At 38.1% G+C, this 144179-nt stretch overlaps 2 protein-coding genes across 5 annotated transcripts in view; one reads left to right on the top strand and one right to left on the bottom strand.

Annotated features, from left to right (window-relative positions):
* The first annotated feature begins 26755 nt into the window (after positions 1-26755).
* On the top strand, positions 26756-93152 carry TSPAN12 (tetraspanin 12). 4 transcript variants are annotated; one of them, XM_082472401.1, is made up of 8 exons: positions 26756-27266; positions 28246-28381; positions 41784-41866; positions 43344-43479; positions 65838-65912; positions 69408-69515; positions 73819-73962; positions 91544-93152. In XM_082472401.1, exons 2-8 carry the CDS (start codon positions 28316-28318, stop codon positions 91847-91849), a joined length of 918 nt encoding a protein of 305 aa, XP_082328527.1. In that variant the 5' UTR covers positions 26756-27266; positions 28246-28315; the 3' UTR covers positions 91850-93152. The 4 variants fall into 4 exon arrangements, with proteins under 4 accessions (XP_082328527.1, XP_082328530.1, XP_082328528.1 ...); XM_082472404.1 differs by lacking the exon at positions 26756-27266 and adding an exon at positions 27636-27757; XM_082472402.1 differs by lacking the exon at positions 26756-27266 and adding an exon at positions 27898-28081.
* Positions 93153-120778: 27626 nt separating this feature from the next.
* The window catches only part of KCND2 (potassium voltage-gated channel subfamily D member 2), a 475988-nt gene continuing 452587 nt past the window's right edge, over positions 120779-144179 (bottom strand). The window contains exons 2-6 of the mRNA XM_082472338.1: positions 135652-135814; positions 129744-129839; positions 128255-128347; positions 125104-125351; positions 120779-123435 (exon numbers count right to left, since the gene is read on the bottom strand). Coding sequence (XP_082328464.1) covers positions 123258-123435; positions 125104-125351; positions 128255-128347; positions 129744-129839; positions 135652-135814 — 778 coding nt within the window. The 3' untranslated portion in view covers positions 120779-123257. The remainder of the gene's footprint in view (positions 123436-125103; positions 125352-128254; positions 128348-129743; positions 129840-135651; positions 135815-144179) is intronic.

The following is a 144179-nucleotide window of genomic DNA, read 5'->3' as shown; positions in this document are numbered from 1 at the left end:
TTTATATTAAAAGAACTTAAAAAAAAAACTACAGGTGAGAAAAGTGATTGATCTTCAGTAGAAGGATGGGAAAATGAGAATCTTTCTCATGGGCTGTGCCCATCCTGACTCCATCAGAGGTAGAAGCTGTCCTGATCCAGGTGTACAACCCTTTCCTGGCCCTTCAGCAGAGCAGAGCAATCCCTCACATGGAGGTGGGTATTGCCAGGGCTTGCAGGGCACTTATTCCCTATTCCGTATGTAGAATTGAGAAGGATTCCCTAAGAGAAACCCTGTTGGCCCTTCTTTTCCTTGTTTACTTCTTCCCACAGGAGAAGAAATGTCTTACCTAATAAGTGAAATTTGGAAGAGAAAGATGTCTCTCTTTGTCCCCATCTCTCTCTCTTTCTATATCTCTCTTCCCTATATGGAAACCAACCTTCCCATAGGATACATGCATTTTGGTCTGTCTACTTCCTTGTAGTCAGACACCTGGTTGTGGTGGTACCTAGGATAGAGCAGCTGTACCAGTGACAATGTCAGTTGGTCTAATTCAATGGAGAAATATTATCAAGTGCACTTAGTTGCATAGCTAAAGCTGTGTCTCCACTCTAGCCTTTATCAGTAATAGAGCTGATATTTTGAGCTCCATCTGTTTGACTCCATATTTGCCTTTCACTTGGTACCAAACTTACAGGGTAGAAAGGGGTGCTATTTATTAGGCTCCTTTAAACCCTGGCAGGTATATCAGATTGTCTTGTGCTGATGTCCTTAGTTAACCAAATCATATATTTAATTCCTCTTGTTCTGATTCCGTACTCACCAAGCAGCCTTCAGATGAAAGCTCACCTCTTTGTGAGGCTTGTTTATAGGAAAATAATGTGTGCACCAGAGGATTTTACGTGCATGGCTTCCTTACCAGTTCTGTTTCTCCTTGTAAATGAATATATTGGCATTTTGTTTTGGCACTTTACTTTTGTGAGCCTGGTTAATGTGCATCTGCCCTTAAGACATGAGTCCGTCAATAGAATGACCTTGGAAGTTGTGAGCAATAGAGTCAGACAAGGCTCCAGGACATTTCAGAATTCAATTTAATGTGTTTTCATACTGGGAAGAGTTGGGTGGTTTGATTAATGTGAGAAAATGCAGGATTGCCTTACAATCCAATGTCATTATACCATGTAAATGTGAATACATTTACTTGTCTTAAGAACTCAGGAAAGTAAAATCCAATTAAGAGGTTTGGCCACCTGGGTGGGAGTTAGAGACCCTAACCTGACTTGAAAATTAGATAACAATGCAATTCACTTCTAATGGATATGAGCCACATGAAGTTTTCTTCTTTCACAGTGGAAGTCCTTATTGTAGGCTGCTATAATCTACAGGGTTCGGTACATTCCAGCCCTGTCACAGACAGGATCCAGGTTTATCCCAGGACTCACCTGAGGTCACTGAGCAGATTAGAAGACAGCTCCAAAAGTCATATGGGGAAATAACCCCTAAAATTTTGTGAGATGATATGTTTCCTTTGTGGGAAAGAATTTTTCATATCTGAAAGATTTAGAATTAATTGTAGGAATATTCAAGAGAACCAAAATGTAATATTAATTTTTTACATTAATGAATGTGTATATATTCGCTAAATTAAGTATCTGTAATGCCTTAGAGGCATTACGTGTTAGAAAAACAGCTCAACCTTGTAATATTGTTTTAAAATGTCTAACTGAGAAGTGATATAGAATCATGTGCCTAGACTGAATATAATCAATTTTATAATATTGGGTTGGCCAAAAAGTTCGTTGGGGTTTTTCCATATGGAAAAACCCCAGCGAACTTTTTGATATGGAAAAACCCCAACGAACTTTTTGGCCAACCCAGTAGTATTTGAAGATTTAAGAAAACTTGAAACCATTTTTAAAGTTTCATTTATTAATTTTCTAAGTATTCCTCAAATACTTGATTAAGTTTGTTAGATAATTCATGTATGCACAGAAAAAAATGAGCATATTAAATGCGTTAGTGCAGTTTAAAATGTTTAAAAGGAGTTTAATTAACAAGACTTATAACTGGTTCCAGACAGTAACCAAAGACCTCCTTTAAATGGACTGTGAAAATGTGTTAGCTTTCTACATGGGATAATAAGGTTTATAAAATGACTGAAAACTGAAAAGAAGAACTAATCCTTTTTTACATATAACTATACTAAACTGAATATTTTTTTAACTAATAATCTATTAATGATTTTTTTTCCACATGAAAACCAATCTGGAGGAACCCAAATTCTCATTTAGTAGGAATCACTTGTAGTATTAGACACAGATCAAAATTGTGATATCAAAAAGTCGCTGTCAGTGTCTAGATTAGGTAAATTCACTAGAGAATGCCAATCTAGAATGGCCCGTTGAGAGTTAAGCAACTGACCTTGAATCTACTACATTCTGACCACATTATTGCCAATTCCCTCCCTTTTCTGGAACATCTATAAATTTTTTAGTGCTTTATTAAAATATGCTGTTTTCTTAAAGTACTGAATATTTAAAATATGACATATCCTTGTGATTAAAGCACACACTTTAAGTAAGCATTGGTTTTTATGTTTCTCAAGCAAGTCAGCTCTGGTAATAATGAAGACAGACTTGTAACCTTAATAATGGAATTTACCTAACTTCCTAATGACTTTTCATGAGTTTGCACTTCAAAAGAGCTTTTGCCCCTTCTCTAGGTCCTATTGTGTGATGCATGAATAGATCTCTAGTTATCAATGGCAAGAGCGTTTGGGAACCAGACAGATCTTGGTTTGAATTACAGTTCAGCCTTACACTAGATCTGAGACCTTGGGAAAGATATTCAACCTCTTAGTCTTCCCATCTATAAATTGAAAATGATGATATCTATCTTATAGGGTTGTTGAAAAGCTTAGAGATATTATATGAAAAGAGTTGGTACACAACTGGCTCTCAATGGAATAACAGATGTGATTTTTATAGGTAGTGTAAAAACAAGGGTGTGTATGTGTTGTTAGGTGAGAAAGGGTTAATTTCTGCAGTGGGCTGAGTGTGTGTGTATGTGTGTGTGCAGATCAAGGACCAGCTGCCTTGACAATATGCTGCTGCGATGAATCATGGCTGGCTGCCAAACAGAGGCTCCAAAGACTCTTGTGCAAAGTTAGGCGATGATCTGCAGAGTGTAAATGATACCCTGCAAAAACTCGAACTTCAGACTTCGTGGGATTGAAGGTCTGCCCTCATACAATCTCCCAGAGATCACATATCCTATGCCCCATTGGAGTGAGAAAAATCCCTAAGCCCAGCAATTGTCCCTATAGATTTTGGGTTGCCTACTTAATTCCTTAAGGTCTCCTTCACTCACCAGCCACATGCCCTAGTGTTCATTTTTTTCATATAGCCAGTAGATGCTTGTTTTTTTTTTTAACCGCCCCCCCCATGATTATTTGAGGCAAAAGGTCAGTCTTTAAAACTTGTGGAAACTATAAAAAGGGTTGTCTTCTACGTACTGTTGTGGCTGCTGAAATTCTGCAAGAGGCATTTTATATCAGGCTCCAACTCTAAACAATGTTAAAAGAATCAAATAGGACGATCTGAGAGAGAGAGAGAGAGAGAGAGAGAGAGAGAGAGAGAGAGAGAGAGGGAGAGGTCAAAGATGGTGAAAATATTTGGATGCAAAAAGACAGGTTTTTAAAGAGAGCTCTATAAAAGGGAAAAGATCTCCTCCATCGACAGTCTTACTGAAATTCACTCTTTTTCAATTAAGTCTTTGTCTAAAGCACCTTTTAAATTGAATAACAGAGATGTGTGTACATACATACATACATACATATATATATATATGTATATACGCATGTATGAGTTTTCTGGTCCATTTTAATTTCAGAGACATGAAAAGTATTCCTCTGGTCACTCTTCCTTTAAATATAGAGTAGCAGTATAGTTTAGTAAAAAGAATTTAAAATTTGAACTAGTTAGATCCATTTTGTAGTTATATGGAATGGGATAAATTGTTGAGCCTCTGGCGTGATTCACCTGGCTTAAAATTCTAGCTCTATCCTTTATTGCCATGTAGCCTTGGGCAAATTTATTTACCATCGGGAACCTCACTTCCCTTTTCTGTCATAATAGGACAGTAATTCCTACGGTTTTTTTTTATGGAGAATGGATTGAGGGGAGCAAATATTAATGTGCCAAAGGCTGAGGGAGTAGTCCAGTTGAGAGACTGCAGTTTTTTTGACTAGGTTGGTGGCAATGGGGACAGAAAATGAGATGGATTTGCAGTATGCTTTGCAGTAGAATTGATGGAACTTTCCATTAGAGTGAATACAGTGTAGATATAAAAGAATGAATCAAGGATAAAATCTAGATTTCTGGTTGAAAAATGGTTCAAATCAATGGTGATCCCACTTACTACTTGTTCAGAAGTGGTGTAGTGTTCCATTGCTAAGAGTTCCATTTTGCACACATGAGCTTGACATAACCTGTATCTGGTTGGATGCTAGAATCTGGAGTTCCCAGTAGAAGTGTTCTGGGCTAGAGATGTACTTATAGGAGTCGTCAAGATATCAATGTAATTTAAAGCTTGAGAACCAATTGAGATGGTACAAAGGTAGGGTGAGACTGGCGGGAAAGAAAAGGAAGAAAAATAACAAGAAGGGACAAAGTGGGCTCAGGAAATGCAGCTGTTCCCCATTCCGTCATCTCCCAGTGCCCTGCAGGGAGAAAGAACTCTTGAAACTAATCCTGCTGTCTCCTTCCAGGGTTAATTTAGAGGAGTAGGGAGGGGACAGTAGAGACGTATATGAAAGCCTTAAATAGAAGCAGCTGCTGACTCTTCTGGGTAGTAATTTGATGACTATTTATTTAGCTTCAGTGGAATAATTTTGTGGAATAGATGAAACAATTTAAAATATTCTTATGCTGACTGTATATACCTTTATGTCTCACCAATTTTTAAAAATTGCATGGCTAGATTTACAAAAGGGCATTTCCAGGTAGAATTGAGATATTTTAAGGGTATAAAAAACTTGGGTATGCCATATGTTCAGTTTGAGTTAGCCCAATGAGTAAGTATTACTGTTAAAATTCTAAAGCACTATATACCTGTTAATGATGGATGATTTCTATTTGTGCTTTCCACATGATTATAAAATAAAATAAAATTATATTGGCAATTCGCATCTATTATGTCTGTGATAGTAAGTGCTTTTTTTGTTTGGTCTTTAACGGAAAGCAAGAATTTAATAAGCCAATGAGAGTTTTGAATGATTATTTTATGAACTAAGAATCTTTTTTTCATTCTCCTTATTCAGCCTGTAAGCTTGGGGATTTTTTTTCCTTTCTTTCTTTCTTTCTTTCTTCCCTAAGGAATGAAAGGGTTGAAAATCTGAAGCATCCCTGTTATGGTCTGCACCGAGGTTACTACGTTAAAAAACAAGTTCAGCAAGTTTTAAAGAAAAGACCTGTTAGTTAAGTAGAAGGCAAATATTTTCATTAGTGCTGAGTGGAAAAGGGAAAGTTTCATGTGACACATCAATGTTCGATCACTTCTCACCCAAAGCCCTTTTACCTCAGAGAAGAGGGAGAAAACAAAATAATGAATTCAAAATGAGGAGAGTTTACATCAGCAAATTTTTTTTTTTTTTCACAGAATGGAGAAAGAAGAGATGGTGCTATTTTATTCGGCACCTCAGTACTTTTTCATGTAAAACAGAAACTCAAACAATTATTTTGGATATGTTTTTGATTAGGATGGAACAATTAAGAATAATAATTGAGAAGATGCTAAAGGTAGCAAGGAAGATAGGGAAAGGAAGTACATTCCTGTCGCCTGACCCATTGTGTGTACGCGGTGGAGATCAAAACGGCTTTTCATCTCCTGAACACCATCTCACACCTAGATGGCGCCAAGAAGGCTTTATTTACCTTCTGGAAGCGATATGGTGCCCTGACATGGTGGAACTGAACCAAGGCCTTTGGGATGCACCTCTGGAGGAAGGAGGGGTTTCTCTCAACAGTGGTCCTCATCCCAGGGAACTCAGTTTGAAAATGGGAGAGCAAAGCTGTCGCATTTTAGACTTGTCAGTGTAATTATTGGTGAGGAGAATTGATTTCTGTTAGAAGTGCTACCTTCAACCCAGCTCCAAAGGAAGCTTGCCTCAGGAAACTAAATAAAATATTCACATGAAAATTTGCACAGGAAAATACTGGGGTCACAAACCGCTCTGATCATGAACCTCTTAAAAGAATTGTTACATTGGCTGGAGGAGGACTGGCTCAGCCCTCCACATGCATATCCTTCTTCTACTTCAACCAAGGGAGTAGTGGAAAAAACCATGAGAAGAAGGGAGGCACAATGACAGTGCAGTCATGCCTACATCACCAGGAGCAACAGCGTACCGAAATGGAGCACAAGATTGACAATGGAAGTTGAGTCACCGTATTGGTGCCTGTATATTGAAGAAGTTCTAATGATATCCAGGGACAGGGTGAGATAGGTTGGCCCTCGTTGAAGGAAATAAGTGTGTAAAAGCTTGCAGTTTAAAAACAAACAAACAGAAGACTACGGTTATCATATCACTCCTTCCCCTGCAAACATATTCTCTCTTATTGATGAAAAAGGGCAGCATGTATTCCATTCAGAGATTGCACTTAAAATACTTAATACCATTATGGTCCAGACGACAACAAACTAGAATGGATGTTCCATAGTTCCTGGAGGGCAAGTGCTGCCCCAACCTTAATGCTTTATTTTCTAGATGGTCATAGATTGTGGGGGAGTGGGCCAGGGAGCTGGGGAGTCAAGGGCTCAGAGCAACAGCTATTTCAGAAGCATTTAATATTTTAATGACCAGTAGAGCAATATCCATGCTTGCCAGATAAATATAAACTCTGATGAAATTAGATGAGTTCCCAAATGTTCCCTCCCTCTTGAAAACTTGAATCAACGGTGTGCAGCATATTTTTTTTTTATATTTTGGTTCAATAATGAATCTGAGCGTGCTTCCTTGATCATTCATCAGGTATTTATTTTACTACACATTAATTTTGGTGATAGAAAAGATTTTGGAGCTACTTATTTTGAGAGTAACTTTCTACCTCAGATCTCTAATCAAAATTGAATTATTATCAAATGGTTTTTATCGATCCAAATCAAGATTTCATTCGTATATAGAAACAACGTTTTAGTGTACGCATGCACTTGAACTATCTCGGGATCATTATACGTAAAGATTCGGGAAGAACTCATTTAGCACAGCTTTTCTAAGCATGGTTTTAAAAAAGGTAATCAGCAAATAAACTGCCGACCATAAATTATTTTTAAAAGTACTAATAGGAAAGATTGATTAAAAAAAATTTTTTTTTTCCACTGATGCGAACAGGGGAAGAAACTGATTTGGATACAAGTCAACTCTGCCTGCCTATCTAAATGGAGTGGATATCCAAAAGAGAGTACACACATTAAGTTGCTTTCCAGCACCAGGTTGTTTGTTCCTACCCTCCTACTAGCTCTCTGTTGATTAAGGGCCACATTTCCAGAGGGCAGCAAGAACTCATGATCCTGAGAAACAGGATAGACTCTCAGTCCAACTGGGTTGCCTGGAATTTCCTTGGTTATGGAAGGACAGAAAAAATTATTAGGGAACTTGGAGAATTTTCTGTCTTGGAGAATTATAGGTAGAATTTAGTCCTATCTTCAGGTGCTTTATCCCAGAGAAAAAAAGGATGACTAAAAAAAAAATCTGCTGCCAGGAACATAGATAGATAAGTAGATAGACAGATAATTTTAAAAAAATAGGCTTGGCTCACGGATGAACGATATGAGTGCAAAACCATCTTTATGTTTCTGCTTCTCTCCAGTTCAGCCATCTCATTAACTCTTCCTTTTCTGATTCTTCTTTCTTTCTTTTTTATTTCAACCTCCTCACCTCTCTCCCCTTCCCCCTCCTCCCATACCCTCCCTTCCCCTCTCCTTCTCTTCCTTCTCCCCTCAATATCTCTTCCTCTTCTCCCCCTCCCTCCTCGTGTCCCTCCCCCTTTCCTGCTTCCTTCCCTCCCTCATTCCCCTTCTGTTCTAACTCCAGTCACACAATGCTTCCTTAATCCTTTCCCTCCTCTTTTAATGCTTCAGCACAAATAACCAAGCACAATGTGGGAAATTGGTCTGGGGGAGTTTTGTGGGGATCGGAGCTAAGGGTGTATAAGAAAGATTTTATGATGTGGGTATTGTAAAAGGTTTAAAGTGGTAAAATATTCAGATCTTCTATAGTTAAGATCATTAGAACAGAGTGTATAAAAAGGGCACAGATTAAATTACATGTGCCTTAGTGCTGCTAACTAATTAGACTAAGTGAATACTCATGATTTGTTTTATCATTTTTACATTAAGAAAATTTCTCAAATGGAGGATAATTACAGCCAAAGCCTAATTTTAACCATACTCTTCTGTTCTGATGCATTAATGATTTCTTTTGTGTTATAATTGTTGTATTCATCAGGGCTCGTTAAGTGTTTCCTTTTCAGTATTCATGTAGAGGATGCAGAACGCAAAGTGGTAAGTGTGTCTTAAGAATGAGCCAGTTATTGAAATGAGTTTGATATTTCTAGTCCAATCATTGCAGTTTTATTATCTGCATGGCAAAAAATTCTAAAACATTTGGCACTACCATTCGTTTTAGCAGAAAACATATCTTTTGAAAATCAGAACTTTCCCTCATTCTATTCAATTGAGAATCTCAAATGTACTTATACTGAACTATAATTGATTACTGCTGTACTAATTATTTTGTGATGACTATTAAGTCATAAAAATCATATAATATTGTCATTTTTATCCTGTAAGTGAAAGAATAATGGGTTAAAATGAATCATGATTTATGGTCTTGAATCTGAATGAACAGAGGAAATTAGTAACTACTAATTAGCACAGATTAATAAACTACCATTATGCCTTCTATGAAGGTCCAATGTTCAAAAAAATGATAAGATTAAGTACGAATGTGGGTGCATAATATAATTGTATGTTTTAATTCACAGCCATCTTCAAACTTGAAAGATAAAAGAATAGAAAGAAAGCAAATTTAACACTTAAAATGCTAGATACACCTAGAGGAGATATATGTATTTGATTTATGTAACACGAGGACCATCTTAAAGCCTCTTAGAAGCAGGAGATTGTTTTTTTGTTTTTTTAACCAAAGATAACATGTAAACTAATGTTGTAACTTTGAACTTTAACAATTGAGATGTGATTTGTCATAATTATATCAGAATGCTGAACTATTGTTATCAATAGAATTGAAGGACATTCTCCATATCAGCACTTTGTGTTTAGATTTAAGTAAAGGATGTTAGGTCATGAATATTTTGCCTCTAAAACACCTACTATTGCTAGTAATTTTTGTCAGAACTCAAAAGGACAGAATTTTAAAATATGTGGTCCAATTGCTCGATGTTGGAACTATAATATTAAAATGAAAGAAGTTAATAGAGTGTTAGGGATGAAAAACTCTTTCTACCTCTCCCGGTGGAGAGCCATTAAACAACTGTAGGCTTCCTGGCTCAGAAAAAATCTGGATGAGAACCTCAGTCTTCTGCTTCCCAGTTCACTGGTCGTTTCACTCACCAGATAGGCTTGAAGTAGCTCAGAACAAAATTAGATTTCGAATATCACAATCTACGAAAAGTAAATTTTCCTTCAAATATTTTCTCAGAGACTTTTTTCAAAAGGTTAGTTCAGTAATACTTTCATGACATGACCAGAGTTACTGATTTTAGAACCTTAACTACACAGAACATAGATGGATAAAACACATACATGTGCACACGCACACGCACACTCCTTATGCAAAAACAGACAACATGAAATCCTTACACTAAAGCTCATGCATTTTTCTAGACTCCCATTAGAGTATATTTCCTCGGACTCTGAGTTCCATTCTATCATTCTGCTTCTCCTGATTTTCTGCTCAAAGTAGATTAGAAGATTTCTTCCTTTGCTGTTGACAGGAAAGAGAGCAAGATATAGGCAAGGGGAGAGCTATGTAGCTTGTTGCAAGCCTGCTACAACCAGCAAAAATAACAAACAAACCAACAAAAACCAGCCTGACAGTAAGGAGACAGTTATGTCACAAACTCACTCAGGAGTGAAGCTAATAACCTGCTTACTTCCATAAGCTGTGAGATCAGTCCTGAAAAGAGACTTTAAAATATTCACTGTTAAACTCATGCAACTTTAGGCCAAACACAAGGACACAGAAGCCATCAAATCTTTACAGGTCAATATCAGAAAGATCTGGGGACAGTGCCCCAGCTCTAGGGGTTGAGGTACATGTCTGAGGGGTCAAGGCAGACCCAGACTTGCTTCTTGCAGGTTTTAGTATCCAAGAAGGTCGAACAATGTGTGTGTGTGAGTGTGTGTATGTATGTATGTGTTGGAGGGTGGTGATGGTGGTGGGGAGCTGATGGGGGTGGGGGGATCTTAAAGAACATCAAGAAAATTCCAAGTTGAGCAGGTTGGAGCACTGTAGTGGTTTAAGGGTCCATTCCCAATGGATCCCAGAAAAGTAAGAAAGCAAATGAAACATAGGGAGCTAGGTCTAGCCTCTAGAGAAAGAGATTAAGAATAGTATTAGGGCCTAGCCAAGAAGATAGGGTTTAGGGAAGGATTTCTGACTCTAAATAAGAATCAAAATTGGAATGTCAGGTAGGGAAAGAAGGCAGGAGCTCATAATTAGTACTGGACCAGCAGTGTCGGGCAATAGGGACAGGCCACAGCTGGGGGACAAAGGGAATCTCAGAAGCTCTGGTAGCAAATAGGCTTGGCCTTCCTGTTATACCATCTGCACCACGACTTCAGGCTTGTTTCAGCACCAGAGTGGGTTTGAGCACTCAGAAGGCCATCAGGAACTTAGCATGTAACTGCTAAGGAAGATAGGGGCTGGTGTCAATATCTTTGATGAAGTAGACAGGTGAATCCCTTCCTCCCTCCCTTCCTTCTTTCCTTTCTATTTTATAAAATAATTACTTTATCACCTATAGTCATTTCCTTAGCCTGTTATAGCTTTGCTCCCACCCACCTCCTTCTGCTGTTATTGGCCAACATATTACAATAATATTTCTATGTTATGGGACCAACAACACATTTCATGGATATAATGTGTTGTTTGATATATATATTTTTGTTTATATGAAATGTATTTATATGTATAAATATAAAATGTATCATTGAGTTTAGAACACTTAAAAACATTTGGCTTTTATCATTTATATCTTTCGATTGATATTATCTATATGATGTGACACTGCCGTCACTCCTTCCTGTACCTCTCTAGTCATACTTCCTTTTGTGCCGTGAGCATATTTAGAATGGCTACTTTGACATCTTTTTCTGTTAGACCCAACATCAGGTCACTGTCACAAGCAGTTTCTGTTGTCTGCTTTTTTCCCCTGGTGTATGAGTCACACTTTCCTGTTTCTTTTCAGGCCTCAACATTTTTTTTTGTTGTTGGAAACTAGGTATTTTAGATAATTCACTGTGCAGCTCTAGGTTCTGGTCACTGCCTCCCACTTTGGGGCTTGTTATTGTTATTTGCTTGTTTATTTGTCGAGCGATTGCCCGGATCATTTGAGTGAAGTCAATTCCCCGGCATGGTGTTAAGCCTCTCATGTTGCTCCTCAGGATGGCACAGCTCTGGGTGTGCCCCCGCCAGCCTGGGGTGACAGTGGGACGGGTAGGGCTCTCTTCTACTCTGTCCTTGACCACAGACAGCTGGTAAACTCCACGAATTGGCTGCTGTTGCTTATACTGTTTTCAGTCATGCCACCAGGCAAATATTCCTCTATAACGTAATCCAATCAAAATGTAGCTTCTTGGAAGGAAATTTCCAAGGTCAGCATCTGCTATTTGTTCTGATCCCAGAATGACTCCTCCCAGCTATGTGAATCCCAGGTTCTCTTCCGAAAACTAGCTGTCTATACTCTAGGCTGTATCTTAATCTGATGTGCTCATCTCTTGCTAATTTCCTTGCATCAGAATTTCTCTTAGGAAGAGCATTGTCTGAAAGCTGAGACCTCTAGAGCAGAGTTTGATAGAAGACTATAAAACAAAAAAGATAGCTATGTCGTCTGCATGGGAAATGACTAGGAATTTGTGGTTGCAGTATAAACAGAGGGAGAGCAGAATAGAGAAGAGGGGGTCAGTCAACATGGAAACTTCAGGAAAAGTCAACCAGGAAGAAATAAGTAGTACTAGAATAGCCACAGGATTTCTAATATTTGTTTCTGAGCTGTATGTGATGCTGCTACAAAAACCCTCTCAGATTCTTTGAGACTTCAAAGGCGGCTACGAATGGAGGCTTGTACTGGCGATACTTTGAGAGAGAAGAGATCTTTTTCTGAAGGTTGTTGCCCTTTAGAGAAAAGAATACATGGGGTGACAAGGTGACCCGTAAACTGATTCAGAACTCTAGAAGGACTGTTTCCCATTCTTTTCCCATCTCAAGAATCTCCAGAGGGATGACAAGGGGAAAACAAGTTTACCCACTGCTTGCGGGAAAGAGGCTCAGCCTATTCTACTTAAACCTCAAAGGACGGTGTGACCCCAGCTAAATTTAGGCCCCTCACATATGACATAATACTCATGACCACTTTAGGAGGTAGGTATACAGATAAAGAAATTGAGACTTATGGAGGTGAGGTCATTTGCTCATTATCACATTACCAGCGAGTGAGAAGCCAGCATTCCAATCCGGGTCTGACTCTAAACCCCTGCTGTTGTTGGTTATATTATTCTTCTGATCACGTCAAAACCCTTCAGTGGCTGCCATTGCTTCTGAATAAAGGGCCAACTCCTTAGCCCAGCATTTAAGATCTTCCTTAATCTGGAAACCAGAAGCTTTTGTAATCTTAATATTATGACTCTTAAAAGTAGAAACTAGAGGAATTTCTCTGGGACTGTGGTTCTTGTTCTTGAATCATGCTTTTCTAGGAACCTGCGTTCATCTCTGTGGACCAGCCTCACCGACTGGGCCTTGGCAGAGAGCAGCTAAATCACCTTGATGTGTGGGGGGAGGCAGGTCCTCTTCTTGTTCTGGGAAACTTTTCGTGTTTTTGCTGCCCAACTCCTGTGCCACTGGGTTCTGTCTGTCTGCCAGGGCACCTGCCTGTTACCATTTTCTGGGCCTCTCTGATGCTGCCATCTGTCTTCCTGCTGAGATTTCCACCTCGCCCTTGCCAATACATTCCCCTCATTCTTGGTTCCGCTTGGCTGCCTGAATTTACATTGCCCTTTGATGGTTCTTCACTCAAGTTCCAGTCACACCCTAATTGATTGGTCTAATTTTCAGGTTCTGGCCATCCCCATCCACTCCCATAACTGAATGAGGCACGTTTGTGAAACTTTGGATGTACAGCAAATACGTTAAGTTCGTGGGATAGTTGGCGACACCGGCCTGAATAGAGTGAAGGTTGTGCAGGCGAGGGAAGAGGAGAAATGATTATAATGTTCTTAGTACACGTGCAAGTTGGGGACTGTAAAAGAAAGAAAAGATCAAGACAGAGAGTAAACTTAAATAACATAAGCTTTCAGTTGTTACATTCTCATTTTTATGTCTGATCTAAGGAATGGATCTCGGGACCTAGTTAATTAAGTTAACATATGGTCAGCCTTGCAGCCCATGCTGGTTGCTGCCACATTTGAAGCCACTTTCTCTGAAGTGAGAACCAACTCATTTCCACCTTGGCAGACTTAGAAGTTTCCTTTCTGTGACCCAGTGCTAAGGTGATTGGGAATCATAAAACACCATCCGTATAAAACTCACAAGGAAAACACATAATTCAGTTCCTACTAGTCATTTTGGAAAATATGTATACGTTTTCTAAAACAAACATATTACATCCCAAGTCTTTTTTTCTAGTCAGTTACAGTGAGTAATACTCCTGATAAAGCTAAGAAATATATTAAGATAATAGAAATGCTTGTAAGTTATTAAAACTAACTGTATGAGTTATGTATTGATGACTTATGTCCCTGACATATCTTTTCCTTTATTACTGTGAATACTAACCATTTGAGACTACTTTCTAAGAAAGAATAGTGACAATACAAAGATAGTCAAACATAATGGCAATTGTTAGTTCTTAGGAATGAAAAAAGAAAAAGCAGTAGCATCACTGAAAGAAAGCAGGAATGCTAGCTTTTTTTCTTATTCATCAGTCAATCCTTCACACATTCATACCATGAAATATGAAATGAAAATTCACTACATCTCTAGTTTGCCACCCGTGGTTATGGCTAATACACATACACACAATAATAACATAAAAATAGAAAGTCTAAATTTCAACGATAGAACTTTTGTAAAGGCTGAATTATAATCACAAAATCACAGTTGTTTTTGTTACATAAAATAGTTTATATGTGGTAGGTTGAGGACACTCGAGAGTTTGGATAAGCTGACTGCAAATAATTTTAAAAATTAAATATTTGTATCTAGCATAAATAAATAAATGTTTTATTAATGCCCTGTTGGAGTAAACTAAAAGTTTTAAAACATGGCAAGTGAATTGAAGGGGCAGCAGATGAAGACAAATGTCTAATATTCATGGTAAATATTGGTTTATTTCTCCTAGCTGTTGTATTGGGGACATGATAAGAAGCTGATGTCATCAGATAATGGAGTAACTCCTGAGGAATCTTTCTAAGAAAAATAGAGTTTGGCAGCTGTTTGTAAATGGAAGCTATATTCTTTCCTTTTCTTTATAGTTTGTTTCAAAGAACTGTCAATTAAGACTTTTTATAAGGGGAAAGAGTTCTTAAGTTCTGTAAGTTTCACTTTCTGAAGAGAAAGTATGCTGATGATGTTATAAGTTCTTTGAGAGTCAAAGTTACGTTAGAACTTTTGCTATCTCCTAGCACAGTTCTGAGTTTGTAGTAACAATTCAATAAATATTTACTGAATAGGACTGGATTATTTGTACAAATGTTAGCCAGTGAAATGAATCCAAATCTCTGAACTTTGTACAGAGAATGGGTTTGGAAAAACTTTAAGAGGAAATTCTTCCAGGACTTTATACAAGGGTGCTAATTTGGACAATTTTTTTTTTAACATCTTTATTGGAATATAATTGCTTTACAATGGTGTGTTAGTTTCTGCTTTATAACAAAGTGAATCAGCTATACATATACATATATTCCCATATCTCCTCCCTCTTGTGTCTCCCTCCACCCTCCCTATCCGACCCCTCTAGGTGGTCACAAAGCACCGAGCTGATCTCCCTGTGCTATGCGGCTGCTTCCCACTAGCTATCTATTTTACATTTGGTAGTGTATATAAGTCCATGCCACTCTCTCACTTCGTCCCAGCTTACCCTTCCCCCTCCCCATGTCCTCAAGTCCATTCTCTACGTCTGTGTCTTATTCTTGTCCTGCCCCTAGGTTCTTCATAACCTTTTTTTTTTTTTTTTTAGATTCCATATGTATGTGTTAGCATACAGTATTTGTTTTTCTCTTTCTGACTTACTTCACTCTGTATGACAGACTCTAGGTCCATCAACATCACTACAAATAACTCAATTTTGTTTCTTTTTATGGCTGAGTAATAGTCCAGTGTATATATGCGCCACATCTTCTTTATCCATTCATCTGTCGATGGACAGTTAGGTTGCTTCCATGTCCTGGCTATTGTAAATAGAGCTGCAATGAACATTTTTGTGCATGACTCTTTTTGAATTACGGTTTTCTCAGGGTGTATGCCCAGTAGTGGGATTGCTGGGTCATATGGTAGTTCTATTTTCAGTTTTCTAAGGCACCTCCATACTGTTCTCCATAGTGGCTGTATCAATTTACATTCCCACCAACAGTGCAAGAGGGTTCCCTTCTCTCCACATCCTCTCCAACATTTATTGTTTGTAGATTTTTTGATGGTGGCCATTCTGACTGGTGTGAGGTGATACCTCATTGTAGTTTTGATTTGCATTTCTCTAATGATTAGTGATGTTGAGCAGTCTTTCATGTGTTTCTTGGCAATCTGTATATCTTCTTTGGAGAAATGTCTATGTCTGCTGCCCAGTTTTGGACTGGGTTGTTTGTTTTTCTGATACTGAGCTGCATGAGCTGCTTGTAATTTTGGAGATAAATTCTTTGTCAGTTGCTTCATTTGCAAATATTTCTCCCATTCTGAGGGTTGTCTTTTCATCTTGTTTATGGTTTCCTTCGCTGTGCAAAAGCTTTTAAGTTTCATTAGGTCCCATTTGTTTATTTTTGTTTTTATTTCCATTTCTCTAAGAGGTGGATCAAAAAGGATCTTGCTGTGATTTATATCACAGAGTGTTCTGCCTATGTTTTCTTCTAAGAGTTTTATAGTGTCTGGCCTTACGTTTAGGTCTTTAATCCATTTTGAGTTTATTTTTGTGTATGGTGTTAGGGAGTGTTCTAATTTCATTCTTTTACATGTAGTTGTCCAGTTTTCCCAGCACCACTTATTGAAGAGGCTGTCTTTTCTCTATTGTATATTCTTGCCTCATTTATTAAAGATAAGGTGACCATATGTGTGTGGATTTATCTCTGGGCTTTCTATCCTGTTCCATTGATCTATATTTCTGTTTTTGTGCCAGTACCATACTGTCTTGATTACTGTAGCTTTGTAGTATAGTCTGAAGTCAGGGAGCATGATTCCTCCAGCTCCATTTTTCTTTCTCAAGATTGCTTTGGCTATTCAGGGTCTTTGGTGTTTCCATACATATTGTGAAATTTTTTGTTCTAGTTCTGTGAAAAATGCCATTGGTAGTTTGATAGAGATTGCATTGAATCTGTAGATTGCTTTGGGTAGAATAGTCATTTACACAATATTGTTCTTCCAATCCAAGAACATGGTATATCTCTCCATCTGTATCGTCTTTAATTCTTTCATCAGTGTCTTATAGTTTTCTGCATACAGGTCTTTTGTCTCCTTAGGTAGGTTTATACCTAGGTATTTCATTCTTTTTGTTGCAATGGCAAATGGGAGTGTTTTCTTAATTTCTCTTTCAGATATTTCATCATTAGTGTAGAGGAATGCAAGGGATTTCAGTGCATTAATTTTGTATCCTGCTACTTTAGCAAATTCATTGATTAGCTCTAGTAGTTTTCTGGTAGCATCTTTAGGATTCTCTATGTATAGTATCATGTCATCTGCAAACAGTGACAGCTTTACTTTTTCTTTTCCGATTTGGATTCCTTTTATTTCTTTTCCTTCTCTGATTGCTGTGGCTAAAACTTCCAAAACTATGTTGAGTAATAGTGGTAAGAGTGGGCAACCTTGTCTTGTTCCTGATCTTAGTGGAAATGGTTTCAGTTTTTCACCATTGAGAATGATGTTGGCTGTGGGTTTGTCATATATGGGCTTTATTATGTTGAGGTAAGTTCCATCTATGCCTACTTTCTGGAGGGGTTTTATGATAAATGGGTGTTGAATTTTGTCAAAAGCTTTTTCTGCATCTATTGAGATGATCATATGGTTTTTATCCTTCAATTAGTTAATATGGTGTATCATATTGATTGATTTGCATATATTGAAGAATCTTTGCATTCCTGGGATAAACCCCACTTGATCATGGTGTATGATCCTTTTAATGTGCTGTTGGATTCTGTTTGCTAGTATTTTGTTGAGGATTTTTGCATCTATGTTCATCAGTGATATTGGCCTGTAGTTTTCTTTCTTTGTGACACCTTTGTCGGTTTTGGTATCAGGGTGATGGGAGTCTCATAGAATGAGTTGGGGAGTGCTCCTCCCTCTGCTATATTTTGGAAGAGTTTAAGAAGGATAGGTGTTAGCTCTTCTCAAACTTTTTTATAGAATTCACCTGTGAAGCCATCTGGTCCTGGGCTGTTGCTTCTTGGAAGATTTTTAATCACAGTCTCAATTTCAGTGCTTGTGATTTGCTGTTTATATTTTCTGTTTCTTCCTAGTTCAGTCTCAGAAGGTTGTGCTTTTCTAAGAATTTGTCCATTTCTTCCAGGTTGTCCATTTTATTGGCATAGAGTTTCTTGTAGTAATCTCTCATGATCCTTTGAATTTCTGCAGTGTCGGTTGTTACTTCTCCTTTTTCATTTCTAATTGTATTGATTTGAGTCTTCTCCCTTTTTTTTTTTGATGACTAGCTAATGGTTTATCAATTTTGTTAATCTTCTCAAAGAAACAGCTTTTAGTTTTATTGATCTTTGCTATTGTTTCCTTCATTTCTTTTTCATTTACTTCTGGTCTGATCTTTATGATTTCTTTCCTTCTGCTAACTTTGGGTTTTTTTCTTCTCCTTTCTCTAATTGCTTTAGGTTTAAGGTTAGGTTGTTTATTTCAGATGTTTCTTGTTTGTTGAGGTAGGATTATATTGTTATAAACTTCCCTCTTAGAAGTGCTTTTGCTGCATCCCACAGGTTTTGGGTTGTTGTGTTTTCATTGTCATTTGTTTCTAGGTATTTTTTGATTTCCACTTTGATTTGTTCAGTGATCTCTTGGTTATTCAGTAGTGTATTGTTTAGCCTCCATGTGTTTGTATTTTTTACAGATTTTTTCCTGTAATTGATATCTAGTCTCATAGTGTTGTGGTCGGAAAAGATACTTGATATGATTTCAATTTTCTTAAATTTACCAAGGCTTGTTTTGTGACCCAAGATATGATCTATCCTGGAGAATGTCCTTGAGCACTTGAGAAGAAAGTGTATTCTGTTGTTTTTGGAGGGACTGTCCTATAAATATCAATTAAGTCCATCCTGCTTAATGTGCCATTTAAAGCTTGTGTTTCCTTATTTATTTACATTTTGGATGATCTGTCCATTGGTGAAAGTGGGGTGTTAAAGTCCCCTACTATGATTGTGTTACCATCAATTTCTCCTTTTATGGCTGTTAGCATTTGCCTTACGTATTGAGCTGCTCCTATGTTAGATGCATAAATTTTACAATTGTTATGTTTTCTTCTTGGACTGATCCCTTGATCATTATGCAGTGTCCTTCTTTGTCTCTTGTAATAGTCTTTATTTTAAAGTCTATTTTGTCTGATATGAGAATTGCTACTCCAGCTTTCTTTTGATTTCCATTTGCATGGAATATCTTTTTCCATCCCCGCACTTTCAGTCTGTATGTGTCCCTAGGTCTGAAGTGGGTCTCTTGTAGACAGCATATATATATATGGGTCTTTTTTTGTATCCATTCAGCCAGTCTGTGTCTTTTGGTTGGAGCATTTAATCCATTTACATGTAAGGTAATTATCGATATGTATGTTCCTATTACCATTTTCTTAATTGTTTTGGGTTTGTTATTGTAGGTCTTTTCCTTCTCTTGTGTTTCCTGCTTAGAAGAGTTCCTTTATCATTTGTGGTAAAGCTGGTTTTGTGGTGCTGAATTCTCTTAGTTTTGTTTATCTGTAAAGGGTTTAATTTCTCCATCAAATCTGAATGAGATCCTTGCTGGGTAGAGTAATCTTTGTTGTAGGTTTTTCCCTTTCATCACTTTAAATATATCCTGCCACTCCCTTCTGGTTTGCAGAGTTTCTGCTGAAAGATCAGCTGTTTAACCTTATGGGGATTCCCTTGTATGTTATTTCTTGTTTTTCCCTTGCTGCTTTTAATAGCTTTTCTTTATAGTTAATTTTTGATAGTTTGATTAATACGTGTCTTGGCGTGTTTCTCCTTGGATTCATCCTGTATGGGACTCTCTGTGCTTCCTGGACTTGATTAACTATTTCCTTTCCCATATTAGGGAAGTTTTCAACTGTAATCTCTTCAAATATTTTCTCAGTCCCTTTCTTTTTCTCTTCTTCTGGGACCCCTATAATTTGAATGTTGGTGCATTTAATGTTGTCCCAGAGATCTCTGAGACTGTCCTCAATTCTTTTCATTCTTTTTTCTTTATTCTGCTCTGCAGTAGTTATTTCCACTACTTTATCTTCCAGGTCACTTATCTGTTCTTCTGCCTCAGTTATTCTGCTATTGATTCCTTTTAGAGAATTTGTAATTTCATTTATTGTGTTGTTCATCATTTTTTGTTTGCTCTTTAGTTCTTCTAGGTCCTTGTTAAATGTTTCTTGTATTTTCTCCATTCTATTTCCAAGATTTTGGGTCATCTTTAGTATCATTACTCTGAAGTTTTTTTCAGGTAGACTGACAATTTTCTCTTCATTTGTTTGGTCTGGTGGGTTTTTACCTTGCTCCTTCATCTGCTGTGTGTTTCTCTGTCTTCTCATTTGGCTTAACTTACTGTGTTTGGGGTCTCCTTTTTGCAGGTTGCAGGTTCATAGTTCCCGTTGTTTTTGGTGTCTGCTCCCAGTGGCTAAGGTTGGTTCAGTGGGTTGTGTAGGCTTCCTGGTGGAGGGGCCTATTGCCTGTGCTCTGGTGGATGAGGCTGGATCTTGTCTTTCTGATGGGCAGGACTGCATCCGGTGGTGTGTTTGGGGGTGTCTGTAACCTTTTTATGATTTTAGGCAGCCTCTCTGCTAATGGCTGGTGTTGTGTTCCTGTCTTGCTAGTTGTTTGGCATGGGGTGTCCAGCACTGTAGCTTGCTGCTTGTTGAGTGGAGCTGAGTCTTAGTGTTGAGATGGAGATCTCTGGGAGAGCTTTTGCCATTGGATATTACGTGGAGCTGGTAGGTCTCTGGTGGACCAATGTCCTGAACTCGGCTCTCCCACCTCAGAGGCAGAAGCCTGACACCTGGTCAGAGCACCAAGACCCTGTCAGCCCCACAGCTCAGAAGAAACGGGAGAAAAAAAAGAAAGAAAGAGAAAAATAAAATAATATAAAGTTATTAAAATAAAAATTAAAAAATAAAAAATAATTTTTAAAAATAAAAAATTAAAAAGTAAATAAAAAAAGAAAAAAGGAGACGAAAGAAAAGAGCAACGAAACCAAAAAACCAAATCCACCAATGATAACAAGCACTAAAAACTATACCAAAAAAAAACCAAATGAAAACAAAACAAAACAAAGCAAAACAACAACAAAAAAATGGGCAGACAGAACCCTAGGACAAATGGTAAAAGCAAAGCTATACAGACAAAATCACACACAGAAGCATACACATACACACTCATAAAAAGAGAAAAAGGAAAAAAATATGTATATCGTTGCTCCCAAAGTCCACCGCCTCAATTTTGGGATGATTCGTTGTCTATTCAGGTATTCCACAGAAGCAGGGTACATCAAGTTGATTGTGGAGATTTAATCTGCTTCTCCTGAAGCTGCTGGGAGAGATTTCCCTTTCTCTTCTTTGTTCGCACAGCTCCCGGGGTTCAGCTTTGGATTTGGACCTTCCTCTGTATGTAGGTCGCCTGAGGGCGTCTGTTCTTCTCTCAGACAGGACGGGGTTAAAGGAGCAGCTGCTCCGGGGGCTCTGGCTCACTCAGGCCGGATGGAGGGAAGGGTACGGATGTGGGGCGAGCCTGCGGCGGCAGAGGCCGGCGTGATGTTGCACCAGCCTGAGGCCGCCGTGTGTTCTCCCGGGGAAGTTGTCCCTAGATCACGGGACCCTGGCAGTGGCGGGCTGCACAGGCTCCCGGGAGGGGCGGTGTGGAGAGTGACCTGGGCTTGCACACAGCCTTCTTGGTGGCGGCAGCAGCAGCCTTAGCGTTTCATGCCCTCATGCCCGTCTCTGGGGTCCGCGCTGATAGCCGCGGCTCACGCCCGGCTCTGGAGCTCGTTTAGGCTGTGCTCTGAATCCCCTCTCCTCGCGCACCAGGAAACAATGGTCTGTTGCCTCTCTGGCAGCTCCAGACTTTCTCCCGGACTCCCTCCCGGCTAGCCGTGGCGCACTAGCCCCCTTCAGGCTGTGTTCACGCAGCCAACCCCAGTCCTCTCCCGGGGATCTTACCTCCGAAGCCCGAGCCTCAGCTCCCAGCCCCACCCGCCCCGGCGGGTGAGCAGACAAGCCTCCCGGGCTGGTGAGTGTTGGTCGGCACCGATCCTCTGTGCGGGAATCTCTCCGCTTTGCCCTCCGCACCCCTGTGGTTGCATTCTCCTCCGTGGCTCCGAAGCTCCCCCCTCCGCCACCCCCCGTCTCCACCAGTGAAGGGGCTTCCTAGTGTGTGGAAACTTCTCCTCCTTCACAGCTCCCTCCCCGAGGTACAGGTTCCATCCCTATTCTTTTGTCTCTGTTTTTTGTTTTTTCTTTCACCCTACCCAGGTATGTGGGGAGTTTCTTGCCTTTTGGGAGGTCTGAGATCTTCTGCCAGCGTTCATTAGGTGTTCTGTAGGAGTTGTTCCACATGTAGATGTATTTCTGATGTATTTGTGGGGAGGAAGGTGACCTCCATGTCTTACTCTTCCACCATCTTGAAGGTCTCTCTCCATTTATATCTTGTATTTTTTAAAAAATGATCCTTACAATAGCCCTATAAGTCATGCATCATTAAGCATGAGTTCAAAGAGGCTCATAGAAAATAGTAGGTTGCAAAGTCATGTCTTCTGACCCAAATCCATTGTCCCAGTCCAAGGGCTACACTCTGTCCAGCCGTGTTTCCTCCCTGACACTCCTTCCCTGCTCAACTTTGAGTGTTCGGGAGATGAAGGACTCCTCAGAGTCGCCGGCAGAGCAGCAACCTCCAAAGTGCTGGCGTGATGAGTTATTGGCCCCTGTGACTCCAACTTCAAAACCCTGTCGAGGGGCAGAAGAGCCCCCCAGAAGGGCACTTCTCCACACTGGCCTGCAGAACCCCCGGGATGGGCTGGGCAGAGTGGGGCACCGCTGCCAAAACCTGCTTTCTCATTCAAATCATCACGCTCACTCCTGGACAGTTCTCTATTCAATCATATAGTGTACAAAGGCAAATGTGGGTACAGAATGTAAGCTGATGGCATGGGATGGAAATGACGTGATCTGGGTTTTCTTAGGGTTCTTCGCTGTTGCCAGGAGGTTCCTGCTTCAGTGGTTCTCTCAGGAACTAAGGGCCTTTGCTGAGTAGTGCCACAGAAATTGTTGGCTGAGAGCTGGGTTGTTTCAGCAGTGAATGGGAAAGAAGACGGCAGCACCCATTTTTTTCTCTACCCCGCAGTTCAAACAAAAATCTGATTATTTTCTATTATCTACCCTCCTCTGTTTGGCCGTGTGCTTCAGAGGAGAGTCGCTCCAGGCACAGGGAAGTCATCTTGATTGCTTTAAACCAGTCATGGCTGACCCATAGCCTTGCCAATAATCCATGCATACATCAGTATGTGACAGGGTTCTAGCTAATGAATCATAACAGATAACCTGCTGCAAAACTTCTGGGAGAGGGTTCCTTGATCATAAGGGAGAGCCATATGTGGGAAGAGTTTCTTCCTTCTCTAGAAGAAGTGATAACTGTACGTAGTGCCTGGATTTGCACAGTTATCTTGTGAGTATGAGAAGATGTAGCCCAAGGACGTTAGTTGACACACTGTGTATATCAAAAGAGCAAGCTGGAAAAAGAACTGATGTCATTGCTGACTGGACGGATTGCTATTTTTGAACACACTGTTATGTGAAATAATATATCTACTTATATCATTATTGTTGTGGTACTTTGAGTTGAATTTTCTAGTTTGCATAGGATTATCAGAATTAGCAAATAAAAATGTAGGATGCACAGTTAAATTTGAATTTCAGATAAACAATGAATAATTTTTTAGTATGTGGTTGTCCAATGTTATACTTGTCCCATGTAATATTTGGGACATCCTTATGCCGAAAAATTATTTGTTGTTGATCTGAAATGCAAATCTAAATGGGCATCTTGCATTTTATATTTGCCAACCTTAAGCTTGTAGTTGAGTGAAGTCTACGTAATTCAGCGCTGAAAGGCTTTTCTCAGGTCTGACTGAGTATACTCTTTCAGAAGTAAAAGGTGAACGTAGATTCGCCAGTCATAGTTTGAGTATACATATTTGAAATTCAGCCTCATATGCTCAAGAAGTAATAATAATTGCCTAGAATATTTTTATTCTTGAAGCTTGTCAGTGAATTCCCACCGAGATTTGAAATATTATTGTAATGCAGATTAACAGTGGAAAGAGTCAGACCGATCTTAGAATCTCACTTTCTTTTCTTACTACCAGTATGGCCCTGGAGAAATCAACTCTCCGAGTCTCAGTATCCAACTGTGTCGTTATGAGGAATTAATAAGACAGTTTATGAGAAGCACCTATTATGTCAGACACACAATATTTCTCAAAACATATTAGGTCTCTTTCCTGTATTGATTGTGAAGAACCGTTGCAGGTGTACTGTAAGGGTATTATACCAAGAAGCAATAGAAATTCAGTCATCCTACCAAATACCTATGCGGCTCCTTCCCTCTGCATAACTTGAGCAGAATGGGTGCAGTAAGATGTAGACAAATGAGCTGCCTTGTGAAGAACTTGTATTACATTACTGCTTAGCTAGCTGAGTTTTGCTCCTGACTGTAAGAGTGACACACATGAGATTGCTCGTAAATAGTAGCTGCTATTGTTTTCTAAACTGAAAAGAAGAGTTTTGCCTTTTCTTGAAGGCCAGGAACCCATCTTATTCTTAGTATCTTCAGCATGTGGCCACACACTCAAAGGTACTGAGTGAAGTATACATGGCCAGAGAACTGGGTTCCTACTTCATGGGCAATGAACAGACCATTCCGCCTTCCTAATGTGTTATTCTACATTCAAACTGTCATGCCCATTTTGGGATTTTTCTATCCTACCTTTATGCACAGAAACATTATTCTCACAGAGAAAAATGTAGAGCCGACAGAATGACAGCTGTGATGTCAAGTCTTATGGTGCTTCTATGATCCTAGAGAAGAGAAGACTTGGAGAGGTGGGAGACTAGCAGCTGCCCTCAAGGAGCTGAAGGGCTGTCATATGGGAGAAGGATTGCTCATGCTGTGGATTCCAAAAGGCAGAAGAACTAGAGTTGAGTGGTACCAGTTATAAGGAGGTATGGTCAGGCTTAAGCTATTAAAACTACCCAGTTCTGCAGAGCCTCAACTGTGGTGACGTATCCCCTGCTGAGATGTTGATCACAGACTTTGATATACGATTCTTCAGGGATATTAGAACAGTAACTGCAGCTCTGTTTTCTTCTTAACTTCTAACATAGGAACAATCCCAGGTATCAATTCACAGGTGAGGGATTTGATCCAACTAAACCTGAAGAAACTCCTTTGCTAGTTTTAAGGCATCTGTAAACTGTTAGTTGCAGTGGTTTTCAAACTTTGCTGCAGATTAGAATTGCCTTGCAAACTTTGAAAAATCTGGATGCCCAGGCCACATCTGCAGATTCCAATTTAATTGGTGTGGGTTATGGCCTGAGCATTAGGATTTGTCCAAAACTCCCTAAGTGGTTCTAATATACAGCAATTTTGAGAATCACTGAACTAGTTAGAGAGTATGAGTCTGGATTTTAGCTTGGAATCTGATTTAACTAGAGGTGTAAGTGAGCAACTTTTAAAACTTCCCTTGGCTCTATATTCCTCATTTACTAAAAGCGGGCAGGGGTGGCGGTGGGAGATGTACTTCTAAAGTATCTTCCTCTAAAATTTTATTATTCTAGGGCCCTTCAAGGTTTATGAATTAAAAGGTACTTCACTGCTTTCGAGAAATAGAAGAGGATCTCTGTTCAGAGACCTGGGAATGATTTGCACTCTTTCTGTCGGTTTTAATGGCAGTCATAGACTGCCCTCAATGTGGGGATGTTTCTGTCACTCAGAGGAATGCGTGGCACCAACAGCATTCAGGTGGGTGGTTTCAGCAGCCCTCTGCTTGTAACTGGCATACACCCTAATTTGAGCAGTAACTGAGGATAAAAGTGGGTTTCTTTGCTCTTCTCTGTGACTCCAGAAGATACTCTGTTGCCATAGGTAGTGTCATTTGATGGATGACTGGACATTTTTCTTGGTATTTGGAGTTGATGGCTTTCGTGCTCTTTGGAGCTTGCTGCCTTGCACACAGCTTAGTGACTTGCTTGCCAAGACTTTTCCTCCCATGACCCAGGACACTCAAGTTCTCTTTAGGTCTTAATTTTACTTCTCTCCAAATGAGAGTGTGTGTTTCTTCGTCACCCTGATCTCGTAGCAACTGACTCTAGACAGGCGGTGATGGACACAGGACTCCATTTTATTCCCCCCGCCCAAGGAAATTTAAGGAGGACTCGTATTATTAGGTTTTCTCAAAGATGTTGTTTATATTTTAAGTAATTCATATTTGTTAGTGAAGTTTTATTTGCCACACAATGCACACAGAAGTAATCAGAAATGTGGACTATCACAAGGCAGAAAACATCAAAATTCGACCATATTTTACGTCTGAAATTTCTTACTTTCAAAAGGGAAGGTACTTTTAGAAGTATAGTCTCCTACTGTTAATACTTCCTGATTTTTTTGTTAAAAAAATTCAAAACCCATTACCATATACACAATTCAAGATAAATTACCCAGTTAAAACTCAAACAATCCTATTGGGAGGAATTTTTTGAAACTTTGCATTCCTTGTGAAAGAGTTAAACATGTTCTTCCTATTCTGGCCGTCAGATCTCCACATGTCTACCCTGGGGTGTAAGTAAATGCTATTAGTGCACCATGGAAGTGGGAAAGAACTGTTTTTTTTTTTTTAAATCAGGGAGGGCAACAAAGCAATAAGAAGGAGCACAGGGCACCATGTTAGTGACAAATCGCAGGAGGTGGTTCTAGAAAGGTTGTGAAAACTAGTTTCTCATTGCAGGAATCGGGTTGGGCCACTCCTTCACCCCCCTTCTCAAACACAAATATTTTCATATAATAAAAGCCTGTTCCCTATGGTTATAACCCAGCCTCCCCTCCTCCGACACCACCATTTTTAAGGGGCTTGCTGCGCGGACTTTTCCAAAGTCCCAAGCTTTTTTTTCTCCCTCTGGCCCTTGCAGAGGTGAGGCGTCCCTTCGGGGGCTCACGCCGCGTGAGGGGACCAGAAACACCCACTAGGATCCAACCCGGGCAGCCGGCGGCCCGAGCATGCGCTGAGAGTTCGTGCAGCTGGCCCTGGCTGCCGCCGCTGCCTCGTCCGGACTTGGCGAGGACTTGGGAGGGACAGCGGCGCTGGGAGGTGGCTTAGCAGAGACTTTCCAGCAACTGCTGCCCAGGACTTTTTTTTTTTTTTTTTTTTTCCCCTTTTTCCCAGGAGGCGGCGACGGCGGCGGCGGGGGGAGAGGAAGAGAAGGAAGCTTCTTCAGTTTGAGTCAATGCAGCCCTGCGGCTTTCCAGGAGGAGCGTCGCTGCCCCGATGAGCCCCCGCAGTGCGTCCCCGACTGTCCCCCGGCGGGATCGGGGCGCGGAGCCCAGCGCCGACGGTGAGTGGCCGCGCGTCTCTCGTCCTTCCTGCCCGCTGTCCCGCCAGCCCTCCGGCGGCGGCTGCCCCCGGCGCTGTGTGCTAAACTACTTAAGAGTGCTGGCTTCGGGGCTCCCCGCCGCCGGCGCTTCCCCGCGCGCCCTGCCGGGGGCGCGCGCCCGGGTGGCGGGGCGGCTGACCGCGCTCGGCTTTGTGCTCCTCGGGCGGCTGGGAGAGCCGGGTCGCGGCCGGGGCCGGGGCCGTGGCCGGGGGAGGGGGACGTGAATGACTAACCCGGCGTCTGCACAGCTGCACCGGCCCTAATTCCCGTGCGCCCCTCCCCGCTCCCCGCCCCCCGCCCCCGGCTAATCCATCATTCCGGGGCCCAAACATCATTTCTCGTGTTCTCCCGGAGAAACCCTAGTCGGCGGGCGGAATCCCAGCTCAGCGCTGCGCCCCCTCCAGTGCCCCGCGTTCACACCCGAGCTGCGGGATGGCGAAGGGGGTGCGGAGGTGGGGGGTCCAGGAACTGTCCCAGTGAGAGGGACACTCTCACCTTCGGTGTCGCCGGCGGCGTCTGTGACATCTCCGGGGGTGGGGGTGGGGGGGCGGGAGTGTGGTTTCCAACCTTTGGGACAGTTCCGAGCAGAGCTCTCCCCGAGGAGGGGCGTGGACTGACGGAGGTTTTAAAGAGCGTCTCATCAGAATTCAGAGGACACCGCCGCGTGTCCCCAGAGAACCCGAGTTTGCTGCGCGCCTTCATTCATCCGGGGAGACAATCTTTTCTCTTCCCAGCAGGTGTTATCTGAAGCCTGTTTGGAACTTTGGGGAGTTTAGGTTACTATTATAACTTTAACAAATGATTTTCGATGAAGCGATGTCTCGAATGAACTAGGCTTCGGACCAGACCTGCACCCAACTGAGGGCTGGCAGAGGAGGGATGGGCTGGGGATGAGGAGCGCGGTGGTGAGAAGTCCCCTGTTATCCCCCGCCCTCTGCAGATCGCTGCTGTTTTGCCCGTGGGGGTAGGATGTGGTGAAAGGATGGGGCTTCTCCCTCCCGGGGCTCACAATGGCCAGAGAAGATTCTGTGAAGTGTTTGCGCTGCCTGCTCTACGCGCTCAATCTGCTCTTTTGGGTAAGTCAAGCAGTCCACTGCACCAACAGGTGGGGACGGCTGGACTCGGTTTCCTAGAGCCACCACATAACGCGCCAAAGGGCATGGCTAAGCATTAATTAATTACATGGGATCACACCCTCTATTTTTCAGAGAAGTAAATTTTGACCTTAAAATGCCTTTGATCTAGCTCAAGTTCCATTTGTAGTTAGGAAAAAGAAATCCACCGCTGGATACTAGTGGCAGTAAAATTAGACTTGAAGTTAATCTGGGGATATAAATAAATGCACGTGCTTGTGCTTGTAGATAAGAAAATTTTGACATACTACTTAGGGAACTGCTTGTTTTCAGGAATTTCAGATAACTGTGCAAGCCATAACTTGTTTCCTTACGTCATCCTATAAAATCTGGTGGGGGCAGAAGTCTTACTATGTTTTTGTAGGAATTCATACCCAGATATCCTATCAAAAGACTAAGTAGATTTTTCTGGGAGATTCCATATAGTCTGAAAAGGTGGTTTCCGTGTAACTATTTCTAAGTTGGCAAAGCTTTAAGGAATTTTGTGTATGCTTTTGGAAAATCCCATAACCATTTAAGGAAATAAAATACATAAAATTTAACAAGCTCATGGAAATCTTTATGCCCTAGGAGTTAGTGACTTTTTATGCATTGCACCCAGGCATAAATTTTCATTAAGTGTTATTAATAATCACATTGTTATTTACAAAACTTTTATGGAAACTGTAAAAATTTAAACGTTGAATGTTGCTTCAGGAAGCTGTTCTGCTTAAGCAGTTAATTTTTTTTTTTTGCCAAATTTGTGTTCTATTAATAATTTATATTCAAAATGTTCTGTTAGAATTTTTAATGAGTAATTTATTTATTTGGCTGACTGGCTGGCATTTACCAGCTTTTTTTTTTGTAGGGTTATGACATGTGGTCTCTAGAGAATGACATTTTGGTTGAACTACTCCTTATAGATGGCTCCATTTTAAGGTGACAAATTAAGCCTCAGTTCAGGAAGTAATCTGAAAGATATCTAAACTGGCAACTTTTTTTCTCAACATGAAACTTAAAGCATTGAGCTGTTATATTCACCACTTGGAAATATAAAATCCCTAACTGATCTTATTGCAGTTTTTAATTCTAAAAATGTACAAATTAAATGTACATTTAATTTAAATGTACAAACTTAATTTGATTAAGGTCATTAAATTACCTGCTTAGCTATAAGGTATTAAGATTTTGAACTTTGTTTCTTTAAAATGTGTGATAATTGTCACTTCTGTTTATTAGTTTTTCACTTTTCTACTTTATTGTGTTTAATTACAGAATCATCACATTTTTATAACTAAAAGGGGATTTAAGATGATCTGGTCGAACTTCCTTACTTTGGGAATGAGAAAACTAAGTGTAGGTTAGCGACTGGAAGCCAAAGCTCAGATGGCCCAATGGTGACAGTGCCGGGAGCAAACCTCAGCTTTCTCGCCCCTAGACAGTGCCTTTACGTGGACGATTACTTTGTTCGAACCTTGGAATTACAAGGACTTTTTTTGTGCAACACAGAATAATGTTTTGGAAATTTTCTCAATAATTTGTATCATGTGTGTGTGTGTGTGTGTGTGTGTAGGGGAACCCAAATCACTTAACAAAAATATTACTCTTCTGAGTAACGACATTTGTTTAAACATGCCTATTCCTTAAACTCCTCCAGGGCTCTTTGTGTCCCCAAAGAATGTAAAATGTTATTTCTTTGTTGTTATCCTGTACTTCAACATTCTCACTTTCTGTGTGTTCTGATTTATTAAAATTGCTTCCCCCTTTCTCCAGCCCTCCTCTTCTCCAAATATCATCTCCCCACCAACAAAATAATCCGAGTTTACTGCCTACTCTGCATCCTTCTGTATTTTTCTATATTTCATACAAAGATGTATTTACTCATACCTGTCCCCGTATACCCATTCATGTACATTCATATAGACATTCATGATATTTTTTGTTAGGTTGTTTTGCTCATTTGGTTAGAGTTGCAGGAGTGGGATTGCTATGTCAGAGGATATGTAATGATGACAACAAAATAGCTGACATTTCTGTAGTTCTTACTATGTTTGTCAGGCACATTTAGTGTCTCAGTTTCCTAGTCTGCAAAATAGGAATGGTAGTTCCTATTTCTTAGAGTTTTTTAGAGTTGTTGGGGGATTAGAGTCAATATATGTGAAGTGCTTGAACAGTGGCACTTAATAAGCGCTATCTATGTCGTAGCAGTAGCAATAGTAGCTGTAGTACCCGCAGTCGTTACTACTACTACAGTAATGATGCTCACTAAGAGTTTACTGTAATAAGTAGATTACCAGGAGACGGATTGATGAGTCAAAGGAATCCTTGTAGTAGTAATAGTAGTAACGGTTATTGTTGTGATTAATACTGCTACTATTGCTACCGCTTCTCCATTCCTTTGACCCAGTAATCCTGTCCTGGGAATCTATCCCCTAGAAATAGAAGCACCAATATACCTCATTATATGTACATCATATACATATAATGTTGCTGCCATCTCATTGGTGTTATGAAACTTTTAAATTTTTACCAATCTGAAAGGTTTAAAGTGTTATTTCACTGTTACTTTATTCTTTACCTCCCCCACTATCAGTCAGCTTGAGCATCACTTTATATAAACAAATTTTTATATGTTTTTTCGGTAGAATTTTTCTCTAGAATTTTATATAATCTTTTATATAATCATTAAGGTTTCTTTTTCTTTGAGATTATTTTATACAATTAAAATATCTGTCAGGAGTCTTTTGGAATTGTATGAAATGTATATGCTAACTTTGGGGACATTGGTGTTATTCTTTCAATGTTAAAGCAATGTTTGCAGATCCTATGTTTCCTTACTTGTGCCTCATACATTCCTGGGCATCCTTACACTACTCTGTCATCTAATTCTCATAACAGCCCTGGAAAATGGTGGGGGGTGGTAAAGAGAAGTTACTCAGTGAAGCTCATTAACTTGCTAGTAAGTAGCAGAACAGGGATTCAAAGTCCAGTTTTTTTTTTTTCTCTAAGTGCGGCAGAAGTTGTACTATTGGAAACGGTGATGAATTTATTTGCAGCAGAGAGATAAACATCTTCAGTAGGAAGGGATTAGCTGTGCACCTGCTCATTCCAAGTCCCCTAGAGCAGTGCTTCTCAAACCTCCACGTGCATACAGATCACTTGGGCATCTTGTTAAAATGCAAATTCTGATTCAGTATGTCTGGGGCTGGGCCTGAGAGCCTGCATTTCTCAAAAGCCCCTCTGTGACACTGTTGCTCCTGGTCTGAGTGCCCCATCTGGAGGAGCAAGGCTTTAGTCCTTGCTTTTAGTTCTCATTGGAATTAGAAGGAGAACAAACCAGTGTGGCGTGAACCTGAGCTCATCCTGAGTATGGAGAGGGCGATTGTACTGGCCTCTAGTTTTGCGGGATTGAGATACCTGCCCTCATTACCTACAGGATCAAAAGCTGTATCCTTTTACTCCTCTCCTAGCATCTGAAATAGACTTTTTCTTATCTATTTCTCCTATACTGGTACCCTCTCCCATTCTCTACCCAACAAAGATTTTAGGGAAAGAAAAATAAATCTTATTTGGAAAAACACTGAGGACCTATACAATTTTGTTTTTCTGTTCCGGGAGTTGAATATCAAACAGTGAATTTTTTTTTTTTTCAGTAAAAACGTGTATCTTGCATATTTAATTTTTTTAAGTGGGAGGTATAGACCTGTCTAAGAGGAAACAATCCACAGAATATTCAAGATCACAGATGCACTGCATTCTTTCATTGCTGTGGATCCGGTCACCTTGATTTGCCACCTGTTGAGGTGGCTCTTTCACCTGTAAGGAAGCATGATCCCGGTTCAGCTCTACTGGGGCTGGTAGACAGATACTGGACCTTCGAGGTTTGTCATGAGTTTTATGGATCTGTAATGGGAAAAGGCACATGAGACACAGTGTACGTGAGTAAACTGTCCTGAGAGCCCTTTGGAGACCATGATTCACATTCTGGCCACGATAGAGCAAGGAAATGGGTTATTTTTACTTCAAATGTATCACACTTTTACTTTTTAAATGCCATAGTATTTCATAAATGAAAGCTTTCCTCCATTTTAAAGACAACTTCTGTGGCTTTATGATGTGAGTGTTTGCCATTCTTAGATGATAAGTTTCTGCTGTTGGAAAAATGGATACATATGGTTCTTTTTGGAAATTCCTGAAATTGGTGAGCACTTAACATTCATCACGTTTGTTTATTATTTTCTGAAAGTATAATATCCCACCTGTAGTTTTAAACTCTCTTTTCTCACCAGCAGATAAGAGCCATTGTCTTTCACTTACCATTACCAAAGAGTAGCAAGAGAGAGGAACTACCCTCGACAAAATATGAAAAGAAGCTTATAAAAGAAAGCCTAAAAAGCAGACAGGAAATCTGGTTCACACTTTTGGGATATATGCAAGCTAGATGAAGAAAACAGAAGACTCAATGTTCTGTTTCTTTTTCTCCGGTTTTCTGTAGTGAACCTTAGGTGTCTGACCCATGCAGACCCTAAAGAGATTCTTGGCAAGTGGGTATTTGCATTCACACAGCATTTATATAGTCATGTTAAAATACTACTTTTTAAATTGATGCTCTCCCCGCCCCAACTTTGTACTATGAAAGGCATTCCAGTTTACTTTATCTCTTCCTAAGGAATAAAGGAGAGCCCTCCGAGAAATGTTAGTGCTTTTTAAAAATAAACATTAAATAAGCTTTAGTCTCAGGGGCGAAGCTAATACACTTTTTTTTATGCAGTTGGCTCAGCTGAGCAAAGACAGGCCACTGCATGCTTCTTAAGGAAGCATTTCGAGGAGAAGAAGGGTGTGGAGGCTTCCTTGGGGCCCAGCCCTGCTGCCAACTGCACTCACAGGCCCCTCAGGCATCGTCCCCACTCAGAACAGTCACAGGCTGGACCATTGGGCTGCACAGAAACTACGGTGTAGAATGACGCCTTGCACCCTTCTTCTGCCTGCATTGCCTATAGGGTGACCAGATCATTTATTGTGGAAATCAGGACCATTTTGAGACTGAAGTTATAAGGGGTTGTCTCTATGAATAATGATGACAGGACAACAGAGGCTTAAAGTGGAACCATCCTGGTCAGAGCAGGATGTATGGTCACCCTGTTTGCAGGGCAACATGATCTATAAAAACTATTAGTCAGCACAGCTCCAAGTTGCTATTGATTTATTCATCCCTAATTAGTAGATGTTCATGCTTAAATGATACCCACGAGGAATCTTCGGAACTTGTTTCAGCCATCATTTGCAGTGCCTGTGCTTTCAGGCAAATAGTCTGATCTGTTTGCTTTTTTCTGCTGCTCCTAGCTCCCCCCACCCCCAGCCCCCCAGAAGGGAAGCTGGTTGAGGCATGAACTGATTAAAAGGTGGATGGGAGCAGGCTTGGGAACTGAGACAGACATGTTCCTGGGAAGTACTTGCCTTGGGCTGCCAGCCTCCAAATTATCGAAAATTGACTTACCTTTACATTTTAATAAATAACAATTGGAATCCTTTTGTTTTTAAGAAAAAAAGGGAATTTTAAAAGCATCTAGTTCAATTTTTGCATTTTCATCATGAGCGAAAAGAGTTTCTAAAAGTTTGAATTACTCGTCCAAGTTCTCTGTAGAGACAGAAATGTAACTACGTTCCTGGTCTCTCTTCCACATTCTGCTCTTTGCTAACAGATTTGACATAAAAAGAAAAGTTTAGGCGGCTGGCTTTAGACATCAGCCAATTCTGTCAGCCTTGAGCAGAAATGATTAGTGTTACTGTCACCTTATATAAGACTATATATTATATATGCCAGACAGTTGAAGGAGGTAAATGTCTATTTTTTGACTGCAACCTTACTTCCTGGAGAATATAGGTATACATTTCATAATAAATTCTGATATAGGAAACGACTTGATTCTTGTTATTTTTTTATATGATTAAATTCAAGCAAAACCAGAATATATCTGCAACACAGCAAATTTCATTTTTATAAATATTTGTTGAGAGCTAGCATTTTCTAAATGTTTTTGCAAGACAGAAGGTGGCAGAGGTCCTGCCAAGTAGTATATTAAATATATTTCTCTAAAGTAATCTTTGTGTTATTTTCTAAATATTTCCTTGAACTACAGATAATATTTTGCAATATTGGAGAAGATGTAAGGAGCTATAAACCTAGTTACATGTGATAACTACAATGTCCTAATAATTTAATCCTCATGAATGACAGTTGAAGAATTATTTTATTTTAATTTGGAAAGTTAGTAGAAAATACCATTATTAGTAAGGAGTCCTGAATTGGTTGCATAATTTGTCCTTCTAGATTTAATAACATCAGGATTAGTTATTGAAGTGACCTTGTCTCATTTTAGCTTAGTTTCTTGCTATAGCATGCACTGTATTTGTTGTTACTGTTATTATTTTCTCAACAGTAAGTAAAATCACTCTTTGAGAATTGAACTGTTCTCAGCCATTTAATGTGGCTGGAAATAAGGTCATAATAAAAAGCAGTGTATTTTCAGAATTGCTTGTTTACTGTGAGATAAAGCTTTGTGTTGATATTATTTATTTCTACTGATGTTCTATGCACAGCTACAATGCTTCGGTGACTACAGTGAAAAAAACAGCAGGGCTAAGTAGACTGCAACATTTGTAGTTTAAAGGACTTTTGAGAACACTTAAGCCAGCTTCTGACCTGATATATAAATTTTTCATCATGTAATTCAGCAAGCATCTCTCTACTGGAAAACTTCCAGTGATAGAAAGCTCAGTTCCACTTAAAGCATCTCCTAATTTTGCTAAAGTTCTCCAATAGTTGGCTTATCTGGCAAGTTGAAATCATCTTTCTTTAATTATTTTCTCACTCATTCATCTAATATGTATCAGGTCTTACTACAGGGTCTGGTACTCTACTGTGAGATGGGGCTAGAGGCCGTGGTCTGTGTCCTCTAGTGGAGTGAGATGGGTGGGTAAAAATAGGAGACGGTAGATAACTGCTCTGTGAAGTCTAGACAAGAGCTTTGACTCTGGGTAAGGAGGGAGCTGGGAGGAAAACTTTACATTCTAGCTGATGTTTGAGCTGGTCTTTAAGGATAAGATTGCTTCGCTCATGATATGGAAAGGCTGGGGCAGGACTGCATTCCAGGCAGAGGGAACTGCATGGGCAAAGACATAGGTTTGGGAGGTCTGCGTGGTGCATATCAGAGAAGCACAAGCAGAACTTTTGTCATCCAAGGACAGAATGTGTGTGGGAAGGAGTTGGCAGGAAATAAGTTGAAGAGATAGGTCAAAGGGTGACTGAAGAGGGCCTGTGTGTCCTGCTGTAGAGTTTAAACTTATTCTCTAAGAGAGAGTTGGGGGAAGTGGAAGTGAGAGATGGGGAGGAGCCACAAGGGGCAGCTATTAGAGCTTTGTAAGCAGAAGAGCTTGATCTGTGTTTTATAAAGCTAACTGGAGGGTGAATTTGAGGTGGAATCTGTGAGCTGGAGAGTTCTATTATAAGGTGATTATAATTGCCTGGCAAGAGACTGAGGGCTTGAAGTAGCCAGAGTGGCAGGAAAGGGGGAGGAATTTATCAGGTGTGTTTCAGGAACAATCCGTTGGACTTGAAAGCAATTAGATGTAGGACTGAGGAAGAGGGAGAGGTTCAGGCTGCTTGCCAAGGTGCCAGTGGATGTGACTGAAGCATTGATTATACCATTTACCGAGACAGGAAAACCAGTGGGAGGGACACACAGGTTTCGAGAAGAATGAAAATGAGTTCAGTTTTAGAGATGTCAAAAATAAGAATGGTTATGGAAGTCCAATAGATAGTTCTATCCAGAGCGGCCTTTCCCGTCCATTTGTTAGACCTTCAAATATCCGAAGATTACATTTATGAACTGATTTAAGAGTTGTCTCCTAAACTGAGAAAGATTAAGAGAAAGGCCTGAGGTCAAAAGAAGAGGTAATATGTATAAGATAGTAATAGGGAATATGTGTAAGAATCCTACTCTTTTTTCATCCTGTGAATCCTCTATGAAGTTGGGCTTGCTATTATAACATTTTATGTGGGAGGAAACTGAAGCTTAGGAAAGATTAAATGACACACCCGAAGTCACATAGATGAAAAGGAGCAGAGCTGGGATTCAAATTCAAACCAAGGCTTTTTGATTCAATGGCTTCTTTTGGTCATTGTGGTCAAGACCGTATGCCTTACAATGATCTCTAAGACCGTGTGTTCTGGCCCCTGCCTGGCTTTCCATTCTTGCCCCCTGCCGGTTTCCCTTCCTTGCACATATCATGCTGCCTTCCACCCTGGGACCTTTGCTGTTCTTTCTGACTGGAATGTTCTTTTCAACCTCCCTTTCCCTAATGAACTTGATAATTATCTTTCAGATCTTAGCTGTCTGGAGAAGTCCCCTTGACCCCATGGAATAGGTCAGTCACCCCAAAAGGATTTTTTTTTAATATTTATTTATTTATTTTAATTTATTTATTTATTTGGCTGAGCTGGGTCTTAGTTGCAGCACTCGGGATCTTCATTGCATGTGTGAGATCTTCGTTGTGGCATGCGGGATCTTTTAGTTGCGTCATGAGGGATCTAGTTCCCTGACCAGGGATAGAACCTGGGCCCCCCGCATTGGGAGCATGGAGTCTTAGCCACTGGACCACCAGGGAAGTCCCCCAAAAGAAGTTCTTACAGCAACTTGTATTATTCCTTCCCAGTACTTATTACACTTTGCAGTTACACATTTGTGTCTCTGATGAGTTGACTAACACTTGACTAACACGTGATCTCTTCACTTAGTAAATTTCATCATAGACTTGAGCTGGTGCCTGTTATTGCCGATCAGTATGTATCTCTAGCACATTGCGCAGTACCTGACAAAGAGCAGCTGATCAATACATATTTTTTGAAAGAAAGAATAACTTCAGAACCCATGCTCTTAACTGCTCTACAGTACTAGAAATGTTTTGGAATATGCTGTTTTAAAAAATGGCATTTTTATTATGAATGGAAGTACTGTGTATATAATGACAACCACTGATACTATATTATGCAAAATGAAGAATCTGATAATTTGTTGATAGCTGTCTTAGAGCTATGATATTGAAAACTGGCTAAACAGCCTGTGAGAAATTAAAGGATGGAAAAATCAAGATCAGTTATTATTTCGAAGAATGATAAAGAGAGGGGAGAATTATTTATAACTGCAAAAGAATTAAGGTAATTAAATAAAATAGCACATTAGTAGACTTTCCTGTTCCCCTGAAACATATAAGGTATTTGAAGACCCACATATAGCCAAGTAGAGGGAGACCATTTAGCCTCAGATTTAATCAAGCAACCCATGGTCCCCTGCTAGCCCTGTGTGTTGTAATAGGTACTGTGATTATTGAGGTTTGGTAAGATCAACAGATCAGGAGACAACTGCCATTGAAAAGATAATCTGTTACACTCACAGATCCCAAGAGATAGAGTACAGGTCTCCTCATGGTGGGGCCCATCGCGAGGCAGGGAGAGAGGGAGACTGAGCAAGTGCTTTCATTGGGGCTTCTTCAAGGAGGAACTGGCAAGGCAGGATAAGTAGGTTTTGGCTAGTTTGAAGAATTTCAGCAGCCTCTGTTCCCAGTTGTCTGGCATCTGGACCTTGCGGTGATTTGGGCAGGTGTAGAGTGGCCTGGAATGAGAGAGCTCAATAAAGGGGTGGTTGGAAGTGCGGGCTCTGGATTGGTTGGTTTGTATTTGAAAATGAAAACTGTGGGCCCTGAAGAAGGACTTCTCTCAAGGGCGGGTGGAAGGTGGCCAAGGCAAGGTGACTCAGGCATATTATCAGTTTGTCCAGACCAAGATGTGTCCAGCATAAGCATGTAGAACAGATGTTAAAGCATCAAGTTTACAGAAGCTAGAAACATGTTTAATACACTGTGGCTGATCCACTGGGTAACTTTTATGAGGTTTACAATCTGTTCTTCATTCCCAACAGGAATGAGGATAGTAATAAGTGGCCTAATTCTCCTCTGAACTGTGATCCCAGGGTTCTTAACCTGTTTTAAGCCATTGAGCCCTGAGCCCTCGTTCAGCAAAGAAAGTAGTTCAGACATTCAGACTGAGCCTGACCCCTACAGAGGGCCTCCCCCTACAACCCCACCCCTCCCTTTTTTTAAGGAACCCTGCATGAGATGCAGGTGCATCTCCTCGCTGTTTGGGGAATATAATGCTCGTTTCTAAACTTGGAAGGCAGTTAGTGACTAACCCTGAAGCTTCAAAGATGAAGGCCTGGATTTGAATCCAGCTCTGCCATTTAGAATCTGCAAGACCTTGAACAGGTTACTTCACTTTCCGTGCTTCATGTCACTTTTTACAGTCTGTCATTGTCTGGTTTGCATATTTATTCCTTGTGTTCGGTAAGAAGCTCCACAAAGGCTGAGATCTTGCTTCTTTTGTGCATTGTTGGGTCTGTGACTCTAGCACAGACAGTACAAGGCAGATGGCTGGTGCTGAGTAAAGACAGTAGTTCCCCTTATCCTCGGTTTCACTTTCTGTAGTTTCAGTTACCCACGGTCAACAGTGTTCCAAAAATATAAAATGGAAAATTCCAGAAATCAACAATTTGTAAGTTTTATATTGTGTGCAGTTCTGAGAAGCGTGATGAAATCTCCCACTGTCAGGCCCAGGATGTGAATCATCCCTTTGTCCACTGTATCCAAGGTGTAGATGCTACCCGCCCATTATTATAGAAAAAAACATTAGTATGTATAGGGTTTGGTACTCTCTAAGGTTTCAGGCATCCAGTGGGGTTCTTGGAAAATATCCCCCTCGGATAAGGGGGGGATCTACTGTATTTGCAACTAGATGAAGGATATGTGAATTCACTAGCTGCTTTTCCAGGCAGGTGGCCATGCTTCCCTGTACAAGAGGTCACAGAGCTCCACATGTTCTGCTGACCTAGGAGCCCTTATCCAGAAAGCATGTTTACAGCCACTCCTTGAGTCAGTAAAGACTCATTCCTATCCTGTATGTTCATTATTTCAGCATTTACAGAAAACCTGTAACATAATGGTAATCAATGCTCATTAAGATGCCAGAAATTCTTAAAAATCAAATTAAGCTGAAATTCATTATACTGCACTTAAGAAGATAAGTATAAGGCACATTTGAGGAAAATTTCCATCAAAATAGGAAAGACCTTCAGAACTTAGGGTTAACCTTCAGCTTTTAGAAGAGCCTCCCAGGAAGACTCATTTTGAATGTGTTCTAGATAGTTGCTGTTTAAAATAAAAAAAATTTTTTTTAAGTTATGGACAATTAAAAACATACAGAAGTAGAAAGCACAGTATAATTAATCCCCAGTTACCAACACAGCCTCCACTTCTCACTTAACCCCCATGCATCGTGATTGTTTATTAAACCATTCAGCATGTATCTGTAAAAGGTAAGGATTCTTAAAAAAAAGTAATACTATTGTCATATCTAAAATAATAAACGATAATTTATTTTATGATGTCAATATTTTTTATTTTATTTATTTTTTTATACAGAAAGTTCTTATTAGTTATCTATTTTATACATATTAGTGTATATATGTCAATCCCAATCTCCCAATTCATTCCACCACCCCCTCCCCCCCGCTTTCCCCCTTGGTGTCCATATGTTTGTTCTCAACATCTGTGTCTCTATTTCTGCCTTGCAGACCGGTTCATCTGTACCATTTTTCTAGATTCCACGTATATGCGTTAATATACGATATTTGTTTTCCTCTTTCTGACTTACTTCACTCTGTATGACAGTCTCTAGGTCCATCCATGTCTCTACAAATGACCCAACTTTGTTCCTTTTTATGGCTGAGTAATATTCCATTGTATATATGTACCACATCTTCTTTATCCATTTGTCTGTCAATGGGCATTTAGGCTACTTCCATGACCTGGCTATTGTAAATATTTTCAAATATTTTCAAATATCCAATATCACCAGTCTTCTCATAAATGGCTCTTTGTGGTTGGTTCATTTAAATCAGGATCCAAACCAAGGTCCTGACATTGCCTTGGACAATCTCTTAAATCTCTTTTCATTTATAACAGTTTCTCCTTCCTTCTTTTTGTTCCACCTGCCAGCTTTTTAAATTGAAGAAACCAGATCATTTGTTCTGTAAAATTTCCTATATTCTTGATTTTGTTGATTGCATCCTGATGGTGACATTTAACAAGTTTAAATCTGTTCCCTGTATTTCCTATAAACTGATAGAGCTGGAGACTTGATTAGATTCAGGTTTGACTTTTTGGTTAAATTAACCTCAAAGGTATCTCTGAGTACTTCTGATTGCATCATATTGGGGACATTATTATATCCGGTTGCCTCTTTTTATGATACTAAGATTGATCAGGGCATCTGGTGTTTTACGTCAACCTGATCTCTCCATTCTAAAAGTCCCCATCAGCCTTTCACTTAATGCGGTAGTTCTCAGCCCTTACTACCCATTAGAACATCTGTGGAGCCTTTACCCACTTTTGATGCCCAGGCCCCACTTCCAAAAATTGGTTCAGGGTGGATCTGGGCTCAGTAATTTTTTTAAGAGTCCTGGTTGATTCTGATGTACAGACAGGACTGAGAGCCACTGACTTGATAATTTTGGCAGTCGTTGAGTATCTTTGCCAAGAGAGCCATTATTTCAGAAAAGATTAGCAAATAGTGACATTCTGTCATGCTTTCTGTACTTATTAGCAGACATTCTTCCATTAAAAACTTTCATTAAGTCTTTGGTTCTTTTCTTTAGTTCGTATAAGAAAGATTGGATAAATATTGGATTCTTATCAGTTTTCTGAATAATGAATTGAATATCCAACATCCTCCAAAGCTGGTTAATGAGTTTTGTTTAACTATTATTGTGAATTCATAGATTTTAGCATATTGGATGTTTTAAACCGTTGCATTTATTATTATTATTATGACTATTATTTTCATGCTCAAATTGTTTAACTTTAGCCAATGGAAGTCCTTTGAAGTTAGCTCCTGTGACGTTTTGGACAGCATCAGTAGTATTTGATTGCTCCCTTGCTTTTACATATGACGTGTTTTAGGCTCATGTTGTACATTGGATAATTTAGTTGTTCTGTACAATTCCTGTCCTGAACTACTGTATCTAATAGTTCCGCTATCTGTATACTGTTTAGTGACATTCTATTTAGTAGCTATGACATGATTACAAGACAGAATGGCAGATATTTATAGTAATAGTAAATTTCAACCGGTGGTAAATGGTAATTAGGAAAAAACATAATGATTATGTAAATACAATCCTTAATTTTTTATTGTGAGTCCTGCAGAGCGTGGTGCATAAATCCTTCGTCACCAGTTTGTACTTTTTCCCCCCAGTTGATGTCCATCAGCGTGTTGGCAGTTTCCGCTTGGATGAGGGACTACCTAAATAATGTTCTGACTTTAACTGCAGAAACCAGGTAGGCTTTATAATTAATGATTGATTTCTTTCATCAGGGTTTCCTCAGACACTAGTTTCTAAGTAACTCTGCCCTAGGCTGTTTAGATGGTAGTGCTCATCCACGATCGTTTGGAAAGTTTTTCCTGCCCATGGCAACACTTGCACTTTCCAGCATTCTCATTAAGGTGTGCCACTGGTTCTAGAGGACACTTCTGGTTACGGTAATACCGCTCGCCTGTCCTTCTGACAGTGTGCCAGCTGTGTCATATTTGTGTATAAAGGACGACACAGCTACTTTTCCTTAAGAAAATGATCGCCAACTTCTTCTTGCCTTCATATTCCTGAGCTAATGAAAACCAAACCCCAAATGTCATTTTCTTACCCAGTTTCAAGGATTGACTCACTAACGTCTCAAGGGGCAAATTACTTAACTTCTCTGAGCCTCAGTTTCTTAATCTCTGAATGGGGATTGTATTATATACCACTCTGAATTTTCCTAAGGATTAACTGAGATACATTTCTATAACTGAGATACATTTCTATAAAGTCCTTAACACGATGGAGCTTAGTAAGCACTTTGTAACGGTCGTGTTTTGTTATCTTAATTATTACTCTTACTGTTATGGCTCTAGTTAATAATTTTTTCATAGTCTTAGCAGAAAGCACCTTCCTCCCTTCCTTTTAATTCAGACCAATTTCCCTTCCATAGCACTGTTTTGCATCTTTGGGAAAGGTCATTTGTTGGGGAGAAAGTGCGCACTGCATATGGAGTCCCAGACCAGAGAAGAGTAGGGAGAGTCTTCTCAGTTAAGAAATGGTGAAAAGGGTTTCCCTGGTGGCGCGGTGGTTAAGAATCTGCCTGCCAGTGCAGGGGCACGGGTTCGAGCCCTGGTCCAGGAAGATCCCACATGCCGCAGAGCAACTAAGCCTGTGCGCTGCAACTACTGAAGCCTGCACGCCTAGAGCCCGTGCTCCGCAACAAGAGAAGCCACCAAAATGAGAAGCCCGTGCACCGCAACGAAGAGTAGTCCCTGCTCGCCGCAACTAGAGAAAGCCTGTGCGCAACAACAAAGACCCAATGCAGCCAAATATAAATAAATAAATAAATAAATAAATAAATAAATAAATAAATAAATAAATAAATTTATAAACAAAAAAAGAAATAGTGAAAAGTCTCATGTGGTTTCCTCAGGTTAAGGCTTCAGAGCTAATATTAGATCGACTTTTTACTGACGACCCCTATCTTATATTTTAAATGAGCTGAGGTAGGAAGGCTACCACTTGTATAAAAAACTAAACCAAACAAGACAAAAAAATAAAACAAGCAAGAAAATTGGTGATTGTTCAGTGATTTTGAAGATAGAAATCCAGTCATCAGCTTTGAGGCGTGATGATTTAAAGGATTATTAACACAAGTCAGTTGTGTCTTGTACTATGTCTTGGGTGCATTTTGGTTATATTTTATTTATAATATGACATTATCGTTCTTCTTTCAGGGTAGAGGAGGCTGTCATCTTGACTTATTTTCCTGTGGTTCATCCGGTCATGATTGCTGTTTGCTGTTTCCTGATCATCGTGGGGATGTTAGGATACTGTGGAACAGTAAAAAGAAATCTCTTACTTCTTGCATGGGTACGGTGTTTATATCTTCTCTTTATTGTGGTTAAAAAGACCAACCAGTAATGTATTATTGGTTCATCAGTGCACAAGATTACATGCTTAGGGAACTGTGATAGCAGTTTCCTAATCTGTGGTCATTGTTCAACATCCTGTGAGAAGGGAAGTGTTCTTTCCATGAGAGACGATTTCAGTACAAGTATTTGCTGTACTCAGAAGATGAGGTGCGGAAATATGTACAGTATTTAATTATTTCACTCAGGCCATGTGTTGACATTTTCATTTGAAAGTACAAATTTTTTCTAGTGTCATGGACCTTATTACCACTCCAACAGGCCCCTCGGGACTAGAACTGAGACGTCATAATGGAACTCTGTTTCTTTCTCTCTTTTCTTGTTTTAAGCAAACCCTCTACTTAAACCCATGTGGAAATTCAGGTGGTGAGGTAGCAAACAGACATCATAATCCCGGCACTGCCTTTACCTAGGTTAGTGGATATGAGTCTCAGTTTCTATAGTTTTAGTGTTTTGTTTTTTAAAAATTCTGGAACAGTTGGACTAAATTACTTCTTAAATTCCCTTCAGCACTCAAACTCTATGATTCCAAAATCTATGATTATGCATTTAATTCAAAAATGAGCAAACCCTCTTTTAACATTAAAAACTTGAGTCAATTAAAAATACAGTTTACATATAGATTTTTGAAGCTCACTGAGTGTATAAAATATTATATGTTAGTGGCACCAGGGGCTTGAGGCTGCTAACATGTAATTGCAGACATATCAGATTCCTAAAAAGTAATTCATTGAGTATATTCCTTTCTTCGCAGTAGTTCTCAATGGTATCTGTGTGCTCATTTCTTGTAGGGAACTTAAAAAAAAGGTTTTTTTATGGTGTGCTGATAAGCAGGATATCTGAGCAGAAAAAAAGCCCTGATTTGTAGCATTTGAAGATTTCTGCGATGTAAATACTCCCAGCATGGTCGATTTCAGGCTACCAACTTGCTATTACTGAATGCAGAGCTGGGGAGAGATGAGCACAGATTGGCTCTCAGGAGCCAGCTCCTGCACACCAGGGCTTGACTAGCTGCCGTCCCAAGCCCATTAACACATAGACTGTTAGTGTGAAGCTGAGCTAAAGCTTTGCATTTCACAGGAGCAACCTGTGTTAATGTATTACTTGGCTTCGTAGAGGATAACTCTTCAGGTCCATGATTGGAAAACAGAAAATGCTGCAGAAAATAAACCACTCTCAGAGAAAGGGGACATGCCCATTGCCTTACTTCTGTTCACTTTGGTATACAATGCTTTTGACTGTATTTTATTTATAATATGTCGTTAATTTTCTTCTCTCAGGGGAGAGGAGGTGGAAGGGTTTGGAACCTTATGTTGCAATTCAAGAAATTTGGACTATAATTTAAACAAACTAAGGGACTTACTTTATATGAAACTTACAGTTTAAAGGATGGATACGGTATTGAAACTCAAAAAACAAAAAAATCTCAGAATCCTTTTTTAAAACCACAATCTTACAGTGATGTCCTATGTATACAACCGATTTAAATATGGCAGCTGTTCTTCTTCTTCCTCCCAACTGGTGTGATTCTGGATGGTCCCTGGACTGTGGAGGCGGGGTGGGGTAGGATAGCGTATTTCATGGAACTTCAAAGACTTTTAGGAACATATTTTGAAAACCATTTACGCATTCCATTAGATTGCTTGAATGCAAGTAAAACAATTTGACAAATAAGGAGGTAATTTGGGCTGTCCTTGGGGCAGGATGAGTCATAGAGACTTGTGCATGGGAGCTAGTTTGTGATGTTGGAAAGAACCAAAGTTGACATGGAGGACTGAGGTTCTAAGGGCCAGAAACTTGTTCATTCATTCATTCTTCAAACATTTATGGAGAATATCGGCACTATTAGCCTTTGCCATCAGACCAGTGTATACACAGTGGATAGTCAGACAATTTCACTACTGTCTGACAAGACCTCTAATGAGATTTACTCTGAGTACTGAGGCTAGAGAAGAGCTCCAAGCTCAGTCCCAAGGGGTCAGCCTCTCCTCCAGGAGGACGACTGGCATAGATTGATACTGCTTTATCCCATCCCCGCCCCTTTTGGTGGATGTACTCTTTTCCAAAGCAGCTTTTGGTGAATCGCTGTTCCATGTGTCCCTGGCTGCCATCAGCTCTTGGTTGTTCCTTCCCGTTGACTCTCTGTGGCAGTTTGTTCCCCATTCCCATTGGGCTGCCTGTCTCCTCCTAGTAAGTTCCTAGATGTTAACTCTGTCTAAACCCAGCACAGCCTTTCCTTTACTTGAAGAATGATCTGTGGTCTCAGCTCCCAATTACTTGTTGCTCGTAACTGGTCTGCATCTGATCTGCTTCTCAGGCAGTTTTTTCTCTGCCTTTCTTTCCATAGCCTCCTTCTGTAAACAGTTGTCAAATCCTGTAGGTTCTAGTTCTACAATCTCGGGATCCCATCCCTTTGTTTCTTATTTGGAATGCCCAGGTTCAGGCTCTCCTGACTTTTTTTTTTTCCTTAATTTATTTTATTTATTTTTAAGTTTTTGGCTACGTTGAGTCTTCGTTGCTGCGCACAGGCTTTCTCCAGTTGCCTTGAGCGGGGCTACTCTTCATTGCAGTGTGCAAGGTTCTCATCGCGGTGGCTTCTCTTGTTGCGGAGCAGGGGCTGTAGGCGCGCGGGCTTCAGCAGTTATGGCTCGCGGGCTCTAGAGCGCAGGCTCAGTAGTTGTTACGCATGGGCTTAGTTGCTCTGTGGCATGAGGGATCTTCCTGGACCAGGGATTGAACCCGTGCCCCCGGCACTGGCAGGCGGATTCTTAACCACTGCGCCACCAGGGAGGTCCCTCTCCTGATGTCTTGCTGAAACAGTGCAGAGCCCCCTAACTAAACTTCCTGCCTCTGTTGTCTCCTGATTTACCCCAAACCAGTGCGGCCGATTAATACAATGCAACAGTGATCACATTACTCCTCTGTTCCTTGAAACAGAAACCTTGAAAGACTGCCGGTTGGGTAATGAAGTGTTTAGAGACACTTCAATCTTGCATCAAGCTCTTCTGCAATCAAACCTTCATCTACCATTTTTAGCTTTCTTACCTACTTCATTTTCTGACTGTTCTTTCCTGCTCTTATTCCTGCTGTCCCTTAGCTGGGAATTTCTTCTTAATGCTTTTGTTTCAGTACTACCAGCCCATTACAATTTGCCTGAAATACTACCTCCTGAAATTGTAATAATGACAAAGATGATGATGATAATCAAAGTAGTTAACATTTCTCATGTGTTTACAAACTGTAATGCTTTCAGACTCGTAGAGGTTTAAATGAAATTTGTATATGAAGGGCTTTACATTAATTAATCAATTTCGAGATAGATACTATTATTATTCCCATAATATAGATGAGGAAATGAAGCACAGATCGGCTCAGTGATTTGCCTGTTTGCGTAGCTAGTAAACGGAGTATATGGGATTCAGATCATCACAGTCTAGTTCGAACAACATGTTTGCAACAACTTCACTATTTTACTCTGTAATTGCTGCCTTTTCTTAAATGCTTAAGTATCTTAGTATTATTTAATTATTAATACTTAGTATATCTTAAGGATTAGGTATCTCACATTGTATAAAACATTTTTCCTATGATCTTTCATTTTAAACTCAACAGCAGTCATCTAAGATAGATGATTGCAAATGAGGTTCAGAGAGGTTCAGTAATATGTCCAAGGTCACTCAGCACTAGCAGGTAAAGCTTTGATTCAGACCTCTGTGTTTCTGACTGCCAAGCCCATTCTCATTGGGCCTTTGCCGATGTCTCCAACAGACATGTCTCAACTTTTGAAGTCCAGTGCATTTCTCCTATTATAAATTTCCCTTTTTTTTATAAGCAGCCCAAACTGCCAGACTACAAACAACTTGATAATATGAACCATTCATCTTGCCTATTGCTTTAATAACTTTTTATGAAATCGAGTAATAGACAGGAGATTAGAACAGTGTGAGTAGAAGTGGCCAGCACATCAGATAGGGAGGATGGTGTCTGGAAGGCAGTGAAGAGGGTGAGATTTTAAGGGAGGAGCCTGGCTCTTACATGGGTTTCGACAACAGTGGCCTGTTAAAGGGGTGAGCACTAAGGCAGGCTACGACAGGATGTTAGGTCTTCGGCAAATATTTGCAATGCAACTCACATGATTTCTTCCTTTGTGTCCTTTAGCTTTTTATCCTAATTTTTTTTTTTTTTTTTAATTAGGAGGTTCCTTAATTTTGGATGTAAATGTTTAAATAAGCCCAATGCATTCAATCCAACTGGTCCATTTCCTTGTACTCAAAATTGCGCTTCACTTTTAAGACCTGTAAACCAGATTAGAGAAGAAAGTTTTTGTTTTTGTTTTTTTTTTAAAGACCACCAGTATCTCTGAGAGCTGCCACAACTCTTGAATGATTACTAAGAAAAGGTCTGGCAACTGGGCTGTGGTGCTGTTTAAGCAGAAGTCAAAATGCCATTATTCATCAGACTGATCAAGAAAAAGTGAGAGAGGCTCAAAACAGATCTTTATAACCGACCTGCCTTCCCACGCTCACCCTTCCAGAAAAACAACTGCAGGCTAAGAGACCACCTGTAGGAAAACATTTCTGGCGAATCTTGGTCATGAAGTTGACCCTTTTATTGAATTATAGATGCAGATTGTTAAAACACCCTAATTTAAGTTTCCTAAATAAACTACAGGACATCCAATTAAACTTGGCTTTCAGATAGACGACAAATAATATTTTCGTATAAGTATGTCCCATGCAATATTTAGGATATACATCTACTAAAACACTGTTTTTTATCTGAAACTCAGATTTAAATGAGCATCTTGTATTTTTATTTGCTGAATTTGTCAACCCTACTCTAACCAGATTTATTCTTAATAAATATGAAACTGTCACAGAACAGAAACTTTTATATACATATAGGAGGATATTACAAGTAATTAAATTCTAATTATATTGGGAAAACAAGCCAAAATGAATAGGAAGATAAGCTTGAATGTGCCATGACTTTCAAAGTAATTTCAGTAACAGAAGTTCCTTTTCTCTTTACGAGAGAAATTGAAGCTAAATGGAAATTGGTTTCAAGGTTTAGATGGGTACTTCCCAAGGCTTTTAGCTGTAGACTAAATGAAATTCATTTGTTATTGCAATTCTACCTTGCTATTAACAGAGGCATTAGGAAAGCAGTGCCAGCTCAGGGGGAATGTAAACAGATTGAACAGACATGTTTACAATATCGACAACAGCTGAATGTCACCGTCAGGAGATCGTCATTTGTCAGACTGTGATGCTAATATATGCTCAGCTGCCAGCAAACCACAACTTGTCAGGCACTGGTCAGAAATTAAGTTGCCTGTGCCTTACATGTTTAAGATCAGTACCTTGTATTTAAAAGGGAAGGTTTTTTTTTTTTTTCACTTTTATTATCCCAGAGAATTTGCACATAGCTAGTGATTGTGTGGAAGCACTTTTAAAGCTTTCTTAAAATATCCAGTGGTTGAACCAGATTTGAACTGATTCTCTTAAGAGAAATCAAGTACGTTTTTAATGGCCATGGAGAAATTAACCATCCTCAGTTTTCTGTTGTTTAAAATCATAATGCAAAATGGGAATATCTTTAAATAGTAGTTAATTTTCTACTGACTTTAAGTCTTTCTTTTAAGTAGTTATGCATTTAATAATTATACAGCTTCTTATAACCCATTAAGTTAAAATTAAATTATTAAGTTAAATATCTTTATTATTTGCTATTTATAGTTTTGGTTGCTAGCCTAGCACCTTTATTTCTAAATCAAAGTCCATCATATCATTGATTGCATGTTCATCTGCCCAGAGTTTCACTCTGTTTTCTCAGAAAATACTTACAGCAACTTTATATGGTTAGACTTATTTTACACCTGAGGGGAAGTAGGATGCCTGAAGATACACACCTGCTAGCTGCTTTCATTAGCATTCAGATTCAATTTATGCTCCAAGTCTATACGTGTTTCATTCCACCACCCAATGACTGGAATACATTTAATTAATTACTGGCACTATTTCTGTAAAACTTAAATATGCTTCATCTGTAATCCAAGGTATTCAGTAGTCATTCAACTTTTAAAAATATAGCCTTTTAATGTCCTTATTAAGGAAGGAACTCTAAAAATTCGACCATCGTTCTCCCTTATCCTGTCCAAGAATCAAACAACTTCTCTTTCCCTTTCTGCCCTCTTTCCTTCCCCTCTCTTTCCTTTTTCCCTCTGTAAACATATACTGAGTACTCAGTCTGTGATAGACATGAGATACAAAGATGAAATGGGAGACTGCAAAGAAAATATCACAGCACGATACAGTATTAAGGTTATAAATAAATTAGTGTGGGAACCCGGAACAAGGAGCGGTTGGAGATTTCCGGTAGGTTTTGCAGGAGAGTCTTTATTTGAGCTGGATGTTGAAAATGTGTAAGAGTTTTCTGGTGGAGGAGGGAAGCCACGTGAAGAGTATGTGCAAAGATACAGAAGAGTGAAAGAACATGGCAAGTTTAGGCAAAACTTAGAAGTTCCATGTAGCTATGGTGCCAGTGAAAAGCGCATGAAGTAGGCCAACCATGAAGGTCTTTGTAGGAGAGTCTGATGTTATCCCTTGGACTATACAGAGTCAATGGGTGTTTCCAGCGTTTAATGAAATGATAACATTAAGGGCTGGAGGCATTGGGAAGGCTGGTTAGTGGTTATACCCTAGTCTTTGGAAGCCATGCACAGGGTCTGGACTAAGACTTTGGGGACTGAGTGGAAGGCAGCTGAATTCAGCAGACTTTGCTGAGATAGAATTTTTGCACATGATAGTAATGTTTGTATTACTTGACATGAGGAAACGGGGTATTATTCAATATTTATGCGTTTTTCATCTAATAGAAACATATCCCTTCAATATATGCGTTTTATTTTGACATGTTAACTAGAATTCTTTTAGAGCTATAGCTTTAAAATTTAGTTGTTAAACTCACAAAAATTACAAGCAGAGGAAACTGAAGATGATGTAGGCGTTTCTGCAGCTGGAGGTTCAGCTTGCACATCTCGGTTTTGTATGCACACAAAGCCCAGGACAGAGCTCCATTAACCTTTCTGTTTCTTAAGTGATGTTGGTTTGACTGTCTCTAATTATACCCCGGAAAAGCACATAAGCAGATGTCTCTGAAAGGAAATGTCATGATATTCATGCCCTTAGTGGTGGGTCTTTATGACAGGATCTTGAGTGTTCTTTGGACTTTTTGCTTACTTTAGGGTTTGAAGTATGAATGACTCAAGGTTTTGTATTTCTGACTTTGGTATAATTTAGGTATACTCTGTCCTGGTAAGCATTTTAAGCTTTGTTATATATTGTTTCTTATTATATACATTTGCAATAGCTTTGGTTAAATATAAGCCGTATAAATCTATACCCACTGATTTGGTGAATATACCTAGTCTGTGCAGAGTTCAGTGACAGATATTTCTCTGGCAGCACGTGCTCTGAAAGGGTGATTCTGCTGTGGGTGCTGGTTACAGGTTCAGCAAATGCTACCTTGAGGTTAATTCAGCAATTGTGTAGAGTTTTTGCTTTCACATCTGGGTCCAGCGTCTATTGACTTCCTTTGGCCTAGGTAAAACAGTAGCTATTCATTCAAAATCATATCGGTGTCTAGATGACTCAGGAAACAGAGTTAAATCAATAGACAAGCAAATGACACATGTAAAAGATGAGAGAATTAAGTCGTTTAAGCTATAATGAGGAAAGTAGCTTTCAGAAAACCTGTATAGAAAAATGATGTTGAATATTTACTTAATATGCAATATCTGATGAATTTGATGACTAAATAATAGCTTATGAATTAAAGGTTCTTTTCATGAAATTTCATAAATTAAAAAAACCTACTTTTTCAGAATTGTGATCCATATATTTTCCCCTTTATTCATAGAAGGGATTTTTTTTTTTTTTGGCCTCGCTGCGTGGCACGTGGGATCTTAGTTCCCTGACCAGGGATCGAACCTGTGCTCCCTGCAGTGGAAGCGTGGAGTCTTAACCACTGGACCAACAGGGAAGTCCCCATTTCCCCCTTTATTCAGATAAAGGGTTATTACAGGCTCCAATTATATGCTCAGATTAAGATGAATCTTCTCAGCTCACATGACAGAAACATTCATTTAAATTTTATTTAAAATGTATAAACACTGTAGTTGTATCACTTAGTATTCCTCTTAAGCACTACATTTGAATTATTCGGAAATAAGTGATTATCCCTGAACTTTCTTTAGATTACCATTATTTTAGTTTTAAAACTTTAAAATTTGGAAACTACAAGTTTCCACAATATGGTTACAACTATGAAGACATTTTAGAAACATCTTTAAGCAAGTTGGAATTTTATTAGATGATACGTGCCAGTGTAAGAATTGTTGCTAGTTAAGTAAAAATATGAATCTTTTCAGTGCCTCTTCTAGGAAACAAGCATTTAAAATATTATAAATTTTCAGGTTCTGTGCAGGGTTTACACAGCCGAGTTGAAGACACGGACTGATAACTTTTAACAAGACTTGGAGAAGTTTGCCTTTTGTGATTAAAATATTTTAATTCTAAAAGTTCTCTTTTGTGTTATTAAAGTACTTTAAAAGAACTGGAAGGAACAATAGATAGCCTTGTTCTACCCAGAGCATTTAATAAAGGGACATGAGGAATCATTTGAACTGAGATCTGACGGGGAGGGCAGAATTTGGGTGGCTGGTGAATGGACAGAGGTGGGAGAAGGGCCTTTGCAGGGGAAGCAAGGGACTTTGAGGAATTGAAAGGCTAGTGGAGGGAGCAGTTGTGATAAGACTCAGAAGCTCATGGAGTGCTTGGCAAAGGGCATGTGTAGGTCATTGGATAGATGTGTGCCAGGCTTGCAAGGCTGAGACTTGGCTGTGTGACCTAGGGCCAAATTATGGAGATGTCTTGAATATATCTCGTGCACATACTCTGCAGTGTGAAGTTTTGGGAGCTGCAGAGTGATGTGATATGCTCTTTTGCTACATAACCCAGGAAGCAGTGTCTGTTCTTGCTTTCTTCTGGGCCTTTTTCTCATTTACCTGGGAGAAGATAGCTACCTGGTCCTGCCACTCTGGGCTAAGGGGGCTTCACGTTTAGAGAACCCTTTTTAATGATGGAAGAGAGAATGGAAGACGTATTTTATTCTAACAATGTGCCTTTACTGATGAAGGAATAAAGGTTTTCAGGTGGGGCAGTCTAGCTAATGCTTTAGAATTTTTTCCCCAGATGTACATTGTAAACAAAATTTTATTAATCTGGATGTGTTTAATTCAGGTTTAATAGCAAAATTATAGTTAGTAAGCTAAAGTAGGCACCAGGAAACTGGGTGTGGGGCTGGGATGCCCTTAGGGAGACCAGCCAGCCAAGGGCTCTTGTGGAATGGTTAGAACAGTAGTTCTTTGGAATGCTGCCACAATTTCCCAAACTCAGGGGAAAAAAACGTTCCATAAACAATTGACTAGTAGCAGAGGATTGTTGTAGAACTGCTTAACTTGTTTGAGAACAAACTTTTTAAGCATGTTAGAAGCGCTTACCTACAGATAATGGATATGCTTCTTTCAAATCATCATTAATCTGTTTATAAAAGCAGGTCTTTAAGGATCTCTACTTTTCAATATTCTTATAGCTAAAATATTTGTTGTAACAAACATGCATTTCTTTAAAATTGATCTGTAATTCATGCTATTTAATTCAAATTGTTCCTTCTACCAATTAGACTGAATTACTGATGTTTGGGCAACTTTGGTGACAATTTAGTGATTTTATCATTATTCACATATGGTTTTCTTTCCCTGAACATTAAGCATGACTGTGGATTGGCTTGTGTTCGTCTACTTAATTATTTTAAAAAAGAAAATACATATTTTTGGTTCAGGAAGAAAGTGCTTTTGCTTGAATAGATTTATCAAGAAGAAAAAAAAAAGAATAAACCTCTTCACTTATAATAAATATTTATATTCGTGGATTTATAAAATTTAATGGAAACATTTCCCTTTAATACTCTTTTAACAAATAGGTTTGAGGTTTTTCTGGAGAATGTACAAAGGTAAGTTAAAATGTATATCTTGTCTGAAAATAAAGGTAAAACAAAAGAAAGTGATTTAGAAGATACTTTCACAAATATAGTTATAGAATGATTCAAAAGTTATTGCAGATATTGAAGTATGAATTCCCTTTCTACCTAATAAAATCCTTTAAAATTTCCAGTTTCCTAACCTGTTGTCTTGTAAATGATGTTGTCCTAAAGACACTGGTGGTAATTAACTCACGCTCCTCTTGTGTTTGTGAGGTATCTGGCCACGTTTGCATCTGAGAGGCATGAGTTGGATCAGAATTGAGTCTGGTGTTCTTTGACTGTGTTGCTTAGGATACTTCCTCTGTACTTTCCTGCCGAGGTTCTGGTGATGGGGACTCCTGTCTTGCATTCTGAGGAATAGCCCAGTAATACATAGAGACAACCTCTTCCGAGACCAGAAACACCCTGTAAATCTTTTGCAATGGGGCTGAGCATGCAGACTTTAGCTGACCTGGCTTACAGAGCAACAGAAGCTATATACATGGTGACCTGTCTAGCGTGTCCAGTTGCTTTATTGCCTCACCCTTAATGTGTTACCTATCACGATATACATCACTGACCCCGAGAACCCGTAGCCCCTGGCTAAGTCCCTCCGATTTTGGCATAATACATTTCTCTGTCTCAGAGTTTGAACAGCGTGTGAAGCAAATGCTTATTAACCTGAACTTCACCAACATCTTTGATAGAGAAACTAGCTCAGCAAATTACCAGTGTAAATAAAATGGAAAAGGGGAGTAAATTAAGATACATTATTACAAAGATTCTTCTATGTATTTATTCAAAGGTAAGCATGAACAAAGGACCACAGCATACCGATACTTTCTTACTTTAGCTCACCTTCCTGCATGGGCTCAGGAATGACAAGACTTTGTTTCTTCAAAAACCGGTTTATAGTTCTAGCTTTTTCTAAATTAGACTGTAGTCATCTCATTTATAATTCTTAAAAGAAAGGAAATTTAATGCTGCCTTTTCTTGGAAAATTTTGTAAAGACACACAGAACATGGTGAATAATTGGCCTTCAGAAAGTACCAAGCCTGTGTCTGCTATGACATCGTTTTGAGACTTGGCTAAAACAGAGGCTTTGCGTGGGTGTGTGTTCTAAGCACAAGTGCTCTTGGACTGTTAGTCGTTTAGTCCCGGTGGATTCTTAATAGAATGTCAGCCGTTCCATTATCTTGTACAAATATTTGGCACTGGAATTCTGTTATTTACTAACTTTAAGTAATATAATATTTTTAAACCTCCAATCACTGGGAAAGGAAAAATAAACAACTGACATAGAGATACTTAGCACTGAAAGCTTGCAGAGTTTAGCATTTGACAGGGTAGAGACTGGAGTTTATCATTTATCATTTAGTGAATGCAGGCCTTTCATCAAACTCTTTGTTTATTAAAAGAGTTGGTTATGTAGCATGTAGGTAGGAGTCAAAAGGCACCATGTTTTTAAAATATTCAAATGTCCAGTAAAGTATGTTATATTTTGAAATAGTTTTTATTTGTGGAGAGGTGAGGCTCAGGTTGTATTAATGTTCCAAGATAAGCAAATCTGACTTTTGTGGTTTTAAATTATGTTGAATGTTACTTATGAAAAAACAATCTGAGTTTTTAGTTATGAATTAAGAGACTAGCAGATTAAAATAACTTTTACAGTGTTTATACTTTTTACTTCTCACCCAGTGAAATATATTCTCTCTGAGGAGGTACTGTGATATGTGGTTTATTATCTGCTTTGCTCGCACAGAGAAACTTATATATATAAGTGTTTCATGGAAGACATTACAATTTTGTTTTAATGTAAAAATTCTTTTCCAGTTGGCATTTATACAGGAAGACAGTTTGGAGAATAACTGTTTTGTCTATTTATCGTAGGTTGGATATAGGATTTTTTGTTTCCTTTAGATGGTATATATGTCAGGGTCCTCTATCCATAAAGCTGGATATGATGAGGATAAGTTTTATATCAATAGAACATAGTTCCTATTAAAAAGCTCTTCGTAATTGAAAGTATCTTTTCCTATGTTTCTCAACGGCTTATAAAGTTTAATATTCTCAATAAATTGATTGGCTTTGTTAGGGCAGATTGCTTTCTTCTTTTCATTAGATTGATAGAAGCTAGAAAGGAAAAATTTAAAATAAACCTATTTTCCCCAAAGTGAAAATTATTTGAAATATTTTGTACAAAACAAATATTACTTTCTTTGAAATTTTATTAAATCAATTATTAACAGTACATAAGTAATAATTTCACTTATTAGTGTTTTTATGAGAGTTCAATTTAATGAACTGTTAAGCACTCATTGGCTATATGACATTATATTTCATTATAAAAATTGTAAAATATGAATAAAAACAAAAGTTAATTTTGCTATTAACTTTAAAAGAAGCTGATCTGACTGACTTAATGTAAGCTCAAAACATAAAAAGAGATGGAATTATTGAGATAAAGTGTCAAGGAATTTGATATAGTAGTTAAAGCAGCATTTGTGCCTTTAATTAGGCATTATTTGGAGGAGGGAAAAAGGAATTTTTTTTGCCATCCTTAAAATTTTGATATTACTGGTAGTCTTTTTTTTTTTTTTTCCTACTGGAAAAGGTCAAAGATGGGATTGTAGGTGTTTTAATTCAAAGACAAGAACGGTTTTGTAAATACCCATGTGAACATGTACTTGTGTGCATTTGTGTTCAGTAGTGGGGGGGGGTCTATAGATGATGGATTGTGAGGTATTGCTAACGCCACTGCCAACATCTGTGATATAATATGTACTATGTGCCAGCCACTATTGTATGTGCTTTACATGTATTGGCTCATTAAATTCTCCCAACTATACTACAAGGTTGCCACGATTGTTATCTCCACTTTATAGATGAGGACGCGGAGACACAGAAAGGTTAAGTGATTTGCCCAACTACGAAGTGGTAGAGCTGGGATCTGAATCCAGGATGCTTGGCTCCAAGAACTGTGCTCTGAAAAACTTAGTGTTCTGTTGCCTCTCAATATACCTAGCTCCATTTTCTCTTTTCAAAAATACAGCTAATGATATTTTTGTAATATGTTTTGAGGAATAACTTATACAATGTATATATATCTTTGACATAATAAACGCACATACATACATTTACACATACACATATATACCTATAAGAATACTTGATTTTTTACATACTTTTTATATACTTTTAATTTTGTATACTCACAATACTTGATTATATATACAAACGTGTGTTTCTTGAGCAAATAAACTAAATCCAAGCCTCCCTTCTTGAACGAAATTGCCCATAACATAGAGTTCTAAACTTCAAAATTTTGTGACTGAAGTGAATTCTCCAAGTTGGAAAATAATCCAGCTCACATTGATTTGAGCAGACTGCATGTGTGGTTTTATGAGCAATATTGCAGGAGACATTCAAATTTCCAAATAGGGTCTAGTGAAAGAGACCTCGTGGGGGGCGGGGGGGGGCGGGTCTGTAAATCACATTTAAGTATAAACTTTTTGTATTCTGTTATGGCATCCCTATTTTCAGCTAGTGAAGGTACAGTTAGCAAAAGGATGACAGCACCTGAGTATAAGTTTCCAATTGCCACCCCCCTCCTTTACTCCCAATAACCATGAAGTGTAATTGGGCTACTTATAATTTTCAGCCTTTTTGAATAAACTTTTCTGTGTAAAACATATAAAATCCTCCAGCTACCAGCGTCTTTCTCTTGATTGTCGAGTCTTCGGGGCAGGGCTGCTGTTTGTTTTAATTTTATTTTTACTTTTATCAGAGTGCGTCATACGCAAAATGTAAATTTACTTCCAAAATACTTCTTATGAAAAATAGTAGTCCTCCACCTTTATCAGTTTCCACTGCTAAGAACGAGGCAACTGCTTTCAATTTTTGTTTTTTTCAGATTCCCTTGGAATTTACTTCCATATCTCTAAATCACATATTTATCTAACTCTTCTCATTCTTTTAGTTTCAAGCCCTATCCATTGACGTCTGTGCAAGATGAGGAACTGGTATCTTTTCCTGTCCTCAGTGCCGTACCACCCCCCAGCCCCGCCCCATGCAAACTTCCTGTCTCAGCTCAACACAGATATATTATCATTTTGGTTAGAACAGTGTTTACATGCTCATGACTATGTAAGTGTTATTCACAGATGGGCCAGGTAAATTACCAGGTTTACTTTTTTCTTTCTGGAATAATACTTTGGGGTTTTTTTTTTTTTTTGGAATTCATAACTCTCCTTGTTTTCTATGATTTTCTGTCTAAATCAACTCAACTCTAAACTTCCCCTGGTGTACGTTTTCTCTTCATATATTCAAATATTTGGGGTAGTCTATCGATGATTTCTTTTTTTTTTTTTTTTAAGAAATCTCTCAGCACGTTCTAGACCCACTCCAGTCTAGACTGCTGAAGCTGCTGCCGTCATGCGATATCCCCTTTACTACCATTCTGAGATTTCCTTTGCCTCCCTTTTGTTTTAGATCCCTTGTTTCCTGGAATCCAAGTCATTGTCCTACTCTGTTTAGTCTCTCATTTGAGGTAGCATATCTTCCAGTAGTTTCCTGAAAAACATACATAGGAAATACATTTTTTAAAAAGCCCGCATGTCTAAAAATGGCTTTAAATACCCTTACAGGTTAATTCTTTTTTTTTTTAATTTTAATTTTATTGCAGTCTAGTTGAGTTACAATGTTGTGTTAGTTTCAGGTGTACAGCAAAGTGATTCAGTTCTACATATACATATATTCATTCTTTTTCAGATTCTTTTCTCATACATGTTATCACAGAATATTGAGTAGAGTTCCCTGTGCTATACAGTAAGTCCTTGTTGGTTATCTATCTTATATATAAGTAGTGTGTGTATGTTTTTTTCTTTTTTTGAATTTTTGAATTTTATTTTATTTATTTATTTTTTATACAGCAGGTTCTTATTAGTTATCTATTTTATACATATTAGTGTATATATGTGTATGTTAATCTCAAGCTCCTGATTTATCCCTTCCCCCCATGTTTCCTCTTTGGTAGCCATAAGCTTGTTTTTGATATCTGCAAGTCTGTTTCGGTTTTCTAAATAAGTTCATTTGTATCGTTTTTTAAAAATTAGATTTCACATAGGAGTGATATCATACATATGTCTTTCTCTGTCTGACTTAACGTCACTTAGTAAGATAATCTCCAGGTCCATCCATGTTAATTCTAATGGCTATAGAATTATAGGTTGGAAATCATTTTTCTTTCCTCAGAATTTTGAAGACATCCTCCTGCTGCCTCTAGCTTCCAATATTTTATTGAGAAATCCAATGCTATTTTGGTTTTGAACCTTTGTGGAAAAGGTGTTTAAATTTGAACTCCAATTCTGTTTCCCGTATTCTGCTTTATCCTCGACTATACCTAGTGTCCCCAGTCCTGAGACTCTGTTTTACTGTTTCCACAGAATAACCCCCTAACTTCTTTACTGGTAGGGGTGGGTAGTACCCAGCTACATAGTGTAGGGGAGGGGACCTGAGGGCTCTAACTTCTTCCTAAACAAGTTTTCAACAAATCATCCTCTTTTTAGCCCTGCTTTCATCCACTTCCGCAAGTATCCAGGGCTGCCAGCACCTACGCATTTGGAGGGGCTCTGTATGTGAATCAGGTTGTTCCCTACTTTCTCCACTACTGATTAAGCATTCAGCTCTTGGGGGACTGCTGAGAAATTTGCTACTCATCTGTTTGTTTTGTACCTTCCCAAATATACTTGCTGTTGTCTTCTTTTCCTTTTCCTTTGTCTCTGGGTTTATGTCTTTTAAGATATCCCTTTATTGTTGTTTTGGTGAAGCTTCAACAGGGAGAAGGGAGAAGGGCGTGTGTTTAAGCTACTTTCTTTAGTGGGAAATCCTCGGGAGTGGGGGAGGCGTCAGGGAAGCAGCTCGTTTTTATAAATGAACGTTTCTTTCAGAAAAGACCTCCTGGAGATTTTATTATTTTGTCTGTACACATATAACGAGATGAAATAATCTTTAATAAGGGAAATGAATCCCCCTTATTTCTACTGGAGGATGCATTGACTTACAAGTCACCAAGGGTTAAATAGGAAGGTGGGATTTCATGCCTTTACCTTCCTCCTCAAATACATCCAGGGGACAAAGGGACTAGTTAAGCTATGCCATTCTTGCCATTCTGTGGCCAACCTTTATTTAAAATAACAGACGAATTGATTTCAGTATTTTTAAAAAAGAATTTGGTTTCCCACCCTCCACGCCCTTCCTGCCCTAGTTTCCTAATAAAGATCTTTTGAAAAATACCAGCTATTTTCTCACTGGACAGGGATTTTACTAAAGATTTTACCAAATAACTTGTGGCTTTAGATGACTCTTTAGAGTGAGTGACACTAACAGTCTTTAGGAAGAAATGAACAGTTTTACTTGTGTCATCCTCCAGTCATAGTTGCATCCATTCAAGAAATATTCACTGAGTACATGTTCTATGCCAGGCAGTATGTTAAGTATTTAAAACATAATATCTCTTGTACTCATGGAGTTTATATTCTAATAGATACTACGATATGGTTAATAGCGGCTACCCTTTAGGTAATGCTTCCTGTGGGACAGCACTCTACCTGGTTGTATCCTTAGTGCAACACTGCAAGGTAATTTTAACATTCTCATGTGACAGATGAGGAAATTGAGGCTTAGTGGTTTGCCCAAGGTCATCCAACTGGTATGTAAAGGAGCCAGAATCTGAAGCCAGGTCTATTTTATTTCAAAGCTCATGTTCTTCCATTTGTATAGTTGAAAAAAGTCAACAAAGAAATTTCACCTACAGTGTTTTATCTACTCTTCTGTTATCTAAATCAGTGAGGACACTCATTTTTGAACTGAAAGGTAATTATTCTCAGCTTGAGAGATTTGGTGAAAAAAAAATCACTAATTAATTGCATCATTTTGAGGGTATATCTTATTATCAGCTTGCCTTACTTGATGCAGTTTTTTCATGAACATATGTTTAGGGATAAAACTTATAGAACACAAATTTTAGTTTAATTACAGTAGAAGAACTTAGCTATTTTAAGAAAGTCTGTATCAAATAATTTTTAAAGCAAATAAAATAGTTTGTTAATGCAAATAATTGCATTCTAAGTCCCTTGTATAAACACACTTTCTCAGGCTTTATTTATTTAAAATGTTCAGTTGATAGTAGCTCAGGAAAGATGGGGAGAGTCTGAATATTGTTCCTTTTCTTTAACTATGTAAATTGTCTTATATGTTTAAAGGCACGCTGAACTATCATACTATAATCCTCCAGAAAGACACATAGTAAAACAGAGAGGCAATATAGAACAGAAATGTGTAAGCAAAGTCAAGGGGAGTCAAATGTTAACAAGAAACTCAGAGCTCAAATTAGTCAGAGAAATTCAAGGAAACCTGAAATTGGTTTTTTCAGTTGGTAAGCTGATCATTATTTCCACTGACATTTATTAAACACCTGCTGTGTGACAGGTCCTGCTTCGGCACTGGGAATAAAATAATGTTTGCGAACAAGATCCCTGCCAGTCAGAACCAATGGTCTGGCAGGTTAGTGAGCGCAGTGAATTGTGCGTGAGGCAGCCAACTGGTTTAAAAGCTGAAGCCTCTGAAGCTTGATATACAGGAGACAGAGATACCCTGACACACAAGGGGAAGGAGAAGGGTAAAATGGTAAAGAACAAGAGATGAGATACTGGAAAACGATGAAGAAGAAACTGCGGCACACGGCAGTGAATGAAGGTCAAATCCAGGAGGAAAGGACAAGTCCATATTGGATTGTATTTCACAAACTAGTTCAGAATTGCATTTGTATAATGCTTTACAAATTCAAAATTTAAAATTTTCCAAAACAATTTCCCATGTGTCAAATCAGCCTTGATGATAACAGTGAAGAAGACTTTATTTTTATCTTCATCAGACAGATGAGCAAACTGAAGTCAGGGTAGTTTAATGATTTTCCAGAGATCACAGAGTGTGTTTCAGAGCTGGCTTTGAACTTCAGTCTGCTGACTCCAAATTCAGAGCTCTTTCCACCATTCTAGGACAGCACTCATGGAGGAGAGGGGTGAGTTGCTCTGCAGACTAGATTGGTACAGACCATCTCAGCAAACCACGTGTGTTGGGCAAGTAAGGACTTGACAGACACATACTGACAGCATTAGGAGAGATGTACACATGTTTCAATAATGCTGAAGACAGCAGATGGTTTTGTAGTGAAATGTGATACGTATGTACCCTACCTACCATAACAAAGCTCAACGGGAGTTGTTGCTTAATTCTTTGCTGGCTTTGTTTTATTTAAACTGTGGATTAACACCAAGTTTTATAGATGCCTCACTCAGATCCAGCTCTTAAACTAGTGACTGAATGATTCTCTGTGCAGTGATGAACTTGAGGATGACCAGGACTCAGAGCTCACTGAAAAATAAAATGTAGGTGTAAACGCAGTTGATCTGTGTGTCTCGTATTAAGGATAGATTTGACAATTAAAGTTTTCATTGGACTTAGACTGGATGTAGGAGGCTAATACAGTGACCACAAAGCAAAGACAGCTGACCAGGAAGCTGCAGAACCATCTGTAAAAAAATATTTTATTTCAATTACATTTTAGATTTAATTTGCTCCAAGAAAGTTTTCTGATGTTGATGAAACTTGTATTTTCAATGTCAAGGTCAAATAGATCTGTGCCCCGAGTATAAGTGGAATAAAGACAGAGGAATTGTTTTATATGGCAGAACTTGTATCAAATAAGACCATCAAATCTGAAAGATGCATTTCCCCAGTTGAAATAGTGTCCAACTCAGATGGATCTTACCCCTTCTCTCCCATGATTGGTAATCTCAGTTTTGAGTTTGTAATGAGAAATTGTTTTCGATATACATGCTTTACGTATACATCCCTGGAGATACTTAAGTTATGGTTTTGCTAGTCCATTGTGAAGCTCACTCTAGGAAGTCAAGGTGACATCATGCCTGTAGTTATTATACTGTTGTTTGCATCCAGTAGCCTGGAGAGCCACTCAGGTATTGCATGTACTGTGTACATCGGGGCACTTACCCTGTGCCGGGGGCCTTTCTGCAGTGTAGCACAGGCATTGTAAGCAAGTCAGTAACTCCAGCAGGCAAGAAGTGAGAGAGGTGACTGAAATGGGATTTAAAAGGATTCAAAGTCAATCCAGAAATCTACATGGTTATCCCCAAGGCAAAGTCAGGGTATGTCCTACCTTTTTCCACTAGTAGCACACATAATTCTCACTCATGTCCATGTTTCATGTTTAGAGACATCTTGCCTTTTCAGGCTGTTTTGGTTTGCATTGTAATCAGAAGTCAATTTTGAAAAGAATTTAGGTTGGAGATCTGAGAAAGCAAAAGTATCCCATAGTGTAACTTTTTTTTCTGGAGTCTCACTCTTTCCTAGGGTCTTAACAAAGATAAGAACATTTATCTAGCATATAGTTATTGAACATTTTGGACTTTTTGCAACATAAGTTGCAGATATAGTAGTGTTCATGTCTAGACATCTCTTAAGTATTAAGGTGAATTTGGAGAAAAACTGACTTGGAGTACTGTGTTCACGAAATTTCTTCTAATTATTTTAAGGCTAAAATCTTCAAAGTAAGGCAATACTTGGAAACGAGATCTGAGTAGACTAAAGCTGACCAGGAGTACTACATATGCTGAAAGTAAAAGGGCTTGTAAAATGGGATCAGCTCGGTGCTTTGTGACCACCTAGAGGGGTGGGATAGGGATATTCACTTTGCTATAAAGCAGAAACTAACACACCATTGTGAAGCAATTATACTCCAATAAAGATGTTAAAAAAAAAAAAAGTAGTTCACAGAAAACTTTTCGAAAATATACTTGGAAAAATATACATTTGTTCATGTAACTACGCATTTAGATTAAATAATAAAAGGATTATAAAAATGAAAAAAAAAGAATATTACTTTATCTTTTGTATCAAATAATTTTTAAGCATGTTTTTGTCTAAGAGATTTTATAGCTATATATTCTTTATTTTTTATATGAAGGAAGCATATTAAAACTAATAACAGTAATTTATATTTTTAAATCAGAAGGGATATATCATGGAAGTAATAGAAAATCAGCTCAAATTTCTGTCTCTTTTATTCTTCCCTTCCCTTCTTTGGCAAAAATTATGAGCAAAGAAATGACATTCAAGTCTTGATGGCTCACAATCCTAAATCAGTCCATTTTTTCCCATTTCCCTGCTACCATCCTAATTCAGCAATCTTTTATTTAGTTGCACTGACCACACCCTTGCTTTCCTACAGGTCATTTTCCACAAAAGAGCCAGAATTATGTTTTCATAATGTACATCACACCATGTCACTTGCTAGTGAATTTCACGTAGAATACACTTAGAATGAAATCCAAAAGCCTTTCTCTGGCCCGCGAAGATCTGGCTCTTTGGACCTCTCAGTGTCGTGTGCTTCACCCACTGTCCCCATCCCACCCGCTTCTGCATTTCCGTTACCACTGAGTTCTTAAATTAACTAGCTCACCTGCAAGGTGGCCTTGGTCTTGATCTTTGCTCTTCCTGGATTGCTTTGCTACACATCTTATCAGCTTTGCCTTCTCCTTGACGCTACTGAGTCATCTTCAAGATCACCTTCATAAGGAGGCCTTTCCGGATCACCCAGTCCGAGGCAGCTCCCAGTCTCTTTCCATTGTATCACTGTGCTTTTTGTTTAACTTTTCTTTTTTAAATTTTTTATTGAAATATAGCTGAGTTACAATGTTGTGTTAGTTTCAGGTGTACAGCAAAGTGATTCAGTTATACATATAGATGTATATATAGCTATCCTTTTTCAGATCCTTTTCCCTTATAGGTTATTACAAAATATTGAGTAGAGTTCCCTGTGCTATATAGTAGGTCCTTGTTGGTTATCTATTTTATATATAGTAGTGTGTATATTTTAACCCCAAACTCCTAATTTATCCCTCCCTCCCTTTCCCCTTTGGTAACCATATGTTTGTTTTCTATGTCTCTGAGTCTAGTTCTGTTTTGCAAATAAGTTCATTTGTATCATTTCTTTTTTAGAATCCACATATAAGCGTATGATATTTGTCTTTACACAAATACTTCACTTCTGACTTACTTCACTTAGTATGATAATCTCTAGGTCCACCCATGTTGCTGCAAATGTAATTATTTCATTCTTTTTTGTGGCTAATATTCCATTGTATGTATATGTCACATCTTCTTTATCCATTTATCTGTCGATGGAAGTTTAGGTTACTTCCATGTCTTGGCTATTGTAAATAGTACTGCTATGAACATTGGGGTGCATGTATCTTTTCAAATTATGGTTTCCTCTGGATATGTGCCCAGGAGTGGGATTGCAGGATCATATGGCAACTCTATTTTTAGTTTTTGAAGGAAGGTCCATACTGTTCTCCACAGTGGCTGCACCAATTTACATTCCCACAACAGTGTAGGAGGGTTCCTTTTTCTCCACACCTCATTCTGCTTTTGTTTTCATATATGCTTATCTATTCATATATTATGTCAAAAAAATTTATTGAGCACCTACTTTGTGACAAGGAACACAGTAAATTTCTGCCCTTGATAGAGCTGCCATTCCAGTGAAGAGGAATAATCAATAATCATCACTACCCGATCCTCCCACCCTGACTGGCACCATAAATGGGGTGGAGGATTCCTGACAACAGTGGAGTTGTTTTAATTCTGCTGGAATTAGTGAACTTTCAGAGCGCCTCTTCTTTCTCACCCTTTTACTGCTTACTTTTGGAAAGTGACCCCCACAACTGGAGAAGTGGGAGAGCACAAAGAACATGGCTGCAGTGGTCACTTTAGGGCTCTAACATTTATTATGCACGTTCTTGAGCAAGTCATCTTGTATACTTTTCACATTAATTTCTTCGTTTGTAAAATGAGGTGGTCTTATCCATTGAGTGAATTAATTATGAAAGCGTTGGATAAATGGACCACTATCCAAACGACCCACTTAGGTGAGTATTGAATGTCGTCTGCCGATGTCTCAAAATTTGCTGAAATTTTCCCCATCTGCTCCCAAGGGAGGGCGCTTCTTGAATATGTGCCTCCGTTTTCCGGTCCTTTGGATAAACAGCACTGAATAATATTTAGCTTGTCTCTGATGACCATATTTTACTTTGATTCTATCCTAACAGCATTCATTTTCTGTTCTTCTGCAGTATTTTGGAAGTTTACTTGTCATTTTCTGTGTAGAACTGGCTTGTGGTGTTTGGACATATGAGCAGGAAATTATGGTGAGTTCAAAATGGGCTATAACCACAGTCTGAAACAATATTCGTTCAGCCTTTTAAATCAGAGACTCTGGAGTTGTTAGGCACATGATTATTAATTTGAATGTTCATGCTATCTGGTAACAAGGAATATTCCCAATACTTCTGAAATGTAGCATTTTCTTTTCTGTGTCTAAAGCATAGTTCCAAAGCATAATTTGTAATTTTTCATTTCCTCTATTCCTATATATATCTTTAATTCCACAGATTGCTTAAACATGGATATAATAGACTAAAAATAATATACGTTCTCAAATAATTTTACTATCTTCTGAGTGTATAATAGGAAATATTCACATTTGCAACAGGACTTGAGAAAAGTTGAAAATCTACATGAAAACCTTATAAAATGCTGACTGCAGCTGTACACTGATGGCTAGGAAACACGTACCTTCTGTTTGCAGCAAGCCGAACCATCTTCCAAATTAAGAAGTGTGTGTTAGAATGAATGAGAATAAGAGTTTCTTAACCTTAAGATTTTACCAGTCATGTTCGGTTTACCACTCACACTTCACCTCTGCTCTATTGGGCATTATTACTTATTTAATGTTTGCTCACTTCATTGGTGAAAATTGGTGCATTGATTATCAATGAGGTCGAGCACCTTTGCATGTCTGTGAAGTCTGGCTGTTTTCGTGGTGGCAGGTCAGATTGATAGTTATCTATCAGTAGATGATGATGATGATGATGATAGTGATGATTAGTTATCTATTTTATACATATTAGTGTATATATGTCAATCAAAATCTCCCAATTCATCACATCACCACCACCCACGAAGCAGATTCTTTTACATTTGTTTCTGAGAGGCATTTTGGCAGTTGTGTAAGAAAATTGAAGACATCTCTGGTACTGATGCAGTTATTAAAGATTCTATGGTGAGTCTGCTACTGTACTGTGACACTGTTTTGAATACTAAGTGGTAATTACAGACTAGTGGGTACTCTACATACTTCAGTTTACATGTAAACGATGCTTTGGCACTGCTACACAGCTGGACCCCTCTGAAAACACTCATGCTTTCAATGTGTGACAACTCTCAGTAAGAAGAGAGAATTTATGGTTATTTTTTTCTCTATTAAAAATTGAAAAGTCAGGGCAGGTTCTAACTAGTTTAATATAAAGTTAAACACTATCTTGAAAACAAAATCTCCTATTACAATAGGAATGCTCTTGTTGTCTTTGAGAATCATATTTTCACACCATCCCTAGAAACTTGGTATATTAAGGGAATGAAAAAGTGATTGATTCCAGGGACTCAGTTTCGGTGTCTTATTAATTTTTTCTGATTTCAATAAACACATGGATCTCCTTAACAGTCAAGCAATGAGTAGTAAATTGTATAATTAATTCTTGATCTCCTCATCTCAGCTTTTGTGTTCTTTTTGGTAATTAAAAGGTTTTTAAAAATGAGTTTACTTTCTAGTGGATTTAAAAAATGGCTTGAACAGTGTTTATATCATACTAATGTTTGATAAATTTCCTAAATTATAACAAGTTTGAAATGAATTAATTTAAGGTATTTGAAAGGAAATATTTTGACTCTAATATAATTTTAAGGAACTTGAGGAAACAGAAAGGAATTGATACTTTTTTAGATACTTGCTTCTATTCTGTGAAGGGGCGATCTGCAAGTATTTTTTTAGTATCATAGTGGTACTAGATGGGTGTACACTGCCGTGCCCGCTGAAGGCATACATCACTGTTTTGCTTGTGTAAATCTTCCCCCATTAAGTCACCAGGATAAAACAAGGGCTGTTTAAAAGTGAAATGTGGAAAGTAGTCCTTTAGGGAAAACGTTTGTCAGAATTTTGTTGTTGTTGTTGCCTTTGCGCTGATAGCAGCGTGAATGAAAAGTGCCATTAAAGTTTATGAGCTGCCAAATTTTGCAGAATCCAGCCTTTGCGTAGAATGGGCTTTGTGCTCTTCTCTGTTCCATGCAAGGAGCCAATACATGTGTGTTTTCCTTTATGGCCAGAGCACTGTATTTTGTGCCAGAACCTCAGTGACCGCCTGTGTTTCTTGCTATATTTGGTTTCAGATCAATTGTGGTCACAAGTGGGAAACAACTTATATTTATTTTGGAAAATAAATTAAAAATAAGACTGTTCTAGTAACCAAATCAAGAGATTGGGCATCAGGCAGCCTATTTTCCCATTATTTCTGTTTTTTGTATACATGTTCACCTCCCATTCATCATTCCTTCTCTAGATGAAATCTGTCAATAATGTTAACTGTTTCAGATTATAAGTTTCTAGAGAATTTATTTCACTTCTATTTATTTTATGTTCAAAAGGATATGAGATAATAAGAATTTATAGTGAATAGCTTGAACTTTGGTTAGTTCTCTGAACTTTGTTGGAACCAGATGAACACACAGTATACCCAGTCAGCCCATTATTTAGGGAACAAAGTTGTGTGCCCAGGCATTGGGGTGTTTTCTTTTGTATTGTACATTTTCAAGTAATAAAAAAGAAAATTAACAAAGGAACAAAATGAAGACTTTCTGTGGCCAGGAATTTTTAAACTACTATTGATATTACTATTTTTAAAAGTAAGATTTCAAAATAATATGAATCTTAAGTTAGTGTCAAATTTGCTTGACTTAGCGCAGTCAGTATTGCTCCATAGATCAGGTGTGGATGTCTGTCTAGTTTCCCAAGAGTTACTTTAATAAATACCACACGTGTGGAGAGACTAGGATTTGTGTGACCCCATTTCTTCTGTAGCACTGTACATAAAACATGGCATGATATGCTGATTAGATTTCTTGCCAACTGTTGTGTTGTGTACCTGAAACTCTGTCATGATTAAACACTGTTCAGGGACATGGCGCTAGGTGCCTTGAGAGGCAGAGCACAAAAGAAATGCTTTAATTTCAGAACAATTTTTCTAGAATTCTAGCATGCCTCTAAAATCCAATTTTTGAAAAGTTTACAGACTTATTCTAGAGTGAGGCTTGGCTTGAGCTGAACTCTTTCCCTTAATTCTTCTCCCTTTATTTTAGTACCATAATCTGCAGTCCCTTCAAAGAACCATTTCATAGCATTACGAAATCAAATGAAAGGGCATTTTGCAGCAGGGATCACTTGTTATGAGGAGCTCTTCAGGTGTATCTGTAGAACATATAGCTTACTTGTTTGTGATTTCCTTGAACTTGATATCGGCATTAAGTGATTTCGCATTATTTTGCTTAATATGAAGTACCTCCTCATTTAGTACAAAAATCTACAAGTAGAGATTGTTTGATAAGTATTTAATAACCCTGAGCTTAATTTAAGCCACAAATAAATACAAATTTAAGGTAGTGTTTGGCAATGGCAGTACATTTCAGGTAAGTGTGAGGATGTGGATGAGTCTATGAGTGATTGTGTCTGTGTGAATCTGTGAATGTATTTGTGTCTGAATGTGGCTGTTTGCATGTTACAGTTGTTGATACTTTGTCTTTTCTATCTCTAGGTTCCAGTACAGTGGTCAGACATGGTCACTTTGAAAGCCAGAATGACAAATTATGGCTTACCGAGATACCGGTGGCTTACTCATGCTTGGAATTTTTTTCAGAGAGAGGTAAGTGCTACCTTTTCTGAGGTAGAGGGTATGGAATAAATGGCACACTTTCAAAACAAGTGTTCAGAGCTTTGGCTTTGGTCATTTTCCCTGTGCTGAAAAGTTAAGCCAATGATTCAGTTACCACTGGTGTAATTCTTTATTGAGAAATACTTTAAGTAGCTCTATGCCCTGCTTTTCTTCCACCATTTCTGCTTCATTTCCCATGGTTCACATATATTTTAGAATTTTTTAAAAGCCCTTTTGCTAAACTAAATTTTCCTTTTTTAATGAGAATTCCTTGATAATTACCCAAGGTCTATTTGAATGGATAATTTTTCATGACTTTTAGAGCTATCTGTAATTTAAACATCATTTGAATATTTAAAATAATGGGTCTCATTTGGGAATTAAGACTCAGTATATCATTAAAAGTATGAACTTTCTAGTCAGAAAGACCTTCGTTCAAATTCTGGCTCTGCTGCTTACTATTACATGAGCTTCTGTAATTTACTTAACTTCCTTAAGCTTCAGTCTCCTCATCTATAAAACGGGGATAATAAAAGTACCTATCTCCTCCAGGTGTTGAGAAGATTAAATGGGATCATAAGTTTGATCTCATTTAGCTTATGGTTATTAACAGTAACATTACAAAGTTAAGTGCTTTTAGCTTTTCTTACCTACCTTCCATATAGCACTGCATCCCATTATCTTCTCAAACAGGGACTATATTTAGATGTTTAAAATCTGGTGACTTGAAGTTAACCATTGATTCAGACTAAGTTCTTCTCCCAAGCAGTTTCCTTGCGATTGGAGTGACATTCCCAGATGACCAAGTCTATCTCTTTCTTTTACTGGCATTTAAAGCTGGGGTCCAAAGCATTTGAGAATCAGGGTCTTGCGCAATAGATGTCCTGCTCCCTGTTCAGTTACTCTGTCTTGGATACAGGCAGAGGTTCAAGTCCAGGATAATCTCCAAATCTGGCTCTTTGTGTTACAGTTGTTGAGATGGTGAAAATTATCATTACAGCACAGATTTCCTGTTTATTTAACTGCTTCCTGACTTTGTTTGTTTACTCTTCATTTGTACTAAAAACAACGTGAAGGGAAAATAAGTGAAGCATTAGGGAATTTATAATAAGCTGTGTTCAGCTACTGCCCGGAGTGGAAGCTTCCCAGAGCTCTTTATTTTCTGACAATTGTGATGTGGACCATGATGATCCAGGTTAAAAAACAAAATGAGTTTTTCTCTAATGGTAGAAAGAGGGCGCCACCCTAGGTAGACAATGTACAGCGCTACAAATGATAGCGCACGTATTTTTAGATTTGTTGTATGGTAAGTTCCCTCCTCTACATCGTAGGCTTATTTCACTCCAAAGGAGGTGGCGAAGACCTCCGGGCCTCCTGAAAGAGTTTTTAAAAGCCCCTTGTATTAGTTTGCTAGGGCTGCGGCCATAACAAAGTACCACAGGCTGGGTGGCTTAAACAACAGAAATTTATTGTCTCACAACTCTGGAGGCTGGAAGTCTGAGACCAAGGCGTCGGCAGGATTGCTTTTTTCCTGAGGCCTCTCTGCTGGGCTTGGAGACAGCCGAAGTCGTCTCCCTGTGTCTTTGCGTCATCTTTCCTCTGTGTCTGTGTTTAAATTTCCTCTTCTTATAAGGACATAGGTCAGATGGGATTAGGACCACCCTTATGACCTTATTTTAATTTAATTCCTTCTGTAAAGACCTTCTTCCCAAATATGGTCACATTCTGGAGGTTAGAACCTCACCGTCAATTTTGGTGATGGGGCGGAAGGACACAATTCAGCTAACCACCTTCTCCCAAAATAAATTGTAGAGCAGCCTTCTCAGGCTGCAGTTTTCCTGACTCCTCATTCGGTGCAGTTCTGGGCATGTACTTCACTTTAGTGGACTCTCACTTAAGCCCTAGTGATGTTTATTTAATACCTTTAAAAAAACTGATGCTAAAAACTGTATTTATTTATTGATTCTAACACAGAGGTTGGAGTATAGGCTTGAGAACAAATAGGCTCCACCGCTGGCTGGTCTGTGATCTTGGCAACTTACTTGTCCTGTTCCTTAGAGCCTCAGGTTCTGCTTAGGTAAAATGGTGGTGGAATTTTCCGATTTGACAGCATGTTAGAAGAGTGCCCCATCTCACAATGTGGCTCTAAAAGAGTCAGTAAGACTCCAAGGAGATGTAGACCATAGTCATGTGTGGCTGAAGAATGGGTTTGCTTAAGGGAGTTTCCAGGAAAATTTTCAGTATCAATTCAGTATCTTCTATTGATGAAGGAAAACAACCATGTAAAAAGCAACATCTCAGTGACTTATTAAAATAAAAAAAGCATTTGGCACAGAACATGCTATGCATAAGTTATTTGGAAAAGTCATTTGTGTGGAGCACCTCACTTCCTGACAAGGCCAGATAAATGGGCTGTTCTATTGTGGATGGAGTGAACGTGTTCCAAGAACTGTCCTTCCGTCAGCAACACAGAAAAACACATGACATTAGGAAATGAGAAGTAGGTTTCTTCTGCGTGCAAGGATTTAAAAAGACTGGCTTGGAAAGGTAGTAGTTTATGATCTTTAGAAAGTGGTCGTTTTACTACATGTATTTTTTATGGATACTCAATGACTTATGTAAAATACATGATGTTAACTTATGTTGGACTTCATTGGTGATGTTTGTGGTGTATTTGTGGATTTTAGAACAAATTTATAAGAGGGAAATACTAAAATTATTTTAAAAGTTTCTTGGAAAATTTTAGTATTACTCATAGCATCAGTATTTCATCATTTATAGTATTCAAGATGATTTTTTTCTCTTTATTTATTTATTTTTATTTTATTTTATTTTTTTTAACATCTTTATTGGAGTATAACTGCTTTACAATGGTGTGTTAGTTTCTGCTTTATAACAAAGTGAATCAGTTATACATATACATATGTCCCCATATCTCTTCCCTCTTGCGTCTCCCTCCCTCCCACCATCCCTATCCCACCCATCTAGGTGGTCACAAATCACCGAGCTGATCTCCCTGTGCTATGCGGCTGCTTCCCACCAGCTATCTATTTTACATTTGGTAGTGTGTATATGTCCATGCCACTCTCTCACTTTGTCCCAGCTTACCCTTCCCCCTCCCCGTATCCTCAAGTCCATACTCTAGTAGGTCTGTGTCTTTATTCCCGTCTCGCCCCTAGGTTCTTCATAACCATTTTTTTTTTCTCTTTAAAAATTTAGATATTTAAGCAAGTGAAAAAATGTAAAATCATTTTTTGTATTTCCTTGTTTCATTTTACATAAGAAGTTCAGAATTCTTTAAAGTTTATTTTAGTTGAAATTTTGAAATGGTGGATTGTGATATTTTACAATACAGTGTTAATCCTGAACACAGGTTGATTTAGGCTACATAATTTGCAAAGCCAGTCACTCCTGGCAAAAGTCTTCTCAGTGACTGCCCATTCATAACCCTGGTTTTTGACTATATGGAAGAGTAACCGCCCTCTACCCAACGACAGAAAGTTTTCATAGTTAATTACTCTGAATCTAATCTACATATGTCCTTAAGCAGGGTTTCTAAACTTTGGCCAGAGAAGGTTTTTGTTAATAGTTGGTGAAATGAGACTAAAAAGAAACAAAGACAACATAGTTTGTCTTAAATCCAACTTTATTGACTCTAAAGACACATCATTTCTTCTGAGATTATGGTGATAGAATATGACAGTTTTTTTCAAGATTCTCACTCAGTTGAATAAAAATTTGTTGACCAAACCTATGTCTACATCTCAGAAATTTTTGGAAATTTACTGGTTAATGAATCAAGTTGGGTAATCTCTGTGATGTGGGCTGTTGGCCAAAAATCTTTCTACAGAGATTGCGGAAACTTAATATAATATTTGAATTTGTTAAGCGGTTAAGTTGGTAACTAGGCAATATGCAAATAGATTGATCAACTATTCCCTAGTAGCTAGAGGTTTAATGTTAAATATAAGATTTCAGCTATTTGTTTTGTTAGTGTGTATTAACTTTGCTGCTATATGATCACTTGTAGAGGATTTTACATTTGGGGGGAGGTAAGACTCAGTCATGCCTGCTCTGTCTTCATGTGTTATGGGCATTATTGTTCAGAAGTGTTCCATTATGGAGTCCTCTCTTACATTTCTGTTGTCAACATAAAACGTGCACATATCATTAGGTGATGACAGAAGTGACTTTAGTTCTGGGTGCAAATATTTAAGAAATCTAACGTTCAGTCTCCCATAAGTTAAGAAAATATTTTTGTTGTTTCTGAGCCTGACCAGTCATTCTTTTGCAGTTCAAGTGCTGTGGAGTTGTCTATTTCACCGACTGGCTGGAAATGACAGAAATGGACTGGCCCCCAGATTCCTGTTGTGTTAGAGAATTCCCAGGATGTTCCAAACAGGCCCACCAGGAAGATCTCAGTGACCTTTATCAAGAGGTAAGGCCATGTGTCATTAACTTATCATGGAAGTAAAGAATTAACAACATGCCAATGCAATTTTCCTCTTCTGTCTAAATATGAAGGACCCGAAAATTTTTTGCCTCCAAAATGTGGAGAAAGAGGACAAAGCTAAAAGTTAATATAAAAATCTGAATACTAATCACATTTTAACAAAGTAAATTTAGAAAGACTAGGTTTTAGAATTAATTGGATCTTGAACTGTATTGTCTAGAATCAAGCTCTATTGCCACTTCCTAAGAGCGCTTTAAAAACAGACATGCAGAGTGTGTGACTAACTCTGGACATTCGGGAAGACAAGGTTTGCAGTTCTTGAGCAGAATGTGTATTTAGGGCTTCCATATAGACTAAAACATGGGGGCGGGGGGTGGACAAAAAAACCAAAAAAACCAAAACCCAAAGAAACCCAAGAAACCCTTCCACTCTCCAGAGAAAATGCTGTCCTCGACTCTTCAGGTCCCCCTGCTGGCTAATGATCAGTGATGTTAGTTTTAGCTGATTTAATGAAGTTAGATGCTCAGTGGGATTAAAGTCAGTTATCAAGTGGCTAAGAAACTTGCATATTTATGTTTTCCGGGAGAATTCATCAGAATCATCCGTTATTCCTTTGTTAGCAGAAGCTTTCCTATTCCTTCACTTTTAATGGTGATTTTCAAACTTTGTTAGCAGGGGAATCCTATTTTCAAATTAAAATCTAGAGCTACACCATTCCAGTGTAGTAGGCAATAGCTACAAGTGGCTATTTCAATTAAAATAAAATAAGATAAAAATTGCGTTTCCTCAGTTGCACTAGCCACATTTTAAGGGCTCAACAGCCACTTGAGACTAGCAGTTCCTGTGTAGGCCAACACAGATATAAGACAGTTCCATCTTTATAGAAGGTTTTATTGTAGTCTTGATCTAGAATGGAAGCTCAAAAGGTAAATCAGGTGGAAGGCAAGCTGCTCAGGCTGATGGGCTGGGATCATTTCCCAGATACATCACCAGTCAAGTATCTGGGTACCACAGATCATATTAACATAAAGTAACAATTTACACCATTCATAATATAGTACACACATACACACACACACATCTGTTTTTCCCTAGAAATACTGTTATTGTTCAAAACATCTTTTAGGCTGCCTGCCAAAGTCAGTTGTAGAGATGCATGAAAATCAGTTTTATTAATTTATAGTGTAAATAATGAATTTGAAAAAAGTTGCTGGATTACCTACACAAATGTTTCATTTCTTTCATGTCTTAGAGATGAATAACTTTTGACTGTTAAAAAATTCATCTTAGAGGACAAGCCTTTGCCACATTTAAGGATATCCAAAATAAAGTGCTTTGGGCTGTGAAGGCAGGCCACAAAGAGGAGTGCCAGATATCTTTAAGAGATTCAGAATTGTGTTAGTCTTTCTAGGGCAGGAAAGTACCACAAAGTGAGTAACTTAAACAACAGATATTTATTGTCTCACAGTTCTAAAGGCTATAAGTCTGAGATCAAGGTGTCAGCAAGGTTGGTTCCTTCTGAGGCATATGAGGAAGAATCTATGCCTATGCCTCTCCCTCAGCTTCTGGTGGTTTGCTGGGAATCATTGGTGTTCCTTGGCTTGTAGAAGCATCACCCAGATCTCTGCCTTTGTCTTTACATGCCATTCTCCCTGTTTGCATCTGTCTCCAAATTTCCCTTTTTCATAAGGACACCAGTCATATTAGACTAGGGGCCCACCCTTCTCCGGTATGACCTCATTTTAACTAATTATATCTGCAAGGATTCTATTTCCAAATAAGATCACATTCTGAGGTACTGGAGATTAGGGACTTAACATATGAATTTAGAGGGGATGAAATTTATCTCATAACAAGAATTGTTGAAGCAACTGAATAACTCAGGTGTTTATTTTAAAAGATAATCAAAATACTTATAGTCATGCCTCACACTACTGGGAAGTATTGTGTTTGGATGTTATCATTTTAAACATATTATGCTTAGTAGCATTTTGGCTTTGAATGAAAAGGAATATACAAGATATTGTATATTAAATGAAGAATTATTGAGTCAGTGTCTCTGAGTTCCTCAGTGATTATGTTACATTTTTTTTCTGAGTGAAAGGTAAATATTGGTTGGTGTCTGTAGTAGGGATGGTCACCTAACAAGTTCACCAGTTAAAGTCCTATTGATTTCATAAAACAGGAAATCAAGCTTAATATTTCTAAGATAATATTAGATGCAGATGTAATTGTGGATATTCAAATACATTATAACTTACCACTAGGTTTTAAAAAACAGATGATTACAGACAGACATTTATTTATTAAGATGTAAGCCCCAGGGAGAGCCTCCTCCTGGGATAGTAAACCATTTTGCAGAAAAATCCAAAACCAAAAAACCCCAGAGGATTACAGTATAGATGTAAGTGTAGACATGTGAATTGAAACCTATCCACTTTCTTAGTGTGAACTTAATCCATTTGTTAGTTTTTAGGAGTGGCAAGTCAATATGGGGAATTATTGGGCTACATATATAATAATTTCTACTTTCTTTAGTGATTAATACTGGTAACATGATTATAACCAATATTGATCCTGAGAATGACAAAACATGAATGATTTTACCATATCTTCCCACAAAGTCTGAGTGTGGACAGATTCACTTCAGTTTTATTATTTAGTTGAAAAGCAGTCAATTAAACATTTAATAAAATTTTTTTGTTTAAAAATGCAATTCACTTTTGCTAATAGTATTCATAATGAGACACTTTAATTTCAGGATGTCTATAATTGCTTGTTACCTGAATTTTAAGATTAAAAGAAACCACACTACTGTGCAAGTGCAAATTGATGGCCCACATTATTTTAAAAGTTTTCTCATATTTTCATCAAAAGATTTTGAAAAGCAAGCTGACATTATCAGTTACGAGATGTTCTTTAGACAGACTTCCAGCAGAGACGGAAGTTCATTATATCAGAGTAATCTGCTTTTGCATTTTACAATTTATAACAGATGCTGATATTGGTAACATAGTGCATAATTATATGCATAGCTGACTTACAAAAGTGGATCACTTAGTAGCTTTATGGCAAAAGTACAATTAAATCCATCATTAAAAATAAGACTTAATTCCACTTTGCCCAGGAGAGCATACGTTTCCTCATTGCAGTGTGCCCAGAGATCATCCACCTGAAAGATGAGGGGTCTGAAAGGGTGAACAAGTGAGGGACAGCTGTTGGTATTTGGGAAATTTATTCTGAAGTAGCAAGTACTGAAAGGAGATATTTTAGAGGTCTTCAAATATTTCAAAGTTCATCATTCCGAACAGGAACTAGACTTATTCATTGTTGCTCAAAGGGCCAGAAGTTACAGGAAGGAAATTTTGAATCAATAGACGGAAGACCTTGCTCATCAAGATCCGTCCAGTTGTGAGAAAGGTTCTCTTTTAAAATCGTGAGTGTCTCATCACTAAAAATATTAAAGTCAAGGTCAGATAACTATGTCATTGGTGGGTAGAATGGATTTTTAAATTAAGAGTGAATCTGGACTAGATGAACTTCAAGGTCCCTTTTATCTTTCATATTCTGTAAGCTTAAAGATAAGAACTGACTTTCTTCCTGCAGTCTTTCTTCAGTAGTCTGAAATCAAGGAAATAAATCATTCTCAACCATCTGGTGGCCTGCATGGTCCCTGACCCATATGTCATATTTTATGACATATTTGAAATCTGTGAAAAATGACAGAGCGGAAATGTAGCAACATTCGCACATTTTAAAAACATTTCCATCAGTGGTATTGTTGGGTTTGGCACACAGCTCCTCAAATATCCATAGTGAGCTATCCACTTGTTTAAAAGTACAGATTTAAAAATCCACAGATAAAACTATCTCTGACCCTCAATTTGGTTCTATCCCATTCATTCATTCAAACAGTTTTGAGTACCTACTGGGTTCCAAGTGCTATTGTGAACGCTGAAGATACAATGGAGAATGTTTCAGACAAAAAACTCTCCTCCAGTATAACTTATGTTCTAGTTAGGGATATAGACATTTAACAAGAAAAAAACAGCAATAAAAAATCATTTCAGGTGGCGGTAAGCACTCTGAAGACTCTGAACAGGGTCATGTGCTAAAGAATGGCTTTATTGGTGAGGGAATTATTTAAGATAGGATGTTTAGGAACAGGCTGTCTTAGGAGGTGACATTTGAACCGAGACCAGTTGGTGAGAAGAATCCAGCCATGCAAAGATCCACTGAAGAGTATTTTTTTAGCCTAGGGAGCTGCAGTGTAAAAGCCCCACGGAGGTGGCCTGGACCAATGATTCCTGACTGCTTCCTAGCCTGCAATTTTTGGGACTGTTTGTGTAACCACACTTGCTAAATAGTGGGTGTGAGACTTGGCTTCAGCAAAACCTCAGACTCAGAGTTTAAGTTGGTAAAATACAGGACTGAGATGCGTCTCTTCCTTCTTTCACCTGCCGAGTTTTCCATCCTATCAGATACTAAAGTTCTAGACTTGATTGGAGAATAAGAAGAGAGAAAGAATAAAGAAGGCTGGTAGAGAAAAAGTTTTGGTAGAATAGGGACTTCTAACCCCTTGCCCATGGACCTGTGTTCTTGGATGGGCTTCAAGAGAAAAGTGGTATTGTTGAAATTGTTTTTGATATTTTATATGCATTTTTCAGTGGGTAGGATCCACAGCTTTCATCAGCTTTTCTTGGGGCTCCACACCTAAAAGTGTGAAGAACCACAGTTGTAGGGAAGAGTTACAGTGTTGGCTCTAAGATAGGAAATGAAGCAAAAACACCTCCTGAAAGAAACTGAAATGACATTTTCCTCCTCTATATGCCACCTCAAGAAAAATAAATGGATGTAAACAAGCTCACAACAGGCCCTACTTCAAATGGACCAACTCAAAATGTAAAACCAAGAGGGAGAGAGTCCGGTAAAATATACTTCCAAAACCACATTTCTTTGTTTTGTAGTTAGAAGAAAAACTACTGTTAAAAGAGATTGACTGCTTCTTCAGAAGAGTTATTCACAGAGGTTATGTAAGGGCTGGACAGAAAGATGGTTTCTACGAAGCTGTGTGCCTTTGGGACACTTTTTCTTTGGACGCTTAGTCTTGATATGTTCCATGGCGTATTGGGTTTGAATATCAAATACTCTTAATAATTTCCTTTGCGGCAAATGATTTTGCTCCACACCATTTCTGCCTCTTTAGAAGGCTGTTTATTTCTTTTCTGAGTAACAGAAAACCTCTACATACAAATAAAGAGATGGCAGAGGGCAGGGGTATGAATGTGAAGGGGACGCGATCTTTCTGAGTCCTGACTTGCCGGATGAAGAACCCAGGTGGTGATGGTGTGTACAGGTCTCCAATGCTCACAGATAGTAAATGGACATGAAGGGATGCTCCCCCAGGTTAAAGCTGGGGGCAGCTCATGGTGACCATGTGGGATGGCTTGTCTGAGGTTTTTATTCTCTCAGTTGTGTATTAACCTTTCTGTGAGCTGAGAGTTAAGAATTCAGCCCTCCCCCAGATTGGAGGTCCTTCCTCACCCATCTCCTTCGCACGCTGCTGTCCTTGGCAAATGATATTTGTTTTATGATCCATGCACAATTCTGGGGGGAAGTATCTCAGCCCTCAACACTTTTTATTAACACTCTTCCCCTGTCAACATCTTTGTTAGAATTAGAAAGGTGAGTCAGTACTATATGTCTGCTTTGACTAATAGAAACAACTTTTATTTTATAATTTTCACACACAACATCCTACACGTAGAAATATTATCTCAGCACTTCTGAGCCAGAGGAAGAAACATGACAGAGTATTGCGGGTACAAAAGGACATGGTGGGGAAATGGGGGTGTGGCCTTATGGCAATCTCTACCTAGTTGTGGGGTGGATTATTTTTCTCCCAGGGAATCCTGCTCTTAAGCTGCTAGTGAGATTCTTCTTGGGACCAAGTAAGTTTCCACACCCCAAACAAACAAAATTAGGGGCAAGTGTTGAAAGAGAAGCCCAAGGCAGGAAGCAAGAGGTAACAGCTTAGGCCCCCGGCCAGGTACCATCCAGTCGCACTGACGTGAGGTTGATCACATCTGCGTAGAAATGATCCTCACATCAGTGGCTAAAAGAAGAGGTAGGAATGAGATGGTCTTGACTGGGACACAGGAAAGAGTCTGACACTGGGTGGGCAGTCCTTCATGGCCGCTGTCTTTGCGATTGAGATGTGCAGTGGTAGCACACGGAGCGGGTAGTAGTTCACTGGGCCTCCAATCTTAAAGCTAAGCAGGTGTTAGCCAGTTGCAGAAATCATTTGGGTGGTATGGGGCCCAAAAGGGCATTTCAGGCAGAGGCAATGGTGCAGAGTTAGAGCTGGAAGCAAGACAGCACAGCGGGAGCCCAGGCATGAGGAGGGCTGGACAGGGCAGACGCTGGCTTATGAAGAGCCCTGTGTGTCCTGCTAACGCATGCATTTTATCCTGAAGTCTGTGAGTAGTTGCAGAATGAAGCAACAAACAGGTTCACAAAGTTGAGACATTGTTAGGAAAGTAAAACTGAGAACGGAGTTGTCATGGGATTCTGATTTATTAATAATGAAGCTCCATTCTCGATAAACACACAAAGAATCTCCTGCCCAGATAGTGAACCATAGGCAGCTTTCAAGCCCAGTGGTTATTTAGATGGAATATACCTAAGAAGTTCCATTCTCAGGGTTCTTTTGTATAAAGGCAAAGACCCTCCCTCGTGCCTCTCTGCTGACTTCATTATCTCCTCCGTAACTGCTGGCAGGGATCAGGGTGACTCAGACTTGGGGTGATATCTGTTTTATCATCTGAAGCCCTGTAGGACGAGTTTGGTCTTGGTGGAGGGGGAATGAATCCCTTTTATATTCAAGCTTCACTTGATCTAATCAGGCCTTGAACTATTCTGCCCGTTTTGCTTCAGGTATACAAATGCCTTCTTCTTTTCTTTCATTCTCTTTCTCAACGTAGTTCAGTTGTGAGCTTCCTGTTACCTATTCAGTATTCAAACAACTTTTCGTCTTGTGCTTTATTAGTAGAGACTTTCAAACTTTGCCTTTAGAAGGTACTGATATGAAAGCCATTATAATATTTTGACCTGAAAAAGTACTGCACAAAGTAACAATTTTAGATTTGTGCTTAAAAAATCATTGGGTCGGCATTGTGGAGCATGAGTTGAGGTGAGAATTGGGTCTTGATGGGGGCGGAAATCAGGTAGGAAACTGTGCAGGTAATTCATTGTGAGTGATTATAAGGGCTGGAATTCAGGTGTGCCACTGAGGAGGGCAAGGAGGAGATGAATATGAAAGATATTTAAGAGGGAGAATGAACTGAATGATGATTGGGGTGGGTGTGGGGAGCGAGTGACAGGGAAGGTGCAAGGACAAGGACACCTGACATTGACTTGGACCCTAGAGAGCTGAGAAAGCTGTTCATTGAGGGGAGTGATAGGATTTGATTAGTTCCATTTTGAAAATGCTGGGTTTAAGGTTCCTGTCAAGTCCTCCATGTGCAGAAACCCAGTAGGAAGTATGAAGCTCAGGAGACAGAACTCAGCCAGAGATCTGGGTTTGTGTGCGCTAATTAGGAAAGTGCTAACTCCAGATACAATGGCTTGGATGAGGTAGGACTCTGTTTCTCTCTCATGCACCACTCAGCTGGTCCAGGCTGCCAGGGAACCCTGCTGCACAAGTTCACCCAGGGACCCAGGGGTGAGATAGCATCACCTTTTATGACACCTGTCTTCCAAAGTTGCCCCTGTTTTCCTCCAGTTCCACTTAATTGGGAGGAGGAGGAAGTAGGAAGGAGAACGTCCAGTGCACGAAGCTCTGCCCTCCGCACCTCTGCTCACATTCTCTTGGCTCACATGGCTGTGCTTAGCTGCAAGGGAGGCTGGGAAATGTAGTCTCTGGCTAGGAGGCTGTGTTCCCCTAGAAAATGCTACCTACCGTGAAGAGTAGAGAACAGCCTAGAGCAGGTGGGGGGACTGACAGTTTCCAGGTGTTGTCAGTGTGTACGAGGCAATACGCGCACAGGAGGAGGTAAGACCACACAAAGAGATGGTGTAAGGTATGCAGCAGAGGACAGAAGTTGGGAAATGGAAACCCATAAGGGCAGTGGAGAAGGCACCTGTTGTAGGTAGAGAAGAAATGGAAAGCAGTGTCCTGAAAGTCAAAGAAGGAGAGGATTCTAAGAATGAGTTTTCCTTAGTGAGGAAACGTGGTTCAGACGTTAAGGCTAGGTTCCAAAACTAGACTCTTTGGGTTAAACCCTCCCTCTACTCCTTATTAGCTGTGTGACCTCGGGCAAGTTTTAAACCTCTCTGTGCTTCATTTTTATTACCTGTAAAGTGAGGATAACCAGAGTACCCATCTCAGGTTGTTTGGTGAGTGAATTAGCATGTTTACAGCCCTTAGAATAGTGCGGGTTTGTAGTATCTACTACAGTAATAGCTGAGAGTTAAAGTAAATTAGGGATTGAAAAGTACACATTGGATTTTTCAAATAGGAGACACATAGACAACTCTGTGAGCAAGCATTTTACATACATTACATCATTTCAGCCCTAAAACATTTCTGTGAAGGTACAGTATTATTATTTCCATTTTACAGATGAGAAAAGTGAGGCACAAAGAGGCTCGGTGACCTAGTCCAATTTCATAGAGCTAGTAAGTGTCTAAACTCAGATCTGTTTGATTCCAAAGCCCATACTTCAGTTAGACGCTAAAATTTCAAGATGTGGAGTACATGGTGAGGAGCAAGCTGGGTGTTTATAGATTTTTTTTCACTTCTAAACCTCAATTTTCCTGTCTATTAAATGAGATAATAATAGTACCTACCTCATTATGGTTTTATAAAAATAAATAGAGCTACTTAAGAAACCCTTAGCAAACCACTAGGCACATAATAAACACAAATCTTCAATGCATGGTGGTAGCTAATGACAATAACAGGAACTTATTAATATATTTATTAGAGTAAATAGAAAAATTAGTGATCTATGATTAGATTTTTAACTAACCAAATTGCCCTGAATTTTGCTAGTAATGCAGGAAAATACGCATTTTCTAGTTCTATTTGTGTTGGCTAAAGGTAGAATTTAGGTCAAGGTTTTGGGGACTTCATGTGGTTTCCCACTTTGCTTGTTTTCACACCTTCCCACTTCTTAAGGACAAATATTTAGGGGACAGAAGGGCCCAGTGAGAGACGTCTCACTCCAGTTCCACTTAATTGGGAGGAGGAGGAAGTAAGAAGGAGAACGTCCAGTGCACGAAGCTCTGCCCTCAGCACCTCTGCTCACATTCTCTTGGCTCACATGGCTGTGCTTAGCTGCAAGGGAGGCTGGGAAATGTGAGGGCTTTGTACATGTTCTGCTCAGTGAGGCAGGGAATGCCTGCCCCTGGACCTCACCTCCCTAGGGAGAATACCACCTTCTGAGTTGGCTGAAGCTAGTTTCTTTATAACCACATATCTTTGGTGAAAATGACAAATGTTCAATAAACACAGTCACTTAAACTTGAGGATTGTGCTTCTCTGATGGGGAACTTGTGAGGATTAAATGAGATGTGAGGGCCTGTTGTTTTTTGAGATACATGAAGACTTTTTCTACTGCATTTCCTATGTATGGGTTTGGCTAACTTTACTCTTAAGAGAACAGAAAATCCTGTAGTGAATTTTATTACTTGCTGTTGAAGATTTTTTTTTTTAAGGAAGGATTTATTTCCCTGCAGAGCTTATGATTATCAGTGGAGAACTTTTGTTCCAACCTCTTTAAAGCTCATGAACTCATGAACTGCTATCACTCAGCTTTCAATTTTAAAATAAATAGGTCTGAATATTATATATTTGTACCTGATAATTAACACAGTCATTTCAAACTTGGGAGTTATGTTTATTATGAAAAGTCAATGACAGGAATATCAATACTGGCATATATTGGCACCTAGATTTTATTTATACTTTATCTTCATAAGCACATTAGAAGTCTGCCTAATTTTTTGATGTGGCTTGTGAATATTGAGTACCGAAAAGCCACGGGGGTTCTTCTAATTTTAGAAACTCATTTTGGAGACAGATCAGAGAATAATTTCAAGTGTATAATTTCCTCAAGTGAAATGAGGCATCCTGACATGCCTTCAAATAGATTCCAGGAAATATGGGGTTTAGTGATTTTTCTCTGATAAAAAGGTAGTGTTGTTATTTACAGTTGACCAGAATTTTAATATTGCAGCAAGTAAAGTAGACTAGCTAACTTGTCTTATTCATACCTTTGAATTATCTGAGGTTATTAATGTGGCTTTATCTAGGAAGAAAACATATTCAGGATAAATCAACTCAGAGTATTTTATTTTGAGAAAAGCAAATAAATGCAATTCTGTTCCTTCCTATTTTGAATAAAAAAACCTTTGTGAAATGGAATGCAGTTTTGAACTCTAACATTTCTATTTCCCCTTTTGACCCACTCAACAGAAATGTTTGTTTATGCAACTAAATATCTATGAACAGTACAATAGATTATAGAGACATATTTCCATTTTTTCTTCTCTGGACTTAGTGTCTTGCTTTTCAACAAAAACATCCGAGTTTACACTGAAAAGTGTAAACCTTATGCATGATTATTTGACTGGCTCAGAATAAGTTCACAACTTGTGTTCAGACTGAATTACTTCAAAGAGGGTGATGCAGAATGGACAGTAAACCCTGGAGCTGCTTCTACAAAGAATTTAAAGAGTGGCTGAGGCAGACAATTATTTTATACACAGAAATCTGGAAAAATACTGTCTTCTCGGGAAGAGGAATATTCTTTTGGAAAGTTAATCCTTAAGTAATTGTGTAAATAGTTCACTGGAATTCAGCATGATACCTAGTATGCTGCAAGTTTCTACAATGCCTCCTAAGTTACCAGAGAAATATTAGATTGTGTGCCGTGTAGAGAGATTTGTGCTTTTATTTATATATTTATACTTTGTATCTGTTTTTATTAAAGGATTTAATGCAGCATACAACAAAAGGATACAATGGATGAATACTACAAATAAGTAGCATTGGATAAGATAAATAAGTACTAGGGATGTAATGTACAACATGATTAATATAATTAACGCTGCTGTGTGCTGTATATGAAAGTGGTGAAGAGAGTAATCCCAAGGGTTCTCATCCCAAGGAAAAAAAGTTTCCTCTTTTTCTTTTATTTTGTATCTATATGAGATGAGGGATGCTCACTAAACTTATTGTGATAATCATTTCATGATGTATGTAAATCAAATTATTATGCTGTACACCCTAAACTTATACAGTGCTGTGTGTCAATTATAGCTCGATAAAACTGGAAGGGAAAGCTACATAAATAGCAATGGAAAGTCAGGATTAAGGAAAGAGTAATTAGACATGCTTAATGTGAAGGCAAATGGGATAACTGTGGTTGACTTTCGTATTTGCCCCTGAGCTTTCTGAAAGCCCAGGTGAAATGACACATAATCCCCTGCATCATTTTAATGTTTGGAGGGCAAGTATTCTGATTTTTCAAAGGGAGCAAAATCCGAAAATATTTTTTTCAAGTGGGATTTTATATCTACTACTCTAAGTTATCTAGGAAAATATCTTCAATATTATTTTTCACAAATTTTGTAGAGAAATTTCTTATGGTGTTCTTCAGTAACATTAAAATACACTTCAGTGGAAAATAATGTGCAAGGGCACAGGTTAATACATTCCAGCGTGGCAGAATTTGGTGGTCTGGTTTGACATTTGGATACAATTTAGAGTACCTAGAGACAGCAATTGATTTCATTTATTTTAAATAATCTGTAGATAACACCTCTTTCTGAGGAGTTCCTGATAGAGAATAATAAAATATAATGTAATGAATTCTGATAACAAACTTAGTACTAAACTAAATACTAAAATTCTGTCTTGTTTGAGGGTTATCTTTGTAAACTAAATGAGGAAGTAATAAGACTGACTTATTTATAAAAATTGAGGAGTCTAGCTAGAACCTTTGCTTCGAATAACCGACCCTCGCCCACCTCAACATGGAGACAATCTTCAGGCCCAGTGATCTCTAAGGAGGCCAGGTCCTGACTGTGAGCGATATTGATACAATCCCATTTCCACTCTGCTGGTGGAACTGAAAAGCTTTTTTCACTGGTGTCCAGACCCATTCACAACAGCCTGGATTGTCTTAATATTTCATTGCATTTTCTAGTTTTTTAGAGTTAGAAATCAGTTTTTTTTTTTTTTTTTTTTAGAGTATTAGTCATTTTATTTTTTTTAATTTATTTATTTATGGCTGTGCTGGGTCTTCGTTTCTGTGCGAGGGCTTTCTCTAGTTGTGGCAAGCGGAGGGCCACTCTTCATCGCAGTGCACGGGCCTCTCACTATCGCGGCCTCTCTTGTTGGGGAGCACAGGCTCCAGACGCGCAGGCTCAGTAATTGCGGCTCACGGGCCCAGTTGCTCCGCGGCATGTGGGATCTTCCCAGACCAGGGCTCGAACCCGTGTCCCCTGCATTGGCAGGCAGATTCTCAACCACTGCGCCACCAGGGAAGCCCCAGAAATCAGTTTTATTTTCAAAGAAACATTGACAAAATCAACACCATCCAGAAAGAGATCATCAGGATGATGAAGTGTCTATATTTGGAAAACATGAAAGAGCTAGGAATATTCAGCTTAGGGAAGTGAGTGGTTAAAGGGAAAGTGATGACACTTCAAATACGGCTCTCTGCCTTATGGAAAACAAGTCACTTAAGAGCAGAATTAGGACTAGTGCATCCTTATTAGGAAGACAGTTTTCAACAGGGAGATGCTTGTTAAGAATTAGTGTTGTCCACGTGTGGAAAGGGCTGTCTAGTGAAGCAGGGAGTACTTTTCTTTAGAAGAGCTTTTTTTTTTTTGATGGCTTTTGTGTGTGTGTGTGTGTATAAGCCATACATTTTTGTTTCTTTGCATGTGTTACAATTCTTGTTGTTGTTGATAGCTGGACGTTTAAAATAATATAATGTGGCAACTTTGGAAATCAGATTCTCCCCCCTCCCCAAAGTTTGTTGTTTGTGTTTGTTCATTAATTACTTTTCTGAACTAATTCTGTAAAGTCTGTACTCTCTCTGTCCTGTGTGGCCACTGAAATCTTGGCTCACTTAGCTTAGTGGTCACTTAATGAACGAACTGAAGTTTCCTTTAGATACCTGGAACCAGTAAGTCTCCCAGACTTTGCCAAGGGTGAACAGAGCCTCAAGGTTAACCAGAAGTGAGATCTTTGGGCCTTTTGAGGTCTTTCCTGAGCTTGTGCACAGCCCTGGGCTTGAGCAGAGCTCTACTCACATGTGTAACTTTCTAGATCCCCACAAATATGTTAGAGCTCTGCCAAACCCCCTATGGATTTCACATTCTCCAGTTTTTCCTTTTAAACTTTTGACTAGCCCATTGCGTGCAACTGTTATCCACTACCTCAGGCAGCCTCAGTGTTGAACAGTTACCTCTAAATGCTTTTGACAAATATTCCCAGGGGAAAAGGCTGTCGCCCTGGTTGAGCTGCAAGTCAAGTCAAATAAAGACAGCCTTCCAAGTGAGCTCTTCCAGGGAACCACCAGATAGGACAAATAATGACAATTCTTTGAGAATGGGGCTTTGAAGGAGCTCCAACCCTATTCTGTTGCCTTTGGTGGCTGCCAGACCACGGGTTTTTACCATAATCGTCGGCTGTTTATTTTCAAGGCTCCTGCAGAGCTGGGGAGGGGAGATGGGAGTAAGGCAAATTAAAATGCCACAAAGCTTGCTGTTCTTACTGAGGTTCAGGTGCTTTTCTTGAATAAATGCTCCCCAGATTGCTGCAAGTGTTTGGTTAATTTCCAGAGTTCTAAAAAAGTTGATTCTTACAATTTTTGCTAGTGCTTTCATTGTTTATGTAGGGGAGAGACTATTCAGAGGTCATTTCTCTGCCAGTTTTGTGGATGGCACTGTAGAAGTGCTTTTTAGCCATATTTTTACAAGTTAGAAAGTTGAATTATTGACTTCCAAGTTCCCCTCCCACTCTAGAACATTCAGTGTTATCTAATATATCACATTCCCAAACCATCCTAGATGATATAATTTACTGTACCTTTTTTTTTTGGTAAATGTGATTGTTTAAAATAAAATTGAAAGAGACTTTACCTGATGCCAAAATATGAAACACAGTAGACTGTAGCTTAGTTATCAATCTCTGCTTTGTTTTAGTCACAGATTAAAAAAAATATTACCTTTTCTGCACATTCAGCTTAGAGTGAATTAGTCTAAAGGGGTGGGGATCTTATACCAATAGGAAGAACTATATGGGTAAAATTTAAGCACCAGGGACTACTGAAAAGGTAGAAATCAAACAATAATTGACTTACAGCATTTCACAGGGTTGAATCATTAGCATATGTATTTCATGAGTAGTTTAGCTTTAATTGTGGAATTTATTATTATTATTATTACCAACATATTTGTATGTCCATGCTGATTCTTTATTCATTAAAGAACCATCTTTGTAATAAATACTGAAAACATAGTTAAGGAATCAACTAAACAATGCAAAACCATTTTATATCAATTTCTTTAAAGATGGATTTGATGATCTGGTGCTGCATTACTTAGCAATGATGTTAAATGATAAGTTAATATAAATTAATTTCCCAAATGGCTGAAGCTAAACCCTTTTAATTAAGTATTTTTGGTGTGTCTCTTTTCAAACTATGTTAAAGATTTCTCTGCTTCATGATGAGGCTCGTGATCTATCATCTCAGTGGCAAAAATCATTTTGGATAATTACGTCACTGTCTTGAGAAACAGTGACCGCCACCTTGGCTCTTGTGGGCAAGGACTGTTTCATTAATACTCGGTGGTGACACAATGCTGTACTTTTGGTATTTTATACTCTAAAAAGGTGTTGTACTCCTTCTTGCCCATTAATACCTGCTTTTCATAGATTTTGCATCTCTTTTAATTTGTGCTTTCTAATCTTCTGTGGGTTGACGTACCAGTTACATCTGATTCTTACTGAGCTCTTACCATATAGGAGATCACATTCTAAATGTTTAAATGTGCTTGTTCATTTAATTCTCCCAACATCCCAAACAGGTAGGCACTATTATCATTCATGTTTTCAGATGAGAAAACTGAAGCACAGAGAGATTAAGTAATATTCCCAAAGTAAGTCACATAGTTTATAAGTAGCAGAGGAGGGATCTGAATTCACAATTCTGACTCTGCAGGTCATGATCTATATGGTGTCCTATAAGGATGCCTGTTGGAATTACACACAAGCATAAGAGTGAATGGGCTCTGATAGACTACCTGAGTGGAACTCTTTGAAAAATATTTGAACTTCGGAGATTGTGACATCTATTTTGGTTTCCCACAGTGTGTGTGTGTGCCTGTGTGCACGCACGTGTGTATGTATTAAATAGGTATGAAGACCAGAGAAGTGATTTTATTAAACCAGTGTTCAGTAGTGTTAATTATAAATATTTTAACTTCCTTTTTGGTAAAATTGATGAAACTTTGCTAATGTTTTGCTGTTAATTTGCATTACATAGTATACCAAAAAAGGTAGTTATTGAAATGGGTCTGTGACTAATTCTACATGATTTTTATTTCTTGAGAGTAATGGCTTATTAGGGTACGCTTACTGATCAGTGTCTTTGGAAATCTAAGAATTACATATTATTCATTCCTCTCCTCCAGTATAATGCACAAATTAGCAACTGATTCAATAGTCTTGCTTTCCTTGATTTAGTTACTTATGGAATCTGGGGAATAAAACAAGGAGGCAGTTATTTTAATAATTATCAATTTCCTTTTATTCATGTGGCTGCCTCAGCAGGGTAAGCACTGAGTCACTTTTACCCCAAACTCAGAATAAAAGCTTCAAAAAGTCGAGTTCTTGTTGGGAGATAACTTTCCATGGGTCTCTTGCATTTCTGTGTGTCTTACAAGCTTAGACACTGGCTGCCTTTGTTCTGGACTGTCTTTTCAAGGGTGTTTGCATAGAAAACAGCCTTGAAGATAGACAGTGTCTCCCTTCAGAGAAGAGGGCAGGTTTGTTTACTGTCTAGTATAATGAAGATAATGTCTCTCTCCAATATGAGAGGCAGGTGTACTTACTGCCCGTTATAAAATATTAGGGTTCCCTAAGCTTGGGGTTCCTTTCCCATAATGTAATCCTCTGTGTGTGCAGGCATCATCTGGCCTTCTTCATGTTGCCCTTGGGACTTGAGGAGCTGGCATGTACCCTGGCTATTGCTATCGCTATAAGTAATAAAGCCCTTTGTCTCTGTCTTCTGCAGCATCCATGAAACTGCGGCAGGCTAATTTGTTACCATCCAAATAGAGAAAAATCTCAGAATCTCAAAGTTCTTGAATTTTATTGTAATTTTAACTTTTTCTAGATTTTTCACTTTAATTTAGAATCAGCTTCCCTTTTGAAGGGTGAATTATCTTTTCTATGCTGTGGGCTCACTAGAGACAGGGCAAGTAGCCCATGAATTGGTCACCTAATAGGTAACTTATGGCAATTGTTAGTCCCATTCTACCTTCTTTTCTTTGCTTCCTCCTGCCCCCCATTTTCCTCAGTCATGGCTCTTCTTTCTCTTACTTTTTTTCTCCTCCTCTCCTCTTCTTTCAGAGTTCTCTTCTGTATCTACCATAGGCACTCCTTAGCCTTTGTACTTAAAACTAAGCACAAACAGAAACCTTGCTAATCTTTTGAAGTCAGCTGTCTTAAGCCTGAAGGGGAGCTAAAGATACCTTTCAAACCCCTACCTGGTAGAATTAAAACTTGGTGTCATGACGGAAATTCCCCCATGTGTATTTCTGCTACAGGCAGTGGACAGAAGTGTGTGCACACATGTGCAGTAGGAGGAAGGCAACAGATTGATTTCCACTCACTGGCAAGTTTCAGCAACAGACTGGGGAAACATTCTTGATCTTTGAGGAAAAATCTCTGACCAAATGAGCTGTAATCAAACAGTGAATACAAATAATAATAATAATGACACATTATTTTCAAAAATTTCAGATCAGTCTGTATCAGGGGGTCAGCCATCTATATGGCCTAAGCCCCAAATCTGGCCTACTGTCTTTTTATCTGTGAAGTTTCATTGGAAACCAGGCACATCCATCCATTTACATACCGTCTATAGCTGTGTCCTGTTACAGTGGCAGAGACGAGTGGTAGCAGTAGAGACCGTGTGACCTGCACAGCCTAAAAGATTTTCTGTCTGGCCCTTTACAAAAAGAAGTTTGCCAACCCCTGCTCTAGATGTTGTATTTTATACCAGTGATTCTCAATTTCATATTGTGGGGAAGCCAGCAGAAGGAGTAGACTCTTCAGAATCACATAGGCAGGCTTTTCAAAGAGTGCACACCTCTATCTCCCCTCCAGCTGCTCATAGGGTCTCCCTGTTGAGAGTCACTGTCTTCAAGTTTATAACTCAAGTCGTTTGGTTCCACTGACTGATACAGATGATTTGCTTTCACTATTTTGACCCACTGTAACACATCCAAAGTAACATTGACTGTGTTATTTCTTTTACAGGGTTGTGGGAAGAAGATGTATTCTTTTTTGAGAGGAACCAAACAACTGCAGGTGCTCAGGTTCCTGGGGATCTCCATTGGAGTGACACAGATCCTGGCCATGATTCTCACCATTACTCTGCTCTGGGCTCTCTACTATGATAGAAGGGAGCCTGGGACAGACCAAATGACGGCCCTGAAGAATGACACCACTCAGCACCTGCCTTGTCACTCAGTGGAACTGTTGAAACCAAGCCTGTCAAGGATCTTTGAACACACATCCATGGCAAACAGCTTTAACACACACTTTGAGATGGAGGAATTATAGAGACTGTCAAAGAAGGAAACCACAAATTTATTTTATTGGACTTGTGAATTTTTTGAGCACACACTTAACCGTTTCAGAAATGTGTAGAAATAAAAATGTTGCCATAAAAGGATACCCAAGCACATAATGTTCCAGCCCTTAAAAGAAAGTGGGAAAAGTATATATATTATAAGGCACCACCTGGACAATAGTTGATGCCCTTTATAATGCTGAGGACTGATCTAATACCCACTTTATAGCCTGTGTAAGATTTTTACTGGACACAGTTATGCTTTGAGGTTTATGCTTTGGCATAGTTTGATCAGCATTTCTACATCCATGTAAACGAGCCATGCTGTTGTGGGATTGGAGCTACAGTGAATTTGATTCACTTCCATAAGCTTGCTAGTATATAAAGTTCCAAATAACTGCTAACATAGGAAGTTAGACAGTACTAATGACTTTTATTACTTGGTGATATATTCTTTTGAGGGTAAATAGACTATACATAAGTACACTCTGAAGATTGGTGACTACCTAAACGTGATTTTTGCTGGTTAATAAAAATATTCTTACTACTTACAAGAGCAAACTTAAACATTGTCTTAAACTGATCAGGGATATATGTGTATATGAGTCTGTGTTAAGTCTGTATAATTCAGTAGATTTCAGTTCTTATAACATTAAGCATAATAATTGTGAAATGGATACATTCGTCCTGTATAGAAGCATTGTTTTTAACCTTTCCTGTTAATAGAGCTTTAAAATTCTGTCTTGGGTTTATATTACATGCATAACTGTTAATTTAAATACTTAACCACTAATTTTGAAAAATGACTAGTGTGATACAAAGGAATCATTATAATTCAGAATGTAGTCTGGTCTCTAGGAAGTATTAACAAAAAAGTTTACATATAACTTAGTTCATTCAGCAAAGACCTGGATATTATCTTTCTGCCAAACTGAGACTCTTTTTGGCACTAAACACTTTGTAAAGGAACTTATCTTTGCTTTCTCCAAACAAGAAGTGGCAGTCTCCAAGTCTCAATATAATTCTACAGAGAATAGTTTTCCTTTTCCCCAGCAAAAAGTTGAGAGAATCATAAAAATAAGTGACAATTTAGCTAGAGATTTTCTTTGCCTTACTTCACTGATTAAGATACTATGGTGAATTACACAGATTATTAAATTTTTTATAAGAGTAAACTATATTTATTTGAAATGGGAAAAGTGCATTTTACTGTATTTTGTGTATTATGTTTATTTCTCAGAAAATGGAAAGAAAATTAAAACGTGTCAATAAATATTTTCTAGAGAGTAAAAATCTGTCTGTGTCTAATTTTTATATATTGTAAGCACTTTCACCATTCAAAAATATTAGCAAGGGGGAAAATAGGAGAAGAAATGATTGAATAAAGTAATAATAACTATTTCCAAAATCCAAAAGTAATCTATAAGAGTATGTGCCTTCACTGAGAAATGACAAAGAGGTGCCCATTTACATTTCAAGTTTGGCTTTTGAGCTAATTGATAATGTAGCTGTCTGATACAAAATAAACATATGCCCATTTATGTCAATTTATCTTCTCAATGTTTTCATATCCCAGTTTCTTAAAGTAATTTTTAAAAGAAAATGAGTCTAAGGAATACAATATTGGAAATCAACTGCTAGATTTCATCTCTTCCATAATTTAAATAAAAATTGAGTAGATAACTTGCTCAATCAGAACCAAAAGCATCCCTTTTTCTAATTTCCTTAACAACTCAACTTCCCATAATTTCACCTCAAATGCCCAAGTAATTAAGACAGCTGTGAGTATCATTTGAATTATTTGGATAATTAGTCAAATTTGACTGCTTCTCTTTTGACATATCTTATAGTCATGGAAAGAACAAGCATATATTGTAATGAGCTCAGTAAAAAAAAAAAAAAAAAAAAAAGCCCAAATTATAAATAATGTCTACATTTAAAAATTTTTATTTTATTTATTTATTTTTTATACAGCAGGTTCTTATTAGTCAACCATTTTATACATATTAGTGTATACATGTCAATCCCAATCTCCCAATTCATCCCCCCACACCCCGCTTTCCCCCCTTGGTGTCCATACGTTTGTTCTCTACATCTGTGTCTCGATTTCTGCCTTGCAAACCAGTTCATCTGTACCATTTTTCTGGATTCCACATATACATGTTAATATACACTATTTGTTTTTCTCTTTCTGACTTACTTCACTCTGTATGACAGTCTCTAGGTCCATCCACGTCTCTACAAATGACCCAATTTCGTTCCTTTTTATGGCTGAGTAATATTCCATTGTATATATGTACCACATCTTCTTTATCCATTCGTCTGTCAGTGGGCACTTAGGTTGCTTCCATGACCTGGCTATTGTAAATAGTGCTGCAATAAACATTGGGGTGCATGTGTCTTTTTGAATTATGGTTTTCCCTGGGTATATGCCCAGTAGTGGGATTGCTGGGTCATATGGTAATTCTATTTTTAGTTTTTTAAGGAACCTCCGTACTGTTCTGCATAGTGGCTGTATCAGTTTACATTCCCACCAACAGTGCAAGAGGGTTCCCTTTTCTCCACACCCTCTCCAGCATTTGTTGTTTGTAGATTTTCTGGCGTTGCCCATTAATTTCTACATTTTTGATATATTACCTGACTTAATACTGTCTAAAATAGTCAACATTAATTTAGACAACCATCTCATACACTTATACGCTTGCTTAATGGGAACAAATGACATTTATAGCAGTGGACTACAAAGGCCTCTTATAGTATCAGTGCACCTGGAATAATAAAACTGCAAGGGACTTTAAAAAGCGTATTTAATATCGTAGAATTGAGGGAATTCACTCTTTGGGTACATTGCAAACAAATAACTGTTTCTTTGCTATTTTTAAAAGCTTTCTTTTGTCAAAATCACTATTTCTTAAACTAAGAAATTATTTCCAGACTGGTGAAAATAATTGACTCAGTCAATTCAAAGGGCCTTGGAGATTCAGAGATGACAACAGGAGATGGTGTTTGTCCTCTAGCACTGTAAAATCTGATTGAGACACTCGTGCTATCCACTGATGAGATTAGTACAGGAACACTCAGCCTAGGAGTATGAGATGGAGGACAGTGGAATGAAGGTAGCTACATCGAGGAGACCTGAGTCAGGAAGAGCTTAGCTAGCTTGTGCAGAATATTCCATGAGCCACTGACTCTGAGGTTAAAAAGTTATATTATTTGGGGAGCAGGGCCTGCCATTCAATGTGGTTAGACAGAGCATAGAAGGCTTGAAGAGATACCATGGGAAAGGCAATGAGTGAAATTTGGCTTTGGGGACTTTGTTCTGTAAATTCAATGGTGAGTCACTGAAGTATTTTCAGAAAGAGAAGTGATTTGTGTTTCTGAAATGTAACTGGATTAGCCAAGTGAGAAGCTGGGGGCAGGGGGACAGGTACATGCATTACACAGCTCTGCAGGGTGGGCCATCCTTTGGCTAGTCTAGGTAAGGAGCGCTCTGGAGTTGCAGGACATTGGAGCTTCTGGAGGGGGACTGGCTAGGTCGCTGTTGCTGTGGTCCAGGAGAGAGACGAATCCTCACCAGGGCAACACAAGTCAAAAACATAGCGCAGAGCACAGATCAATCCACAAAAATTGACAGCAGATTGATCTTGGGGAGTGTGAGATGAGAAGCGAAAGAAGTGAAATGTCTAGATTTTGTACCTGGGAAATTGGCAATGGCATTAACCAGGACAGAAGACTGGAGGGGGAGCGGGTGTGTGGGAGGGTAATTAATTTGGTTTGGGACATGCTGGGTTGGACATGCCTGCAGGACGTGCAGACGGAGGTGTGTACAGGCGGCAGTAAATTCCAGCCTGGAGCTCAGGAGAGTTCACTGCCGAGCCTGAGAATTTTTATGCATTGCTTTCAGATCTCAGGAAGCCTGACAGAAAATGGGCTGAGAACCAAATCTTACATGAGGGGAATCTTAAGCAGCATGCTACAAGAGCTTCTTTTCGTCTCAACTCCCACTCCTGGAGGTGAGTCAAGGGAGGTAAAGAAAAGAGAAATGAGTACACCACTGAAACTTCTGTGGCAGAAAGAGCCTCCTCCTTTAGAAAAAATACTGCCAACTGCCATGTTTCCTCACCCGATGCCCCTTCCTATCATCCCATGATTTACAAGTGGATTTGTCTTTCCTATTAACTGAGTTATATTCTCACGTCCGAGCACCTCCTAGAACCACAATGGGAGAGTCTTTGATATCATCTTGGAAGCTCATTGATTTTCTATTGTAATGTGTGATTACAACCATTCTTTACCTCTTGCATTCAGGGTGCCTACTAGGTGCCAGGCCAGAGGGTGCTAGGTGTTTTCCACAATTTTTTTCTATGCTCTTCACAACATTTTTTTGCAATCTATAGGCATCATTAACCTCATTTTACAAATGAAAAAGAGGGACTTGGAGAGACTGAGGAAGTATATTTAAGTAGTAAGTGGGCTCAATCTTCGTCCCTCTCCGTTTTGTGATGTGACATCTTCACCAGCCTGTGGGGAAGCTCAGCTCATGCCTTACGTAGAAAAGCCAGATCCTCCCACATGTGAATCAATATTTCCAGGGCAAATTTGTCTCCAAATTCTACTACTTCTTCCCTCAAAATGAGTCTTTTGTCTATTAATTTCATTCTTCCCACTATTTCCCCAGAACAAGTCTAAACGATCTAAAGGTTTGTTTGAAGTCATAAATTGTTCTCCCTACCTCTTGTCTCCTCCTATTGATCTATTTTGCACACACAGCCAACTTAAGGTCTTTAATCAATTTTATTGAGGGTATATATATATATATATATATATATATATATATATATACATATATATATACACATATATATAACCTATTTTAAGTATTAGTTAGTTTTGACAAATATATATATATATATATATACTCATAACCAAAACCACAATCAAGATATAGCACATTTCATCATCTCAAAAAAATTCCATCATGCCCCTTTGCTATAAATTCTTCCAATCCCCACCTCTAGCCCGAGGCAACACTGATCTGCTATATGTTACTCAAATTAATTCTTGTAAAACACAATTTTTAGCAAGTCACTTCCTTACTCAGACTCTTCCAGGGGTTCCCTGTTTTAACTAAGACAGAGCTTCCCAATTCGTTAGTGTAGAAGTCATTTCTATAACACACCGGGTACATGAAGGTCAGAGGTGACTGGCCAGCCTAGCTCTTGCCTGGCTAAGGGAGGACTACAGGGAAGCAGTAGTTCAGCACACAGCGTTGGCTGTAATATACAGTAACTTACACAAAATAGAAGTGACTTTATATTTAATAAAACATACGTGTGTGAGTAGCCCAAGTCTTGGTTGCCTGAGGGTGTCAAGGCCTCAGACTCCTCTCTGCTACTCGGCTGTGCCACGGTGTTCTCCTTACACCTGGTCTCAGGTGACGCACTCTACTTTCACAGTTCAGGCAGCAGGCTGGAGAAAGTGGAAAGTGAAAGGGGAAGAGGCATGCCTCTTCCCTTTGAGGACATACCCAGAAACATACACGGCTTTCATTCACATCTCATAGATGGAGGGGTGGGTGGGAAATAGTCTTTGTTCCAGACACCCATGTAACCAGTTAAAACCAGGAAATTTGATGACAATAGAAAGAGGGGAAAGTGGGTATTTGTGTCAACCAGCAATCTCTGCTGCATTCCTAATTACCTGCAGGATAATATCTTCCACTTGAACTTATTCTTCCAAACCTATCCCCTAAAACTTTCCCACTTGTCACTATACACTGCCAGATGAGCCAACCATGGTTCACTCATTACCTCTATCATCCCACACATCCTGTGCTTCCTTGATTTTGCTTGCATTGTGGTGCTTCCCTGACATGCCTTCATCTCCACAAGTTCACCTTGCACTCAACCTTTTAGGTCCTAGCTCAGCAGCTACTTCCTATGTGAAGCTTTCCTCTACCACTTCACCCCACAGCAATCTGTCCTCCTCTGACCTCAGTATTTATTTGTTGCTAGTTTGGTCCTTGCATTTTCTATTTTCTATTATTTTTCATTTATAGTATTAGTATTTTATCTTTATACATCTGGTCTCTCTTGAGAGAAAATATTATGTCATTTCATATCCCACTCAGCATTTTGCATAAGCCTAGACAGTGTTTCTTATGTATGTTATAAATCTATTCACTGTGTATACGAATTAATATATGCATGAATTGTGAGTTGGTTAAATGAATCAAAAGCTATTGTCCAAAATGATTCCAAGGAGGAACTGCTCTAAAGGAGGTCATCTATTCTTGAGTGAGATAGGACACTGGGTTATCAAAGGCTAAGTACTTATTTAGCTATAAATGGATGTAGATTGGATCTGCAGAATGCATTTAGAGCTTGGCCAAGTCTTATAAATGTCTGAGTGAACTACTAAATTGTACCTGTGGCCTAATAATATAATAGTGTCTTAGATTTATAAAGTGCTTTTATGCCTAACCCGCAATCCTTGAATTTTTAAATCTACATTTGTTTAACCGGGAGTGTACAGAGTAAAAGCTGAGTACTCCTCCCTGAAGAAATCTCTGGAGAGTTGGAGATTGGAGCAGATCGCTCCTAACGTTGCAATTTCCATGCAAATTCCAGGAAGTAACTTTAAAAAAATATGTGGTATCCAAAACTTTTTTGCTGAGTGGGTCAAAGTGTTTCATTTATTCTTCTCGTAATTCCAAGGAAGTCAGTTTTATAATAAAGGTAAGGTAAGTATGGATCAGCAATATTAAGGAACATGCCCAGAATTATATTGGGTTGGCCAAAAAGTTCATTTGGGTAAGATGTTACGGAAAAACCTGAACGACATTTTTGGCCAACCCAATATAACCAGTAAGTGATATTGCTGAGATTTTAACAGGTTTGTTTAAATTCAGAGTCCATGCTCTTAACTACTTTACAAGAGAGCTATTGTATTAACAAATTTCCTAAATTATTTTTAATTTCTTGGTCATGACATATTGTCAGTTTAATATATTGCTGAATTTTACTAACTTGTACTTCTTCCTGATTTTCTGTGTATATTCAAAAGTTATATTCATTTGTTTCGTATGTGTGTGACACATTCATTTTTAAAAAATTTTTATTTATTTTTGGCTGCATTGGGTCTTCAATGCTGTGCACAGACTTACTTTAGTTGCGTCAAGCGGGGGCTACCCTTTGTTGTGGTGTGTGGGCTTCTCATTGCGGTGGCTTCTCTTGTTGCAGAGCATGAGCCTTAGCTCACAGACTTCAGTAGTTGTGGCACGGGGGCTCAGTAGTTGTGGCTTGCAGGCTCTAGAGCACAGGCTCAGTAGTTGTGGCACACGGGCTTAGTTGCTCCACGGCATGTGGGACCTTCCTGGACCAGGAATTGAACCCGTGTCCCCTGCATTGGCAGGAGGATTCTTAACCACTGCGCCACCAGGGAAGTCCTGACACATTCTTTTTTGATAGATATTATCTAAAGGACAAGCTAGAGTCCTTTAAATGTATTTAATTAAAATTTTATTTTAGTTTAAAAATTTGGAAGGTATACACCCTGTCTTTGTTTCTATAAGAAAACAGATTCTTTAGTCTAACCCTATCAACATTAAGAGTGCAAAATAAGACTTCCACTTCCAGCCAAGATAGAATAACAGGGACCAAATTTACCCTCCTGCCTGAAATAAATAACAGGAACGAAATATTTGAAACACGGTTTTTTTTTTTTTGTTTTTTTTTTAATTTTATTTATTTTATGGCTGTGTTGGGTCTTCGTTTCTGTGCGAGGGCTTTCTCTAGTTGCGGCAAGTGGAGGCCACTCTTCATCACGGTGCGCAGGCCTCTCACTATCGCGGCCTCTGTTGATGCGGAGCACAGGCTCCAGACGCGCAGGCTCAGCAATTGTGGCTCACAGGCCTAGTTGCTCCGCGGCATGTGGGATCTTCCCAGACCAGGGCTCGAACCCGTGTCCCCTGCATTGGCAGGCAGATTCTCAACCACTGCGCCACGAGGGAAGCCCCGAAACACGGTTTTTAAAACACTGGACATCAAGCAATAAAGGATAGTGATCTATAAGAGACTGGTAACAAATGAGGTGAGTCCTGTGGTATTCCTAACTCGTTGCCTTGAGAGAGCTTCCAAGATGTGGTGAAAGAAGGGAGAATCTAAGTAGAGCCTAGAGAACTCCATAATGAGAAAAGGTGGAGCTCAGAATACCAGGAGACCAGGGCAGTAAGAGTTTGGAGGACAGGGTGATGGAAGAGAGAGATGCACAAACAAAAAGCCCAATGGATATGTAGACTGTCCCCTTTGAGTGTTCAGAAGAGTACCACTTAGCCTATTCAAAAGAATTAGAGAAAATGGTGCCTGGTGGCCACATAGGACTGGGAATTGTGCTGTTTCACCAGCAGACTAGAAAGCCTCATAATTCACAGGGAAGTGGGTGGAGTACTCAGAAAGTCTCACCTCAGTAGTGGAGAATAATTAGCTTTCAAATAAATATGGCTCTACTGGCACCAAACACACCAAAAAAGTAAGACCCTGGATTATCATGTTGTTTCCACATAATATAACTACATCTAAAACAAAGCTCAAGAATATTTAAGGAAATATAAACGTTTCCTTGCTGGAGCACTCAACAAGGGAATATTCATAAAATCTGATATCCAGTCAAAGATTATCAGCTAAAAAGCAAGAAAATGTGACCCTTGATGAAGAGAAAAACATAAATTGAAATAGGTCCAGAATATATGTTAAAGTTAACAAAGATATTAAAAGAATAATTATTGTGGTATTCCATGTGTTAAAAAATTACATAGAGCTAGGGAAGATATTTTTAATAAAGACAGACTTATAGAGATGAAAACTATAAAGTGTGACATGAAAGATATGCTGGCTAGAACTAACAGCAGATTAGCCACTGCAGAAGAAAAGACTAATGCATTTCAAGACATAGCAATATAAATTACACCAAAAGGAAGCCAGAGAGAGGAAAAAAATTCAGAAACAGTGAAAAGTGCATCGTCGAGCTGTGACCGGTTCAAATGGTCTAACATAGATGTAACTGGCATCCTCAAAGGAAAGGGGCAAAAGAAGGAATTGAAGAAATGTTAGAAAAATTCCCAAGTTTGATTTTAAAAGATCCAAGAATATCAAAGGACTCCAACTTTTGATATTCAACCAAAACATGAAAAAAACTACACCAAGGCACAATATAATCAGTTTGCTCAAAACCAGTGATACATAGGAAATCTTGAAAGGAGCCAGAGGTAAACAGTCTTATGTAGAGAAGAACAAGCATCAGCATGACAGTCAAGTTCTTGACAAAACAATGTATGCAGGATGGTAGTGGAACAATATCTGGTGTTGAAAGAAAACATCATCAAACTAGAACTCTCTACCCATAAAAAATATCTTTTCGATGGTGATAAAATGAAGACTTTTTCAGACATACGAAAACTGAAAAAATCCATTGCCAGAAGACCATACTACAAGAAATTTCAAAGGATAATAGAGGGCCTACTGCATGAGTAAATATATAAGAATTTTTTCTTATTATACAAGGCAAGAAAAAGAAATAAAAGGAATCCAGACTTTCTTTATTTGCTGACCACATGATTGTCTCTGTAGAAAATCCAATGGAATCTACAAAAGAGCTACTAGAACTAATAAGCAATTTTAGTAAGAATGCAAAATACAAAGTCAATATGAAAAACTAAATTGTTTTCTATATACTCCATACAGAAATTGAAATTTAAAAGTACCATTTACAATCACATTAAAGTACTAAAAGTTGAAGATATTTCTTGGAATAAAAAATGATGTGAAAGACCTATACATTGAAAACTATAAAACATTTCTGAGAGAAATTAAGGAATACCTAAGTAAATGAAGATATATAGCACGTTCATGAATCAGAAAACTTATTATTGTTAGGATGATAATTTGCCCTCAATTGATCTCTTGATTCAATATAATCTCCATCAATATCCTAGAAGGTGTTTTTGTAGAAATTGACAAGCTAATTCTCAAATTCATATGAAAATGCAAAAGAATTAAAATATTTTTTAAAAGTTGAAACATAAGAACAAAGTTCGAGGATGCATACTACCGGATTTCAAAAAATATTATAATGCTATCAAGACTATGTGGTACTCATGTCAAAACAGAGCAATGAAACAGAATGAAAAGTCCAGAAATAAACCCTACATATAAGAACAACTAATTTCTGACAAAAGTGCAAAGGCAATTCAGTGGCAAAGTGCAAAGACAATTTAGTGGTAAAAGGATAGTCCTTCCTTTCAACAAATAGTGCTGAAAAATTTAGATATCCATACACAAAAACAAAAAAAAACTCCCCCCCACCCCGCAACTTTGTTCCATACCTCAGACCATGAACAGAAGTAATTCAAAACTGATCACAAACATAAATATACAACTAAAACAATATTTCTAAAAGAAAATATAGAAAAAATTCGTAACCCCGGATCAGGCAATTTCTTAGATATGGTACCAAAGCATATTCCTTTTCCTATTGTGTACCTATGGATATTCAAAACAATATCGGTAATAATCAAAAGAATTATTCTGAGTGAAAGAGGCCAAACTATAAACAGTGTATACTATGTGATTCAATTTATACAAAACTCTAGAAAATGCAAATTAATTTATAGTGACAAAAGCAGATCAGTGGTTGCTTTTGGGAGGATATGGAGGGAGGGAATAAAAATTCACATGAGGAAACTGTCATGGGGATACTAGGAAATTTAGGAGGTGTCTTAAGCTCTGACAGTGTTCGAACCCCATTTCCCATAGGCTAGGTCTCTACTGGCCTGTTTGGACTGTGGCTCACTTCTTACCTTTCTCCTACTTGAACTGGATGTTCTCAGCCCTGCCCTGAGTTTTGCTGACATTTTCTTTGTTAACCATTTGAGCAATTTATGAACCCTAGTGTCTAGTCATTAATAGTTTATTAGAACTTTGCATAATTTCTCCTGCTTTCCTTCAAGGTAATTTTGCCTGGACAGAGCTGAATAAATCAAACGCTGAGACTGCTCTTAAGCTTGGTCAGTTAGGACCTTGCAGTGATTCAGTGACAAGCTAGGCAATGAGATGCAGCATCTCTTCCATTCCTCAGGGATTTCATTCTGCTCCAGCCCAGACCATCTCTATGGTGCTCTCAGAATATATTCTTTTTCTTACTCTTAAAAGAAGGTTTAACAAAAATAGGCCTATAAATAAAGATCTTTGATTGATCTAGTAAAGAGAGACAGAAAGCATCTGTTACTTACTGAGGAAGGAGAAAGTTCCCTGTTTTAGAATTCATTGTTTAAATGCTTGTCAAAGGTCAGGGTCCTGTAGCTCGAACAGTTAAAGGGGAAAAAAATAGATGCATTTTCCAGAATTAAAAATTAAGCCTTGGGCTATTACCTTTTATATATTATGGACTAAGTGTGTGAGAATTTAACTGCCCTTGTGTTGTTAAGTTCTCCACACATGCATAGCTTAGAAATCTATTTCCCTCTGGAAAGCTGTGCTCTGGCAAAATTGAAGAAAATTGCTGTGATGAAGGTATAATGTGCTATTATTCCGCTTGAGGTTCAGTATGAATCAATCTGACAATCAGATGTCTAATGATGGTTCCTAATTTCCTTCTATTCTCTCCTTGTTTTCTTTGGAATTCATCTTCTCATTTTTCTCTTGCCAAGTTTGAGACCAATTCAATTCAATTTAGTGAGATCCATTGAACATCTGTTATGTAGAATAAGTTGCGCTGGACACTATGAAGATCAGAAAAACAAAATAAGTTATAATCCCTGCCTCAAGGAACTCACAGTTTAAGTGAGAGATAGGCAAATGGACATGGAATAGTTAACCAGTGCCTGGTACAGTTCCTGGCAGCTGAAGGTATTCATTAATGTGTGAACTGAATTAAAACCCCTGAAAAATAGTGTAAGGCTAAATGCAAAGTGTGTGGTACAGATACAGGATTTCAGAAATAGCAAGACATCAAAGTAGGCTGAAGTTTTGGCGCATCATGGAAAAATTGTACTTGTGGTGAGGCAAATTTTAATGAGAAAAAAATGAGAAGGATGTTTCAGGTTAGGGTCATTATAAGGAAATCAAAGAGATGGGTGTCAGCATCGTGTGTGTCCACAGCAGAGAGAAGCTCTTTACGACTGGAGAAGATAAAAACACAGAAGTAGGTTGGGGGTCAGATAATGGAGGGCCTTGTACAAATTGTGGACTGTATTCTGAAGATTCTGAGGACATGGAGAACCCCACGTGGGTTTTTATCAGCGGAGCCTTATTTTTGAAATCTGCATTTATATAGCATGGAGGATAGACGGAAAGAAAAGTACTCTGAAGGGTGGGAGAACTGCATGTAGAAATACAGAAACTGGGTAATGACATCTTGCAGTATTATGTGTCCAGCGTGGTTGAGAACAAAGAAACCGGTCATGGAAAGTAGGAAACAATGAAACTCACAAATTGTGAAGAAGAAATAAAATTTGACTTCCTGACGTGCAAGTCAAAAATTCAGGAGAATACAGTCCCAGAGACAGAAGAGAAAACTCGAAGGTGGAACTGATGTAAAAAAGATTTTGTTTTGGATTCAAGTTTGAGATTGTCATGGCAAAGTCAGGATGATACAGGTTCTTAAAGGAGAAGCTCCGATTAGAGATAGATGTTTAATAGTGATGAGCTTAGAGCCTTGGAAACAATTGGATTATCTTCTGTCAACTCAGCAGCGTCTCTGTTTCCTCATTCTCCTATGTTTCATAGGAAAGAAGTCTGGAGCTCATTCCTCAAAATTTCCTTCTTATATGGCTCCTGGGTAGATTATTCCAATGAGAGCTATTTTTATGATGTTCAGAAGACTCAGTCTTCACTTATTCCTGTGGCAGCTGTAGTCTGACTTCTCATTGGTGGCCTCATTGCTGTGAGCAATCACTTCTAGACTTCTGGCCACCTTCTGGCCTTACTTCTGCTTCCTCTGGCCCTCAAGTTGGGTATGCTTCTAATTCCCTGTCTTAAATCCTTTTCTACTCAAAATTTCTGGACTGGAGTCCTCTTTCCTCATAAATTCTGACACAAAAGCACATTCCACGTGAGGAGATTATGAGCAATGACAGAGACCGTGTGTGTGTTGGAGAAGTACAACCAGTGAAAGACACAGAGAAGCAATGGTCAGGAAATTAGGGGAAAAATGAGCACATCTTGTAAGAGAGGCTACTTAAGGGAAAATTGTGAGGAGAGACGTGATTTTTTTTTTTTTAATCAGGTAAAGGGAAAAAGTAAAGAAAAGGGATTGCACGCTGAGAAAATGGTGTCATATTTGTCAAGGTGAAGGACAACTTGCAGGAATTCAGTTTCCCTGTATTAGTATTCCCACACATTTAATTACAGGGTTAATGAGAATGATATTACCAAAACAGCAGGCCAGCATAATGTGTGGTGGGACAAACAGATGATCAAGATCCCTGGAACTTGATTACCACAGAGAAGCCAGAGTCTTCAAAGCCCTGAATTAATAAGTGGAATCTATAGTACTACCCTGCCATATAAAAGCAAATTGCTTCTTTGGTCTTTACTAATTGGTCTAGAGAAAAAGCATTTAGCAGATTTAATATCAACATGCTATTAATCACATTTTGACCAACAGTGCAAGAGGCAACACTACTTGATTATAAAAGTCCATGTAAGTCTACAAGATCCATGTGTCTTTGGCATAGACCACGTAGGTGAATTAAATGGAGAGGACACTATCAAATTTGATAGTGGCACTCATCTCTGACATATTATTGGCGATTTTTGGAGGGAGGGGGCTATTCCAACCACTGTCATTTGATCCTTCCTGCTTTACAGTCCTTACTCCTTGGATCAAAGAGTTACAGTGGATATACTTTCTGTTGTTGAAGCATGATTTACATTCAGAAGCTGCATAGGTAAGCACAGGTGAGTTCACACACCCACTTGGTCCACTGTGAGATAGACTCTGACTTCTGCATTCCTTTCTCTGTATTATAACCCATTTACTGTAGGTCACTGACTTCCATAAGTCCCTCCTCCGAGTACCGGGCCGCACTGATGCATAGGATCTCCCCAGATTAGTGTTAGCTCAGAGCCAGTTCAATAATCTCTGAAGAGTCTGGTATTCCTCTTTCCCCAGTGCACAGCCACGCTAGTAAATGACTGCACGTACCTTTGGGAAACTCAAGGAAGAAGACTTACACAACTTTCTTGTGGTAGTGTGGCAAGGGGGATCCTTAAGGGAATCTGGTTCTCCTTTCATTATGGGGCCACGTTTACAAACTGGCTCAAATCTGCGAACTGAGTGACAGATTGTGATTCTCCATGGTGTCAGTTAAAGTCAAGACTCTGCTCACAAGAACTAAAGATTAAAAATGTTTTTCTTATATTATACAGTGTCCAAATGTATTTGTTCTAGGAACACCAAAGATCTCTGTGGGTTAAGCAGAGATCAATTAGCCACTACCAAAGATCTCTATGGGTTAAACTATTTTGATTACTGCTCTCTAATCCTGCTGCCCATGTGGATGGTCACCTCCAGCTGTCCCTTAAGACTGTGAATCAGGGAGCCCGTTTCAAAGGGAGCATCTCTCAACATCATCGCTGGCTTAAAGCGCCCTGAGCTTTTTAGGATGTTGGTCCTTTCCTTACCAGTATATTTCTCCATGCATTGGTAAGTGTAGTATTTTCTGAACACTCCCTTGGACTAGACTTATCGGGTTGGTGAAAGGGACACACATGATAAATTCACTCCAAATTCCTGCCTCCCTAAGCATTTGAATGTGTCCATCTACAATATACCAAAGACATTCTGGCATCTCAACTTCATTTAATTTGTGTGTGTGTGTGTGTGTGTGTGTATATATATGTATATATATATATGTAGAAAAACTATTGGTATGTAAAGGGACAGTGTAACTTACAAATCTCAGGTAAGGTTTGTGCCTGAAAAGGGAAGGAGGAAATTGGAATCTGAAATGCTTCACCTGTCATTTTAATGCTTCATTTCTTAAAAATAATAAAAATGTCGGAACCAAACAAGGCAAAACATTAACATTTGTTGGGTTTTAGTGGTGAGAACACAAGTGTTTGTTTATTCTTCCTATTTTTCAGTGTTTTCAAAATATTTCATATTAAAAATATTCTAAAAATCTCAAACAGTCAAGATGAAGCCAACGGTTGCAAGTAAACATGTTTGTAGCACAGATCACATCACAGGGGTTTTGGAAAAGTGATTCTTAAAATAAAGGCCCTTAAAAAGAATTGATTACAAAAAAATTAACTTCTAAGAAGACAAAGGCAAAAATAGATGAAATTTATGTTCTACTTTAAAATTTTTTATGAAGAGATGCTAATTCTCCATGTTTCTTTGGTTAGTTAGATGGATCAATCTTGCCATTATGATGGTTTTATTCATTCATTCTTGGAGATCAGCAGCTTCCCCTAGGAATACGCTTTTCCTTTATATTAAAGGTTAGGAAAGGAAGAAGCTAATAAGAAAGAAAAATTTAAGTCCAACTCCACAGTTATCTCAACAACCAAGCATGAGCACATATATTTTGCTTATACACATTTCATCTCAAAGTGTGGGTTTTATGTGTAAGTGGCCTTTAATACAATCATCTGCTTACCACTGACTGCTATGATTACTATGATTCTTTTTGATGATTTTAACAGAGAGAAATGGGAGTAGAAACTGATGCTGAAAACTCTAGTTAACCCAACTCGGAACCGACAGCCCTTCCCTGAGATTTTCTGTGTCTTTAATTCGATAAAAATAGTTCAGACCAAGACTTATCAAAGAGGAGAAAGAACAAAGCTTCTAATAATCATTTATAAAAGAAAAATAGAAGAATAGCTGAATCAGGTGCATGAAGCTACATGGAGACACTTCAGTAGAAATGTGTGCTTTGGAGTAAAATGTGCTGAGCTCATACAATATATGAACAATTTGAAAGAGGAACATTCAGGGTCACCTGAATAAATGTATTCTCTCCTCAAACAAACCGCTGACCTCTAATCAGCTATTTCTATCAACACACCACTAACAGAGGGAGTAGACAGGATCGTCCTAAAACCTTGTCATTTGAAAGGGCTTTGCACATATTTTATTTTATTTAACCCTCTCATCTCTCTGTGGGATGGACTGAAGTTCATTTCAGAGATGTACACATTGAGGAGCAAAGGCTGGATACATTTCCCAGGTCTCACAGCCGGGTAGTGGTAGAGCCTGGGCTTCTGGGTTTTTCCTTTCCATCTCCCTGACTCTTCATTCTCCTTACTCTTTCCGTGTTTTCTTGGTCTTGACCTTCCAATTTTAGGGAGATTGGGAAATGTTTAAAGCAATTCCTTTTGGGAATCCTTTATGAAACACAGTGTATTGACCCTATGGGGTTGTGTTTCATCACCAGAAATACTGATTCAGGTAGGTAGTACTTTGACCAAAAATAGCTGAAGGTGGAAGATGTTGCCCACACATGGATCCATGCCACAAGGGTTCATTTCTGTGTGGATAAAAGATGCTATCAATTCTGGTCTCTCCAAATACACTTAGCAGATACGATTTTTTTTTTCTCTTCAGAGTAAAGCAGTAAGAACAGTAGAGGGGAAGCTTATTACACACAGTTACACAGCATTTTCTGTCTTCTGTGCTGAGGAATTAGTTAACTATTGTTTCCTAACATACTAAGCACAAAACTCAGTGGCTTAGTTACCAAAGGGGAAAGTGGGGGAGAGATAAATTAGGGGTTTGGGATTAACATATACACACCACTATATATAAAATAGATAACCAACAAGGACCTACTATATAGCACAGGGAACTCTACTCAATACTTTCTAATAACCTATAAGGGGAAAGAATCTGAAAAAGAATATATGTAAAACTGAATCACTTCACAGAAACTAAAACAAGATTGTAAATCAACTCTACCTCAATTTAAAAAAAAATGTAGTGGCTTAAACAACAAATATTTATTATCTCATAATTTCTGAGAGCTGCTCAACTGGGTGGTTCCAGCTCAGGGTCTCTCATGAAGACATTGGATGAGAAAGCAGTCATTTGGAGGTTCGACTGGGAACAAAGTATCTGATTCCAAGTAGGTTTACTTAAATGACTGGCAAGTTGAAAGCAGCTGTCCACTGTCCTCTCTACGTCGGTCACCTCACAGCACAGCAGCCAGCTTGCTTCAGGGCAAGTGATCTGAGAGACAGTGAGAATGAGCAAGAAAACTCACCCAAGATGAAACTCTCATCCTTCACTGAGAGTTTCTCCTACTTTCTTTGCTGCCCCTCCTTCTCTGTTTGCCTTCAAATGTTGGACGGTCCCCAGCTACTCTGAGCTCTTCCTTACGTGCATGCTCACTTTCCCAGCATCCTCTAGTACCATGCTCCAAACCCCATCCCTAGTCTCAAAATTCTTATGTTTCTACCTTCAGCCCTGACCTCTCCTGGTAGTTCCGGTTTTATATATCCAGCTGCTCCTTCACATTTCCACAATGATCACAAGAGTTTAAAATGCACCATGGCTAACAGAACTCTTGCTTTCAGAGTTCTCTCCCAGCCTCCCCATTTTCAGTAAATCCACCCAGTTGTTTAAGCTTTTCCCCGTCTCATGTCTAATCCCTCAGCAAGTCCTGTCAGCACTTTCTTCAGGGACTTTCCTGCATCTACCACTTTCTCCATCTCCACTGTTCCCACTCTAGTCTGAGATAGCTCTCTTCTCATCTGGACCACTGCAACTGCCTCCTAAGAGGTTTCCCTGCTTCTTCTCTGATCCTTGTAAGTATTCTCCAGAGTCCAGACGTGGTGGTATTTTGAAAATAGAATCAGTTCTTGTCACGCCTGCATTTAAAACTCTTATAATGGCTTTCTATTCCACTTAGAATGATAAACCCAAACTGTTTGCTCTGACTTAGAATTTTCTACATTTTCTTGTCTCTGCCTGCTAGCCAGCCACAAGGGTCTTCACCATACACAGTACTTAGGTATCTCAGCATACACTGTGGGCATCTGTATGTGTGTTTGTGTGTATATGTGTGTTTGTGTGCATGCTCTGTGGGTGCGTATAATGTATGTGTATCTCGATATGTTAGTGCGTGTCTGGGAATGTGTCTTAGTGTGTGTCTGAGTATATGTACATGTCTGTCTGTGTGTGTGTGTGTGTGCCTTCATGTGTGTATGTGGTGTGTCTGGTGTATACAGGGCCATCTTGATTGATAGGCAGATTAGGCAGAATAGACGGCTCCCTTGAGAAAACTCAGGGATCACAGATATCTTCTCTCTCAATATTAATATTTCTCTAGAGATACATTAAGTTTAAGTGGTTTCTTTTCAATTGCAAATGTCCTGGGAGTTGCATCCATCATCTGTATCTTCTTGTGAGCTATGATTAATTAGACTGTGTTCCACCCAGCACTTGCTGACAACAGCCAGAGGTAAGACTGAGTGCAGGGGTCTCAGAAAAGGAGACCCAGGGACCCTTGGGTGGTGGGTGGGTGGTTTGCTGACTCAGGTGACATCTCCTGAATTATCTCCCTGGATCACAGGGACTCCTTCTCACCTGTAGAATTGGGCAACTCTGGGGAATGAGAGAGAGCACAGAGAAGGAATATAGAAAAAAAAAGAGAACAATGAAAAAGTCAGTTGTTCCCAAATTGTGCTGAGTGCTGTCCGTGCCTGGTACGGTTTTGTGCTTCAGAGATTTCTGGGTACTCTTTAGAAAGTCATTCCTCCTTTTATTCAGAACAACGGAAGGGCAAGCTTGTTCCCACGAGACGCAGCAATTCCTTGGGGTCCACAAGAAGAGGACAGCAAGGGAGCATTTTCCGTCACTCTTCCGTGTCTGTCACTCATGGGCACCCAGGGCACCTTTCAGAGAGGTGCCTGTTGGTGCCCCAGAGGAAGCCATCCTGCTCCCATCCAGGGCCTTGTCCTTCTCCTGCATTCTGACTCCACGCTTCCCTTTCTTCACTCTTTACATTTCTCCTCTCTTTCCTGCAACTTCAACCTTTATTTTTCTATCTACTAGATATTTCTTACCAAGACTGGAACATGTATTATATCTCGTTAAGCTGAGAAAATTTAAAAAAACACCTCCTTTTACCCCATATTCGTCTTAGAAATCTCTTCATCTCTGAGCTGTGCTTTGGAGCCAAGCAGTTCCAGAATGTTTTCTCCAGTTCCAGTCTCCAATGCAGTCTACGTTTTGCTCTCACCACGTCACATCATGTACTTTTGTTCAGTTCAGTGATGCCCACGGTGGTGCCAGATCGCCCAAACTCTTACCTTCCTAGACATTCCAGCAGCATTCAGTGAGTTGAGCCTTCTTTTCTTCTCGAAATCCGTCTGCACTCAGCCGGCTTCCTCCTGTCTCTCAGGCTGCTCTTTCTCAGACTACTTTGTAGCTCCTCCTGGATCATTCCAGAGATCCCTCTCATATTCTACACTTTGTTCCATCCCCTTGAATTTAAATACCTCCTCTGTGAGGCTGATTCCCCAGTGAATAACTCCGCAGTGAATCCTCTTTTGTGCTGTGTACTCCGATATCTGACTGCTTACTTAAAGACCAAAGAGAGAGATCCCTGGAGCTGTTCAGGCTTCAGAGTCAGAGTCAGAAAGCTGGGGTTCAATCCCCATCTCGCAACTTATTTGCTGTGTGACTCTGCGAAAGTTTGCGACAATTCTGTGCCTCCGCTTTTTTGTCTGTATATACTTTATAGGGCTTTTCTGATGATAAATAAATAAATACATTTAAAGCACTTAAAAACTGTGCCTGGCATATAGTAAACGTTTAATAAATATTTACCAATTCTCCTTCTGACTGCTATTATTTCTCCTGCTCCTGACATGATTCATAACATGTTCAAAGCAAAACTCCTGATTGTCTCAGCAAATGACACTTTCTTCCACTCAGCTACTTAAATCAGAAATTGACAGCTTTCTTAGAATTTTCTCATGCTGACACCAGTTATTTCCAAGTCTCCTTGACTTTTTTTTTTGATGTGGACCATTTTTTTAAAGTCTTTATTGAATTTGTTACAATATTGCTTCTGTTTTATGTCTTGGTTTTTTGGCCGCGAGGCATGTGGGATCTTACCTCCCTGACCAGGGATCGAACCCTCACCCCCTGCACTAGAAGGCGAATTCTTAACCCCTGGACGACCAGGGAAGTCCCAGGTCTCTTTGACATTAACTCCAAAATGTTCCTTAAGTCGTCCAGTTCTCTCAGACACCACTCTAAATCAGCCACACCTCATCTCTCACTTGAGTTACTGAAATGGGTTCCTAATTGGTCTTCCTGCTTCTTTCCTGCCCTCTTCTCCAAATGATTCTTCAGCACACAGCAACTAGAGTGATCTTTAAAAAGCACAAATTGGATCCTGTCACTCCTCTGCTCAGAATTCTTCATGATTTCCCATTGGACGGAGGACAAAATCCAAAATCCTTAAGTGGAAGGGCCAATAAATTCAGACGTGTCTTCTGCCATGTCCACTTCCCAACCTGTGTTCACTCCCCTGTCACTCGCTGTGGCTCGTCCACACAGCCCTTCTAACAGGTTTTCAAATGTTTCAAGAGCTTTACTCTCTTGTGCATTTCAAGTTTGCTTCTAGGGACTGCCTGGAATGTTTTTCTCCCCTTTTTTGGATAATTCCCACTTCTCTCTTTTGAGCCCCAGTAAATATGTCCTCAAAGAGAACTTTTCTGGACCTCGAATCTTAACAATTTGCAATTATATATTATCTGTGTCTTTATTTGCTTAATGATAGTCTTTTCAACTAGATGCAAACACTGTGATGATGGGAATCGTATTTGTCTTGTCCGTTGTTTTATTTCAAGTGTCTAGCAGAGCAGTGCTTAATCAGTATCTGTTGAATTAATGAAGTGAATGAATGAACCGCGGCTGATGCAAGTACTTCATCATTTCAGGGATGAAAACACAATGCAGAGATAAGCAAGTCACAAGCTGTTCCTAGATCTGTTGTCTTTAAGTGATGAAATCCAGAATTGTGTGTTACATGCAGATTTGATACTATTTAATTTTACTGTCAACAAAAGGAGAGACTCTGTTGGAGGGGGGGATGTGCACCGGCTTTGTAGCTCACCTGGGTTCAGTTCCATCTTAATCATTCACTGGTGCTGTGGCCCAGGCCTAGTTAATTTCCTTGCTTGGAAAATGGTTTTCCTAACTCCAGCTCCAAAGCTGTTGCAGAGACTTGAAAGGAAGTGAATGGCTCATGTTGGCTGCTTCATGAATAAATATTAGCTGTCATTTTCACTGAAAGACCTTTATTTTGGCACTTCACTATGAAAGGGAAAGAAATAGGAACCAAGAATGATAAACTGTTGATTTCTTTAAAATACCCAGAAAAATTTCACTCCCGGAGCATATAAAGGCCTGAAATAACAGGTAGTAGAAGGGAAAAATTAAAACCCATGAATTTTACTGAAATCAAATAGATAGGTTCTTTACATTCGCAAGGCAAATGTATGTGTGCTTCCTAGGCCTGGAATGTTCTGTGCGTGTCTGGCTCTTCCTTCTGCAGGTCTCACATGCCTTTTCCTACAGGCCATTTCTTCAACACCATGTTAAGTATCCCCCAACTCCTCCCCACCCCACCATTGCATTGCTGATATGAGCACTTTATACTTTTTTCCTGGTATGTCACTAGGAACTTAGGTTGCTTAATTATCTATATATGTCTGCCTATGTTGGGTGCAAGTCAATGAGTAGACTATAAATACTGAAAGGTAGCAGGACATGCCACCCCAAAATATGACTGTAAGAGTTTAGGACTTGCCACTCCAAGATATGCTGCTTTGGTATATTGATTATTTGGCACTGCAAGCACTTGAAATACAGCAAAGGCAGGGAGAGATGTTCTCTGAACTGCCCTTATCTGCGTAAAGATAGAGCCTCCAAAAGCAACTCAATTGTCATCATTTCTCCTCCCTGGGCATTTCTTCAACCAGGGGGGACTGACTCTTGTCACAGAAGAGGAGTCTAGAAGTCTGCCCCACACCCAGACACACTTTGTCATAAATGATCATTACTTCCATCTATTCTTCTAAGGGCCCATTTATCTTTCCTAAAAATCGTCTACTGTCCCCTAAGAAGCCTACATCCCACTCCCCCCTTTCCCTATTAAGATGGTATTTAATCCTGAATTCTAGGCCACCTAAGGGGTTTACTCATTTTCTCTGAGTATCTCACATATATACATGAGGTATACTGTTACGAAACTTCTTTATTTTTCTTTGCTTGCTTTTCTCTTGTTAGTCTATGTTTTGCTACAAGGGGTCTCAGGCAAGAACTCAGAAGGGTAGAGAGAAATGATTTTTCCTCCCCTACAATACCAACAAGAACAGGATCTTGTCATTGTTTTATCCCAGCACCTAACATGCTGCCTGGAACGTACAATGTGCTCACAAAGAAAATGAATGAATAGAATGGCTACTTCTATGGCCTGAGAGTCATTATGCCCCTTTGCAGAACTGTTTTTGTCATAGCTGAAGTATAATGCAAGAAGCATTCCTTAAAAAACCCACTTCTTTGTTAGAAAATCTCTTGTAATTTATATAATTTGAAGCTATGGCCATTAAACTATGCATTAAGGGGGCTTCACACAACTTTCTTGAGTTGCATCTTCACTGCTTAATATTCAGGATGCATTAACATTCCCTTTGAGTGAGGGGACATTTCTTCCTTCCTCTGGGTGTGTCCACAGTTCTCCACACAGTGTCATATACAATGACTAAGGTAGACTGGAGAATGTGGGCATGTGTGTACATCTGTGAACCTTATAAATTATAAAGCTCAGAGAAAGTGGCTTAGCCCCTTGAAAAGTAGGAAGAATAAGGCAGGAGCTCATAGATACATTTTGAAAACAAGAATTTGAAGTTCTTAGTGTCCTTTTTAATTTCATGGTAATACAATAGAAGGATAGTTTCCTTTTCACAACCTCAATGTCAGACATAATTACCTTAAAGTTTAAAATAAATTTAGTTAAGAAATGAATTAAAAAATTTAAAAAAACCTATCTGTTGCTTTACTTTAAAGTAACCTAAAAAGGGACAGATTCTCAATACATTTGCAAGTGAATAAGCAATGAGTTTCTCTTTTTCATGTGTATACTCAAAATCACTGCTATCTTATTTTTTCCCTGTTCTAGATAACCTGCAGTTTCAGGCATTCTATGCATTGAAGCTTTAGAAAAAACACAAAGTTGTTTGGTAATCCTAAGAATGTTTCTTTGATTGTTCTTTTCAGGAAGATTCATTTAAAAAGCCTAGACATCACTACATTATAATTTCTACAATCAACAGAGAAAAAAACACCTGAAGAAATGATTACTGTCAAGAAAAAGTTTCCTTCCACATTTCATTAAAATACATCAGGTAGTAAAATAAATGGAACCCCACGTTCTGCCTGTGTGTGTGCGTGTGTGCTCACTCTCTCCCTCCCACATTTTCTCTCCTGAGTTTTATCTGAGACATAAAAGATTTCATAAGAAAACCACTACATGAATTGTATAGTAATCTATGATTAAAAACAGAAATGTATATACAAGAAATTTCCTAAGAACTTATATTTTCATAATAATATTTTATATTACTTTACATGTTTCTGTTATGAGAAATGTACTGGCTGCTTAAGTTAACTTATTTGTTTGACTTTCCCTTATATTGTGAAAAACTGTTTGTTGAGGCTGTGCTCTAAAGTGTATTTTGGTCGTTGAATATATTTTTCTCTGTTATGAGAAGAAATAACATAATTTTTCTCTGTTAGGAGAAGGGAAGTACAGCTAATTAAAAATGAACAATAGTCACTCTAAAGTTCATTTGTATTTAAATTTTGACTATGGTCAGGGATTATTATAGAAACATATTTAATCAGAATCAAAGACACTCAGACACCATAAACTGAAGCATTTATAACCTCACTTTTTGACTTATGGCCTTAACATTATTCTCCTAAATTGAGTTTATTATAATCATTTTAGCATTCATTCTAAATTTCGGTTGAGATACTTATTATAACTTGAGGCTATAGATGATGGGGGAAATGTCTTGAATTAATTTCAAATAATCCTACAAAACTGATAATCTATATCTAATAGTAAATAATTGCAGTGTAATTGAACTAAATCCTCAGAATCTTTGCCAATGACCTAAATTCTAGGTAAGATAGTGAAAGAAACTGACATGACGTTGAATTCTTCTGGTCTTTCAAACTCTATATCTTCCAAACCATATACAGTTTCAGGTTCCTTCAGTCACTCATGGCCCCATTTCTTTCTTAGTCTCTCATTAGTGGGCTCGTGCACACTTGGATGAATAAATGCATTTTGTTTTAGATACTAGTGGAGCTGTCTGATACTATATATATGTCTCCTTTTCAAAATATAGCTTGATTTTTATATTAGAGTTTACCTGCTATATATTCCTACTTAGGAAAAAACAGAAATGAGAATTTTTATCCTTCTGTAAGACAATTTGGAGAAATTTTACTATTTCATGGAAGCAAATTTTTATAATTTATCATCATGTTCAGTAGGATTTGAAAATGATAGGCCATGTGTAATATTAATATTTCTATACTTTTCTTTTTAATAATAATTGCACCTTAATTTTTCATGTAAAGAAAGTTTTGGACACAACATTAATACTCCCAATGAGTAATATATTTACCTTTTGAGAAATAGGAAAGGAAATATTGAAGTGGAAGGTAAAAAGAAATTATTAATAGGCCAGTGTTATTTTGGAACATAAAACATGCAAACGATGAAACCCAAAGAAGTTTTATGACAAACAGTTATATCCCAAGTACCATTTTAAAAGGTACATTAAAGTTTCTACAGTTCAATATAAATCAAATATCCATGTTTACACCTTTCCTAAAGCTTTCTATTTTATTAGGAGAAAATAAAAGCTATCAACTACCTACAGAAAAAGTTTGGAATTCTTTGTGAGGATGGAGAAATCCAAAAATATTTTTAATCGTATCATATTAACTTGGAATACTGATCTATGCCATCACTTTGCCTATCTGAATCTTTCTGTGCCTTATTTTGTATGTGGTATTAAATGCCAATAGGCATTTCATTATCGTCCTCCAGAATTTTTACCTGCAGGAATGTGAGGAAGATACAAAAGATAATGAAGGGTGGGAATTGGGGTTTTGACCTTAATTCTAAAATGTTCTGTTATTATAAGCCTCTAGGATGTGGACTATGGGCCAATCAGATGCTGCACATGTAACTACAGCCCTGATCAACGACCTTGAGAATTTGGCAAGCCTTGTTCAAGAAGGGGAGTGAGCAAGAGATGATGTATGCTCTAACACATAATTCTCTCTGTTCCTGGAAAATTAACTCAATATGTTTGCTATGCTGACACGCAGTTGTTAGAAAATCTTTGTCAACTAGGACAGCACTATATTTCCCAGCTAGGTTCCATTTTGATTTTAATTCACCAATAGTCAATCAGGAATATTTACTAATAGCACATTTTTCAAGATAAGAAAAAAACTTAGGTCAAAGAAAATGGAAAGAAAAATTGATCGTCTTTGATAACGACATTGTAGCCATTAGAGCAGGGATATAATTAGACTTCCTCCTACCTCCCATTTTAAAAAATTTCTCTTTTACTCTAGGAAAAGAAATAGCATCAATATTTCTACAAAATAGAACTCTGTGATTTAGTTTAAAATTTTATATTCTTTGAATTAGGAAAACCCAGACCCATCAGTTTTCAGTGTTAAAGTTTTCTCAACCAGAATGTGGCCAATACAGAGCTTAGATTAATACATGTAATTAATGGATTGATGCATGTAAAGTGATTAGCACAGTGAGTGGCATATATTTAGGACTAAATAAAAATTACCAGTCATTATTATTGTTATCTTTTCATGGCTGTTATAATCATTGTTATTTAGTGCCCATTTTGAATCTATAGAAGAAAGAACCTGTATATTGAAAAGAATGCATTAGAATTTTTCCTCTATGGTTTGTACATTGATTTCTTACGAGGTTGGCTGAGAATAAAAATAAAGCACATTAAGTCCAGATTAAGCCCTATGTAATATTGTGTGTGACATTTTTACTTTTGAAATTTTTATATCCAGTGCCTCTGATAAGGAAATCTAACAGATTCATCTACCCAAGGTCAAGGTCTGTGCTTTGGCTCTTTTAGCTCTCCCATTTCTCAGTATCAGTTCCTTACTCTGCTATTTTAGGGTTTCATTCTCTGTTGTACAGGGAGCTTGGGAGATCTCTGAGCAATTTATCAATGTTTAAATATTAGAAACTGCTAATAGGTCAAGATAAATACCTTTTGGTGTTGTAATGTGTAGCTCTAACAAAGGAATTAACTTGATCATACTAAAAAAAAAAATGTTGGATTGTCAATTAGAATCGAAACCCAAGGATGCTGCTCTATTACCTTGTAGCCCTTGTCAATGCCCCCAACCCTTGTCTTCTAGGGTTCCTCCAAATCTCTGTCTACATCTTTGGTCCCACCCTTTAATACCCTTCTTCAGCCAGCCCCATGTTTTGGAACTAACATAGACCACCTCGGCCCACCTTTTTGGTGAGTGCCACTAATTATAAACTTCCCTTTCTTTCTAGACTTACTGCTCTGTTGTGCCATTCTCACACACATCTCAATGGGAAGAGTCAGATGAACTAATTTGAGGTGTGGTGTTAGGATTCACACCTAACCAGGTGTGGACAGTACCAGGTGTGGTACTCGTCCTGTAAAACTGTTTTAATAGCTTTCTTCACATCTTTTGAAACTATGGTAGGAAGAGCAGAGTGGATACTTGGAAAAGGCTGTGTTTCTACAATGCTCAAATCATTAACATGAAGTTCTACCTCCTTTTCTGTTTGCTTTGTCTTGTCTTGCTTTCCATTCTTTAGAAATACTCGTGAGCTCTTTTTCTGCTCCCCCTCCCCCCACAGAAAGAGGACCATAGCCTACAGAACGAGGATTTTAATGACATGATGGGGAGATTTTAGAAAGTACTTCAAAGAACATCATCTGATGTAAACTCTGCTGAAGAGATATCTTCAGGAGATTAAGTAGAAAAATGACTGTCAATACGACAGAAGGGAGAATACCTGTCATGTGTGATTCTGAATAGCAAAGTGAAGCAGAGAGTACTTCAAGCTGTTTTCCCCTACATAAGTCCTTGAGGAGGATTTGGTCTGGATTCCTGATTGCTATTTCTCCAGCACCTATCACCATCTCTAGGCCATCCTCTGCACTCAGTAACTAGAGTTATAAATAGAATGAACAGTAGTTACTTAGTGGATTTCCATAGAAAAACCAGAAAGGAAAATGATTAGAGAAAGAGGGAGAATAATCTAGTAAAAGAATGATTAGTGCTTGAAGAGAAAGAAGGGAAAAGATAAGGTGGGCAGTAAAGAACACAGGATTAGAAGGTACAATATGGATCTAATATTATTTCCTCTAAAAGCTTTTTTGCAATATATATATATATATATATATATATATATATATATATTATAATTGCCTTAAGCAAATGTGGTGTTCAAAAGTCACAATTCCTTATAAGTACAAAATCTTACTTTTTGGAGACTGTTTTACCACCCTAAACACAGCCAGCTCAGGTGGATAATTTAAACTCTTATTTTTTCAAAAAATTACAGTCACCTACATGATTGTGTTGACAGTTCTGATGAAGTTTACACAGTGCCGACCAATAACCATCCCTGTACCTGTGAGTTAATCAAACACTTTAATAACACCCTAGGGAAGAGGAGTTGGCTTTCTTATAAAACTCAGAGGAGTCATCTATCAAGAACCCTTTTTATTCTTTTGAGCAATGTTGCCAGCAGTCATTGATATAACTCCCTGGAGGCTATTTTCAGGTCAACTCTATAACTAAGTTGAAGGAATAGGGAGCTGTGTTGAACCTTTTTAATGCAAGATTGGCATCTCAATAAATCAAGGACTGTAAAGGAAAATAATTAATAAGAAAAAAATGGAGACTATCCACTCAAGAGACTCACTAGTTATCATTAGCTAAAAGCATTCTCTGTACTAACTAAATGACTTACTCTTTCTCCTTCTTCTAATGATCTCTTAACATTTTCTTGCTTTTGGTCCTGTTGAAGAGAAACCATCGGTATGTGTATATTTAAAAAAAAAGAATAAAAAATCTGTGTGTATGTGTATAAATATAAATAAATAAATACACACACACACACACACACACACACACACACACAGCTAGACAAATAAATCTCCTGTTTCCGTAGATAGAAAAGAGTCTTTGACTAAGAATCTAATTGGGTTCTGACCAAAGTTATTACCCCAGAGCTTCTCTTGGCTTAACGCAAGCAGTGGTGATCAAGAAGTGTGTAAGTTTCAGGTATCAGCCTTACTTCTCTCTGGTCCACACTGTGCAAGAGGCAAGCGGCGTTTAGGGTACAGGCTAATAACTGTGGGTCACACACTGAAGAAAGCATTCTATTGAAAATATCGTATATAAAAAACAACTGATTTTAACCCGACTATCTTTTTTTAATAACCAGTAAAACCTTGCAATACACTTATATTATCATAGTTAGTAGCTATGGAGGTGTAGTTGCCAAGATATTTCCAAAAATGACTATTTAAAGCAGTGGCACTCTTTTATCTTTAAATGATATTAACTTCTCTGTTGAAGTCTCTGCCTAAATTCCCATCGTTGGCAGAAAATTATTATCTCCACCATTTAGAGTAGATTTGTGTCACACATGATCGATGGGTTCTTTGAGTTTGTCCATGTTACAGGTTTCTCCAAAATATGTATGCAGAGTGTAGTACACCCTAGATTTTGGAAAGGAAGGAAGTCTACAAGAAAAAGGGCAACAGTCAACCATGTTGTCCTGTCCAAGCATGCACATGTTTTATTTAAGTATTTTCCAAAGGTCTATTTTTTCCAGCATAATGCAGATATTATGCTATCCTTTGAAATAAGATATACGAATTTCAAACAAAATTGTCAAAAACAATGACCTTGGTTACTCCATATGGCACACAGAAATAATTACATTTCACTTACAGTACAGATGCACTTAACACAGTCATCAATAGTCGTTCACCACCAACACAGTATTGTTTTAAATCACCTAAAACACCAAAAAATTTTTTTCTTTTCCAGAAGTCTAAAGAAATTAATAGTTTTAGATAAATGATAAGTTGAAAAGGAGGCAGAATTGTCAACAGAAATAATCTAACTGCATTTTTAAAATGTAATATTAAGAACATGAAAATAGAACTTTTCATTGGGAATCAAAAGACCTAAGTATTCCTGATTGAGTTTTCTTTAGCCTACTTTTTAAAAAGTTTTTCAACAAATGCCATCAAAGAAGTTTCACTATATATTTGCTCTAGAAGCATAAAGTGACATGAGGCAGGTGTTAATATAATTATTAATATTCACGCTTCAGGAAGATTAGTAACTTTTAAAAAGACATACTAGGAATAAAGCCAGTTCTTCCCGTGAGATAGTAAGAGTTTATCTGACTTTCGCTCAGCAAGTGTTTATAAATCTACTGTGGGCACAGCATTGTTCTGGAAGCTAGTCTAGAAATGGGAAGCAAGAATTTCTGGCTTTACTTGAAAATGGTTGGATTAGTTCCTTTTTATGATAAATTATGATAAGCATTTAAAAATCTCTACAGTAGAGGGATAATTATTAACTCTCTCCATGTATTGAAGCTAAACTTTATTCCTTACAGTGGTGGTTTGGAATGAACAAAACTTTTCACTGGACATAAAACTTTTTTACACTGTCACGTGCAGACATGTCTGCTGATATATTTTAAAGGTGAAAAGATATCAAGACTTTTCAGTTAAATGTACATAGAGCTCAATTTTGCATCATCAAACTCCTGTCCTCCTGATTTAGAGGAGAAAATTGCTCCTTGCAATATACAGGAACCTTTCTGAGACAAATCTGTGCTGCCTTCCCCAGTGGCATAGAAAGCATGCTTTCAACAAATATTGCTGCATAAAGCACTCCAGTTTATCTCTGCATTTCAATTCACGCTAGTTATTCTCAAAATGTATTCGAGATCTAAAGCAAAATAAATAATACATCAAGTGAGATTCTGGGATCACTGATCCTGTGATACTAATCCCAGCCAATTCTTTTCATGAAACATACAATGATATATCCAGTATCTGGGCTTTTCCATAACAGCAAAAAAGTTAGAGATAATTCATAGATGTCAACTCCTTTTTTTCCTGATTTTTGACAAGGGGATTGATGATGATGATAATCTACTTATAAGATAACTTGTTGAAGAATACAAAAGTAGGAAAGTCCTTTGAACTACAAAACATTAGTCCAGCTGATGATGATAAATCCAATAGAAGGGTGCTATAGAAATACAGGAACAAATAATGCACTGTCACAGGAATACAGTGGACCGAAGAATATTACAGAAAAACATTTATGGCACAGGGTTTTGGATTAAAAAGTTATCTAAAACCTGGCAACACCAGAAGTTTTTCTATGGAATGTGGCTCTTACTGTATCTAAGAAGATCTGGAAATACAACAACAAAAAATCCTGATTCCTGATACAACAGGTGTACAATGAATTATTGCAGTTGTAACAGTATCTAGGTGCAAGGTAAAACAATAATTAATACTGAACTATCTGAACACTTTAGATTTACTAGTGAGCATCCCCATGAGAAATACTGCAGTTCTAAAAGGAGTTTATTTGCACAGCCCACCATGGAACATGAACAATCAGCTTGTTGTAAGTACACAGAAATTCCCTCTTTCTACAATTATAGTTTATCATGCCGATTCTGAAGACAACGTAAGGAAACTGAGATCACGGCTCCAAAGAATTCTAGCATGCATTATGATGGTTTCCTTCAGTCAATACAAACGTGTTGTATGAGGTTTTTTTTTTTAATGTGTAATCATCTTCATCATCGCCAATGTTCATGGTTTTAACAGGAAAAATTTTTATCAAAATGTTTTCCGTATTTTTTTGTTTTGCATTCAACTGGAACTTTATGTTCAAAGATTTATTTTATTTATTTTATTAAAAAAGAGTTCTGGTCATAAGAAGCATCAATAGGCGGCATTTCATTGTGCTCATTCACAAAGTCAAAGGGCCACAGACTATTTCTCAGTATGACAGGTTAGACTCCATCAGAAATGCCATTTGGTGGTTTTATTTCCATCTTCAAGTTTGGAAACTCTGTCTTTGTTTCACTACCAACCTCCTTGCTTTGTCGTTTTCATCTGCAAAACGTTTATTGTGTCTTCTTTCTTCCACATTGGGATTCTTTCCACAGCCAGGGCTCAAATTCTCTTGGACCTGATTCCGATTGTCTTACAGAGCAGACACTCTGACAATGTTGCCTCCTGAGTACTCAGGAGACTCTGGCCTGTCATCTCCTTCGGGGGTGGTTACTGGAGGTGTTGGGATGCTTATTATTGCTGTAGTCACATAAGGTTGTTCACAGTTTAGTTTAACACACTCTTCCATTTTGGCATTTAAACTGGATCGGCTGATGAGGAAAAAATAGATTTAAGAAAGTGAGTTGTTTACTTAAAATTTTTTTTCCAGTAACGGAGGAATACATGTTTTCATGTTTATAAGTAACATTTTAAATGGCTAAGAACAATCACCAAGATTTAAAAAAATGAAACACCAAACCTTAAGATAAATTAAGGTGAACATTAGGGCATTAACATCGAGTAAGTGTCTAAAAGCCAGCTGAATTTGGTTCAATGTGTTTCTCAAAGTGTTTTCTACAAAAATGCAAAAAAGAGGAGCAGGTGAGTTTGGGAAAGCCTAGGTTGAGCAAAGTAAAATAGTTTTCTCTAAGACAGGACCTCTGAGAGGTTTGAGATACCATCATGAAAGGGGCATACCCTGTGGATAAACCTCAATTCTCTTGACCACAGAATCTCTTTACTACCTTGTCTCTTTGGGATATATGAGGCCCTTAAGGCTCTCAAGTTAGTGACAGCCAGATGTTAAGAACTCAAGTTAGTCATTACTAATACTTAAACATTTTCCCAAGTGGCATTCTTGCATGAGTTATATACTCTGTGTGGGGAGGGGGAAAGAGGGTAGGAGTAAGGAGGGTAGACATAGGAACTTTATAAACTACTTTTTTTCCATAGAAAACTTAATTAAAATGTTTGTCCTAAGATTTTCTTTCTAAACACTTCTTCATTTTCTACTTTGTTTTGGAATAAATGTAAAACAACATACAGGTAGAATATCTTAGAGACAGAAATCTTTCATTGCTCCAACATTTAATATTCTAATCCCAGAGACATCTGATTTACGTAAGTTAGAGCCCAAATTCAGAATCTCATCCAGGTTTTCCACAAAGATTGTTGGATGCCAACAAAGAAGTAGCACTGAATTAACAGACTGTTAATCTGAAAAGATAGGCTTTTTAGTTTGAAGAACAAAGGAAAATTCTTTGGGCAGAAATTGATCTTTTTAATGATTTATCTAGTTGAAATGTACTATTGATACTTATTATTACACATGTATGATTTTGGTCAAAACAAGTAGCACGTAAACAGAAGCAAAGGGAAAATATCAATAGAAAAATTTCACTTAAATTGTCCATAAACTCACCAGAGGTAAACAATTTCAGCATTTTGCTTATCTTTTTTTGATATTGGATTGATTTTTGTGTTTGTTGAGGCCCCAAATACCTTTATGATCAAAATTGTATACTGATTCAAAAGATTCCTTTGGGCATAGTTTTAGTTTTCACTGTGACATTGACTATGTTGAATATTTTTGGGTGCTGTTGAATACCTTTCAATCCTATCAATGTCAATTTAATTTGTCTCTTTTGCTTGTGTTGACTATCATATCAGGCCATGTGTGTTGATTTAGGGGACTCCTGAGTGTAGAGGTATCTGCTCAAGAAAAAGTTGTGAGGTTGAAGAGGTAAGAATACATTTGTGTGTGCCTGAACTTCTTATCTTCTTTCTATTCTTTTAGTACTGATTCATCTACTACCTTTGACTCTTAATGAATATTACAGTAGATTAATTTTCCGACTTGTTTCAGACCAGTTTTGTCTCATTCTAGACCCGAGGAACTAGGATTTAATTGCCACAGAGGTGGCAACATGACAGCAGGGGGAGATGTGCTCTGAGAAGCAGCACAGGCGTGTGAACGCACACAGATTAATCTCAGGTACCTGTTAGATAGCGGGGTTCTCTCCACACATCTAATCTGAATCGTGCTGAGTTCTTGCACGCTGCCTCGGTGGCTTCCTGATATGTTGGCGTTTGGAATGCGGAAAGTTTTTTTGTGTCGCCTTGAACAGCAAGTGCTGGTGACGCCTTGTTGTGAAGAGACAGAGGGACTGCGACTTGAAGGACGATTAACTGTTGCAACTTCCATGCAGCTTTCTTCGAAGACTTGTTCATCCACAAACTCGTGATTCTGTTCCATAGCGGTAAGAAATGTGAAAAGAGCACAGAAACACATTGTAACTTAAAAAAATGTATTTATTGCTTTTCCTGAAGTATGGTTGACTTACAGTATTATCACATTTTACCTCTGAAAAAAAGATTTGAATAGTTTTCTTTTTAGAAATGAAATATGCCCGCGTACATTTACACTATCTTATGGGTAAAAAAAATATCATTTTCATAATAATTAGAATATCAAAGCTTCTTGTTGGCCTTTGTGTGAAAATAATATCTCTCTAGTTAGACCCTGAGATTGATATACACAGACTGATTTAGTATCTGTTTATAGACTAACTTTACCTTGAAATATCATTTATTAAGCTAAATATAAAATCTGGAAGTTATAAACTAAATATTAGAAACCCTCAAAAATGAATATAGATAATACCCACGGGGAATGTGTAAATTCACATGTACTTTATTTTTAAACAAACTGACAGACTGAAGTTATGAGAAAGAGACTATTTTAATAGAATGTTCCAAGTTAGATTGTCTGTTATATATTAGCAAATATTTTCACATGGGATTGAGAATATTTTTTAATTAGAAAATGAGATAACTAAGACAATTCCCATTCCTTTATATGCTCCTCTAAAATTCCCAGTGTATAGAAAAATATGACTTATTAAATAAGTAAAATAAGACTTATTCAATAAGTAAAATAAATTTATCAGAATGTATCACTTTATATCTGACCCAGAAGGGGTTAGCACTGAACTTTTGAGGTCTCCATTTTTATCTTTGTGATACATCACTGGCTGGACCCATGATCTCTGTCTATGTTCCTCTAACCCAGAAGCCAACAGTGATGGACATCATTTCATATACCACATCTTAGTGAAACAGTGTAAAATTTGCTTTTAAAATATTTGATAAAGAATTGCTTCCTAAATTGCCTATGCCAGACTTTTACCTCAGAAACATAAGGGAAAACATTTTTGGTCTGAACTACTAAGAATATCTTCAATTACTATTTTTTTTCTTTGTGTGGGTGGGAATAGTCTTATAATGGAAGGCTGTGTCCATGCCAAATTTCACTTAACCATCTCTCATCGTAAAATATTAGTAAAACAACTGAAGGAATTTACTGGCTAATAGGAAAAATATTGTTTTAGTTACTCATTTTGCCATTTCTTTGCTGAGACAAGCATTTTGAAGTAAATGAAATTTAACATTCTGTTTAGAGTCCAGAGGATAATATGATCAGCTAAGACAGAATTTCATGTTAAATATTAAATTTTATAGAAAAAAATATAGCTCACAAAGGAGTCACAATCTGTTTTCTTCTTTTATAGTGCACATTTCACATACATAATACAAGTCATAAGGCGTGACATTCTAATTTATCTCATCAGTGATTGAAAGGGAAGAAGTCATTCTGTGGCAGGTTAACATATATTTTTGTAGGTAGTGCAATTTAAACTATATTAATTAGTATTAAATAATTTTTGATTAAAAAAGCCCTAAAAGGTAACATAGTCAAAAAATGAAAATAGAAAGAAAAAGATAGGGATAAATACATTTGATTATTGTTATCATTTAACTTTCAAAGAGTTATCCTAATAAAGTATACATCTTTATTTAAGATACTAATATAATCTGTTTAAAGCCCTCAAATAATTTTCCATTTATTACTAGATAAAGATCAAAATTCTCTACGTGCCTCCAAAACACAAGGTTATCTGGCCACTGCCTTCCTCTGCTCCTCTACTTGTGCCATGGTACCCTCTTTCCTCTGACCACCCTCAAGTTCTTTTACTTCCTCTTAGGCCAAGTTCCAGTCTTCTTCAGGTGCTTACATCAACTTTTAGCCCCTTCATTTCTTTGCCTAACTAACTCATAATCGTCCTGTGGGTCTTAACTCAAGTTCCACCAGGAAGCCCTGCCTGATCTGGTACCCTCTGGCTCCGCCCTCTTTGCCCCCAGTCTACTGGGGCCCCATTTTTGCTTCCCCTGATAGTTGTCCTTCTCCAGTAACATCCATGTTTTGTCCCAAACCTGCAGGCTCAAGGGGGGCAGAGGCCATACTTGACTTCACGGTGTATCTTGGGTCTGGCTCACTGTCTGGCACATAATAGGCAAGTAATACATGTTGGTTGAAAGACTATATAAGTATATGAATAAGTGGATGGACAGTATGTCAGAATTGAGAATACAAATATGTGTCTCTGGTGAGTGAACAAGCAGACTTGATTCAAATACAGTGAAAGTTTTATTCTGCTCTGTGGTCACAGACTGTGATCCCTTTTGACAAGCTAGCTAGGAAACAGATGCTTTTGTTAAAGAGGCGGTCCAACTGGGAGCTTACAAGTGGAGAAATGCAGACTGAATCCTCAGCCCCAAGGGGTATGCCAGTAATTAAATGCGTCATTTTTCTTATGAGAACAGATAGTTTTTATTATCAATCTCTGTTTATTATACCTGTGAATGAAAGAAATGCTTATATTCAGTTATTCTCTATTTTGTTATTGCTATTGCTATTCCCTTTATCCAGATGTCAGGAATACTTAAACTTCATTATTTTTATTTCTGTTTAATCAGCATTTTAAGAATCAGGAGAAGAAGATATTTTATAGGACTTGCAGTCAGCTACTGGAAGACAATTTTCCATCTGCATTAAACTGATATTTTAGCCTATGGTTAAGATTACCACTAAGGATAAAAACATTTTAATAAGTCTCTAAAATACTTTCTAAGTTGAAACGTCACTATAGTCTTTCAAAGTAATTTCAATTATTGTGGATTTGTTTGGTTTTTAGTATATTTTGCAGTAATGCAGATGGTGAAATCGTGCTTGGATGCATTAAATATTCACAAAAACCAATGGGATTGCTGTCTGAGTTGCAGGGGCAGGCAGTCCTGCCTTTTCCTTACCGTGGTTTTTTCCAGGCAGTGAAGCAGGTGGTGGTGCTGGGTTTCAAAGCTGGAGCCGGATTTGCCAACAAAGGCTTGCTCATCCTCGGAGGACTGTTAACAGGGAGAAGACAGAAGGGCCTTCTATTTTATTTGCAAACAATGAGAACCTCGGCCACATATTTCCACAGAGAGATCAGGCCTATTTCCTGAGATTAAATGGTAACATTTTATTTTTTTTTTAACTAAAATGGATCAAATGTAGAGTTGCTTTTGAGTTTGATAATCAGCATTTACATTTTCGTCAGATTAGCGGTCTGGCCTTTTAGACTTGCCTCCGTGAATTGAAAATTTGATTTTCTTTTACTCATTCATCTCCCAACTACCTTTGAAAGCCTGGGATAATAATATTTAAGCTAGTACTTAGATAATCCTGAAACCACCATCATGCTTACCTACACAAAAGCTATTATGTAAGTAAAGATGATTGGAATCCTAGACATTAAAAGAGAGTTTTGAGGTAAAAGTAAAGTTTTCTCATTATATTTTATACCATGTGAACTTTATAACACAGAGTGGTGTTCCCTCTTCAGTAAGAAGTAAAACAAGACACCACGTCAACCCTCCCGCCTTCGCATCTCCACTCAAATGAACTTCAAGGAGCATACATAATTTTTTTTTAAATTTCTTTCTTTCTTTCTTTATTTTTGGCTGTGTTGGGTCTTCGTTTCTGTGCGAGGGCTTTCTCTAGCTGCGGCAAGCGGGGGCCACTCTTCATCGCGGTGCGCGGGCCCCTCACCATTGCGGCCTCTCTTGTTGCGGAGCACAGGCTCCAGACGCGCAGGCTCAGTAGTTGTGGCTCACGGGCCTAGTTGCTCCGCGGCATGTGGGATCTTCCCAGACCAGGGCTCGAACCCGTGTCCCCTGCATTGGCAGGCAGATTCTCAACCACTGCGCCACCAGGGAAGCCCGCATACATAATTTTGAAATTAAAAAAAAAACAACAAAACCTAGGTATTTGAGTCGTTGAGAATTTTTGACTTTTCCCAAGTTTATGTGAGATAGTGCAGAAATATTGCCCAACCATGAATGGGAATCATGATTCACTGGCAATATTTCATAGCCCAGCTTCTAGCCTCCAGCCAGTAAGATGGTACAGGGCGACAGGCATGGAATTGGCTATTTTTCCAAGGAGTCCTGGTTTGTTTTTGTGGAAATATGGTATTATAAACCATAATATGTATACTAAACATACAGAGTCATTGTATTCCACCTGGGATGCCATTGTTAGAAAACAATTTTCGTGGATAGTTCTAGTAAAGACACATTTTTTTCCTCTTAAAAAAAAAGAGAAAAGATGGTACAGGGCGAGGTTATTAAAAGATGACACTTTTGTTGTTTCATAGCCATTTTCGTAATTACCCACAATAAAATTATATGGTTAAGTAGAACTAAATCAATATTGCACCAATAACTTGAACATTAAAGGAAACGAAATGCTTGACTGTACCTGCAGTTGGTTACTGAGTAAGCCATTCCGTTTGCTCTGCATATAAGCGTTTGCACTTCCGCTTTTGGCTGCCCGGATCCTGGCCAGTCTGGCTTTCTGTAAGAGAAAAAAAAGCAATGTCCAATTAAGATCTATGACTGGATTTCTTAAAACACTGAGTGCATTCTTATATAATCCTACTGTCAGCGTACATATTTTTAAAAGCATGCCAGCTTCTCACAAGTAACTACTGAAAAGTAAACTTTCACCATTTAAGTGCTTTATTTTAGTTAATGTTTATCAGTGAGATTGACGAACTACTTTGGAGTTGGGTTATACATTTAAGAATCGTAATTAAGTCTTTACAGTAAGATCACGTTATTTCAGTGTTGTTTCTGTCAATTGTATCAAGAGAAAAATAGCAGTACGGCTTATATTTTCACTTATCCCAATCTGAGTGACTTAATGAAATGAAGACCCAGCAAACCAACAGCCAACTTCTTTTCATTTAAACTAATGTTCTTTTTAAATTTAGTAATTACGTTCCAGGAACCTACTGCCTTTCTTTTTTTTCTTTCCTCCTCTCTTCCCCACCCCTCCCCTCCCCTCTCCTCTCTATTTCTTACTTGCTTCCCTTCCGCTCTCCTTCCTTCCTTCCTCTCTCCCTTCCTTCAGTCCTTCCTTAAAAAAAAACTATTCAGTTGTATCTGCATCCTCAAATATCAAATTCTGTTTTTGCAATTCTTTTGTTAAATTGGCCAGTGTAGACGCTGTATTGAACAACATGGGCTCTCTAAAAAAAAAAAAAAAATCCCTAAATTTATCCACTTTGTCTACTGGTTGGACTTCTGATATTCTGTTCTACTTTAAAACTGCTGTTGTATATCTGCCCCAGACTGTCATGGTATGAGTCTGGTTTTCATTTCCTGGGAAGCACTATCTTGGTGACCATTCTGTTCGTGTGACGCATATAACAAGTGTATGTAAGGAAGAAACTGGAGTGGCTTGGGTAAGAACTTACTTGTAATGACTCCATTTTTTCCCTTTCTAAACAACCCAGAGGAAGACTATCTCAGTCTCTAGCCCTGGAATCTTCTTTTTAATAAAACAATTTTAATTATTTAGATTTTTTAAATGGAAAATGAATATATACATATGACAAAAATTTTGAGACTGCAATAGTACATGAAAAACAAGTAAGTCTCTCTGGACTTACCTACTCCTGTTCTTCAGAGTCAACCACTGGCAATATTTCTAGAGAATCTTACCAGAAATATTCTAGATATATAAACGCAAATATATATTCCTATGTATATATGCATACATTTTTACTCGGTAGAATATGCTGCACACTCTTCTGCACTCAGCTGTTTTCATTTAGTACAAGTGGGACTCCTCCCATATCTACATAAAGCCACCTCATCTATTTAGGGTTGTGTAATATACCACTGTAGGAATGAGAAGCATCATTTAGCTAGCAGGCCAACCACAATTAATTTTTAAGGCATTTTTTGCTACTACAAGCGATGTTGCCTGCTTGGAACTGATCTGCAAGACAAATTTCTAGAAGCAGCATTATTCCTGGATCAAAGGCTGTGTGTGTTTGTTTTGTTTGATAGGTTTTGCCAAACTTCCCTCCACAGTTGTACCAAGGCGCCCTTTTACCCACACCCACAGCATTTGACAGTAGCACTGAGACGTTGGAAGCTCTCAGAATAGCATTAAGATATCATCTGGCTTCAACCCCATCCCTTCTCTCTTCCTCTGTGAATTTCTTCTTCCTGTGTGCTGATTCCAGGTTAAAATAAAACTCTGTACAAAGATCATATTTATAAGTGATGGGAAAAATATACAAATTTCACTTTTGGTTGGCACGATAGTGTTTAGATGACTCAAAACACTGAGACAGTACTAGAGAATGAAGTTAGAAGGTAGAAAATGCTTAACTTCAAGCTGTGTGGTGCAGCCAGGATTTCAGAACAGACTCAATAAAACAACGGGAAGTGACAAGCACATTTGGAAATGACTTAGAATTGACGTAATAATTCAGAAATAAGTAATATAAATATACATTTGGTCTCCAGAAAGGGGTATTGTTGAAACTTCAGTCCTAAAGTCTCACTGGGCTCCTGGAACATTCAATGCCTTTTCTGGTTCCCTTCCTCCCTCAACCTTCCCCTCCTCCCCCACTCCCCTTCTCTTTCTTTCCTTCTTTCTTTTTTTTTTTTTTTTTGCAGCCACTGCATGTAATTATATTGCCTATATCATAGTTACTAGTCTCACCTATGTCATTCTCCAAGCATTTAGCCTCAGTATTAGGAAATACTACTTTCTTTCATAAATGAGACATGTACATTACCTAAAAATACTGTCCAACAAAGGAAAATGACATATTTTCCATAATGGAAAACCTACATAGTATGGCAACCACTACCACAGAAGTAGTTCTAAGTTTAAGGAAAAAGAAACAGTTGTTTTAGAGACAGAATAGCCCTTTTGCTAAGTCATGTACTGTGTTAGAAAAAGAACCTCCCATCTCAGTTTCATTCACGACTTCTCTTTCATTTTACTACAATACTATATGAGTTAATTGGTTTACTTGGTCTTGTGGCGCACCATGCCAAATGTCTGCTGAATGCTGGCCTTCAACCAGAATACCAGAAATAGTAGATTAAAAAATGGAAATAAGTATAAGGCATTAAAATGCAAGACATGGTAATGCTCTCAAGATATATTAAGCTTTGGCTAAGAAGATAATATTCATAAAAAGATAAAAGTAAAAATAAAGTCAAACAGAATTGCCAAATAGAGAATAGAGATAGCAAGTGACGTAAGATTTGGGAGGAAGAGAGAAATGACTATGAGTTGGTCTGTCAAGGGAAAGTTACATTGAGGATGCAGGACTTGGGACATAAGATTCAGAAATCTGAAGAGAGTAAGAAAAGAGACTAAATGTCTCCATATTCTGCCATTATATTCTGGGGTGTGTGTGTGTGTGTGTGTGTGTGTGTGTGTGTGTGTGTGTGTGTGTGTAGAAGAGGATTTTTCTTCAGATACTGAACACTTGCTATTTTAATTGAAAAGAGCAAGTGCAGATATGCAAGACTGTCTTATTTTAATTGTGTATAATGTTTTGCTTGAGCTTGGTGCTGTCAATGGGACTAAACATAAAAAATTCTGGTCTAAAAAAGCATTTTGTAATATTTATTATTCAGCTTGACTGACACTTTTACTGAATGGACATCTTGCTTGACTGAATTAGCTGGTTATTTTTGCATAACTCTGATATTTGTCAAATCACCCAGTTCCAGATAAATCGAAACTATCTTAGCCTAACGAATGTTTATTGTTTTTTAAAAAATTTCTTGGGAAGGAAAATAGAAAATATCCCTTGGTAAGTAACTTATTTATTTCCATATCCACCTTTCTTTCTCAGATGACTATGCTCAGTTTTTGATCACAGACTATTTACTGGACATGTCACATTAGGTTATTATATTTGGCTTTCTATATACTAGTAGTCACAATATTAAAATTCATTGCATTATGGCAGAAACCTAGAATACAGGAGATACTTTAAAGATAAAAAATTCATAAAACATGCTTTTCAATTTAGTGTACTTTTAAAATATCATATTTATTTATTTTTGCATTCTAAATTTATTTAGACAAAAAAGCTTCTAAAACATTCTAAGATTTTCTATATTGATTTGCTTGTTGCAGATGACAAAATTAAAAAAAAATAACAGATATTTTGAAGACTGGTTTATTTGAAAATCAGATTTGCACTTCGAACAGTTTTCATGCAGGTAGCTCTTTTTTTTTTGGCATTGAGAAAATGAATGATAGGTGGCTCATAATAAAGAAGAAGTTTCTAGACTGGAGATGGATGGATGCTGGAGAGCTATGCTTTTTGTAGGATTTCTGTTATTTTTAAACAATGCACTTGTGTGTACCCAGTAGAGAGACTGTAGTGTGTGGGCAGAGCCACAGCTTTGGTACATGACAAGCCCTGATGGAGGCCAACTGTGGCCAAAATTCCGCCGTCTCTGCTTGTGAAAGTGTGCCCTGCCTGAGACTACAACTGCCCAGAGGGTACCTTGTTTATTGGATTATCAGTTTTATTTATTACTCTTCTCTACAATAATTAGTTAAAGGCTTGATACTTATCCAAAAATGGGGGATTCCATAAAGCAAGAAACTACAAGGCTAAAAGAGTGATTCTTTGCTAAAGGAAGCAGACCTCTGACAATGGATGTCAACAAATTCTCTGGACAACATGCTGTGTGACCATGTTGATTAACCCGAACTTTCCAAAGAGTTACTTTATGAGGTTTTATATTTTATACTGTATGAAGTATAAAGTATACTTTTTGCTTTACTAAAGAGATCAACATTGTTCGAAAGCATGTTTAAAATCCTGTTCTAGAACTACGTACAAAGCCAGTTATGAACTGCACCAAAATCTCTCATGATATTTCATGGTTATGAATTTTTTTTGATATTAAAAAAATAAATCTATTCTTAAAGGACATGATACAGTATCCATGAAGAATCCTGGAAATCTAGCACCATAGCCTTAAGGAAACTGTAAAAGAGATTTCCGTAATTATTTTTAAGTAACAAGGGTCCTGACTCTCAAGGTGATTATTTTGACAAAGAATGGGGAGGGGAAGTGTGCTAACATTTAGTCAGTTTTTCTTTTTTTTAACATCTTTATTGGAGTATAATTGCTTTACAATGGTGTGTTAGTTTCTGCTGTATAACAAAGTGAATCAGCTGTACGTATACATATGTTCCCATATCCCCTCCCTCTTGTAGTTAGTTTTTCTGAGAGGCATCTATCTTAGTGTTCAAGTGTGTGAACCTGGAAGCCAGATCCCTTGGATTGAGTGAGAGTTCTCCAATTTTTTAGGTATGCAACCTTAGAATTTCTCAAATCCTGGGTAGTTTAGAATTCTCATCTACGAAATAGGAATAATAATGGTAACTAACTTCTAGACTTGTTGAGAAGACTATATGAATTATTATTTTTTTTTAAAAAACATCAAACCAATACCTGGCACATAGGAAGCCACCAGTAAATGTTAAATCTTGTTAATATTATGATATGCTTATATATATTTATATACATTTACATATAATCTTAATCTTATTGTGATGTAGGTATTGTTTTCCTGCCTTCACAAATGAGTATGCAACCTGTTTACTCTGAGATTAGTTCACTGATGTGAAGTTCAGAGAAACAGTAAACTGCTGGGCCAAAAATAAAACTCAGCTACTAATGATCAAATTTCTCCTACTTCCTGTGTCAACTATGTTGGATATCTGAGACATATTTTGGTGCCCTTTAATAGCCCCTGTCTACTGGAACCAGCTTGATCCCTGACGGACAGAGACTAAATGAATCAGATCAAGAAATCTGATTCTAATAAAATTTGCCAAGAATCTATCTTTGATTTTACTACTATCATTACTGTTGTTCACCAAATATTTCTTTCCTTTTGTCTCTGGTTGCACAGGAGGATTGTCTTTCTCTGCCTGTTTTGAAGTTACACACGGCTATGTGACTTACTTTGGTTAAGGCAGTAGAGATGGAAGTGATTTGGCCCACTTCCAGGAGGAAGTTTTAGGAGTCAGTGTGTGAATCATCATGTCCTTTTACCCCTGCTTGAATGACTGCAGATGCACATTGCCAAGATGGAGCTTCTATCACCAGAGCAATCTGTAGCATGATTAAGAAATACTCCTTGTTGCTTTAAGCCACTAAGATATTAAGGTTCTTTTTTACTATAGTATAATTTAGCTTGTGCTGACTGATGCAACTATCGACCAAATCCAGAACACTGAATAGCCAGTAGGGGATTTTAAAGCTTACTATACAAAATGGGAGACACTAAATCGTGGTTGCCCAGAACTGAATACACACCTTTTGTGCTCTCCGTTTGTCTGCTCGTTGATTTTGGTGGTAGATTCGACTGAAGTTGGATACAATCACTGGGACAGGCAGAGCAATGACCAAGACCCCGCTCAGCGAACAGATGGATCCGAAAATCTTCCCTGCTATGGTTTTTGGTACCATGTCACCATACCTTGGGTTAGAGAAAAAAATATATTAAGTCATAGGAAGTTATTTCTATCTGCTACAAATAGTTTTCAGCTTTAACTCAAATGATTTTTTGGACCAATGTATCTCTACTTCATGGCTAAAATATACATGGCTTAAGACTTCAATAAACTAGACATTATGAATATCTGAGTATAAAAATTACCTTTCAACTTTGCAGAAATTGACTCTAACATTTACAAATTGCTTTGATTGGAAAATATTTTAAGCCAGATGATGTAATGAGAACTGTTTAATTTGTCCTTTATATCACATGGCATTGTTCTTTACATTTACTTATAGTCAACATTTCCATGCTGAATTTTATAGTCTAGATAACACTCTTTTCCACTTAATTTTTTTCAACATTGGACTGGTTATGAAATTTAAATAGAAAAAGTGGTACACCACATTCCTCTCATCAGATATACTATCTTAAAAAAATGAACTTTCCAAGGTTCCATTAACCTTCACTTGTGAAATCCAATGGCCATTTCTCCATGATGATCTTACTCAATCTCTTATTTGTACTTGATTCATTTTCTCTCTCCTTAAAATACTTTCTGTTGGCTTCAACGTTAGCAAATTTCCTTAGTGGCCTTCTACCTCATTGGTTGCTTCTTCTCCATCTTCTTTTCTGGCTCCTTTCCCTTATCTGATTTCTAAATTTTGGAGTAATTTAGGTCTCAGCCTCTTATCTTCTCCGTATAAACCCTCTTCCTATGTGATTTTATCCAGTCCCATAGCTTAGAACTATCTACATGCTGCCGATACACTAATTTACATTGACACCCCTGATGTCTATCTTGAAAATCAGACAGTGGGTTCTGCTCTGATTATTCCTACCGCTAGATGTTTAAGAACCAATTAAGACTTAAATTAGCCAAAAAGGAACTCTTATTTCCCTAGCTTCCTCCAGCCCCCTCAAATCTGTTCCTCTCATAGTCTACCACCTCTAATTAAATGGAACCACAAACCACCCAGTTGCTCATATCAACACAGAAAGAGCCACCCAATCTGTAGTCTCTGCATCTCATTCCTCAGCTAGTCTTGCTGCCTCTGACCAAACTAAATTATATTCCATCCGGGTCTCTTTCCTCAACCTCCATTTTACAATAATCTAAGCCATCATCATCGCTTCCCAGAGCCATGGATATTGCTTCTTACTTGAACTTCCTTTTCTACATTTACCTCGTTAGAATTCATACCAATATAACAGCCAGAGTTATAGTTTTTAAAATGGAGATTGGGCTCTTGCTACTTTGCTTAAACCTTCTAAGAAACCTGAAACTAAAATAAATCCAAACTCCTCACTTTTGTCTCCAACGGTTTACATCCTTTAGTTTCTGGCTATATTTCAAACCATCTTCCACCAGGCTCCCCATCCTCTGGCCACACTGGCCATCTGAATTTCTATCACATGTGCAGCCCCTAGATCATCATTATTCAGGCTGAGACTTAATTGTCTCCATTCCAGAAGTTATTTTCTGGCCATCTTCCCCTTAGTGGTGTTATTCTTCTCCCCCAGTCTTTCTCTATAACACCTTCCCATTTGATTATCTTCACAGTACTTATTAACACACGAAACTTTCTAATTTGTTAATGTGTTTATTCTTTGGCTCCCCACATGCCCTGCTGACATGAGAATATAACCCTGATAAAGCTGGAGCTGTTCTATTTTGTATCTCACTAGCACAAAGCAAGTTCTTAATAAATATTAGTTAAATGAATATACTTTCTCTACCTTATTGATATAGAGTTTTTCTAAGAGTTCATTCCTGGAGAAGGGGGCAAGGAGGAGGTCTTTTTTTATTGAAATATAAGTGACATATAACATATTAGTTTCAGGTGGACAACATATCGATTTGATATATGCATTTTTAATTGAGATATAAGTGACATATAACATTCTATTAGTTTCAAGAAGGAGATCTTCTGATCATAGTATTGCAGAAGTTGCCCAGCTGCACCTCTGGGGCTCCAGCTACTCCCTGCTTGCTTCAGGGCTCCAGCGTGCTCAGCGCACTGAGAGTTTAGTCCTTAGAAACAGGGCACAGATATTGGAATCCAGACTTAGGGAGTTTGATAGTACTTGGGGATACACTGTATCTTGAAGGGTGATCTAGGAAACGATCATTCTAATTAACATTGTTTTTTGTGGGAACACATTTATATGTCAACATGGAGATGGAAGTTGCAGAAGAATTGGCCCAGGAAAGGCTGCTGAGAGTGACAGCAGGTTGTACTGAGTAGCACTTCATTCTGTGACCCCGTTCCAGGCTCTAGTCCTCTGCTTTGAAGGCTCAGTGACTCATTCTTGTCAGTGTTTGATCAGCAGTTGAGCTAATTCACTGTAACTAAAATTCCCACACGGTTCTGGCATCAGAACGACAGTATTAATTTACAGTAAAAAAAAAAAACCAACCCAAGAACTGGAATGCTACATCCATATGAAACAGGGTCTCTTTCCATAGTCCATCGGGGAAGCTAAATCATAATCTGAAGATTATGTTAGTGAGGAAACAGTCAAAACTAAAGGAATTTACAAGGTGAGCGTAAAAGGCTTGAGGTCCTTCTTACCATAAGGATAGGCCAGTGGAAGATCAACTTTTTATACAACGCTGCGCACACGAGCCAATTGCCATGTTCACCACGGTTCATGAGTGCCCGGCGATAATTTATAAATATCTTCTTTCCTTTTGCACTGACTATGCATGAGCTCTGAAGAAATCTATAACACACATACTCCCCATATGTACATGCATACTTAAAAACAGCTTTTCAGAAAAGAGATTTTATTTTAATGTTTAACAGTTAGGATCTAGAAAGTGTCTCTCAAAAAGGAAAGTAAAGAAAACTCAACTATTTGTTATAGCCAGAGAAGATAAGCATTAAGTCCATGCATCGATAATTAAAGTAAACCTTTTAAAATAAATTAAAATAGCTAAATGAATCCATCATATAGTTTTTCCTGCCTCTTTCTAAGAGATTTTTTTAAATTACTATTTATTAACTACTTTTTGTATTTTAGGCTCACTATGTCATCCAGTGGGCAAGGTCAGCATACTTGTGATTATTAGAAAAAATTAAGGGCTAAACCAAACCCAAAGTTCAGTAAGACTTTAAGAAGAGAGATTGGTAAACTCAGATGGCAGGTGGTGGTGGTGATAGAGAGGGGGCTAATCATGCCCTTAGAAAGGCCACACCTAAAAGAAGAAGGGAGAAAATAGATTCTGAGGGATTCAGTCAAAGGGATTCTGGGCCAATTGATAAAGCAAGTTTCCCTGAGAAAGCAATATTTGATGAGGGCCTGGGATTCAACTAGAAAAATAATCACTGTAAATCCTTTTTGAATATAAACAGAGATTATAATTTGAATAAATAAAGCAGAAACTGAACTCATTACTCAGAGGGGGAAAAAATGGGTAAAATGAAATACCTTGTTCATGTTGTAACAAAAGGGGAGAAAGTAAGGATATAAACCAGCTTGCTGAAAGGCAGCAAATTCCCATCTAGAAGGATCCATAAGGGGAAAGAGATAACAGATACAAAAGGGGTGGTTTAATGTCACATAGCCATGCTAATCTGCATCAAATACAGTTATGTCTGTTATTTACCTTTGTCACGTTTGTTTTGTAATCCAAATTTCCTTCACAATCAAGAAAGTACAAGTGAGCATTTGAGATGACTGACCAGTACCGCAATGATTACGGTGGGAAGAGGCAGTGAGAATATGGTGCTCATTGGTGGGAATATCTCTCATATTTCTACTCTTGGGTGGAAAGACACATCTTTCACACATTACAGGAAATTAGGATGGTAGCCAAAGCCGAGGGAGATGGTGAAAGTACAAGGGAGTAGAACAGGCAGGATACTAAGGTAGTCCAGGCTGCCCTGTGATTCCTCATGCAAGGTCAGCCCAAGGCTTGGCTGATCCCAAAGGAGCTCCTGCTGCCCCCTTCCATACACCCCTTGGTACTGAATCTACTACCCTGTCTGCTCTTCTCCTTGGCCCCCTGTCCTTATTAAGATTAAACTGCGGTTGATATTTGTAATATTTGAAGCACATTTCATTCATTTGACTCTGTTGGAGAATCATGGAAAATGCACAGTGTGATTTGTATCTGTTCTTACACTGTCCATTTGGTCTCACTTCTCACTTGGGAATGACCTTGAGAATCGAAACGGGTAATTTTTACCTGCAAACTTGTAACTGAGCACAGAATCTGCTAGGGATGGGAAACAGCTCTCTGGCAAACCAGGTGCTTTCCTTTGTTCAACAAAGGATCTTTTAACTAGTATTCAAACTCCAACTCGTAGTCAGAAGCAAAACAGACTTACAGATCTCAGGAATCATATCTCTGAAATTCAGTGGAGGAAAGGCGTAGCATAGAAAACTTCATAATGCGAAGTGACACTTATCGTGGCCAAACGATCATTTTAAAGTTTACGTATTGCCTACAGTACTGCCATCTTTTAATGATTATTCTTCTCCTAGGCAACTCGTTTACTGGTTGGTATTTTATTTTTTATTTATCACATAAAAACACACCTCACTTTTCCCAACTCCTTATTCTTAAATTTATGCTAAGCTCAGCAGTATTATATATTCTATTCTTTCTTGTTTTCTTCAGAATTTAATATTATGCCTCAAGTCTTCAAAAATCCATTTTCCAAAAAGAGTTACACTAGAACATTACATAGATGTGGTTTTGTTTCCACAGAGATTTTTTTTTCTATATTTAAATAAAATTGATTTATAGAGTATAAGGGGCCTCTAAAGTCAAATAAGATAAATCTTGAATTATTAAAATTTAGAAGAAAACAGTAGAGAGGATAGCATAATATAAAAGAAATACTACCAATTAGTTTTACATAATGAAAAATGAGTAGGCTTGAACTTTGTTAATGGAAGGGAAGCTTTCCCCATACTTCTACTTTCCTCTGCTTCTTCTAACTTTTCCTTCTTTCTCCTACATTCACCATATAGAGTCACTCCAGTTTCTTTCTGCTCCTTTTTCACCCTGAACATCTGCCAAACTTTATGTTTATTGCTCCCTTTCCTCCTTACATTAGTTAAAAGGTACAATATGGAGGTGTCATTCACATAAAAATGTTAATTCTAAATGTGCACTTACTGCCCCAAAATACTTGGTTAAAATTACATATTTTGCCATATGTTAAAGATCATATTGAGTGGAGGACCAATTTCTCAAGAAGAGTTTCAATTGTTGATTCTTGAAGATTTTAATCTCTAATATTATCCAAAAGTTTCATGCTAAGTACTTGAATTCTGGCATGCATTCAATGCCAAAAAGTGGTAAATCTGGTTAATTCAGACAATCAGATAGAATGAATATATCATCTCTCTATCAATCTAACTATCCATCTTCCCAATTTATCAAGTAATACTGAAATAGGTTAGAAAGTCTAAATAATTTTTAAGCATAATACGGTGTAAACCAAATTTTACTAATATCTACTCAAATTTTCCATTTTTGGCATGTCTCCAGAAATCATATGGTTAAAAACATTTAGATCTAAAATGGAGAACAATTTCCTTGAATTTTTTAACACAGTGTGAACACAATACTGCTAGCTTCCTAGTCCTATTCATACAGTTCTATTTTTTTCTTCTCTTTTTATTTGAAGAGTATAAACGTAGGCTCATTGGATAAAGGAGAAATGTTATATAAGGCAAATCTCCCCAGCCAAGGCATGACTTTCCATCTGTGAAACTATTTCCCATGGATACCAAGAAAGAAAACAAAACCCAGGAATTCTATGAATAATTATAAAGGTAGAAAAGATCTTCGTATTACAGGAAGGAAATGCTGATTTGAAAGTAAACCTTGATGCTTACTGTAATTCAATCTCTTGCTCTCCCTTTTTCTTTTTTACAATGAAAAAGTCTTAAATTGCTAGGTATAAGGGACAGAGTGAATGGATTCTGTGCAGTTGCACTGAAGTCCAGGACATCCTGTACGTTGTATCCAGCAGGTGCTAGTTCAATAAATACTGTATTTCGGCTACTACGTTAGTATTAAAAAAAAACCCAACAACTTTGTATGGGACATAAATCAGGATTTGGGGGTAGAAATATTTGAAAACTAAGTATCTGATTATGATATGTTTACATCCTCCCTCACCCCCATACACAATTCATAAGTTGAAATCCTAACGCCCCCTGTGATGATGTTAGGAGGCGGGGGGGTCCGGGGGGCGGCCTTTGGGAGATGATTAGGTCATGAGGGTGGAGCTCTCATGAATGGGCTTCATGCTTTTGTAAAAAGAGACCCCACAAAGCTCCCTATAGCCCCTTCTGACATGTGAAGACACACAGAGAAGGGCAGTCTGTGAACCAGGAAATGGGCCTCACCAGCTACCACATAGAATCTGCTGGCGCCATAACTTTGGACTTCTCGGCCTCCAGGACTCTGAGAAATACATTTTTGTTGCCTATAAACTACCTAATCTGTGATATTTTGTTATAACAGCGCAAATGGACTAAGACATCTAATTAAATAATTAAAGGTAAGTGATATGTATAATAACATCCTGGTAAAAGCAATTAGCTGATTGTGTGTGTGTGTGTATTTTAATTACTGATTTTGCGTTTGAATTTTTCTCCTAGACCTGACTGATAGTCAGAGAAGTCTGAGAAATATTTTCTTCTGACCTGGAAGCTGGATCACTTCTCAACTAATAATTCTACCCCTTAGGGTCTCAGTAGCTATGTTATTCATGAATTTTTCTCCCATCAACTTAGTATTCCAGAAGGATCACAGTTTGATGGATAATTTTTATAGTAGCTGCAATGTTTGCAAATAGCAAACAGCTTTTTAAAAAGTGTTGCTATATGACACCTGCTTATGGTACAGAACTTGTTTGCCAGAGGGGCCCTGGTATTACTTTGACAATAGGCAGATTTCTCTTTGACATGGTAAAATCAATGTTTGCCTAAAAAGCTGCCTTGATTTTGTTTCCACCTCTTTTCCTGTAGGATCAGTCACTATACTATCCTAGCTGTGTTGAAAATTTGACCATTTTTTTGGATTATCTAACATAGATAGTTATTTAGAGTATTCTGTGTCTTCTCCTGTTTCTTTAAATCTAAACCAAATTTTGAGCTAATTTTTTAAAGTGTATTTTTCATTTTTACTTTTTCCACTGTTCACAATATTAATAATCTTAGCATCTACTAAATGAAAGGGGCAGCTAGAGTAAGCCCTTATTCCCATAAATAGAGGCTCCTAGCCAGGAGTCCATGGATTCTTAAGGAATTCAGGTGGGTCAGGGAACTCTATGATAGTTTCTGTCTTCATAGGCATTTTCCTGAAGGTTGTCAGAGCTTTTATAAAATTATTGAAAGTGTAATGGTCCAAATAATGTTTAAAATGTATAGTTTGAATATTTAAGGACATATCACTTTGTCAGTATAAACAGTTTGAACACACACTGCACAAAGGAAATGCTGTGAAAATCCCAGCATTATTTTACAACTGCAGAAATACCAAATACCCACTAGGGGGCATAAAAACCTAAATGAAAGTTTGGAAATCAGTATCTCTTTTGGTTTTCACAAGCTGAGGGACAGAGAGAGAGAAGTATTTCCAGTAAATTGCCTGTACTGATTCCTTATCTTTGCCTACACACATTCAATATTTAGGATATATTTTGGGCATCTTATTCCTCTGGAAAGCTGAACAGGACAAAACCTCACCAATGTCATAGATTATCTATGTTTAGGGTGTTTCCAAAAAGAGGGAACAGAATTCTGACAGCACTTTCTATTTCTTGTAGAAAGATACATACATTTCTGTAATGTGAAATATCACTGAAGCATTATTTTAAATAAGGAGCCCTTTAACCAAGGCTTTTAGTGTAAAAATTAGGGGGAATTAAAGGATTGGGTTTGTGTATAGAAAAGGGGAAAACTGAGGAAAGGACAGATTCTTTTGGCACATTTACTCCCATTTGTACACTAAGTTCTCAACACAAGATTTCAGGGGCTCACTAACTGTTCCTCCAGCTTGTGCCTTTTTCAAACACAAATTCTTTTCTGTCTTCTATTTTTTCTCTTGATTTTAGCCTATTAAATGATCAAATGAGACTTTAAAGGCTGCAAATAAACCACACGGCTATGACCCAATATCCTAATAAAACATTTTTTACCCAAATAAATATCATCAGTAAAAGCCTTTATAGTCTTCTTTAAAGAATGCTTTGTTATTTTCAAAGTATTCTTGTCAGAGCCCCCATTCTCACATTTACTTTTTTCATCGTTTTTAAAAAAACTATGAAAATATATGTACAATTGATTATTGTGAGGCATGCATATTCAAAACAAA

This window comes from Balaenoptera physalus (genome assembly GCF_965194825.1).
Source record: "Balaenoptera physalus genome assembly, chromosome: 8".
Classification (NCBI taxonomy): domain Eukaryota; kingdom Metazoa; phylum Chordata; class Mammalia; order Artiodactyla; family Balaenopteridae; genus Balaenoptera; species Balaenoptera physalus.
The sequence above is the reverse complement of the archived record's forward strand: the minus strand, read 5'-3'. Positions and strand labels throughout refer to the sequence as shown.

What these genes read in the sequence shown, in the direction of transcription:
- TSPAN12 (XM_082472401.1), top strand. Translation starts at nt 28,316, where the DNA reads ATGGCCAGAGAAGATTCTGTGAAGTGTTTGCGCTGCCTGCTCTACGCG. An exon ending in ACTTTAACTGCAGAAACCAG is followed by an intron (nt 41,867 to 43,343) that starts GTAGGCTTTATA and finishes TTCTTCTTTCAG; the next exon opens with GGTAGAGGAGGCTGTCATCT. An exon ending in CATATGAGCAGGAAATTATG is followed by an intron (nt 65,913 to 69,407) that starts GTGAGTTCAAAA and finishes TTCTATCTCTAG; the next exon opens with GTTCCAGTACAGTGGTCAGA.